This window comes from Python bivittatus, unplaced genomic scaffold, assembly GCF_059951505.1.
Source record: "Python bivittatus isolate LINGU-HERP-01145 unplaced genomic scaffold, Pbiv_v1 ctg000330_np1212, whole genome shotgun sequence".
Lineage (NCBI taxonomy): Eukaryota > Metazoa > Chordata > Lepidosauria > Squamata > Pythonidae > Python > Python bivittatus.
Window position 1 is genome coordinate 21,300,568 of NW_028277058.1, and position 120,363 is coordinate 21,420,930.

The window sequence follows — 120,363 nt, forward strand, 5'->3', positions numbered from 1 at the left end:
ACAATAGGCAAAGACAAATGGTTAAGGTACTAAGAATTATTGGAGAATCATCAAGGGGAATATAAAAGAGAGCAATTAATGGCAGGATATAATTGTCAATTTACAGTTATCAGAAAGATTTAAAATGGATAAAAAGACTTATGGTATGGAGCAAAGAAAGAATTTGAAGTGCAGTTGTGTGCAGATGATCACCATGTAATTGCTAAAATGTATACATTTTGTTGAAATTTGAAATGGAAGCAGAACAGGTTAAAGAATGTATGATAAAGTGGGCTAAGAATTTCGGTTATAATATACAGATGGATTAATGGGAAAATATGTGGTCAGAAGGGCTGAAATTTACATTATGTTATGATCTTAAAGATAATTTTTATAAAATGATGTATCATTGGTACATGACTCCAGAGAAATTATCTAGAATGTATAAAAGCATTCCAAATATATGTTGGAAATGAGAACAACATGAAAGGACATTCTGTCATGCTTGGGGGACATGTAAAAAAGCCAAAAAAATTTGGATTCAAATACACACATTGATACAGAGGATTTTAAAGCTAATATTCAATTGAAGCCAGAAATTTTCCTTTTAGGACTGATCGACACACATTAGAAAGAGTCATGGAAGATTATTTCAATATTTGATTACTGAGGTCAGATTATTTTATGCACAAAGATGGAAAGATTCGGCATTATCCACCATTGAGGAATAGTTGGTGAAATTGACATAGCTTGCTGAGATGACCAAACTGACTTCTTTGGTTAGAGAAAGGTCATTATTGATATTCATCAATGACTGGAAACCCCTGATGGACTTTTTGCATAAAAAAGAAAATAATTTTGTGACTTATAGTTTTGATGATTAGAAAGAATAAGTTATAGAAAGAAGAGAATTATGATTTAATCTTAGAGAGGTTTAATTAAAATTGTATGTATAATGACAAGGAAGATTGGAAACCATTTCTTTATATTTCTTTTCATGTTTTCTGTTCTTTGATTTTCTATTTCTTTTTTCTTTGTCTCTTTTTTTCTTTCTTTTCTTTTTTCTCTTTCACATTTACTATATCTTTTCTTTGAATGTACTTATTATATATGTAAAATCTTTTAATAAAAACTATTTAAAAAAACACTTCAGGAGAAGGAATATCTGTATATATATACACAGGGTACTCAGCAACCTTGACTGTGTGCAGCTTAGACCCAGAATTATAAGCTCAACTTGCTTCCGTTCTCTGTTGCTGAAGGCTTCATTTTTACAGCCCTCCACTACTCCCACTCAGCCATTTTCAGAAGCATGAAATGTAGTGGCTTTCATTCTGGATAAGGTAAGAGAGTAAGGCTGCAAGACTCTGTTTATGATAGTAGGTGGATGCAGTTTATACAACTGCCACTTCTTTATTTACTCCTTTATTCTGTCCATGGGCAACTTCTAGTAGATTCCATAAGATTCACATGTAGTTTTTGGCCCCAAAAGACTGGGCGTACAATCTGCATTGTAGAAGAAGAAGAAAATGTTACCTAGCAGGGTAATGAAACGCTTGCAACAAAAGAACCAAGCTCAGAGAACCCCAAGGACTCCACAATCTGCATTTCCCTAAAGCACCTTCAAATGTTTTTGTGAATGGTAAACTCTAAAGTGACTGAAATGAAAACTTTTTCAAGCATGGGGAGAAAGCATAATTAACATTTACTTAAGGAAATTATTTTAAATTGCATTTAAACTTTTGTCCTGGGCCTCACCATGTTTTACAACTGTGGACCCTGGAAGGTTACATTCAGTTCTTGATCCAAAAAAGCTTGGAATGTTCTGCTTTAAATGAGTATCTGAGCCAGCCAGTAATGATCCTATGACATTTTATCTTCATGAAAGACTATGGTAATAGTATTGCTCAGATACATTCCATATGAGAAAAATCTAAGCATTGGCCAGATCCTCCTGCTTTGTTGCATAGAAAACCATATCACTGGAAAAAACGGATAGCCCTTGATGTGTTTATTTTTTAAATGTATCCCATCTTTCTGCTTAATTAAGCACTCAAAACAGCTTATAATTAAAACTTACAAAAATGCATCCAAGAATACACCATGTGCATGTATGTGCATGATGGAAACAACAATTGGGTATGGGGTTGTACATCTCTGCGTCTCAACAAATCACGTAGCAGTAAACAAAGTCTGACTTTGCATGTAGGGCAGCCTATTTCGCAAATGATTGAACTGACCACCCATAAGGCATGGCTTAGCAAAATTACTCCAGTCTAATCCAGTGGTGTACTAGAGGCTTTTCCACATATGAACAAATTAAGTGCCCAAAGATTGCCTGCCCAACACAAAAGGCAATAAACAGTTCATAACAAGAGTCTGTGTGTCCAAAGAAACAAGCATGTTCAAAATGTTCAAGTAATGGGAGAAATAATTGCCACTGAAAATAAACTTGTATTCAATGACATTCTCTCTTCAATACTTTGTTTAGTCAGTTTCTGATTGTTTAGTTTGTACAGTCTCCATATTTATGACAAGCCACATTTTGCCAAATAAAACTGTTGATTAGGTACAAGCTACAACAAATAAAAATAAATCTGAGTCAGCTGGAAAAAATGTGTGTTTTCCACTTAACTAAACTATTGTGGTAAACGTAGAAAGTTGAGGCATCAATGGAAAACTTGTATCACGATAAGAAATCTTTCATAGTGACATTACTCATTCTTCAACCTACATTCATTTTCAGAGCTTTAAAAAGAAATACAAACCAAATCAAAATGCTGATCAAGGGAACAGAGCAAAAAAAATTGCTTACCAGTGCAGAATATACTTATTTCTCTACACGAACCCCTCCCTTCCCAAAAACCAGTCACCTCAGAGTGCAAGAAAGAAGCATATTTTAAAGAGAAATATTATGGAGAAAGTGAATTCAGCAACAAGGAATCAGTACGATACAGACTGATCACAACCTCCTGTGACTGTGAACACTCTTTCCTGTGATTGTGGGCTTAGCAGCCACAGCTTCTTTTTTTATCACTAATCAGGATAATTACTGGCCTAGAGCTGCCACTTTAATGTAACAGAATTAAGTACTCTATGGCACCCCAGCTTTTGGGGAAATTTGAAATGGCAGCAAACTTTCCAAGCTCAGTCATTCTACAGATGGAGACCATTCTACAGATGGAGATCATGGCAGAACCACACATCCAAATCTTGGATGTGTGGTTCTGCCATGGCAGTTGGATTCCATAGCGCTGAGCCCTACTGCATCAGGATGATGGCCTACTAGGTCCAGAATGCTATACCCAATGGCCAATAGACAGATTTAAGAAACTCACAACCATGGGTAATAACCTTCTGATGCTCCCAAACAACTGGCATTTAAAGTAGGCTGCCTGAGATTCTGGAGGTAGTAAACGGACACCAAGATTAGCAGCCCTTGATAACTTGGAGTCTTCATGTCCAGTCCCCTTTTCAAACCATCTAAATGGTTTCTGAATTGAAGGTTATCTCTACAACTGTTGCCAGCGCATTTTATAGTCTGACTATGCATTAGGTAAAAGCAAACAACAAAAACAAAAAACCCTTCCTTATTAGTCCAGAATCTCCCTGCATTTATTGTCAGGGGATGGTCCTGAGTTCTGTCATTATGAGAGAAGAAAAGGTATTCTCTATTCCTGTTATATGTGCTATGCAAAACTTTGAAGGGTGCATCAATTCAGCAAAGCTTTGGTCAAATTATCTATCAAGGCAGATTGGTGAATCAAAGCAAAGACCCACTTCAGGGCAGCAAATCAAATTAAATGGCTACAAAGCGATTCAAGCCTTGCAAGCACATCATAGAATTAATCTGTTGTTTGTTTTGGCTGCTTCTGGCTTTATTACAGACATATCTACAATATTGTAACTTCATTTCCATGTATGGAGAATTCTGGTAGGTTGAATATGAGATGGACTCTGACGGTGGGGCCAGAGCAATGGGTTTTTCACTTAATTAAAGTCTCTGCCTATCAGGGTTCTACTTTAGGTTCCCTTCACTTTCTCAGCTCATGGCGTGTGGCCAGCCTTAAACTTTACCCTCTGAAGTGGGGCACTGCCCTTCAACCCAACTCTCAGCAATTTGAGTGTGGGCTCGGGATGAACCAATCCAGGGCTTGCTCCTAGATCAAGCCTTACTTTTACATTCTGCATCGTCGAGGCAGATTTAAGTCTCTCATTAATGAACAGGCACCAGGCTAACAGGACATCTGCTGGCCAAAATGTCAGTTGCTTTCAAGGGGTGATGTGGCTGTTTGTCTGTGCCAGACTTTCTTTGTAGCCTGCTTATCTCACTATACCCCACTGCCGATGCCCATGCCAAGTGCAGAACATAGAATATCGCCTTGATAACACTAATTCCTGTCCATAAGAGGGCAAGCTTTGTCACTTTGCCCTGCCCAGCCTGGCATCCCACTGAGGCCAGTGATGAGAGAGTGCTTTCCAGGAAGGATCAAGCTTGCCAATCAGCTGTCCATGCCCTCCTAACCCCCTCCTAACTATTTCCTCTCAAAAACAAATCAGTCTCATGCACCCCAGAAAAGCAAGTTGAAATAGAAGAACTAATTTTCAAAAAAAGTTTTTTTTTTAATTGTTTAAGATGATGGGAGACAATTTCTGCATTTATTCAGGACAGACTTTTTGGTGGACAAAGTGGAGGCTGCTACACTCTCCTTTCTTCATCCCTGCTGTTTGTTCCTTAAAAGAGATGCTGTGAAATTCTTAAAGGGATCCAGCATTAATGTCTGGTAAAGGAGGTACCAACCCTGCTATTTTTGTCCAGGTCGGCCCCAAAATGAAGCTACTATAGGATTTTGGATGTTTCCATACTACAGCCTATGGATCATTTTTCATGCAATCCCATCAAAGCAGTTCACACTGAACCCCTATTCCGTCTGAAATCACAAATATGAATGAAATCATACTGTTTTCATATCTCAAATCTCCAAGTCATCAGAGTTGATTTGCGCAAGTCTAATTATTATGATGTTAGTTTTATTTACCTGTTTGGTAAAATATTATAGTTGATTAAAAACCAAACTCTTACACAAGGCATGATTTTATGATGTGTAATTCCAGCCCATGACATACCCAAGATGAGCCTGGCATCCTGGAAGCCCACTGACCTTTCAGAAGCACCACTCATCTTACAGAAAAAATAATATTGTATGTGAATGTGAAACTGTAGAGAGAAGAAAATAATAACAGACCATGTACTGGAAGCTACTAGTGTATTGTTATTGTAAGAGAACTATTATTTTCCATTCTGGACAACAGGTTATTGCTAGATCTTACTACTAGAGGATCATTTACTGAATGCATGAAACAAAGAATTGGTTAGTGGGTTGTGTTTTGTTTTGAGGTCAAAACTTCTATGCTCAAAATTCCTATTACTAAAATTACAGATAGGTGCATTAATGTTCACTGGCTAAAATCAGAATTGGTCTGTGAGGTTTAGGAGTTTGGCTTTGCCATTTCTACTGGCTGAAGGTGGCTAAGGAGTTATTGTACTGTATAGGAGTCTTTGTGCTGCCACCTACTGGTAGGAAAGTGCCACACACCTGATTTGCAGTTACCTGATAGAGCAGAATGTATTTGTCATATGTTCTGAGTCATCTTCTCTGAATTAACTGTAAATAAGGTTATGCTGTTTGACCTCATTGGCACATCACTAACATGACAAGAGATGGAGAGTTTTGCACCTAAGGATACTAGCAACTCATGCTTAATTAAAACATTTTTTACCCACTGCTCAGGTGTGTACGTGAGGTGTGGGGCAGATTGTTACTCATTTATCTAAATTGGACTCTAGTATTTTCTTGGATGCAGCTTCGCCCATAAACTAGGTGTGAGTGGGTGTTGCCACAGGACTCTGAATTAGCTTGATGTCCTGTAAGCTTGCTGTGTGTAGTTTATTTTCATTCTGAATGTCAAGTGATTGGGTTAATTCATACAATGTATTAAGCTGCAGTCCATAATTTACAAAATACAATGTCTGTGTCCATAAATCATATTAAGATGTAATCTGTTTTCTTGTGTAGGTTGGTTTTAGCATATTTACAAGCCATTGTGGCTTGTAAATAATGGGTTATTATCTAGTGTGATGCGTGAATGCAGGCTTTCTTGCCATTATCCAGGGAACCTAAAACTCATGCCTCTGTGAAACATGGCCACTGTCATTAACTCTTGCTTAACATGATATTCTGATCGGCTCACTTTTCACCTCCAGCTACACCAAACCTATCGTACCTGGCTGCAAAGAAAAAAGAAAAAAAAAAGCCATCATTAGATAGCAGGAAAGAGCTATAGAAAAGCCTAACCTTTTGCTGCCCTCTGTTTTTCTGCAGCCTAGATATGGTAGCTCAAAACATGTAATTTCTACTTCCCATTTTCAGAATCTCCCATCTGAAATGTCTTACCTTGTCTAGTAATCTTCCTCACAGCTGTTAGATAAATAGACCTCCAAATGCAGTCCACTAGCATCTTAAAGAGCAAATGTGTTGATCTCTGTGAAGGAACATGATTAACTGAACTATGTTTCACTTTTTTTTTTTCCCAATTGGTGGAGGTGGAAAAGTAAGAGTGAATTAGCACTTTATTATTTTACTGGGGTAAAGTAATTGAAGCCAAGGACTTACAAAGCTATGGAGCTAGTTGGAGGGCTGAGGAAAGTAAGAATTCATGGAGGATCTCCTAAGATGAAGGGAGAAGTGTTTGGGAAGTCTGGGTCCTTGAAGAGTCCCCAAATGTGGTGCTATACTGGGGAAAGACTATAGAGAAAATCATGACCCAGAAGAGGTACCCCCTGGAACCTTCCCAGCAGGACCGGTGATGGAAAAGCATTTCATTATGCCTTTGCAAAAGTCATCTGGTAAGTACCATGATTTAAATTGGTTAAATATGAGGCCATATCCAGTTTGATAATAGATACTTAAATGAACTGGAGAACAGTGTGAGTTAACTTTAGTAATCAAGTCCTGCAAGCTTATATCCCAGAGTCTTTGCCTGATTAATAAAATGCTGAGGCCAAAATACAGCTCTGGTATACACCCGTATTCACAGGGATAACATTTGTTAGAACACATTCGTTGCCCATCTTATTTGCAGTTGACTATTTTCCTACAGAGCTTTTATAGGAAGGATTAATCACTGGTCAAGTGCCTTTTTGTTGAGTTTTTGCCAGAGTTTAGATCCATGGACAGAGTCAATGCAGCCCTCAGGACCATAAATGCAGCAAACGGTTTTTTCCCCGGGGCAGGCGGGGGCTGCAATATTTTTGTGCACTATGCAGCAGGACCAAATAACTGTTCAGAGTGGAGTGGCTTTTCCTGAAGGCTGCTTGGGCTTCTGTGATTAACAATCTTTTTTTCAGAAAGATGTTAATTTATTATTTAAAAATCTGGCATACAGCTTCCATATATTAGACAATAAATCTATAGGTCTGTAGTTTGCAGGATTCATTCAACCACATATAACCTACTATATTTCTAGCAGCTTTTATATATTTTAAGATTTCTCAGCCAACATTTTCCTCTCTTTATTAAACTTACAACTAATGCATATACATTTACCTTCTCTTAGTTTTGCTATTTATACGTAACTTGTAATCGTCCAATCTATTTTCCCTTTCAATTACAAGTAGTCCTCGCTTAGCAACTGCCTCGGACAGTGACTGTTTGCAGTTATGACGGTGATGAAAAAGTATTTTTGCGATCAATGCCCAGGTTTATGACCTTTGCAGAATCTCTCTCAGCCACATGCTTGCCATTACAGTCAGTCAGTACAGGTTGTGCCGTGTCTGACCCATTTTGTTTCTTCTCTCCCCCTTGATTAGATTAGCCTAGATTAGCATTGCCTAGTCTAATCAGTTTCACACTAAAGATTTTTGTTTGCCTCTTCAGTGGCTGGCTAGGCAAATAGCCAGCGCTAGCACTTCTTTTCAATCTATTCCCCGTTGTGTGCCTGCTTACTCTCTTGTAAACCCTTCCTCTCCAATGAATGAATTGGAGACATTGAAGGCAATTGGAGACATTCAATGAATTCACTTACAAACATTAATCCCCTTCTTAGTAATTATCCCAGCAATGGGGTGAGCATTCCGAAGGGCAGGGGAGTGCATAGCTATCTTTGATACTTCCATAGTCCTCATTGCATCACACAATCTAACATTCACTGCATGTGATTTTCAGATATTAACATGGCATTATTTGCATCCAGACATAACACACATGCCCATATCCCTGTTCAACACAGCTCTAATGTCACCACAAACGTTCCTTGTACACTTATCCATAAAAACGTTAAACGACCAAGGGCAATCACCTATTCTTGTTTTATTCCATGCTCCGTGTTAAACTTTCTATTACATGTTTATTTCCATCATAAACTATTTTTATTACATTCAGCAACCAATCTTCATCTCTACATTCATGCAAAATTTTCCATAATTCAAACATATTAATTATCATTATCAATTCAAACCCATTAATTATCATTGTCTAAATCAACATATTCTTGTTCCATTCATAAAGGAATGCCTATGCTCATACAGAAAAAGGAAAGAATATGTAATTATTTATTTATTTTATTTTTATTTATTTAATAGACTTGTCCCCGCCCATCTCTCCACAACGGGGGACTCTGGGTGGCTAGTTTAAGGTAACCATTTCTTTATAATGTATATTATAATGTATAATGATCACTTCCTTTCTATTCCAAGGTAAAATGTTTGCATTATTTCATTCTTTATTACGTCCAAGATTGTACAAGCATTTTAATTTCCCTTGCCTGCTCTTTTGTATCTTGAATCTTATTTGTTTTTAGATTGTGTCTGTGGCAAGGGAAGTGCATGTTCTCTTTTTGTATACTGCCTTTTTTTTTTTTTTAATCCGCACTCAATTGCTACCGATTCTGTGGTGACTGCCTGGATGAGTCCCTGCAGTTTTCAAGGCAAGGTGTTTCAGAAGTGGTTTGCCAGTGCCTCCTTCCTAGAGCAGAGCCCAGTTGGCAAGTGCAGGAGGCGGGGTTTCCGTTGCTTCGCGCCTTTTTCAGGCGTGCGCAGCTTCCGTATTACCGGCAACTGCTCCCGTCTCCTGTGCAAGCGTCGCCAGCATTTTTCCTCCCACCGGGCTGAGAGTACCCATTTATCTACTCACATAACTTTTCGAGCTGCTGGGTTGACAGGAGTTGGGGAGGAAGCAAGAGCTCACTCTGCTACGCGAAGGCTGGGCTCAAACCGCTGAAGTGTCGACCATTTCTGGACAGCAACTTTCAGTGTCATTAAGCCGCTGTGCCACCACGTCCCCTGTATACTGCCTACCAGATATATAAATGTGGGGGATAGTACATGCATAATATAAGGCAACTTGCAATATTTCCAATTTGCTGGAGTTAGAAGTATATGCAAGATCTGACCTGGATCCTCCCCATCCTTTTTAGCAAGGACTAAATTGGTAAATTGTGTAGTGTGTGTCTGTGTATTTGTCTTCCTTTTTTGTGTGGTCTCTAGAACCACCTTTGATCATAAGTGCTGAAAACTAGGTAGCATAGTTTTTTGCTATTTTGAGATGAAATATGTAGAAATTAAAATGTAAATCTTAAAATGGGCTTAATGTAGTTTTAAAACAAAACCCAGAAGCTCACCCCAGAACCAAGGAAAACATCCAGAAAACTTGACCCAACCCACTTTAACTTATTAATGTATTAGATTAGTAAATTTGCCTAATCTTTAAATGACAAAATCACCCTTCCTACAAAGTTTTTAGCCACCCAAAATATGTTGAGTGTCCTAAAACAACAAAAACTTTCTTCCTTGGTTATAGACAAGCAGTAAGAAGAAATGTACATCTTTTTTTCTTTTTAAAGTAAATGGAGAAAATTATTAAGTCTAAGTTCATTCTTTGTGGGTTTTTGTTTAATGAAATCTGGATTGAAGTGTGTTGTTAGCCCACTGACATCTCATAATTATAGCTTCTCATAATACTGCAGCATATTATAATATTGCATGCTGGAGCTGACCCATATTTATTTCTGAAAAAAGAGGACATTATACAACAGGATCAAATGAGCTTTGATTATACTAAGAATGGCACATGAAAAAAGTATGTCTCTGAAACCTTAGCACTGTTCCACAAGGACATGTGAAGTTCTGATCATGCCAACTCCACTATCATCTTTGGCTTTGCTCCTTATTCAAAATGAAGGTATACTGACTTCCCTGTTAGCTATTTTTATAGCAGTAAAATGCACTAATGCTAAGCCTTGGTTCTCTTAGCATTAAACATGGTATGTTTAACAAGTCTGTATGTTAACCTATTACCTGGGTATACTTCAGGTTCACAAAATGAAGAAAGACATTATGGTGGGCTCACTCTTAGATATGTGTCTTTGTGTAAACTTGCATTTTAAATTCATGTTAGTCATTTATTATCAAATATTAAAGTCACATAGCTATGAAGAATAAACATAAATGACACTTGTAAAAAATGTTAAAAGAGTAAAGAAAATGAAACATTACATATCGGTTTTAAACCTTCATTAATCAAAAGGTATGCACCTTTTAAAAGCCAACAAGAAAATCAGTTCTTGCATTCCAGAGACGTGGGGTTGCTATAGATACAGCTCAACCCGAGCCACCACCAGGCAAACGAAAGGCATGTTGGCCAAAAAAAAAAAAAAATTTAAATCACATCCCTATTAGGGCAATACTAACACCCAAATCACAAAATGTGCAAGCTTTCAAGTTATCCAGAAGAAATTTGACTGTAATTCACTACAAGCTTTATGAATTCAATGTCAGTTCATTTTTTTCCCTCGCCACTCCTCTCTGTATTATTTTTAACTTCTGATTTACTATGTATTTTGAGGGTAAAATTGCTTGCATCTATTCTAAATTAGATAACACAATTATTGCAGATTTTGTTGGATTTATTAGGTCACTGTTTGATGAGAATTTCCATTACTATAACCTGGGGAAATGAACCTGGAAAGGTGATGCCAATGAATTTGCCTTTCCTGGTTGTTAAGATCTGGCATGAAGGGTCTTACTGGATGAGTTCAAAGATGTCATTCAGCTTTCCTTCAAGACGACTTCTTTAGATTCTGAGGTCTGGGATGACTAAATGCCAGTTGCACTTCTTTCGGAGGCAAGGTCCTGAAGAGGGAATGCCCATGGCTACAGGTACGCTTACAAGAAATTGATTATTTGTACCTATTTTAATCTGTCTTCAAACCTGGATATAGCAAAGATACATCTTTGGTCTTCTTGATCATGATGTGTACAAAGAGAGAGGGCAACATGCTGCTGTGTTGATTTTCTTGGACTTCTCACTGGCCTTTGAGAGCACTGATTTTGAGATATTGCTGGAGCACCTCAGTGGATTGGAAATCCAGAGTCAAGGTTATGGCAATTCTATTACTATCTGTAAGACTGCCACCAGTGAGTGGCAATGAGAGATCTCTGTTTGATTCTATGGAGTTGTAGGATCCTATAAATTTCTATTCTTTTGTGCTGTTCAAGATTTACATGAAGCTGAGGGAGATTATCATCACAATATCATCAATGTAATGTTGTCAGAGTGAACTCTGTCTCCTTTGCACCTGATCAGGGCAGGCTGCACAAGTGCTTGATAGCTGAAGGCAGTGATGGGCTGAATTATAGCTATCCAGATAGGACAGAAATACTGTGGTGGTTCTTAGGCCTTAGAAAAAGGAAGATAGTTTGTACTGGATGAGACAGCACTTCCCGCAAAGAAGCAACCTCAGTAACAAGAAGGGTTTATGCTCAGCTTCAGTGTGATATAACTGTGATCCCACTCATTCAAGATAGCTTAGCTTCAATCATCTTGAATGCACTACTGCAGTGTGCTCTACACAGGGCTGCTCCTAGAGATGGTCCAGAAGCTGCAACTGGTTAGAAGGCAGATGCCCAATTATTAAGTGGGCAGGCTAAATGGTTAGTATATATAACATCAGATCTGAAAGTGCTAAACTGATTGCCCTTGACCTACTGGGCCTAATTTAAGGAGTAGGTGTTACTTCATAAAGCCCTGAATACTTTTTTTAAAAAAAAAATCTCAACAATACTTTCCAGTTTATCAGTAAGATCAGTTGGAGAGGCCCTGTTCATGATCCCACTGATGAGTTCTCCTCACAGTGCAGTGGCCAAGAGCAGGGCCTTCTCAGTGGCATCACTTCAATTATGGAATTGTTACCTAAGGGTTGTTCAGCAACCCCTCCCCCCATTGTCTTCTTTCATAAAACAAATGCACCCGTGCATTTGTAGGACAACCAATTTGATGTAGTGGTTAAGGTCATGAGTTCTAGTCCTGCCTTAGACATGAAAACTGGATGGGTGACTTTGGGCCAGTCACACACTCTCAGTCCAACTCACCTCACAGGATTATTGTTGTGGGGAAACTAGGAGGAGGAAGGAGAATTGGTATGTTTGTTGCCTTGAGTTGTATATGAAAAAAAGGCGGGATAAAAATCTAAAACAACAAAAAAAACACATTGCACCTGGGAAAGATTATAATTTAGATTGCCGCCCATTATTTTGCCTGTTTTTTAAATGAACCCTTTAATATTTATATTTCTTGAGAAAACAATATAAAAATAAATAAAATAATAATAATACCAGGTAGAGAAGTCAAATTCAGCAGAACACATTATTTTGAGAAATTCTGACTGAGCTACTAAAGGTATTGCCTTAATATAGATTAATTAAATCGTATTCCTTTTTACATGTCCAATCTACATCTCACTGTTACATGGTGGCACTTTGAACATGCTATTTCATGAACCATTTCCTCAGTTCAGGCAAGTCTATTTTCTCTCGTTCTGTTCTTGTCTGTGCCCCTGGATTGAACCAGCACTGCCAGAAGCTAATTTCAGTGGGTCTTACAAATAGGCCCAGCTCTACCATTAAGTAGAATGTTACCTCAGGCAGCAGATTTTTCAAGGGATTGGTTTGTTTAACCTCTTTTTTGGCATTGTATTGTATTGCTGGGATTGGGGAACTGTGCTTGTCATATCTTCTGTCTCATGTGCCAAAATTATTTGGCTGGTTTGAAGCATTATGCACTGAGTAAATGAGGGGAAGGAGTACCATTTGTTGCTTCATCTCAGGCAGCAAAGTGCTCCTGAACCCTGTTCCATTCCCATGTTTGGATGTATTCACACATTAGTCTTGATTACGCTTTGCTCACCCTAGTTTGTTGATTGGTCTGCAATTGACTGGGTTCACGTTCACATTAAGGTTAAAAGTTTTTGCAAAGCATAGGGCTGGGCTCATACCATGCAAAATCAAAACGAAAAGACCCAGTGTGGCTTAACATTCCAGGAAGGACCACCCATCTGTTTGCAAAGGAAAAACAATGTGGAATCAGTTTGGACATTAGCCGTGCCAAAAGGATTCGTTTGCCTTTAAAATTTTCAGGCAAATGAGGAAATGTTTTTGATATCTCTCTCTGGTCTAATAATGATAAGAATTACCAATAATGTTAATTCATTGTTTCTGACATTTATTACGATATCTAAATAAGTTCTGTTTTAATTACAACTCAGAAAGTTCAAAAAGACATTACATTTACTGGCTAGGTTTTTGAAAGGTACCAGAGGTACATATTCCAGGCAGGTCACACATACCTCCCACTTCTACCTCCATTTTGTTCTTCGCTGAAGAGCTTGTTAACTTTTACAGAGAAAAATCCTTACCAAGATCATCATGACCTTGTCAGACTGGACAGTCCTCTTTCTCTTCTTTCTCATACTTTCTGAGTTTTCACTCCCATGGCCAATATGAAAAAGAGATACCTCCTACTTCTCCCTTCTTGAACTCAGCATAGCACATAAATGTTATTGTAGTCTTTTCTTTGAATGCTTTTCTTCAATTATGCTCACAGTTCTCCTTTTCTCATCGCACAACTCAGCTTCAGAATATGCTGAACTCACAATCACATCTACTTTCACATCTTCGCTTTGAGTTTTTGATTTGATTCAGACAAATGAAGCTTCAGTAATACAGTACAACTAAAGATGAACAATTTCACTTGGCCAAACAAAAAGAGAGGACTTTTTTCTAGCATTTTACAAACACTGTTTCACAAGATAGGAGATCTATAGTTCAATCTCTTAATACCTTTTTCTTCTTATGAAATCAAATACTGGGCATGGTGGGGGGTGGGGGGAGATGATTTGGATTAGAGATACAGCGACAGAAGATAACACCTAACCAAGGAATAATCAATCTAATTGGCTGGAAGTACATATAAAATGTTGACAGCTTGTAGTGGATGCTTAAAATGTCTGCATAGGAGACACCAATTAGCAAAATGGTTGACGCTGCCATGATGGGCAGGCTATCATAAAACAGCCATTTATCAGAATGAAAAACAGTCCCAGCATTGTCCTTTATCATCCCATGGAGGCCTTTGTTAGATCCCAATATATTGTTGCAAATAAATATCAGGATAAAGGATGCTTTTTGAATTGTAGCATGCCAGTTTACAAACTATTTATTTATTTTGACATATTTTTTAAAAAAGATTCCTTTAACGTTTTTAAAAAAAGATAGGTGGGCATCAAGGGAGGCCTTCAGCAGCACAGAAGTGCCTGTAGGCCCCATGCTGCCTATCCCTTTCCTCTCTGTGTACCACTGTACTAGTGCAAAACTTCCAGTCTCTCAACTACTAGAAACATTATTACATAAGTACATCACAAGTACTCATATGTTTTATACTTTGCAACTGAAAGCAGCTGGTAGAGTTTGCACAATTTATGTAAGGCAGTTACATTGATTTGCCATAGGAGGAAAAGCATCATCTCCTCCCTTCCAAAGACTGGTTGTTCTGGTTCATACATTAGGCCTGGTTCTGGTTCATACATTAGGCTTGGTTTTATTTAACTATGGTTTGTTGAATAAATTACAGTTATTCAACAGTTTTATACATATTACTCCAAGGCATGAAAGATCAACCACAATGGCAACTTAAGTCAGATCCAAAGAAATCACCTTATGGCTTGGTGGGATTGATGGACTGGCATAGTTAGCTTGAACTTTGAGCCAGAGAAACCCCATTTTGTCCATCTTTTACTCCTGAAGCCCCTTTACCCTACATTGCAAAATTCTTGGAATAACCGTGTGGTTGCTGTTACCAGGAACCCCATATCATCCTGACCCAAATAAACCTTAAACTCAAGACCAACTCCCTTTTTCCTGACTAGATAAGCTAAAGTGCACTCTCTAGTCCTTATCAACCAAGGACAGAAGGGGAGGGGGCTGCAATGCCTTAGCAAGAAGCCCACCATTGACAAGGGTCTGCCCAACCAGGGATGTTGAATAACTCAGTTTATTGCCTATTGCTTGCTAATGATCATGTGCTTTTGTTTTCACAAGTGTATAAAAACTCTGCTAATTTGTATATTGGGACTCTCGATTTGTGACCTGGTTCCCAAGAGTGCCTCTTTATTGCTGTACAGAATAAACAGGCTGCAATTTCCCCACTTGTGTGTGATTTTGGCTCTTCGCACCAGGTGAAACGATCCCAGCATTTGACTGGGTCAATCCATAGCTTAACCAACAGGATGTGCAGATTCTGGCACTCTACCTCCCTCTTACGCACACACAGACACACATATAAATATGAAAGACTGTCTTATCTCACATGACTTTTAAAATCAAAATGTTGAAATGGCTTGCAACATTTTTCTTAAAATGCATAACCTTTAACTAACAGTCTTCTTCAAAAGCATTGTTGCTTCATGAAATGAGGCTGATAGCACCCATGGAGAAAACCTTTTCAGGGCAGGTCCTCAAATGTATGGAACAGATTTTCCAGATAAATTTGCCTAGCATTTTGGTGAAGTATTCTTCTCAGTGCCCCAAAATACAATTTTGTTCAATCAGACCTTTTAAACAATTCATACAGAATACACTTCTTGGTTTTAAAATTGGCATTTCAAGTAACTAATTGTTACTTTTTGCTATTTTTATGCAATTGTATATTTGTGTTGTTTTGCATTGAAATATTTATTTATGTAGCTCAGGAGACTGTCAATCACCTGAAGTCTCTCAGCAATTTACAATTAAAAAAATTAAAGGATTAAAAGCTGTTAGAATAACAATTACAACCTGTAAACCAAAAACATTACAGTTAAAAAGCTTGTTCAAAAACATGCCTTGTTGACCTTCTAAAAAACTAATCAGTAACTTAGGCCCCAACAGTAATTCCAAAAAGCTGGGAGAGTTACATAGAAGGGACTGGCCTGATTTATCACCAGGTCAGTTCCCAGCAGCTGTACACAATCCTCTTCACATGTTTTCCATAAGGGTGGAGATTCATACAGAAAAAGAGATTCTCTCAAATAGCCTGTATCTAAATCATGTAGGGATTTTAAGGCAACAATCAGAACTTTTTATTTCGCCTGAAAACTAATAGGCAATCAGTTCAGTGCTGTGCTTTAAGCCAGCGTTTTTCCACCTCAGCAGCTTTAAGATATGGACTTCAACTCCCCAGCCAGCATTGAAGTCCACCCATCTTAAAGTTGCTGAGGTGGAGAAACACTGCTTTAAGCATGGCACTATCACTTAATTTATAGACTGTCCAATTCCCAAATATAAAAACCAGCATATAGAAGATACAAGTGACCGGAAGAGCAAAATAGCAAAACCAAACGAAAACAAATCCATACCCTCTTCCTTGGGACAGCCCTTCAAGCATTGGAAGACTGCTATCATATCTCCCCCTAGTCTTCTCTTCTTTAGACTAAACATACCCAGTTCCTTTAACCATTCTTTATAGGATTTAGGCTACAAGCCTCTCACCATCTATGTTGCTCTTCTTTGCACTTTTTCCGGTTCTTCAGTATTCTTTTTGTATTATGGCAATCAAAACAAGATACAGCATTCCAGATGCAGCCTAGAGCAGAAATTCCTGTAATCTTGACAGGAACTTGTTAATGCATTCCAAGATTATACTGGTTCTTTTGGCAGCTGCAGCACACTGCTGACTCATACTTAACTCTGTGGTCTACCAGGACACCTAGATCCTTCACACAGCTGCTGCCTATTTTGTAACTGTGCATCTAGTTTTTCTTACTGAAGTGTAGAACAATGGCACTGAGCAGCATTTTGTTGATTAGAGCCCAATATTCCAGTCCATCAAGATCCTTTTAAACGTTTAGCCTTTCCTCTGAAGTGTCAGCTGTCACCCCAACTTGGTATTATCTGAAAATTTGCTGAGCATCCCTTCTATCCTTATCATTTATAAAACTGTTGAAGAACACTGGACCAAGGACAGAACCCTGAAGTACCCCACTGCACATCTCTCTTCATGTGCATTGAGTTCTAACCCTATTTTCATTTGAATTTCTTGGACCTCTTTTTACTTTTGCAAAAAGACAGATGCAAAATAGGAATAAAGAAATTCAATTTTCTCTCTGTTGTCCATTGCTACCTTGCCATTTTCTCCAACTTGTGGACCGAGGATCTCCTTGACCTTCTTCTTCTTCTGTTAATTCAAGTTCTCCCTGTTTATTCCCTTTGCTTGCACTTTGGTTTACAAGTATCTGAGCCCATTAGTGCTGTTCTTAGGTTTGCTTGTGGCATAACCCAGTACATTCCTGAGTACCCCTTCCTTCTTACCCTTCTATCCTTGTTGTACATATACTGTCTTTTGGCTTATGCATTGAATGTGGTTCTGGGTGTTAGTTTTCCTTCCCCTCCAGGTTTAGTTTAAAGCCTGTCAGATGTCTTCCAAACACATTCTTCCCAGTCTTTGTGAGATGCATCCCTTCTTTCACCAGAAGCCCTTCTTACAGATAGTGTAGACAATGATCCAGGAATCCAAAATTTTCTTGATGATACCATCCTTTGAGCCAGTGATTGACCTCCAGAACACTGTTTTTTCTTCAGTCCATGACATTCAGTTAGAAATATGGATAAAAACCTCACTTTTGCTTCAAACTCTTTTGCCTTTTGCCTAGCTCCTCAAAATTTCTTGATATTCTTTCCAGGCCTGTTCTGGTGGTGTCATTTATTCCAATATGAAACAGAAGAAAGGAAGACTGATCTGTAGGTTTGATTAGTAAAATCAACTGTCACATCCTGGATTTTCACACTAGGGAGACGACACACTTCCCTTGATCTCACATCTGGACTGCAGGTTGTTGATTCCATCCAGCCAATCACTGGATGTGTGGACATGCAACTCTATTGTAACCTGACACTTTCTTACCAAGCTTTCTTACCACATTTTCCTACCAACATTTGTAGAAAATTATGCCTATGTACCACCTTGTATTGAAACACTTTCTGTCTACTATGGTCCACTACTTTGCATATTTATATTACTGCTAAATTTCTGTTTTCCACTTAATTGCAAAACCATAAACCTGTACCCATGTCTTTAGAGATACAGAGCAAAGTGGCCTAAAATATTAACAGAATATGGCACAATTGCTTAGGTAAAATCTTATAAGTTGTTTAGATAGATAGCTACAACAATACATTTAATAGGCCACCAATATATACTATTGGTCCTATGATTCCATGGATTTTTCGCATACAGCTTCTCTTTTTATTTTCAAAGTTTAGGTGATTGGCATTTTAAAATTTAAGGCTCAGATTAGAAAAGACAGTCCTATGCTGATTTGGACCATTAGAGGTTAACATCTTCTTTATGTGATTAACATTCCAAATTGTGGTTCCTCTTTCCTCCTACATGTAAGGACAAAAGATCATTTGAAAAGAACTACTTTCCACTTAGGAGTTTAAGAGAAAATCTGCATTTCATCTGGATGAATCACAAGTAGTGTATTCAATTTCAAAGGACTTTTTTTTCTTTTTCCAGGAGCAGCATCCATGTATCAGATTTTCACTCATCATAAGCTTTAGAGCAGCCATGTTGCATGATAATTAAGTGAAAAATCTTAAGAACAATTTGTAGCTTCCCAATTTCTTATTTCCTATTGCAGTATATCAGGTTCACATTATATTAGTTGAAATTTTGAATGCATTATTTTTCAAACTGCATTTTTAGACTTTGAAGATGGCACTAAATTCTTGTTAAATAGATCCCATTTAGATTTTATAAAATACAAAGTTAATCTCTGATATCATATCTGAAAGAGAATTGTTGATCTTATAATGAGATTGGAATAAAATCATTTGCAACTAATATTCTGAAATTTCACTAGACATGACAGTACTGGATATGAGGTAAAAGTGTGAAAGAAAAGGTGCTATTTCTTTATTGATTTTTTAAATAATTCTTGAATCAAATTATAAGTGTTATGGTGGTGATGGGTGTACCATTGGAAATGCTGAAGGACATTTCCTAAGGATTAGGGACAGATCATCTATTTCTAGCTATGTCTTTATTGAAAAATAATGATTATGTAAAGTAACAGAGTTTCTTTACCATCATAGTTGTCAGAATGTACTCCCCAAAATCAATGTGCTTCCATTACATGTGTGTATGTATTATCTGCATTGGGTTATTCATGAAATAATAAGAGTTTTGTTCCAAACTTAAAAACCAAATATTATATTCTAGAAGTTATATTGCTCTGTCCCAGGCTGGCCATAGTCCAGTTGCCAAAAAATCCAGAAGAGTTCACTTGTTCTGGCTTTGGATGAACTGAAACTCAAAACTGTTTCAGATATTCCAGCATGGGAAACAGCTGAATTCAGGGTAAGCCTCTTTGATTGTAAAAACATTGGACAGCCAATGGCAACTGAAAGATACAGAAAGGTTTAAATATCTGCTGCCATCATGTGGTCACCCAGATTTTTTGCAGCCAAAATGTAGACTTTCTTAAATTTAGAGCAAAATTTAGAGCCTTAGGATATAGGGCAGCTGGAAAGAATGTGATGAGAGAGAAGTTGGCTCTGTGTTTTTGATCTCTTATACAAGATACAACTCATTCAGTCAATTACCTCCTCCCAGGTAGGAGGACATCTTGGTAGAAATATTAAATTAATTCCAGTCAGTTTATTAAGGGGCTGCTTTAAAAAAGGTTTAAAAAGAAACCTCCTCTTCTGAATCTGTGCAGTCTACCTCTAAACCTAACCTTGCAGACAGTTTAGAACATGGATTGTCTCTCTCTTTATCCCAGTATTTAAAGTGTAACCTGCAGATTTACCCTTTTCTGGCTAGCTGTCAAAAACAAAAAGATTTTCAATTTCTACCTGGTAGGCAGGTAGGAAGAAAGGAGATGCATCCTAAGAGAGAGGACCATCAGCAAAACAACTCTTCTTTTTTTACATATGAAGTACAAAAGAAAAAAAAAACTTTAGCAAATGGGTTAAAAACCCACATGCTCAGGATAGTACTATGGTACTAAAATGCACCAATATTGAACCAACTGCAGCCTCCCTAGACCAGCAAATCTTGGCCTGACCTTTTTAGTGCTCCTTGCTCTTCCACTCATGGTACGTTTAATATGTTCTTTATATATGATTGTAAGAATGCACCTACTGCCTGTTAATGCTAAAATGGGGAGAGGGGAATTGATTTAAAGGTAGGTAAACTTTAAAACAGAAAAATGAAGATTTTTATTTATTATGTATATGTGTGTATATCAGTCTCAACGTACTCATCCAAAACTAATTGGAAGAATTAATTATCTCAAATAAGCTAACAGGCCTTATTTACAGAGAGGAATTTTTTTGGAGGGGATTGTTTTTAAGTCAGAAGGAGGCTGTTTTCAAAAGCAAGGGCAGAGGTAGGGGAATAGTTTTCTTTTAGTTTGTTAGATTTTTATCCCACCCCAATCAAATAGACTCTTGGCAGCTTACAAATACAATAAAGCAAAAAGACAAAAGTGAAGAAAAGAACTAAAAATCCTAAAACATATAATACCAAATAAAGGGGCATCACAGCCCAAATGCCTTCTGGTGCAGCTTGGCCTTCAGTATCTTCTGAAAGGTGGCCAAAGTAGGAGCAGATTTAACCTCAGGTGGAACACCATTCAAATGGCTGGCACCAACACCAAAAACCAGCCTTTCAAAGCATCAGCCCCTCTGACTTTCCAGAAGTGGAGAATGATCAGTTGCTTCTCCTGGTACCCTCAAAAAAAGGTTTGGCTGACTTTTGTAGGGAAGGTTGGCTCTGTAGGTAACCTGATGCCAAGCACTTTAAATTGCTTCCAATTCAGGACTCTCAATACAGATGTCACCTATTTTCAGTGATGACTGCCAGCAAGCACCAAGGTTGCTATGTTCTGTACCAATTCTGGATAGTTTTTAAAGGTAGCCCCATGTAATATGCATTGCAGTAGTCTAGATGGGTGGCGATGAGGGCATGAGTCACTGTCAGAAGGTCCTTTCATCCTAAAAAAAAAAGGTTGCAGCTGATGCACCAGCTAAAGCTGGGCAATTAGAGCACCGACCCATACTACTACTGTACTACACTAAATCAAAACTGAAACTAAAAGTAATAAACCAAAATAAAATGAGATTGGGGATGTGGATGCAGGTAGGCAACCAAATATTTACCACCAGTCACTCTTGGAAGTAGTGCCCATTAAGTACTGACCAAGTTCTTCTGTAGCTTGCTTTCTTGTCACCAATCACTCTTTCTCCAATGACAGTTAGATCCAGAATGTCTTCTTCGCTTTGCCTTCTGATTTCTAAATCCCAGCTGTTTTGTTGCAAACTCCACCCAAGTCACCCTACTTCAGAGTCCAAGCCCAGCAGTGGGGATATGGATGTCCCCTCCTGCTGTTTTGTCTCAGATGCGAGAATAAAAAGGTAACTCTTTAATCAAGAGGCAAGACAATGTTCAGTCACAGCGACTAAAACAAAATGGAATATTTGCTTTCCAGATTATGTCCAAAACAAAACATCTGAAATATATACGTTTTGTTTCATGCACACACCATTTGAAGCTAGGTGTTCTGTGCATGAAATAGTTCCTAACACAGAATATTTTGCACATCCCTAACGTATAACTATGTAACTCACACTAATTATAACTGTAGCTCTCCCCTCTATTTTTTTCTGCAGTCCATGAAAATAATCACTAATTGTTTAGTCATGTTGTTTTTACATTTGGAAGTTTGGGATTGAAGACTAAAGCACATATATGTTATACCTCAGTTAATTTGCATTCTATTGCATCTGTAAGAATATAAATAAGCTCAACAGATTCTTTTTCCTCACTTAATATGTGGGTATCCAAGGCCTTCCTAATACAATGTATTATGCAGTCTACAGCAGAGAAAATAGTAACATAAATCACCACAAGACAGTTGGATTATAACTCAGTGATCCCCAACAAGCATGGCCAGTATCTGGGGAATGATGGAAATCAATGTCCAATACATCTTGAAGGGGGTGGGTGGAGAAATCTGTTTTTAGAGCAAGATTATTTAAGTAGATTGCACCATAATGCACTGATGTACACTACTGAACATATGGATTAGATGCATCTCTTTATTCTTTTTTTTTTAAGTTTTATTAAAAAGATATCCAAATCTATTTTTACTTTTGATTCTTCAAATATCTGGAAAACTTGCAAAATATAGTTCTTTCTTGAGAAAGTCCCTTTTTATTTCAGAGAGGCCAATAAAAATACCACAAAGCTATCTGTTTTGCTTTCTTGTCCTTACTGAAAATAGAAAAGGGAAAATGAAATAAAACTTCCAAATCACTCAGGGAGGAACAGGTTTTTATGTTTACCAATGTTTTGATCTTTTTAAAAACATTCTACTCATATTAACATGTTACATTTTATAATTCCATATCTGATTGGGACTGTTGAAACCGCACATAGGTTTCAAGAATTTCAGGTTGATGTGTTATCAAAATCTTTTGCAATAGTTTTAAGTAGGGAAAGGAATAAAGAATGTAGGCTTTCTTAACAGAAGGGAAGATAATCTGAAGCAATTCACATCATTCATATATATATATATATATTGTATTAAAAAAACATCGACAGCAAATATTTTCATTTGTCTTGATTAGTCAGAGGGAAAATTAGACCTATGGGGAAAAATGCGGAAGATTCTATTTCACAGGGCTGGATGGGAAAGTATTGAAATTAAAGCCTATAGTTCCCACACAGGCCTATGACATGGAGCCATTTGCAAAAAAAAAAAAAAGAAGTATAATTATTGTCCTTTCTTTGGGCAGTATTCATTAAACAGTGGGTGTGAATATTATAGGATATGGACTTTATAGCAATCTGCATACAAATCAATAGGCTGTAGGTTGGTACTTGTATTTCAGCCAGTTTCATTTGCCATAGTAAATCATATTCAGCAGGATTCCAGAACTGGGAACCAATTATTCCATTACAAGAATATGATGAGAATTCCAAACAATTAGTTGTACAGACACATGAAAAAATGCTTTATACCATTGGTCCACTTAGCCCAGTAAAAATATTGAATTTCAAAAATAATAGTGCTATGATGAACACATTTTTATTAGAATTTGCTTCCTTTTCAAAGTTTCAGTGAAATAAGAAAATGTATATATTGTTCCCAGAATGTTTTTCCAGTGATTTTATTTTTTAATGAAACATGAATAACATGAGGTTGCTCTTTAGTTATACGAAACCATTAATAAGAAGAATGGGAAGAAAGTTAATTCTTCATTAATGATAATCTTTGATTTTAATATAATACATTAATTTAAATTACATTATTCAGAAGTCTAGTCTCATGTTTAAGAATATTTTTCACCACCTGTATATGCAGAATATGGAACTTCCTTAAACAGTTCTTAAGTCTGAAAAGCATTGATGGAAAAGTAAGCTGCCTAAGAGTTAACATTATCCTTTTAAATCCATGCCTGCTAGGAAGCCAGGAGATTTCTATAAGTTTATTAGAGTATACCCTACATCGAAGAATTTGAGAAAGGGAGTTTAGTACTACCTGTCTACTATGCCACCTGCCCTTATTCAAAAGCATATCAGCAACTTGAAGCAAGATCCTGTGTCTCTGCAAGATTAGTTTCTCCCCAATATCTTCCTTAACTGAAAATTTTTGTACAGACTCTACTGTCCGTGGGTTAGAGGTAAATTTTGGAATGTATGAGTTGCTGTTTGTTTCCTTAATTGATTTGGAGATATGCTTTACTATTAAAGTCTTTAATTTGTCTATTTTTTTGTGAGCATCCAGAAGCTGATCAAATATAGCAATGACTGTTTGAGCTGTTAAGAGGCAATTTTTAGCAGCCAGATCCAGGTCTCCATCACCATCCTCCCCTCTATCTCCGAGTGGAGCCTCATTTTCAGATTAAGGGCAATCATCCACTTCCCAGTCCAAAGAGGAGTAAGAATTGTTAACGGAGGTTACAAGGGGAGCAGGAGAAGGAACCTTACACGCTGTGCCCTTAAGCTGGAGCAGGTCCTTCATCCTTGGTTGCCTAAAAGTCATTGCAGCCTTGTCTTGTTTGGGGTTTCCTCTAGGCTGGATCTCCGGTTTGTGCCTCCTTTTAATCTTTCTTTTCAAATTCTTTTTTGTTCCTGCTTTATAATTTTGCATCCTTGATTACTGTTTGAAGTTAAGATAGCAAACTAATTACTAAAACTACTTGGATAAAGCTAAATAAAAGCACTAAAATGAATAAAAGCTCAAGAGCTCTTTACAGAACTGTCACTCTATTGCCATCTTGGATCCACCACTTGTATATGTAGATTTTACATTACTTTATATAGCTTTTTCACACATGTTCTCCATAAATCATTTTCCATAGTAGAACTTATGTTCACTTTGTAGATGTTGGACCTTAGTCCTTGAACTAATTCTTATGTCTACTGCAATTTGAGAGCCAGTTTGGTGTAGTGGTTAAAGTATCAGGCTAGAAACAGGAGATCATGAGTTCTAGTCCTGCCTTTGACATGAAGCCAGCTGGGTGACCTTGGGCCAATCACTCTCTCTCAGCCCTAGGAAGCAGGCAATGGCAAACCACTTCTGAAATCTTGCCAAGAAAACTGCAGGGACTAGTCCAGGCAATCGCCAGGAGTCAAAAAAGCACAAAAAAAAAAAAAAAAAGGAAAGGAAGAGAAGAGAAGAGAAGAGAAAAGAGAAAATTGAAGAAAAGAGAAAAGAGAAGAAAAGAAAAAGAAAAGAGAAAAGAAATGAGAAGAAAAGAAAAAGAAAAGAAAAGAAAAAGAAAGGTAATATTAACTGAGAATGAATTGCAGCTACACTTACTCATCTAAAATAAATCCCTATAAATTCAATGAGACATATTACTAAATAGATATGTATAGGAACAGACATGTTTGGGTATGAAAAAAGAAGGATAAACACAAAATACCAGACTATGTATAAATTGAGGCTTCATATAATCATGGACACATCTGTTTAAACCTTTGCTTACTGTATATATTGTAAAGACTGGATTAAGAAATGCATATTCAAAAATTAACATTCTACAATATTTTGGAAAATGTGTTATTCTTTCTTTAATGTGCATCACATTTTTATTTATTCAAATAAAAGTGTTGCATTTCCTGACTTCAGATAATCAATGTTATATACCCAGTTGTTGTTGTGGGCATTTTTCCTAACCAGCGTATTATTTACAGAACATCAGATTTACAGTATGGAATGTATAACCCTAATTTACTAAAAATATGGCTCAGAGGCCAAAGGACAAATATTGTCATAATGTAAAGCATGTACATTTAAGGGCCAGCAATTTGGGGTACCTTTGGGGTACCAGGGGTACCTCTGGACCCCATTTGCCTTTAGAGGTTGTCACTGCTCTGGGAACTTGAAAAAAAAAGCCCTTTGATCGTTGTCATGACCATTTCTTCAGAATATGTGAAGTATCTATTGTGGGATGCACTGCAGGCTTTGAAAGCCAGTCCAGGGTTCTTTTAACCTCTGGCAAAAGGATGTTTGACATCCCCTGCACAGAAAGGGATTGTTGAAATTGCATTACTGCCAGTGAATGTTTTGGAAGAAATCCTGACCCCACTCAGTTGTTTTCCAATGGTTTCGAAGAATCATGAGTTCATTAACTTTGTTTTTGCTTGCTCTGTGGAGTTCTCATGAGACTGCTTGCAAAGGGTTCCACCACTCAGCCTAGTTGGAATGAGGCAAAAGTCCTGAACTCAAGAGGCTAGTATGAGTTATGTGAAATGGTGATTACCAAGAAAATTCTTATGTCTCTGAAATCTCATACTCTTCATTTTTTGCAGGAACTTTTCATCACCCAGACATTTCCCCCCTCAATTTTAGATGTGTGTGAGAGGAGTTTGGCTTTGAAATCTCTCTGCCTGCGAACTGGACAAAGTTAGACCAGTATCCACAACTTATACTTACTGCAGCACTTTACTTTTATCCTGAAACTGCAGTAATCACTAAACACACACACACACACACACACAACATTTTTCATAATGCTTACATAATCTCTATGACCAATACATTATAAGCAAGGATACAAATATTTAGCTTCACACAGATTATTTGGCTGTGTGGAAGTTTTTTTAATAGATAGTGAGTAATAGCCTTTTCTTGTCTGTTCCCTGTCCGTATATTTAGAAAGCAACTAACGATGGGGACATTAGGAGAAACTTTCAAAAATGGATTGCTCCATTCAGCCAATAATATTAGTTAACAAGGGATGGTTTCCTCTTTCTCTCTCAGCCTTATCTACTTTGAAATGTTATAAGAATTAAATATTAACCCATAGCCTAGCCTTTGCATAGGGGCTGTAAGAAAAGATTTTAAAACACTTTATTAATTTTATTACATTTGTATGCAGTACAGCCAAATCCTGTAACTAGCAGTAATTTACAAAAATAAAGGGTCTGGTCAGGAGATTAGCATCAGAAGAGTAGAAGATTATCTAAATCTTGCTGCAAGAATAAGGCATTTCTGCTCCATGGTGCTGCATTTCTGCTGATGAAAATTATTATTATTAATTTACTATTGAAATGAATCTATGGGAGTGCCCATCTTAACCACATAACTTTGGGCGGCTAATAAAGCACATAGACAAAATAACACAGCATAAAAGCTGTAAGTCAGCACATTTTTTATAAAATAATAACACTCCAGTCTCTTCACAAAACTGTCATACAACACAGAACAGAGCATACTGTACATACTGGGTTTCACTAACATCCTGGCCCAAAGTCTGAGGAAAAAGCCAGGCCTGGGAGGCCAATCTCAATCTCAGGTGAGAGCTGCTCCATAGGGCGGGTGCGGTGACAAAAAGGCATACCTCCTGGTCCCACTAGATGACATTGTTCTTCCCCATCCAGATACTGACAGCCTCCAGACACTAGGAAACAATCTTGATAGTTTGGCCTTCACTTGGATGGCCCAGGGCAGAGATACTGATAATTATCAACCCTGTGCTGACAAATGACTTCAACAAGCAGTTTCATGTGGATGATAAATAGGAGTGGAAAGAGCCCTTAGCCACCCAGAAGGGACCTGGAGTGCGCCTGCTCTGCCAGAACTGGATGAAGCCACTGGAGACAGGAGGTCCTGCAGGTAACCTAGCCCTGTGCTGAAGGTGAAAACCAGCCCCTTGAACTGCACTCAGAAGCCTACTGGGAGACACTGCAGTGCTTTCCAAGAGTAGCTCCATGTAGAGCATATTGCAATAGCCCTACCAGGCAGGACTAAGACATAGTGACAAAGCCTTCTGATCCAGAAACAGGTGTAATTGGTGCACAAGATGGAATTTTGCAAAGGCCCTCCTGGCTACAATTGTCTGTTGCTTGTTCAGCAGGAGCCAAGAGGCCAGGAGAGCCCCCAAATTGTGCACCAAGTCTGCTTGGGGGAATGCTTTCCCAGCTACAGTTTCCAGTGGAAGGTCTACAGGTCTGAGCAACCCTTAAATCCACAGCTGCTCAGCCTTGCTTGGGTTGAGTTGATATGTGTTCTTCCCCAACCAGATACTGACAGCCCCCAGGCATTAGGAAACAATCTTGATAGCATCACTTGGATGGCCCAGGGCAGAGATACTGATAATTATCAACCCTGTGCTGACAAATGACCTGAACCAGTTTCATGTGGATGATAAATAGGAGTGGAGAGACCCCTAAGGCACCCAGTAGAACATAGAGCTAAGGCTAGACCTCCCCCCGCCAACACTAACTGGAACCATTCTAGGAGGGAGAACCAACATAAAACTCTGCCCTCTACTTCCAACCTCTAAGTCAGTTTAGAACAATACCATGATCAATGTTACTGAAGGCTCTCAGTATGGTTCAGTATCAATGTTATTGAAGGCCCTCAAAGAGGGCTGGGCTACATGATGGCCCAATTTGGAATGTAGCTGCTTTTAACACCATACAGGTAGTCCTCACTTAACAATGGTAATTGGGGCCAGCAACTCTGTTGCTAAGCAACACGGTCATAAAGCATGATGTCACATGACCATGCTGACTTATGACAGCAGATGCAGCAACCCCAATTGCCACTGTTAGGCAAATCCCACATGGTCACAGCGTCCTGCGGTCACGTGATCACCATTTGCAACCTCCTGCCAGCTTCCCCATTGACTTTGCTTATTGGAAGCCAACAGTGAAGGTTGCAAATGGTAATTACATGACTGCAGGACACTGTGATGTCATAATTGCAAGCCAGTTGCCAAGCACCTGAATTGCAATCACATGATCACAGGGATGCTGTGACAGCTGCAACTACAAGGACCCATCATAAGTCCCCTCATCCAGCACAATTGTAACTTTGAACGGTTGCAGAACAAGTGGTTGCTCAATGAGGACTACCTGTAATTTAGGACTGATCCTTCACATACAGTACAATATCTAATGGTTCTTTGATGTACTGAGTATACTGCTTTCATTCTTACTGGTTTGGGATTTTCTAGAGTTCTGAACTGCTTGATCAAGACCACATGGAGTTATCAAAGTGTCATAGGATTTTCCTGGCTATATCCCAGGAACAATTTTTTCCTTCCTTCCTATATGATCCATTTAATTGAATGGCCATATCAGTGGCAGATGCATTCAAAACAATTTTTTCACTTTTATGACTTTATTTTTATAGAAGTTGTAAAGTTGTACATTTAAAAGACTTTGATTAAAATGTTTCATCATGACAATTGATAACATTTAATTCTGTAAAGTTGGAACAATTTTTTGGATATTATGGACAGACATACTATTTTTTTAAAGAAAAAATAACAATATAAGTATCTGTCCATAATACAAAAAATGTACAAGCTATAGCCAGATTCTGATTTGAAATGAATGCTTGCAAGCTAAAACAGAACAGTTCACATGGATTTGACTCACTATAGCTTTATACAGCAGTGTGTAAGTTGAAAGGTATATGAGTTCTGATACTTCCTCCTCCCCATTATAACCCAGATGTGCCAGGTTCAAGCTAGTTGCTCCTCTAAAGTTCATTTTGCTATCCTCTCTTTCCAGAATACTGGCACAAATTTGCAAAGACCTCACACTAGGCAAAAAATGGTTTCAGTCTTTATGGAGCCAATATTCCCATTGATGTCAATGAGATTTAGGCTGGCTATGAACATCTGAGTCTTTCTTGTGCCTTTTAGAAAGAACTTTTACTGACAGTACACAGATGACTTCCATGAGAGGAATCTTCAGAAGTCAGTTATGTTTTCCCCTCTAAATTTGTTTCAGGTGCCATTTGATAATACCAGTCCTATTCTGAGACCTTGGACAAAAATATTCTCTGGAATTTCTGAAAATTTTGTGCAGAAAGAACTATCAGGCTGTTGCTGCTAGAATTATAAAATTCTCAGTATATTTCATTGTAATTATATAATATTTAATATAAATTATACCAAAAATGAGGAAGTTATAACATTAAAATGGGAGGAAGAAACATCAATAACCTGCACTATGTTGATGACACGACTATGATAGCCCAAAATGCAAAAGATCTGCAAGCTCTAGTAATAAAAGTCAAGGAGCACAATGAAAAAAATGGGCCTAAAATTAAATATAAAAAAAGACCAAATTAATGACAACAGGTATAACAATCAGCCTTAGAATTTATAATGAAGGTATTGACGTGGTAGATAGCTTCTGCCTTTTAGGATCAACCATCAACAGTAAAGGAAAAAGCAGTCAAGAAATATGCCACAGACTAGCACTTGGTAGAGCAGCCATGAAGACTGCTCTACCAAGTGAAAAGATATTCAGATGCTGTAATTTATCTATATTTACAGAATGGTGGAACCAAATGTATTTTCTGTGACACTCTATAAAAGTGATAATTGGACTTTGAAGAAGCAAGATAGAGTACTGATGCTTTTAAACTTTGGTGTTGAAGAAGACTCCTGAGAATACCATAGACAGCCAAGACAACAAACAAATGGATCATCAAACAAATCAACCAGAGTTTTCACTCAAGGCACAAATGACCAGGCTAAAATTATCCTACTTAGGACACATTACGTGAAGACCCAGCTCTCTGGAGAAGTCTATAATGCTGAGAATGGTGGAAAGAAATAGAAGAAGATGATAGTTGCAAGGTGGATAGACTCAATTACTGCAGCAATGGGTACATCACTGGAAGACCTGAAACACCAGGTTAGGGACAGATCATCCTGAAGAAAATCTATCTGTGTGGTCGCTAAGAGTCAGCGCTGTTTTGATGACACATAATAAAAAAGAAGCAATTTTACTACTACCATGAAAGACAATTTAGAAATCTGTTTCCTGCCTCTCATCCCCTTTTAAAAACAAGAATAGCATTATTGCTCTTGTATTTAATTCTGCACTGTATGTAGAAAATGTTATTCTGAATTTTGGTAAATTTATTTCATCCATAATTCTCAAAGATAAATTACAGCCTAAAGTAAACTTACATGAAAAGGCCTGGCTGATGTTAACAGGAACCAGAGGCTACATATTTAATACATTGTAGATAAAAGGGAGAGAGTGTGTGTATCTGTGTTTATGATAAAATATCAGTGTACTTTGTTGTTGTTGTTGTTGTTGTTGTTGTGCAAAGGTCACATTTTATGATTCATCCTGAGTCTGTCCACCCAAATAGATTTCTCTTTCAATTGAGTAATGGGAAAAATAGATTATAGACAAAATGATCTGGCTTATTTCCAGGAAGAATATTTCCTTGTGCATATTCTGATCAAAGTGTACAGGAAACATTTGCAGAGTATAATCAAGGCATTAACTGAAGACATCATCTCCTTGATCCCTGTGTCCTCCAGACGTCCATTATTATACGTTGGCTAACTTCCAACACCCAGAGAAGGCTCCACATTTGGAAAGGCTGATAGAATGTGGAGGGAGGCAAGGAGAAGGAATAAAAACAACTTGAGATCAAGGGATGATGGGCTGACTATCAGTAGACAGAGTAAAGCTATCAGCTGAGGCAGGAGATATTGGATAACATGAAAAGGAAAGAAATAATTGATTATTGACTAAATTGTTAAAGTCCTGGGGGAGGAAGACATACCTGTGGATGTTTTACGATCCTGTTGTTATGCTGAATGTGATAAAGTATTTTGGCTGATTTAGAATATTATGCATCTTGATTTGGGATAAGAGTGACAGTGGCTCCTCTGACTCCAGCAGCAAAATACCTTGGGATAATCAAATAATGTTTTTGGTTGCTTGTTTGGTTTTTTTTTCCACCAAAATTTGAATAACCAGAATTGAAAGAAACAAGAGATTATTTCACATAAAAACATGATGCCAGTTCACTGATAAGTAAATCACTGAGAACTCATTCCCTAATTTCAGTGACAGAGCTGAAAACTCATTATAAGCTTCAGGAGTCTCTGAGTTGCTGCATAAGGGCAATTAACATAGATTGAGATTTCCTTCTCTTATAAGCAGTGGATCTGCCTCATAATTAAGCATCTGGAATAAAACTGTGCAGACATATCTGAAACCAATTTGACAGCAGCTAGAAAAAAAACATACCAAAAAAAAAAGTAATGCAATGTAACATGGAACGTTCCTGTATTTCTTTATCCCCTCCATACCTTAGAGAAAGTTAAAAAGGATTGTGTCATGGATGTCTATGACAATTATTTTCTCAAAAGAGAAATGCACTCACAGCTAGGATGTCTAAACCGAATTGCTTTGACAGTAATAAACTGTTCAATACTTTTTTTTAAATTGAGCAACAGTAATAATTTACAGAGTATTTCTGGATAGCAAATAATACTACATAAGCCAATTTTTAAGTCAAGTTAAAGATATTTAATTCCTACAGTACCTGATGCCAATCAGTCTATTGTTTCTCAGTTACATTTTTGCTGTATCTGTTTTTCATTTTAAAAGCAGAGGAAACATTTTCCTGGAAGTGGTTTCTTGGAAGAAAGAGGAACAAGTTTTCTGACTGTTAGTTATATTAACTGTGGGGGGAAAAAGGCTTAGTTAACTTCATGAAGTGTATCTCCACAGAGTTCTGTTCACCTAAAACCACAGCTGTCTGAACTTGCTAGTTTGCAAACATATTATTTCATGGGGCTGATCAAAGAGAATGTTGAAAGGAGACACATAATTATTAAGTGACAAATTAATGCCAAACCTTTAATGAGTAGTAAATTCTTTTTAAAATATTTTCAGTTTAAAGTCTTGTTTACTCCTTTAGTAATTTTTTCTGGACACAAACACCAGATTTACATAATTAACCTCCTCTGACCTTGTTACCTTGAGAAACTATCACTAAATATTTAGTCACTTTTTTTTTTAGTGTGGCAGTACTAATTAACTATACAGTTCTTGCATCCCAAAAGAGGAAGCTATCTAGAATAGATCCTATGCCTCAGAGAGCTGAATCTGGAGATGAAATAGAACAAGACTGCCTCTGTCTGTCATTCCATGATGCAAGGAGAGATTCAGCCTTGCACTATCAATGCCTGGCTTCTCTCAGCACTTCAGAAGTCCAAACATGGGGCTCCTCCACACACACACGTCAATGGGCTTTCCTCCTATCCCTGAGTGATCTTTTTATCACACCTCTGCGGCAAGATCAGTACAACTGCTACCTGCACAAAAGTTCACACATATCATTTTCTGTGCAGTGATTGGTAGTGCTAGTCTGGGGAAAAAAACAGCACTTGCACTGGGAGTGGGGGTTCGGGGCTGCTTTTTTCCATTCTAGAAGAAGCAAGTGCTGGGTGGACAGCAACCCTCCCCTGCCAATTTCCTTCTCCCTTTAGGACTGGAAAAAAGTAGCATGGAATGTCTTTTCCACTGCATGTGTAGTGCGTAGAGCCCAGTTTGTCCCTTTGAGCCTTTTCCTTGCCTTCTCACCATTACCACCTTGGGCTTGTCCATCTGCTGCCTTTTCCTCCCCAGCAGCCAAAAGCCATCATGGGAGGCAGGAAGTCCCACAAGCAAGCTAATGTGCACAGAGAGAGTATATGTGTATTAAAATATGATAAACAAGTTATCAGCAATTTTCTGCCTTTTCAAGAGACCCCCAATCTGTTGCCTGACTGCAGTAGCATCTTGTACGTATGGGAATATCAACCTACTAGAAGACATTTCCAGAAGGTTGATATTCCCATTACTGAACCAAAAACAAGAAGGGAAGGGAAGGGAAGGGAAGGGAAGGGACAGGCTATACCAGCAAAGTTCTACCCTTTCCAGGAACCAGAGCAAAAATAGTCATGGAAGCACAGAATCCCTAAACCAGATGGGAGGGGGGTGATCCTGCAGTGGGCTAATTGGAGCCCTACAGGCCACCAACCTCTCCCAGGGTTCTCCTCCATATGATACAGGAAGTTTGCATAGGAGATATTATTGTGTTTGCCACTGGAAAATAATACTTTTGCTTTCAGACTCCCCTAGAGCCTCAGCAGCAGGCTCACAACACTGTGAAAGATGAATCCAGATCTAGGGCAAATAGGTTGTAGGAATAAAGTTATAATTTCTGAAGCAGTTATTCTTTGCATTTTTTGTAGGCTTTTATGCAAATAAAAAGTTTGATAGTGTAAACTATAGAACTAACTTTAGTTCTGAGTAGGAAACATTTACTGCATATGAGGACCAGCCATAAGAATTTGTTGCAAGAAAATAATATTTCTCAGACACATATACACCCTTAGTACAAAAAAGATAAAATTTGCTTGCAGAGTAAGTTGGAATATGTAATAAAGCAGAATATACTAGTAGGCTGTAATACTAAGTTCAGACAAAAAGAAAACCTAACCAAATATAATATTTAACAATATAGTTGTGATTCACCCTTGCTATTGAATGGTGGTGATAAATAGCCACAACATAATCAGTAGTATAAATGCACCTAAAGGAATTTACTTCCTGTAGTAAGCATGCAATTCTCAAACCTTGTAGAGGCTAATGTGTCTACCACTCTATAACTTTATTTGGGAATATCTGAGAGCCTGTCAGATATTAAAAATGGTAGTTCTCCAAAAGCAATGAAGAGAGAATTTCGGTAGCATTATTCAACAAAATTCCAATTTTAAATTATCAAAATAGAATTCATTAGCAAATGTGACAGTAGAATAGCATTTCTAAAAATCCTGTTAACTATTAAATTCAATACAGAAAACAATTGTCCCTGTTAGATTCATTTACTCTCTGCATGCCTGTTCCTAAAGCACTGAAAGGACAAGACAAGTCTATATACTTTGTCACTGAATTTTGTATTTGATTGCATAGTATTAAACACATTTTTTTTTTTAAGAGAGTGGTGTATGCAATCGAAGCCAGTCGCTGATTTTATAACATGTTCATCATTAAGAAGCCATACCTGATTCTGTCAAGATAATTTGTATCTGTAATATCCAGATTATACTTTTAAGAACTGAATGAACATAGATATTATATTTAAATTGTTATTTTTTTAAAAAAATCAATCATGCAGTCCTTCTGAAAGAGTATCACAACATCATGCAGCTACTCCATTAAGGACTCTGCATGCTTTATTTATATTATTTTCTGGAAGCTATGTAGTTCATTGCCAAAAATCTGTAAGAAAATCCCTGGGCAATTCACAAAAAGATTTGTTTTCTAGAAAACTTAGCTGTTTTTAATATTTTTATGAACTATGCCTTTTTATATTTTCACTAAACAACACCTGTGGGAAATTCAGGTAGTTAAATTGTTTCAGCTCATTTAGCAATTTTAAATGTCCGTCAATCTTCTAGAGATGTAAAGTGACAAAAGACTCAGAGCTGTAGCAATACACCATTTTATATACTAGCACTCACATAGCTAGTATGTTTGTGTCAAAGTAAATCATGTTTCTCTTGAGAAAAACGGCTGCTGCTATTTGTTCTTTTGGCTTTCACTTATAATTGCATTTCCTTGTAGTATCACAAGGCACTTGATACAAAATGCATTTCCCAGGAAGGCTCATATGCAGAAAACTCTGTGCAATTCCTATGTATGTTTGTTTATTTTGGTACGAATATGGCTTGTGTAATTTTAAGTATCCATTTCCAGTATATATAATGATATTCATATATAGGACATCACTGTTTATGATAAACTGCTCACTGTTTTAAAATTCTGTATGCAAGTGCTTTCTAAACAGGTAATCTATATATTGTATAGATTATATACTGTTATATATTCTACAACAGTTTTCAAAAGTTCCTAGTACTGATATCATGCAAAGTTTTCAATGTAACATTGCTAAATTCTTCATCATACATGTTCTCAATACATTATTCTACAGTCATTATTATTTGCAGTTGGTTTTCATTATTAGTTATAATTTTGAGATAGTTTGAAAAATATTACTTAGCCTTACCTGGTATTATGGGGATGAGGAGAAAAGAAATGGCAGCTTCACAGAGAGCTGCTTTTCCTGAGTCATGCCATAAGTCTTTCCAGCTCAGTGCAAGTCCACCCTGATTGGCAACATCGTTCCAGAATTTCAAACAAGAGTTTTCCCCAATGGAGGCTTCTATATAGCAAAAAATATCATCTGTGATAGTAGGAAAATGCCTGCTCATTGCACTTCACTATTAGAAGCTATTTGAGAATAAATATATTGCTGGTAAAAAGAAAACATTTAAAAAAATTTAAGCCCACAAAATTTTGAATAATGTAAGTAGAAATATCAAAATGGGAGTGTTCGTTTTAGAAAATGTTCTCCAGAATATCAATTCCCAAAGCAAGAAACTTTGGGAAGGGGTGTTCCATTCAGTTCATAGATTTCTGTAGCATTCTTGTACCTTTCCCCCCCTCCACATTTTGTGGGGGGGGGGGTCAGTTCATATTTCTCCAACTTTTTTATTGTAGTACAAGGAAAGATTTACTCATTAACTAGTTCATTTCTGCATAATTTTATTATCATCCTTGATACACAATTATGTGAGGTATCTTAAGAATTAAAAGAGCTCCTTAAGCATGAAAATAAATTTGCCTTTGTTTTATTTCGTTAACGTTATAATTACCTGTATGTTCTAGAATGCAGATCCATTGACTACCATTGGGCCTAATGGAAACATGTTCTATATGTTTACAAATTACTTCTTAGAATCACTATCAGGTGAGGTTGCGTGTTCATGATATTAGTTTGCTTGGAAAAGGTATAACACTATAACAGGTCACAAATGTATTCATTTGTAAATTATATTCATATCTGCTGTCAGAATGTGAGAAACAAACCTCAGGTTCCAAAGAATTAAGACAAAGATCCAGTGAAGCAGCAAGGCATGGCCATTTATTAAAAGAGTACATTGTCGCAACAGCGGGTGTCCAGCAAGTAGGCACACCCTGTGATAAGATACATGCACTTTTTATTCCCTATGCCCGAGTGAAAAGACCCTCCTCCATTTCCCCATTGGTTAGGTACTCAGGGGTTTACAACCTATCCGAAGCGCCTAAACTACCCACGTGAATCTCCGGCCCTGTTTACATCTCCCATTACCCTTATTTCAGAAGCCCGTTGCCCATATTTATTTATTCCCTTCTATGGCAGTTTTCGACATTAGCAGTGAGTGTGCTCAGCGATGTGGTTTACCACAAAACCAACTCAGGTCGGTTCATTAGCTCTCTATTCAGAAACTCCTTTTACCACTTGCACGACCTTCCTTCTAAATTACCACATCTTCTGCATTTCAGCTCTTCTGCTCATTTTAAGCAATCCAGTACTACTTTATGCTAAGACCCCCCTGTGCAATTGCGGACTAGTAACTTAATTGTATCACTATATATGTTTTGCTTAGAAAAGCAGGGGTCTGGGAGATCCCCTTTCACTACTAGTTGTTCATTAGAGTTTATTTTAAAGCATATACTGTCAAATTAGTTTACTTGCAAAAACAACACTTTTATTATTTCTCACAAGAATGTCCTTGGGGGGACATCAAATCCATTCCCTGCTATTGGGTTACTGATGGAGAATAGTGCAAATATGTGATATACAAGTTTGTACTGACATCACCAATCACATCACCGGTATAGGTAGGGTCTTTTTATCCTTATATTAGTCCCTAGTTCTGAATAAAACTCCACATTCTCCACTTTTCCCAGATAAGCCTGTATTTCCCCTTAGAACATGATGAGGAGAACTTGGGCTATTAGCAACCCTCCTTTTGGGCAAGGATAAGGAACTGCAACTTCCAGCATCCCTCATTACAGTATTGGCTGGGAGTGCTGAGAATTGAGCAATAGTTGGAGAGTTTCATCAAGACTCTTTTCTGGGCTTCAGATTTTGGGATATTTTTTCTTCTCCTGTCAGACTCGGTGTCCTTCTTCTCAGCCACTCCCTGGCTTATACTTGCTCCACTCTGCTCCTGGGAATCTTGAAATGACTCTAAATTTAGAGAAATGCCATTCATACACTCACAGGGGCTTCTGTGGGTTCCCAGGACTGGATAGAAGACACACTATGAAACTTGTGATCTTCTTCCTCTTTTCTTAAGTAAATAAAGTAAAATAAGCAGCATTTATTGTTGAAGATGCAGAGTAACGGGCTTGCAAATAAAACTTTCCTCTTTTATAAACTTATGTAACTGTAATACTGAAGGTATTATATTTATTGGACAGTGCTTTGGAAGATTCTAAATATAGAGTTTATTTTTAAAGGCAGCTGAAGAATATTAGTAAGATATATTGGGAATTTGCAAGAATTTTGGAATAAGGAATTGGAATATTTTTAAAGAAATCTTTGTTTTAACAAGTTTCATGTTTTAAGGAATGTTATCTATTTTTCTTAAAATGTTAAGAGATTGTTTTATCAAAATATTATTCTTATGTTTATTGGGCACTAGTAGATAGGTAGGGTTGAGTGTCAATCTCATTATGCTAGAAATGTAATAGATTTGAGGGGATGTTGATGCATATGATAGGACTTGTTTTACAGTTGTCCTATTTTGGTTTAATGCTCATATTATTTTTAAAGAGATTTTCTTTTTTAAAATTTCTCATTATTTTTTGTTTTCTCTATTTTACTTTTTGTACATGTTGTTTATATAGAATATCAATAAAATAAGACAGAATATTAACTCATTTATTTTGGTCTATTCTCATATTATGAGCTAACATCAGTAGGATTGTTAATATGATTTTGGATCAATCGCTATCTGTTAAAGATGTACATATTGTTCTTGGCTATATCTGCAGTATTTGGAATATATCAAGATATCAAGAACTATTGATTTTTTTTCTATGGGTGTTGCATAAAAGATCATGTAATATTCAAAGAGAAAACCACTCCTGATTTTCAACAATGAATTGTCAATTTGTGTTGTCTGTCATAAATTACAACAGATGAATTAGGAGGATGGATGGATGGGCAAGACAAAAGCAATATAGACACAGGGTTTTTAAAATTTTTCTGTTCATAGCATGATTTACCAAGTCCTTTTTTATTTTTATTTTTATTGAAATTACATCATTTCCTTAATTTGGTTGTATGCGTCTACAATATACTTTTCTTCTGTTAATTAGGTTCAAACAATAATATTTATTTGGCCTTCAAACAGGTACTGGAAAAGATGTGTCCCTAAAGTTAATGAAATGAAATGGTTAAGATCAACATTATTTAATAATTTCTCCCATTATGTTAATGATTACAGTTGGCAGCAGTTTTGGGGGGGCACTTCCCCCAAGTGCTGTGGGGGCACTTTCAAGGATTTAGGGAATTGCATGCTGTTCCAAACACATGGATTTTATACCCTACATTAAAGAGCAACAAATTTCATACATTTAAAAGTATAGTTACATGGAGAAGTACTGCAGAGGATCATTTTAATACCCTTCAGTCCTGAAGAAGCTTTCCACTCTGGCAAAGCTATTATGAAAGGAAGCTGTGAAGATAAATATAATTCTGCACAGGAGCCTAATGGATTCTTTAGGTATTCAGAAGTCACATGGTAAGTTTGGCAGTTCAGTCAAGATCCTTGTTGCCTGAGCTGAATTGGACTTTAGCTGGTTAGTGCCAATGGAGGTGACTGCGATTTTGTCTTGAGAAAGCATTTGAGATTGGTATGAATCCCGAGAAAGCAGACTAGAGTTCTCTGTAGCGCTAGCTCCACCATTTCTCAGCTGGATCTCTGCCCCTCCTGCAAGGTGACAGGAGGGGACACGTCACGGCCTCTTTCAAAGGACATGTTAATACTCTCTTATCCAAGTGTTGGCTACTGCTCAGTTCCAACCCCCAATTCCAGAGTAGCACCATCTTTGGCTCTGAAGGAGGATATATTGCTCTGCTCAGAGGTGGTCTGCATCTTGGGGCTCCTCCTGGACTCATAGCTCCTGCTCAAGGAGCAGGTTGCAGTTCTGGCCAGGACAGTTTTTCCAGTTACATCTTGTATACCAACTGCAGCCATTCCTGGATCTGGAAACCCTGCTCACAATGTATTACTATAATGTGCTGTACATGAGAGTGCTCTCAGAAAGCATTCAGAAGTTACAGCTGGTACAAAATGTGGTGCATCAGACAGTGACATATATTATCTCTTATATTCAGGTGGCCTCACTTCTTCAGGAGCTGTACTGGTTACCAGTTGGCTTCTGAATAAATTTCAAAGTGCTGATTATCACTTTTAAGACCCTACATAGTTCTGGATTATCTGAAGGACTGACTTCTCCTGGGTCCTTCTGGCTGTCCAATCAGATTGAACAGGGTCTGTTCCCTCCAGGTCCCATCTCTCTGAGATTGCCATCTGACAGGACTTGAGAAATGGGTATTTTCCATGCTTTAGAATTCCTTTACTATGAAGATCTCTTCCCTGTTGGTTTCAGGAGAGCAATTAAGACATGCTTTTTCACCTAGCCCAGGATGACATGCTTTGAATGTTGGCACACACATTACTTTGTATTTTTTTAATCCCTTATGTTGACATTAAGATTTAATTATTTTTTTCAGTGTGTTTATTTAAGTTTTTCTATGATGTTTCAGACTGTTAGCCACCTAGAGTCTTTGAGAATAAGGAGCATCCAAATATTATAAATAAATAAATAATTCTGATATTAGATTAATTTTCATGACATTATAAATATATGTTTCCTTTTCCCAGATCAATCATTAGGTTGTGCTATCAGAATCATCCCCTTCTTTTCCACTTTCTAGCATTGTGTCAGATCAGACCATGCTATAAACCTCTGCTCTCCAGAAACTCAGTCAGTCCCACATTCAGGAGCTCGATAACAGCAGAAGCTTCACAGATTCAACACTGTTAGATAAGTTGCTTTATAGCAAACAAGACAGAATCCATATGTACATTGAAGATCTACTTACTTCAAAAGACAGTAATCAAACTTTATATAAGTTAGCCCTAGGGTATAAATCTGATGGTCTTCTTCCCACTTTTTTGAACCAAAGAACTTGGCCATTCTTTTCCCTATGATTGGAAGAACTTTGGATATTCTTTGCCCTATGATTGGAAGGCATGTACTCTGTGTTTACACAATGATTCTTCCTGGCCTGAACAATGCTGTTTCCCCCTCACCAGCTTCAGCCCTTATGCATTGTGACCCTAGACGTAAAACAATATCTGTATGAAGTGGAGCGGATCTTAATGGGTCATCTAGACCATGCTTCTTCTCTATGTGCTGACAGATGACCATCTTGTCTTTGTCTGAAGATCTTAAGTGAAAGGAAACACACCACTGTTCTGAGCAATGTCTCATTGCTTATCAACACTTAACTATCAGAAAATTCCTGATCCCAATTTTTACAGAGAACAGGTTTGCTCCTTCTTGCATGTAATTGTTTTTTTTTAAAATACTTGTAGACTACCGTCCTATCTCTTTTTAGTTTTCTTTCTGCTTGGTTTCCAGATTCCTTATCATCCTGGTAGCTCTGATCTTGCTCCAGCTTCTTCATGTTCCTTTTAATGAACTGGCCACAATATTCCAAGCATGATCTAGCCAGTCAGAGTACAATGGGACTTTATGATCATCCTGTGATCTGGACATTGTGCTTCTTTTAATGAAGCCAAAGATTGCATTGACCTTTTTAGCTATTACATTATATTGCTCACTCAAGTTTAATATCATCAGTACTCTGAGATCCTTCTCCCACATGCTGTCAATAGGCTTAGGCAAATTTCAAATTTGCAAAAGTATTCCAAAAACAATTGGAGAGAAAAAAAATGAAAGGTTGGCATACCTACTGGGCATGTAATGCTGTCTTACTGTTGAATGAAAAGATAGAGGGTATTTTGTTTTGCAGAACAGTATGCCAGTTTCCCAACAACTACTTTTTTAAGAAGTAAGGTAGGGCTGGATACCTGGGCAGAAGTCTACAGGCACCTTGACTGGTTGCAGACCATGGTAAAGATTGACTGTCAGGCAGACGGATGTCCCCAGGCACCACTGTAGTGACCACCAGAATGAGGCATCCTGCAGGAGAGCTGACTTATTAGAGCACTCTATTCTCTCCTCTGTATATTTTGCTACAGTTCACTCTTGTACTTCTATAGGAATAAACACCAGGTGATGTGTTGTATACAGGGAGGCCTTTGAAAACAGGAGTTCCTTTTCAGAATGTCAAGGAAGATAAAAGAAAAGCCAAACAACCTTCTGTAGCCACCTTCCAGAATATTCCATATGTCATACCTAAGGAGAAAGGCCTTCTAAGTTATTAAAATTCCAATCATTAAACCCTTATCATATAAGCAAAAACAATTAATCTCCCAAACATAGCATAAAGCTGAAGATTATTCTCTATAATCACATTCCTCTTGAGAATGAATGAGGAATTCAGTCAATTTTGCTTGTATTTCCAGTGACAATAATGTCCCATTTGAGAAGATTAAATATGAATTGGTGATGGAATATATTTAAGATGTCTTATTTACCAGCCACAAGGCACAAATAAAGCTAAAAGAGAGCCCCAAATACATGTGGTAGATGTACATTTTTGTACTAGATCAATTGCACCTTGGAAAGTGATCAGTAATGCTTTTAGACTTCTATATCCATTTGATATTTTTATCAGATCTGGCAAAGCATCTTTGCTTTGTTTGAATCATCAGTGAATTTGGGAAATGTTTTCCAAAGGCATTAATGCAGCATATGTGCTGGACTGTGAATGTTATCAAATGCATTTCTCAATACCAATATTTCCACTGTGTCTAGAAGTGAAATTTCAGAATAGATTAGGTACTGTAATGTAATTTGCTGAAGAGAAACACTCTTTGGAATAGCTAAAATAATTATATTCTTACTCTGTGCTTGTATCTTTATACTTCTGACCCGCTGCTTTCTTTTCATAGATGAAATTGTAAAAAACTTTCTGAATGATGGTAGAAACTACACTTCTAATTCATAATTTCTCCATTGCTTTATCACTTTATTGTTTTGCACACCTATTGTGAGAAAAGATAAGGGAGTGAATGTAATTTCCTAGTGACAAAGAATAGTCCTATATAATTACATTGCACCTCCTGCATCATCTTTTTTTCACATTATGGTATATGTGATTATGTGTGTGTTTTTTAATTTTATCGTGTTTTTTTTTTTCATATCTTGAACACTGCTGAGAGTCATGAGATTGTGTCAGGATATATAATAAATAAATGTTTTTCATACTTCAGGCTGTTCCATTCCAGTGCGATAAATCTGCACACTGGTATAATAGTGCATAGGATCAACTTTATAGTACACTGTACTATGCTTTAGATTCAAAAGCAGAAAGGTGCTTTAAGCATGAATGAGTGAGAACATAACACCTGTCTGAAGCTTCTTAAACTGAAAGTGTTTTTTCCTCAGATTGTGCTACAGTACAGGGGGCAGCTGTGTGATCCTGGGGAAAGGCATGGCTGTTATAGTTGTGAGCTCTGAAGCATGTTTTTGCCTTTAAATTCAAAGCACAGCACAGCTCTATTTCATAGGTCCTAGCATCAGCTTGAGTAAGTTGATGTGTAATAACATTATTTGTTACTTCTACTTAATGTCATAAAGTGGCAAACAACAAAGTAATACAATTGTAATAAATTAAAATCAACAATTTTTAAACTAAAAAAAAGCAATAGTAAAAAAATAGAATAAATATTATTCTAGCAGTTTAAAACACAGACCACTGACAAAATAAAACTATTTTGATGATGATGATGATAATGATGATGATGATGATGATGATGATGATAATGTGCCACCAAATCAGTGTTGATTCTTAGTGATCTCATTAATAAATTTTATCCAGGATGATCTGTCTCAAACCTGGTAAGAACATGTTAAAACCAGCTGATGATATAAACCCCCTAGAGATGGACTTCCATAACTGATATGCCACAGCTAAAATGTCATGTAACCTGATACTGAGCAATTTTGCCCCAGAAGGTAATGGTCCTTGAAGAAGGGCTTAATCTTTGTGACCTTAAATCTATGGAAGAAAGATATTCATTCATTTTTTCATTCATGCTTCTATCACTGCAGGATTCAAAATGATGTACTATTTTTAAAATACATACAATCACAATAAAATTAAAATAAATTTAAAAAGCAAACAGACAAAAAAAATTAAATGAGTCCAGATAATAATAAAGATAATCAGTGCATTAATCCACTCAAACCCTAATGATAGTGTTTTAACTGGAGTGTTGTCCCTTTTTTGCCTGCCACTAGTGTTAAAATCTCATGTCCAAAAAGTGTTGGCCCACCACAGATATAATTGATTGGTGTGACATCCTTCTTGTGATTGTGGATACATAAATTGACAGAGGTAACTATCAACCATCAATCAACAACCCTAGCCCATCTGGTGAGGACAAAAGTGCAAGACAGCCAAAATAAGCAGATATAATCAATTGGTGCACCAAACTCAAAAAGGCAAACACTTTTTGGCAGGCAAAAAAGGAACAAGAGCCTTTAACTGTAAGCTCAAACCTCAATAGATTTTCAAAGTCAGGGTGTTGCTACAGAAAATGCCTCCTGTACCTATAAATGTAGCTCCTCCTGTAGATGGAATGTCTGATGCACATCACAGAAACTAAGTAGGCCCACATTGGAAGGGTCGTTATTCAGGTTTAGTGGAAGACAATCTCTCATAAGGGTATATGGATTTAAAAGCCAACTTCAGTGCCTTAAATTTAACTTGGAAAATGATAACTACTGATTTTTCTTTTCAAGCAAACACCCAATGATTATCTTCAAGCACAGCCTTGCATAGAGTGTGTGTTACAATAGCTGTGGAGTGAGCCTATCATAGCATGCAAAGAGTATAAACTAGTAAGTAAACTCTTTCTGCTTCCTTAACTCTTCTGTACTGTATGTATCGTATGCTTCTGTGTTCTGGGATAGACTTGGAATGTTCACTGACAATCGTTTAATGCAGTGTGGGTGTACTGAAAGTGAATTATCTGAAAAAAACTTATTTCAGGATTCTGTTTCAATTTCCATTTTCATCCAGTTCCTTATACTGTAAGTGCTGAACTTTCTGTTTGTGTATGAATACACATTTTCAATACACACTTTTAATTTAATTTAATTCCTGAATTATAACTAATAGTAATGTGGTTCTCTGAGCTTTCAGCAATGGAGTCCATCATTTTTCCTAATAAAAAGCAATATCCGTCTTGCTAAGTATAACAGAATCTTATTCAAGAAGCTTATCATAATTTAACAATGTTTGTAAAACATAAGATGCACTATTTACTTTTTAAAACTTTAATTGAATTTTACTCATCAGTTTTCTCTTTGAAAAGAAAAATGTTTTAAAACAGAAAAAATGTTATAGGCAACATTCCTAAAACATTCACATTCTCTTAGCATTTTTCTTAGCTGCACCTGTTTGGGAGTATTTTAAAGCTAGTTAGAGATAATCAGAGCAAAGTCTTTGAAACAGAGAAATACATCTGTTTGCCAATAGTTATAGTATACTGAATATATGTCAGTACGGATTGACAGGTACGTCCCAGCTGATGAGATAGTTTACAGGTCTTTGCTTGCATAGCATACAGTGAGCATTCTTGGGTAAAATTGGGCTTTGATTGCACCAATGGAATATGGCCAAACTGATATTGTCTCCTTACCATTAGCAGGAAAAGACATTGGTACAACTAAGGCTGTGTGAACAGGAACATCTTAGGACAACTATATTTTCTTTAGAACCCTTGAAAAGGATACTTGGGATTATATGCATACATACATACATACACATGCACACACACACACACACACAGAGAGAGAGAGAGAGAGAGGTTTCTAGAGTTAGTTTCACAGTGGTATGAAGACATAATTTTTTGAATGATAAAATGCATCAATGAGGGTTGTTTTTTAATACATAATAGTACCATTTTAATAACGCCAACACTAAAAATACTAAAATAAATCTGATATCACAATGACATATATATAAGTGCTGGCCAGACTCAGTCAATCACCACTTACTCCAGATAAAATTATTAAATTCAAAGTGCAAATCACATAAATCCAGAAATGTTATTGACCAGCAGAGGGAGCGCGTGCTTTCAACATTTTTTCTGTATTGCTCTCTTATTCAGTACTTGACTGAATATAGCTTTACAGCTCTACAGTTGTAAAAGAGTAAGTACTACTCTTCACTCTATATTGATAAAGAAGGAGGCCCAGTTTCTCCTGTTTACTAATTACTTTAAAAGTTCTGAACAGAAAATTCTTATTGGTCATTTTATGTATACTGACCTGGCACAGACTCCAAACTGACATGGAAGTGGCTGATTTATGGTGTTTAGTTTTGTTTTGAATTCATTGGAGTGAATTCATCTTACATGCCTTCCCTCTGATTTAAAATCCTCTAGGGAGCTCTGCTTCTGATGCATAGTTCAGGACTTCAGAGTATTGGAAAGTGCTGGAAAGAGCAAAGCATTGCACCTTGTTCCAATAAGGGACATTTGTTTGTTTGTTTTTTAAGTATTTTGTCAGTTGATAAATATAACACCTTTGTGGGAAGAGGGAGTGCTGAATCAGAGACTGACAGCTCCATCATAATGAGAATGACTCTTGGAACCAGTTGCCCAAATCGCAATCTTTTGCACCTGTGGAGATGGAGGTGGTGAAAGAAAGCTTGCTGTTTATTTGCTGTCACTGTAATCACAATTTATTGTCACCCATTAACTCTTTTTATATGGTATGTTGTTTGTGGTATAACTCAAGCGATTTTTTTTTTTCATCATCCTCATTCCCGTTCTATTTTGATCCTCCAGTTAGTTTATTTTTTCTTTCTATTTCTTGCCTTCCATGGATAGCGTAGTCATATATATAGTTCTTCAATATAGTAAAAGTATACAAAACAAAACCAACCAACCAACCAAAAAAGATAGAAAGTAAAAAGAAGAAAAGAAATGAAAAAAGAAGAAAACATCCTCCTTGGCCTTTTTTAATCCCAAAATCCAGAAATCATCAATTCAATCTTTTCTTCTTTCAACAAAAAGCCCATATAAGGTTTCCACAAGGATAGCATATTCCAGGCAATACCAGTGTGTTACAGTTGCACTAGTGCTTGTTTTTGTTTTTTGTTATTTTTTTAACGTAGGACTTCCACACCACAACTGCTCCTACTCCAACAGCTCCCGAAAGCCACCTGAAGATGCCATGCAACGGTCCTTGCTTCTATTAACCCAGAAACATTTGGAAGAACCTAAAATCACTGCCCAGCTCTGCACTGCAGCAAATACTCCCCTATCTACTTTGAAAGGAAGTACAATCAATTATTTTCTCCCCTCACATCTATGTATTTACTTCATGTGGAATTTCTTTTGTCTGACTATCTCCCTTTAACTCCCAACAGTTTCTCTAAGGGAGAACTTAAAAGCCATCAGGTTGCTTTTCTCTCTGGAAGACCAGCTAGTATAGATGCTGCTCTTATAGTGGGATGAAGCAAGAATTTCCACAAATGGGGAAACAGACTGTCCATTAACTCTATAGAGCTGCAACACTCAAAGGAAAACCTGGAGAAGGAAATACATTAGTCAAGGGATGATGGCGTGAGAACCTAGGGTTGCAAAGCCATTCCTGGAGGAGCAAAAATGCCAGATGCAGACCCCCTCGTTTACATACTGCTCCTGTAAACCATTTATGGTTAGTATTTGTTTTTATTAACAATATAAATAATATAACATGGTGTGTGGTCTGTCTTCTTATTGTCTATTGTTCTTATAAGCAGTGCATTGTTTTAGCCCCACTGATAAATGCATGTGTGTTTCTTTTAAATATATGAGCTCAGTACTGGAGAAATTGAGAACAAGAGGGAGGGCTCTCTTAGACAAATCACAGTGACAAAGTATTACTTGAAATTATACAAAAGGGGATGCTTTACACAAAAACAAACAAAAATAAGAACCATGCAATATTGAAAATCCTGGCATTGATTTCTATAGAATATGAAACCATTCATCAGATCATGTTTTAGTTTCCTTGTACATTTCATCCCAATCCATTGAAAAACAAAAATGTTACAAGCACTTTAATAATTAGATTGCAAAGAAGTGCAACTCAGAAATCCCTGATTTAGATATACATTTGTTAGATTTATTTCCTTATAATCTTTTTTTTTTCTGGGGGTTTATCTTCATCCTGACCCCTCCCACAAAGCTATGGCTGCTTACTATGTAAGCATTTATGTTTTTCTCATGCTAGATATACCTAGGCTAAAGCCATGGTTTTCCCAAATAAAATTTCAGAATCAAGACGAACTACCCTCTGAATGAGGGATACCCAAATTTTTCAACATCATGCCCTATTTTGGATATTATGGAAAGTCTCAGACCTTCCAGCCAAAGTACACATTGAGCCTGCATCACTCATTCACTTTTATTGATTAGTCAATTGACCTTATCAAAATGCAGGTCAACACCTATATATAAAAATGTAAAATAAGTGCAAATATACAAAGATATAAAATGAACAGGGAATATTCACATTTGTTGAGATCTCTTCAACCGCCAGCTGTCCAAGAGGACACTGTGGGCAATGGTATCAAAAGCTGTTGAGATATCCAGAAGCACCAATAAGGGCACTTGTCCTCCTTCCTCAATAGCTTGCCTATCAGGACAACCAAAGTTACCACCATGGTGTGACCAGCCAAAACTTAATTGAAATTGATCCAGAAAATCAGTTTTATCCAGGTGCACTTCAAACTATTTGGCCACCACCCTCTCAAACTCCTTGGCCAAGAATCAAAATTCTGTTTGTTGTAATTGTTGGCCTTCAAGTCATTCTTGACTCCTCCTCCTGGACAAGTCCCTGCAGTTTTCTTGGAAACATTTTTGGAAGTGGCTTGCCATTTCCTTCTTCCTAGGGCTAAGAAAGAACAACCGGCCCAAAGTTACCCAGCTGGCTTTGTGCCTAAGGCAGGACTAGAATTCACATTCTTCTTGTTTCTAGCCTTTTTAAACATTAACCAAACTAGTTCTCAGAAATTCTGATACTGACCTAAAATGATTAAAAAGGAATAAATATAAAGACAATGCCTTCAGGATGGGATGTACCACAGCTCCCTCAACTGATTCCTTCCAGTCAGGACAGCCAAGAGGAAACTGGACATGGTGGTACAAGACACATGGTGGTACAAACCTGTCCAAATAATCTATCCTTATCCTGAAAAAACAGAAGTTGGAAACTGATTCCACATCACAGGACAACCAGGTGTGCCAGATTCCTGTCTATCATTGCTAATGGTTATCTATCAAAAAGTAAAGAAGTTCATAAAGGTTGCTACCAATAGCACTAGGAGACTTCAGTCCTACAGACTGTTTCAGTCCCCGCGCCACTTAAAATGGTTCCCTAGGGCAATTTCCAGTAGGCATATGCTCTGATCAGCTCTAAGTTGTGCTTGGCAATGTTTGCTTTTTGATTTATGCCACCAGTGCTCTATGCGTCTGCCTGCACACTTCATCATCTATAGTTCCTCAGTAAACCAAGAACCCATGGTGGGGGAAGGGTGTCAGCAAAATGAGCAAAGATCCCAAAACTTAATTCATCCTGGCATTTAGAGAGTCTGTCCCTTGTCTAATCAACCAGCAACAGCTCTTCTACAAAATATTCCAAAAATTCCAATTTCTTCAATTCAGAAGCTGACTTGAACAAAACAACAACAAAGCATTGATGCTGTTGCCTAAATACCCCCCCCCCTTTTTTATAGGATGATAATTATTACATTTTAACTTACCTGCCTATCATTCTATAGCTATAATTTCAGTGTAAAGAACATTTTCTTATTTTTAGCTTATTTGATGAAATAATCAAGACAGATTGAGACAGAAATCTACAAAGATAACTTATTTCTATATTTGTTATACTAGCAAAATTGCACACTGAGCATATCATGCAATTCTTCTTATCAACTTTAGGATATATAGAAGACATTTGAAATTAAGCATGATGGTTCTTAATCTCTTTTATTTCTAGTACTTAATAGGATATGCTGTTTTCAGTTTTTTACATTTCAAAGAAGGGTATTGCCATTATGACTGTACTTCTTAAACCAAAGCCCAGCTTCTTACAATATCACTGGCCTTATTATTTGGCATTCCCCAAAATAGTCATACCAGCTTGAAATGGCAATCTTGCTTGAGCAGGAAATAGAATGATTCATTGAATAACTCGATGAATCACTCACTTTGTTTAAGAGCCTGATTCTGATATCAGAGTTGGTACTATGTTATATAAAATAAAGTATGCACTCAATGTATCAGTTTTCTGGATAATAATTTCAGATTCTCAAGGTGTGGAATTCACTGATAGTGAGGCTTTTTAACATGCTGGAATTTCATTTTCTACAGTCAGATAGGCTATCTGTTGGGTACTCATTGAAACATTTTTGAAGGGTGAGTCATAAAATGTGTAGGACAATGATGTGAAGTAGATAGTTCCATGTCACATAAATGGGTGGAGGCAGGAGTTTATGTATTAGAGGGTTTGGGGATGGGGTATCTCTAATTTCTGGGCCAGTAATTCTTTCCTAACCCTAGGAAGAAGGAAATGGCAAGCCACTTCCAAAAATGTTTCCAAGAAAACTGCAGGGACTTGTCCAGGAGGAGGAGTCAAGAATGACTTGAAGGCCAACAATTACAACAAACAGAATTTTGATTCTTGGCCAAGGAGTTTGAGAGGGTGGTGGCCAAATAGTTTGAAGTGCACCTGGATAAAACTGATTTTCTGGATCAATTTCAATTAAGTTTTGGCTGGTCACACCATGGTGGTAACTTTGGTTGTCCTGATAGGCAAGCTATTGAGGAAGGAGGACAAGTGCCCTTATTGGTGCTTCTGGATATCTCAACAGCTTTTGATACCATTGCCCACAGTGTCCTCTTGGACAGCTGGCGGTTGAAGAGATCTCAACAAATGTGAATATTCCCTGTTCATTTTATATCTTTGTATATTTGCACTTATTTTACATTTTTATATATAGGTGTTGACCTGCATTTTGATAAGGTCAATTGACTAATCAATAAAAGTGAATGAGTGATGCAGGCTCAATGTGTACTTTGGCTGGAAGGTCTGAGACTTTCCAAAATATCCAAAATAGGGCATGATGTTGAAAAATTTGGGTATCCCTCATTCAGAGGGTAGTTCGTCTTGATTCTGAAATTTTATTTGGGAAAACCATGGCTTTAGCCTAGGTATATCTAGCATGAGAAAAACATAAATGCTTACATAGTAAGCAGCCATAGCTTTGTGGGAGGGGTCAGGATGAAGATAAACCCCCAGAAAAAAAAAAGATTATAAGGAAATAAATCTAACAAATGTATATCTAAATCAGGGATTTCTGAGTTGCACTTCTTTGCAATCTAATTATTAAAGTGCTTGTAACATTTTTGTTTTTCAATGGATTGGGATGAAATGTACAAGGAAACTAAAACATGATCTGATGAATGGTTTCATATTCTATAGAAATCAATGCCAGGATTTTCAATATTGCATGGTTCTTATTTTTGTTTGTTTTTGTGTAAAGCATCCCCTTTTGTATAATTTCAAGTAATACTTTGTCACTGTGATTTGTCTAAGAGAGCCCTCCCTCTTGTTCTCAATTTCTCCAGTATTGAGCTCATATATTTAAAAGAAACACACATGCATTTATCAGTGGGGCTAAAACAATGCACAGCCAAGAAAACTTGGATAAACTAAAGAGAAGACAGAGAAGCAATCTTTACCAAGATAAAATGGAATGTGGTGCTAGGGAATAGCACAGATTTGGATGAGAATCATGGGAAATTTAGTTATTGGGAAAACAGGGAGCATGGAGTTCAGATTAATAGGCTATTTCCACACTGTCACTATTCCCATTCTTTACTTCCTCAATAATAGTTGGAAGATGATCCATGATTGTCTTCACTCTTGACAGTGCAGGAACACAGAACAAGTAGCAAACCCTCTTTTCTATCCTGGGCTGTTGCAGGTCCTCCAGAAACAAGAATCTCCTCACTTCCAATCCATGCAAAAAGGAATCAAGTAATTACTTGCACACATACTCTACATGCTTATTCATATTGTGTGCATTTGTGTGATCATATACAAAAGAATTCCAGCAGTTCCAAGGAAGGAGAGTTGGAAATCCTCAAGCTATATTGAAAGACCTGAAGACCTAGGGACCAGGAGGCGTACTGAACCATGAGTTCCTCAGAATGGAGGAATGGGCCTCTTATTTCTAGTTTTACTTCAAGTTCAAGTATTCCACAGTTGAGCAAGAAATAAATTCGATCAGCTTTTAAACACAGCCAATATCATGGATCACAGAAGTCTGGATCTGCTTTTGAACTGGCACACAATTCTTGAATGGATATACCCTTAGAGAAGAATAATAGAACATTAATTTCTGAGTTACTTGTTGATATCTAACAAGTGTTGTTCTTTAGACTTAGAGCCAACAGTTATGTGAGATAAATTGACTCAAGTCTGTGTGGGCCTGATCCAGAACACTGTTAAATAGTTATATAAACAATCAAGTTATCTCCAAGTTTTTGTCACCAGTCAGGATGTCTCTTTTAGAAAACCTGTAACTGTCTTAAATTGAGACACTGGTCTCTTTTCTTGGCTTTTCTTCTTGTTTTGCAGCCTATTTGCACATTGATTTCACACACACACACACACACACACACACACAAGCAATCCAAGGTTCTTTTGTTTCTGTGAGATCCCATTCAACATATTATCTCTACAGTAATTACTCTGGTTTTTAATCCCTAATTTCAGAGCCTGAATACAATTCTTTCCTTGACCTGTTTAGCAGTCTCCTTGGCCAGAGAGATTATTATTTTTCCCTTAAAAAGGACAGCTTACTAAAGACAAAAGAAATACTTGTGTATTGCAACAGTAGTCAAATGATACCATGAAATCCTTTGCCAGTTTGGATGCTATTCACGCTTCACAGTTGGATTCTTTTCCCCAGCAGGCTGTAGATCAGACAGTATGAAGGTTCATAAGTTTATTGGCAAAGTGTGACTCTTAATTAGAGATGTAACACAAATGTCTACTGTTCCTGTTCCCATCGATTTAATGAGCAGAGGAAGGTACACATATCTTCTTAACTCAATTATGTACAGAGGTAGAGAGACAATAGTAACCAAAATAATTCCCACAGCTTTTTCCAGCAAGTCCACCTTGTCCAGAACAAAAGTACAAACATAATGGAAAGTCTGAGTCAATGTTTTCTGGGTAATATTAAGCAAGCATAAGATATCAAAATATACAAGAATGGTCAAATTAAACTCCTTTGTTAACTTCTCACCCCACAAATCAGTGTCCCTACACATTGATGCAGCACATTCCAGGAGCTGCCATGGAGAGGAAAGGATGGAGAAGTCTATTTTCTACAGCTCTGTGCACATGCCTAAATTTGGATCTAGCCCATTGTCCTATTTTGGAGTAGTAATTGTAATTTCATATATGGAATGCATGGAGAAATCTTACATAAATGAAATTCTCAAGTAATTTGAAGGGTTTGGTTTAAAGTACAAATATTTGGCATGCAACACAAAATAAATAATTCCAATCCAATCATATCCTGCTTCTAATAAGTTAAAACACAAACACGCTACTTAAATTCTAGGGCTAATATTTGTATTAGTGGCAATTAAATAAAAGTATGTTAATATTTCATACTGGTCTCCTAGTTAATCAAACATATGCATGCAAAATAAATAATGTTCAAGAAAAATATCTTTTCCAACCCTCTCAATCATTAATCAAGCAACATTTATCAAAAGGAAGTAAAGATATACACCTGAACTCATTTCCTCAGTAGTAAAAAAAGAAAGTAAACAATGGATGTGTTACTTACTTAGAACAACTTGGCTACTTCGTTATTATTGTTATTGTTGTTTACCCACACTCTGCCAAATAGTTTTGACTAGATTTGGTACTTTTGACTATCAGATTCTTCCCAAGGATCTAGGATAGCTAAATATTCTATCTTAATATATGCACTGTTAGAAGTAGTGCAACTTTTTGTCATCATCATCATCATCTTCTTCTTCTTCTTCTTCTTCTTCTTCTTCTTCTTCTTCTTCTTCTTCTTCTTCTTCTTCTTCTTCTTCTTCATCATCATCATCATCATCCTGAATGCATCCACTGCAGGTTGAAGCCTCCTCATCAAAATTAATGGACCAAACCTACAATGGCATTCTTTGGCCAACTAGACACCAGGAACGAGGGTGCCATTTTGCCAGAGATGCAGATACAATATTATATATTATTTATGGAAGCTGAAGAAACTGAAATAAGACATTTCAATCTAATCTCCAGTGATGAACCAGGGATATTTGGATTCAAACTGTCATTTATCAATGAATTTCACCTTTGACCAGTTATTCTACCTGAGCTGAATCTATCCCAAAATATTGTTGTGTACATAGAGAAGAGAGAACCATCCTGAGTTCCTGAAAAAAAAGCATATACATAGTAAATAAACAATCTAATACAAAACGTAAGATTAAGATTAAAACCCTGTGCACATATAACTTGAAGGAGATTTATACTGGATTGTACTATGTCTTTGTTACATTTCTTCCTACAAAAGTGCCTATCAAAGCATTTCAGCCTATACAGTATTACTTAAACGGAAGCAAGGTTTTCAGGCTCTAAATTGTGGTTCCTAATTGACTAAAATTGGTTAACAATTCACCTCACAACTATTGTTTAAAAACTTGTATTCATCTGAACAACACCACCACTTAATAGTACTTTGTGAAGAAATCTTCTGTACTCAGTACAATCTAAATCTGATTTTACCTATTTATCTGGTTGTAGTCAGGATCACTGAATGTTGAAACTTCTGATAAGACAGTAAACTTGTACAACTAACTTACTGGACTACTTTGGGTATACAAGTTGGCTGTGGAAGTGCATATGCCCAAGATGTGCTTGCTCTGTGGGATGAGAACAGAGACTGACTAAACACACACACACAGACACAGAATCATTGCCTGTATCTTCCATTCCCAACCTAGTGTCCTCCAAATAAACTGAACTCCATCCCCAGCCAGCACAAGCAGAGGACGGTAGCAAGTGAAGGAACCCTGACCGATAATTTTCAACATGGAATTACAGTATCTTTGCCCATTTGCACCTAACCACATAAGACATACAGTACTGTGCAGAAATCTTTTTTTCTGCATTCCCCATTATGTTGCCTCCATTTCAGCCCCAGCCTTCAAATGAGACAAAAGTTAAGTCTCCCTTTGCCATATAGGAGGTAAAGTAGTATTTTGCCAATTATTCAAACACCATCCAAGGCAGCCTCAAGTGGTTTGAAATCTGTCTGGCTTTGTCACCTGTTACTCTGGGCACAAGTCAGGTAACTGCAGTGAATGGAAACAAAGGCAATAGATGCAGTCTAGGGATTGGCAATGGCCATAACAAATTTTCATGTCAATTCACTGAGTGGAAAACACTTCAACTCAGCAGGGAAAGGCTCATAAAAGTAGTGAGTGTAAAAAGAGCAGTTTAGGCCATAGAACTCAACCTTATGTTCTGTGCAGGAATCCAAATGAAAGCAGATGGCTGCGTCCAGCCTGTGCTTGAACACAGCCAGCAAGGGGAGCCCACCACTTCTCTGGCTAATTGATTTTTCAGTCGGAGGGCCCTTATTGTTAGGAATTCTCTCCTAACATTCAGCCAGAGTCGGCTTCCTGTAACCTGAATCTCCTGGGATGACCGAGAGCAGGGTTCTCCTGTACTCACGGGGGCTGCACCTGCTGACTTCGTGCCACCGTCCAACTTTTATAGACGCAACGCCTCTATCGAGGGAGCGCGGAAAACTGGCAACCCGAGTAAGACTAAGCTATTCCAGGTGGCTGCAGAGATGGGTGGGGAAGCGAGAGGAAAACAACCTTTTATCTCAACCGCCTTAGTTGTGCAAATGGCCATCGCCTCGGAGCCTTGAGCTGCTGCCAGCCACGCCGACCTTTTCCCGTTTGGCACAAAAAGCCGCCAGCAAGGGAGGGAGAGAGGGAGGGAACCTGCTCGCTCTGCCTCTCAGCGCCCCCAACTTGTGCTCGCGGGCTCCGGCGACACGAACCGCGACAGCGCCAGCAGCCCTCCCCTTCCCCCCCAGGCTCCCGCCCTGCTCGCGAGCTTTCGCTGGCTGAAGCAAACACGACCTCCGGCGCCGACGGGAGCTGCGAGCGAGCAGCAGGCAGCGTTGGGGCTACGTCAGTAGGGGCGCGCGGTTTAGACTCCGGCTCTTTAAAACGGTGTGTAAACTGAGATGCTCCCTTAGAGAGCCGCACGCCAGCAGCCGTTTGGAGTGCAGCAGCGGGCGGCCTTCCAACGCAGTCACCCACAGCTCTCCTGGCACGCGCGCGCCCGCCGCCCCTCGCCGTCAAGTTAGGCTTGCCCCGAAAAGCTCCTCGCCGCCACGCGCTCCGGCTGGTTAGGTAGTTAAGGGGGGATGTCAGAAGCCCCTTCCACTTCTGGAAAAGCAACTCTGCAGCCGTCGCCGTTTGCCCCCGCACTGCCTTGGCACCATGGACACCGCCGCGGTTGCCGTCGTCCCTGCCCGCGCGTTGCTTCTCCTCAGCGTGCTCGGGTTGCCGTCCGGACTGGGGACGCGCCAAAGGAGCTGCCCGGCCTTCTGTCACTGTGAGACAGACGGGATGCTCCAGCGGGTGGACTGCGCCGACCTGGGCCTCACAGGTGTGCCCGCCAACCTCAGCGTCTTCACCTCTTACCTGTAAGTACCATGGGCTCGGACAGGGTCGAGGGGAGGGTATTTTTTTTTGAAGCCAAGGAAAGGGGCAGATGCTTTCCCTCACATGGTGCCCTCTGATGTCTTGGATTACACCTCTCCATCATCACTCTAAATTGGAATGGACATGCTGGCTGTGAAGGATGGAGAGGCAACAGGTTGGGGGAATGTGGGACAGAAAATTGATAGTCTGCTAAATTCACCACCCACAAAACTAATCAGTGCAGCATAAGTTGTAGCTAGCTCACTAACCATCATCCTGCCACTGTCTCAACAGGCACTTTTTTGGTCATGGCATCCCTTACCTGTTGCACTGACTGTCAGCAAAAGCAAACAGGGGGTGGGGGGGGGGGACATTGCATAAAGTATGTTTATTTCTTTGTATCCAGCATAAACTGTCTCTAAATTGATAGTTTCTCATGGACCTGCTTCACTAAGAATATCAAAGACAATGTGGAATTTGGGGCTGTTTTAGAAAAGCAAAGAAATTCCAGGTGAAGAGTTGGCAGTTCTATAGGTATCTTATTTTATCTGTCCATTCTGCAGATGCAAAGTTAGGATACACTGTAAGAAATTAGAAAGTTTAGAAGACTGTGGATAAATAGTTTCACAAATGGTTAAGACACTGTGCAGCAAAAACATGTATCAAAGATCCAGATGTTATCCAGGGGATTTTCTGTTACAGACTGTGTAGTAAAAATGTATGAAAAGTATTAAGAATCTGAATAACCATGGTTCCATCAAAGCTTGTTATTATAATCCCTGAACTCTCTTCTATTATATTCAGTGAGACAAACTCAGGCTAAATACTTTGAGAAATAATTTATTTAATTTGTGTTAAGAAATTTGCTCTTTTATATTCAGAACTGACATTGCTGAAGAATCATGGAGGCAGTGGTGTTCTGAAGCCTGGTTAAAATATATATTCTAAATCTATATTAAAATTTTTCTAATTTGCTTGGCAGTGGCAAAATCTGTGTCAGTGGCAGGAAAGTTCAGGAAGCAGTGGGTTAAATGAGGAGTTATTATAGATCACTAATGTCTTTTTAGTTTGTGTTTTCCCTGTATTTCATTGTTTTATATAGCAGCTGTAACTGAACCTGTAACACTTTAGCTTTGGACTATCGACTCTAATATCAAACTGACCATATTATGAGGTTGCTGTTTTGTCAAAGTTTGTTTCTTACGTTTTTAAATGCACAGTCATGTTAAAAATGTCTACATGAAAAGCATTTTCATACAAAAATTAACTTGCAGCATAAAATTATGGTACATGCTTTAGTTGGTTTTGTACTTATAGCGGGAAACTGATATCAGTAGTACTATCCCAATATGCGTAGCTGGATAATCCTCCTATATTCAAGGATTAAAACTGTATTGTGCAAACAAGGATGTCAGTTGAGAGCCAAATGCATGGACATTTAGGTTGCAGCACGTAATACTTTAAAAAAGAATTGAAACGGGCTTAATAGAAAGATAATTAATTTCTTGCCTCAAGCTCTGTGTAGTGCATCACTTTCCAAAAATCTTGCTTTAATCATCTGTTTATAGAAAATGTGATACAAGCCATTTGCAGACTTTATTGAGATGTAATCCATTATATTACATATAAGTTATTTTTATAAATAGGCAGCATAATGTTTTATTTATAGCAACCTTCCCCAACTTGATGTCCTTAGTTCGGTGTAGAATTAATTCCAACTTTTGTGGCGGGTGTCAGTTTGAGGAAGCCTAATTTATAGAGTACGTAAAAAATAACCAGAATTATAAACTTGATTATACCTGCTGGATATTATCTTTACTAAAGTTTCTAAGGCAAGTCTTTGAATGACATTATTTAATCTTTAACTAATCTTGAAAGATAGAACAGGTGTCTATAAAAGAGGGTAAATGCTCTACTAGTATGACTGGATGGGAAAAAGTATCAGGGACAAAACCTTTTTGGATCTACTGAACAAAATCTATTAAGGACAGAATAAGCTCATGATCAAACTCAGTAAAAAAAAAAAGGTTGAAGTAATAAGATATGCATTTTACTGATTCATGAACTATACCGCATAGTATGAATTAAGTGGGTTTCACATTTTGGCATCAGTTATGAATCCTACCAGCAAAAGTATTCTACTTCACTGCAGTTGTGACTGCAGTTTTACAGTATGCAATGTTATCTGGGACAAAGTACCCTTAAACTTAGTGAAGCTTACCCTGTAGTAAAGATACATGAGATTATAGTTATCTTCCCTCTTTGATCACTTCAGAGCCTTGTAAAATACATTCACTTAATAGGATTATTCATTATGAATAACATTTATATTTTGAGGGCTTTGAAATCTTTCTCAGGCATATACTGAGAACACATATATGATTTTGAATACATTTTTTTTTAATTTGGAGGTAAAAGAAATGATAAAGACATGTCCAAATTGAGGTCTCTTTTTGGTGACTGTATAGGCACAGTCATGCAATTTGCTTGGCAACAGTATGGAAGTGGTTGCTATGGCCTTCTTTCAGGATGCTTTTCAACTTCCTAGTCTACCCATAGCCCTGGTATTCCTTGGGTCCAAGTACTAAAGAGGCTTAATCTGGTTTAGCTCCTAAGATTAGATAAAAATACCTGCTAGTACTCTATTTGTTTGTTATTGCCTTTTCCTGATTTTTTTTCTTTTTACTTCCTAGTCTTATTTGGGGTAAAGATTATTAATAATAAGGAACATCACATGGATTGCATTTGCTAATGCTCTGAAATTCAGCAGTAGTTCATCTCTAAAATGGTGGCCTCAAGATTCACTTTGTCTAACCCTGAATAATGAACTCCAATCTTCTCAGATAGAGATACGGGATATATTCTGTTAGAAAGACCTAAGAGAGTTTTGACCATTTTATGACCATTATATAATACCTAGATTCTTGAGACTCCCTAAAAAGCACCCAGATACATGAAAACTGATCTTCCAACCAGAAGGGGATGCTGCAACTCTATCTTGAGAATTTTAAGCCATTGACATTTAAGCTAGTCAATGTAATTACATTAGAAAAAATATAACCCATGATTAAAATCTGTTGCCATATTTTAAAATCATATGAATAATTAAGAAATCAGCCTTTTCTTCCAACTGAATTGACATTTTATTTTATTTCCATCATAGTAGGACTGTTACTATGTTATATAGTATATAGATTATACATACTTCTATATTACTATAGTATATTATATATTGTACTATATTATACATTATGGCTTCTGTCTTTTTTCTATCCCAGTTTTGACAATCTTTTGAAACATTGCTAGGCATATTAGTTTCTTGTGTAGTGAAGTTCCTTCATTCAAAATGAGTTTTTTAAAAATATTTTTTTGTTTATTATCTTTTTGGATGCATTTATACTTTCTGGAGTTGATCATATTTAAAGTGTGATAATAAATGTTTATAAATCTACCATAAACAAAACATTAAAATAGTAGAAATAGATGGGGCTATGCCACTTTAGTTAGTAATCTATTAATGCCTTATATGCAAGTATGTAAGAACTCTTCCTTTGGTTTTCAGTTGAGTAAAATATTCTTCAGTTGTACTAATATTATGTACATGACACAACTTACCTATTAATGTACACCATGATTTGTCCTAACTACAGACTTTTCCAAATGTTAATTAACATACATATATGGCCCTTCAGTTCATATGTAGGGCTACTGAATCATTCTGTTTATAGAAGTTTCTGCATTGTGGAAATGAGTATATCTGTGTAAGTGCTGAGACAGTAGAAAACAAAATTATTTCTAAATGATAGTTCAACTATTATAAGTCTGAAGCCTCAAAAAATAATTTTGGTTCTAAATTGTGACTAGAGCAAGTAACGATTTATCATGCTGTCTAAAGTGACTTACTATATCATCTATGGTTTAGTGCCATGTTCCTGCATTATGAGTATGGGATCACATTAATAATGATTGTTTAATTATCTGCCTTCTCTGCCACCATTCCCAGCATGGCAAATGGAAACTATTGTGGCTCTCTCATTCATGTTACTAAATTGGGATAATATTAGGATAATGTGCAGCATTTAAGTATGTTAATAGTTATTGTCATATTATTGTTTGATTTCCTGAGGTTTGTAGGCTACAATCATAACACACTGACTTGATTTAATATTAATAGGAATGCAGAGTTTCTGAAGTTTTGTGACATATGATATAGTATGTAAAACTCTAGTCAAATTTTAAGCAGTTTTATATGTTCTTAACCTTGGCTGAATCATGAACTGGGTTTTGTTTTGTTTGTTATTGTAAGATATCTATCTATCTATCTATCTATCTATCTATCTATCTATCTATCTATCTATCTATCCATCCATCCATCCATCCATCCATCCATCCATCCATCCATCCATCAAGAGGAAGTAAAGTACATAAACATGAGTTAGACAGTTTGTTTTTGTTATATTTTGGAATACCAGTTAATATACAGAAACTTTTTTCTCTTTGTGGATAGATATCCAGAAACATGATTGTTTCCCATTCTCTTTACACCTAAGAGCATATGTGGGACATTATGTTCATGTTGATACAATGGGATTCAACATGGTGTCTGTGATGAAACTGGGCATCTTTGTTTATAGTTACTGATATTGTAACACTAAGCTGTAATATTTTTGTTTGTTTTTGAGTTAGCGGCAGTCCATACCTACAGGAGAAAAGGGGGTTGTTGTTTTTTACAACAAATGAGAATTTGAAACCAATAGGAAATAGCCAAACAAGTCATGGTTATCTCTAAAATTGACCCTGGATTGTTTTTTACTGATTCAGCAAGCCTGAATAATAATAATAATAATAATAATAATAATAATAATAATAATAGCCTGAAGAAGAAAAATCCTGACTTAGCATTATGTATGAGCCTAGCCAATATTTTGTCAGCCCTGATCTGGTTCATATATAACACATGAATTCTTACCCACAGATTCTTCATTATGTTCTAAAACAACCCACTGCCATAGTGTAATCTCTGATCAAGTGAAAGTATAAAACAGATGTGATGAGTGGAAGGGGTCTTGATTTTGGAACTAATTGTGCAGCCAAAGTCAGATTGAAGACTCCATAATTGTTTAGTCGTACATTCTTGTATTTAATAATGGATAACCAGAAAACACAACTATTACAATTCTCTCTATGACACTAATAACTTAAAGGTCATGTAAGGGGATATTTTAATTATTCTCAAAGATTTGATATTGGTCCATTTCAATTAAAAAGAAAAATGTATTCTTATACCTTAAAACCTTTTCTTTTTAATGAGCTGGATTAAAAAGTTGGTTGCTATACAGTCCAACATGCATTGCCAAATTGCAAATGTAAAAACAAAGCTAAAGATACATTAAAAATTTAGGCAAAGAAATGGAAAGAAATGAATGGAATTCTCATTTTATGATAATAAAAGTGAAAGTGCATTGTTTCCCTAATAAGCAGCAGCAACTTCTTGTTTACACTAAATTAATGTAGTTAACATTTTTCTTACAAACATTTAACATCAGGATCATGGTGGACAGTCAAATTATACCATTATAAAAATGAATCTTAAACTCTTCCTTTGTTTTAAATGCAGAAAGTAAAATACATGGCATATTTCTTATATCTAAATATCTTTTGTTTATTTTCTTTTTCTACATATTAAAACACAACCTAAAGCTATTGCTTCCTTCTTTGACAAGGGGATTAAAGATGCACTTACACAAATATAATTCTCCTAGTGATAACCACCAAATGGACATATAATGAAACTACTAAAATATAAGGAACTGACAGATTAAGATACCTTCAGTTTGACTTAGTATCTTGAGTGCAAAGGATAACTGGCCTGAGAGATGGAGCTAGACTCCAGCTGGGAATGTGTGGTTAGTTGTAACCTTCCTAGTTAAAGTGCAATTGAGAGTAGTTTTCCTCTTTTCTTGTTAACTCTGCCTTTTCTCTACTGCAGTCCGTCTTTGAAATACTTACAATTGTAGGCCAGATATGGAGCAATGCTAAATCATTTCTTTTTATACTTTCTGTTCCATTCTTTTTTAATGTTACAGTTTTGCTTATTTCCAATAAAATCAATAGAATTTGCACTCAAGTAAATCGGCAGTGTAAAGCTGTTAATTCTTTGGAGGCATTAAATATTTATGCTACTTGCATGTTAAATTAATGCATACCTTACCTTACCTAACTGCATTCTCTGAGGCCAATTTCACTACTGCAAACTAAAGAAGGATTCCTCAGCTTTTTTTATTATTGCAAACAGAGAGCTGAATTTACAGTACTGATTGTAAAACACAGAAAGCACATTGCTTAATCTTTTCAGTAATGGTGCAAAGTCCATTACAGCCCTCAGACTCATTAAACTTCAACTATATTTGGGGGCAAGGGAGACTGTGCAGGATACTGTAGCCGTGCCACAAATCCCATCACTGCTGTGCTTGATTAGAGTAATAGCATTGTCAGAGAATAGTTCTCTGTTGGAAGATACGGTGTCTTCTGCTTGAAAAGATGTCCATTCTAGCGTGGTGTAAAAATCATGTCTAAGAAGATAGAGAAAGAACTGTGAAATTTCTAATCTACAGTAAGTAACAAACTCAGTAAACAAGCTTCTCCATCATGGTGGGAAGTGTGTTATTTTTATTTGAATCATAATAATTATTTCTAAATATCTGTTCATATAAGTAAACACATGCACATCTGTGATGTCTTTTTTTTTTTTTTGCTGCCATAGCAATAATATCTTGCAGCTGCTTGGAACATTTGCTCCAGATGTTGTGCTGCATCTCCCATGATCTTTCACCATAGGCTGTGTTTGTTAGGGCTGATAAGAATTACAGTTCAGTAAAATCTTCAGAGCAGTGCGTTGCTCATTCTTGACATAGAGCAACATTGACTCTTCATTCATTGCATAGTCTGTAATGGTAAAAAAAAAATAAAATGAAAAGTTAATATTACAAATATGAGAATTAACCAAATAAAATGTGTACATGAGTTTAGTTACTGCTTTAATAATGCATACATATATAATTTCTTTAGCTGCCATTGGATAAATAGTAGCTTAAACTTCTATCTACTAAAATTCTCATTGAATTGAAATTTCCACAATGTTCAGACCACTTTCTTTTGCAAAATTGTGGCCATTGCAGTGTCCCCATAGTCACGTGATCATGATTTCCGATGCTTCCTGTCAGCTTCCCACAAGCAAAGTCAATGGGGAAGCCAGCAGGAAGTCAGAAGTCGCTCCCACTCCCACTGCTTTTTTGCCCGCCCGTGGTCATTCTGTTTATCTGTTTCGGTAAGTAAATAACTAACTTATTACTGAAGTTTGTTTGCCACTACAGTTATTTTTCTATTTATGATATATATTCTTCGTAGATGATCACAGGACCATCCAGCATTTGGGGGGGGGAATATGGTCAGCCTAAAATTTAATGTTCATTCTAGTCACATCAGACTGCACTACTTTTCTCTCAAAAGATGACCCAATAGGTCACAGGTTGTCTAGTAGCAACTAAAACTATGTCTTCCCGTTTTCAGAGTATTTGCATGAACCACAGACATTTTCCTAATATTTTATATATAACATGCCAATTATTGTTCTAACAACAGTGTAAGGAAGACCACTATTATCACTTTATGATTGGGATCAGATTCACAAGATTGTCAAAGCAGACTGACCCCACAGAACACATGGCAGAATTGAATATCCACACAAAAGAACATGTTTGTGAAGATATATACTTAAAAGGAAGATAAGTTTTAATAAAGAATCTCTCTTCTACCCTGATTCTTCTTCACCCACAAATCCATAGTGCTATTTTCTAACTATCTCCAAGACTGAACTTCTTTCTACCTCTACCAATCCTGCATGCTCTCAAAAACTCTACAAACTTAGCAAAAATTAAAAAGAAAAACACATAAGGACCATAATAAGGTTGTGCTATCATAAAATAAACCATGTTTCTACTAGTCTGTGTATCCCTTTTCTGATTAAACTACATTATTATCAGCCATATGTAAATGGAATAAAGGTCAGACCACACTGAATCCAATAAAAGTATTAGATTTATTTCATAATCTGAAAACTACTGTGCTTACCAAATAGCCAAGGAGGCAAGAAAAATTATTTATAGATAGAAAGTAACAGATTGCACCTTATACTATATATTATGAAATATAGGGAATGTTAAGTGAAGCAATGATCCGAATTTAATTGCAGTGGAGAGGGGAAAGATGCTTCCAATTAAGCAAAAATACTACATCTGATTAAGCTACACAGTTTGTAATATTTGCTTAATTGGATTTCTTTGCCAGAAGTATTCCCAGGCTATTTGGTCTTCTGCTCTTGACAAATTCAACTAAATATGCCACCTCTTAAGATGGTGAAGTTTATAAATCTAAAATGAAATTTAGAAATCTAAAATGTTTGCTCTGATGCCATTAAAGATGATAGAGGGATGTATGGATGAATAGAAGACAGACAGACGGATGGATGTATTGGATTTGATGGAAACGGAGCTTTTATAAAACAACAAAATATGTTTAAATTTCACTCTTCCCTTCTAAAGGAGAGGCAGAAACTATAAGAAAAGTAAAAGTTAAATGAGAAATGGGCATCTTGTGACTCAGAACAGCATTCAGTCTTGAACACACAGATGCTCTTTTTTTAAAAAAAAAAAAAGGTGGCACATTGAGCTTCTTCTCACAACTCTGAACTGGGAAATATACAAAAAGCTTAAGCCTAAAATAGGTTTCACAAAGTGTATAACCATAGGAAAAATAATTCCAAAGATCCACAGTCCCAGTCCTATCCACATGTCTAACATGTCCATAGTCATGTGATGTAAGTACCCTCTCGCTGTAGCCTTTGCTAGATTTCCCAATCATTACATGGGGACAGATGAGGACGATTGACTATCCATGAGTTTTAAATCTCGAGAGTTCTGATTTTTATGGTATGTGAAGGACTAAAATTCACAGCATTCTTTTAAAACTTAGTCTCTTATACTATTTTTCCTTGGCTTGTGATCTCATCTTACTCAGAGCCAATTTAGTGACTATAAAACATTTTTCCAAAAGTGAAAAACAAATGCAACCCTTTTTCACAACCAGACAGCCACATGTTAAAACATATTTTTCTGTTTACGCTATTCCACTAAAACAAATTCCCTAGCTTAAGACCACCCAGGAATACTTTAAAAGATTCTATGAAGTTATTGTTGGAAAGGTAGCTTTATTCCAAAAAGCATGAGCTACTAATGAACAAGAATAATTATCTATTTTTACGCTACCAAGAGTTTTTAAGTCAAATGGATATTATTGTACTATAAAAAGCAGAATTAGTTGTACATCCTTACTGCGGATTACATTTTAGTACCTTAGTTTTTCTTTTGATTATATCTGATTTATACATATATTGCTACAACAACAACATTAAGTTGCAAATGTAACTATAATAAATTTATCAATATTATTATCATCTTCATCATCACTATTGTGATATTGCATTGTGTACATATCACAAATAAAAAATGCTAATACTGAATTAATCCTCATTCATTAATAATCTGTAAAAGAGATTGCAATCTCAGTGTATAATAGAAATAAAAACTGAACAATCATGACTCACCCAGAATAGCTTATGAACTTGAGGATAAGCAAATCTGCAAATTGCTATAAAGAGCTGTACTTCCCCCCTTGAACATTACAGAATTAGGTGCAGTATCAGTTTTAGCGTGCTGCACCATTCACGTAACATTTCTATGGTCTAAATTTGGCTTTTACCTCACCACTGCAAATGCTCCTGATGAATAGTGGAAGTAGCATTTGGAAAACACAGACACACACACACAAATGCAACAATTACATAATCACTGAGCTATGGTTAGCACAAATAAAGTTAGCCAGGTTCCACTGATGTTAAGATCTGCCAAAGAGCTTCATATCAGCCTAATTATTTGTTTAATTTTTCATTCTGCCCAAGTGTTGTCTATATTTTCTATACTTATATTGCTAACTATCAGTATTTCTTTAATACCTCTGCTTACTAGATATATACACAGGCTTTGTGCTTAATCTTTTATAACAAAGGAGTATAAATACGCACCAAATTATGCATTAAGTTTTGTTTTCTGAAACTTCACTGTGAATTCAGTACAAATGTTTCTGATATAAATAAAATTAAACTGTATTGTTTGTTTATGGTCCAGACAACTTAGCAGCCTGTCTTGGAAATTCATTTAACTCATTAGATTTAAATCAACAACCAGGGTTTCTCTTGCTAGCAGAATTAACGTATTGCCATGATTGGGACAGCCAAGAATAAACACATTTTCTTGCAATGCTGAAAGTCTTCCTCTTCCTCCTCCTCCTCCTCTTCCTCCTTCTCCTCTTCCTCTTCTTCCCCCCCCCCTTCCTCCTTTGATGGTAGATTAAAAAAAATAACTTCATGCTGATATCTTTGAATATGGAATATATAAATAGCTATACTAAATTTGAAATGTAAATCTACTTAAACACAAGCATCACTCTACATGAGACCTTTTCATATTTTATTGGAAACAAAACTATAATTACATATCCATTGTTCTGAATGCCATTATTTTAAATGCTGTATATTCTAAGAATTTAAACATCCAATATGAATAAACACAGTGTTAGAGAAACATGCAACAGAATTTTGAACAGCATGTTTTAACAAGGCAAATAAGTTTGTGTTATTATAAAAAGCATTAATTTTCACCAGCACAGTAAACCATTATTACATATTAACCCATTCAGATAGCTTCAGGAGAACCCAAATAAATTATTTTAAAAGATGGAAAAATATTTTCAGCCTGTCTGACAAGACTGCATTAAAGCTTGTGATCAGAGGGTCTTAAGGGCATGTTAGTGATGTATCCTTTTATTAGATTTATTTTTCTTATGAAATATGCAGTGACCACTTACACTCTTTGATTCCTAATTAACACCTTCAGTCTCAATGGAGAGCTAACAGCAACACTGTAAAATGTTGCAGTTGCATTGTTATTCAACTCTGTTGTCTTAAGTCGGCAGGCGCTAGCGGCTGAAATAAAGGGAACCCTCAATTGCTGTTTGGAATTTTGTCTGCTGAAGTGAAAGAAGGCAACCATTTTATTTTTAAATTAGCAGCTGCATTCTGAGGTTGAAATGGATCTAAATATAATATCTACTATTAAGGTATAGCAATTGACAGTAGATGAATGAACGGCATGGCAAATGTGCCTCTGCTGTATCTCTAGTACAAGGTTTCCAAAAAGTGTTCATGAAGAAATATATTGCTGAACTTTATGAATAGGAAAGAGTGAGATACATTCGCAGAATAAATCATGCGAGGTTGAATAAAACTGAGCTTTTTGAAGAAGTTAACAAAACCACATTTTACAATATTACATCAATTCTTGGAAGGTAAAGCACAATTATTTTATATGTTGGAATAAGGTCATACTGAAGTGAACTCATATCTTCACTCAAACAAATGCACTAACACTTTTTTAATTCCTGATCTGGAATCCTTATTTTACCATTGTGGTGGAATAAAACAGTTAAATTCTTGCCAAATAAATTACATCCACATTCAGAAAATGCAGTTAGGGAAAGAGATATCTAGATATTTAATCAAATTTTTGATTACAGATTCCTTATTTTTTTCCTGCATAATGGATTAATTACAGAACTTCAGTAGCTGTGTAGCCACAACATTTGTTAGAAATAGAGCCTATAGCCTGACCATGGAAAATACCTACATATTTGACATAGCCTATGTTTTGTAGAGAAAAACAAGGTATGAATATTTTACTACTACATTCTATTCCTTTATGATCTGCCCAATACTCAAGAAGATGGAGTTAATTTTGCTATAGTCCAATAACAGTAAGTGGCGAGCCAATAATTCTATATTTTTAAGAAGAACATGGAATGGAAAAGATAAATTTTAAATGTGGGTTCTAATGGAGTAGTGTTCAAATTACGTTGCTAACATAGGAAACCTAGCTAAAGATGGAGTTCAAACTGGGATTTCTATCATGCAATTAAAACAACTTTTCAATAGAGCATTATCTTGTTTCTATGAGTTTAAATTATGTTCTATAGCAGAATGAAGCAACTGTATTCCTGTACTAAAAGGATTCTTTTCCAAGTCTAAGATTTTCTTTGCCTAAATGTAGTTTAAACTCATCTTACTAGATTTTACCAAGTATCACTGACTGAAATGTGGATTTACTGAACAAACACGTTTATAGTATCATATAGTTTATTTGTAGTAGTTATAATTCAAAGCTCTGCAAACTAAAGACATGTAAAATATACTCAATTTTTTTTACTGCCATAGACAATTTGATGCCATTTCCATTTTTATGATTCAGTTTTGCCTGCTGGTGACTTTCATTCTTCAGCAATGATCTCTGTTATCCTGGGCTGTGGGTACTATGTTAGCATGTAACAGTATGTTTTATTATTGTCTTATAGAGCCATAGGAAGAACTCACAGATATTTCAGCTCTTTCTTTCCAACAATTCTTGTTCAAAAGGGTGAAATCTAGGTGTATGCAAAACTTAAAATGATATTTCACTACAACAAAGATATATACAAAACATCCCTTCAAAGCTGCTTCATGAAGCAATGTGCCCCCCTTGCTTTCAAAAGTGAAGTGACCTACTTATTTTATTTTTCCTCCCTTTTGAGACTCCCTTCAACAGCCTCAGTAGATGAAAAATGCTTCATACATGTCCTGCACTCACACAAAAGCATGTTCTGGCTAAGGGAACTACCAGTTGAAACTTTAAGGCACAAAGAATCTCCTTGAGGTATATTACCACTGCCTAGCAACTCCCTGTGGACACTGAATTTCCTGAGTACCTACTAATACACTTTGTGAGAAAGGAGCTAAAGACTGGATAGATTCTTTAGCTTGTAAAGAAGATAAAGATTACAGAAGAAGATAAAGAAGAATGGTAAATTAAGAACTAATTGTTTTTGGATCACGGAAACTACTCCAAGGTGGAAATTCAAACAACTACTCTATAATGGGTAAATCAATACAGATGTTTAGGGGTATCAATGCAATTCTTCCTCTCTTCTGTAATGTGCCAGTAAAGCCAATCAAATGCCATTTATATCATAAATGGCACATATTTTCTAGTCAGCAAGCTATACATGGCTTTAGGCAGGGTGTAACAGAGTGAAACAAGAAAACTTTCATAACAGAACTAGAGTTATGGTATGATCCACACAAGGTTGGGGAACCAAGAAACCAACCCTTTCTCTACCTAAAACTACATGTTTTAAGGAAATAGCACTCTTGGTTAAGTACAACACCTAACATGAATTATTAGTTGCTTCAGAAATCTGCTTGTTTGGCCAGGATTCTAATAGAAAAGATAGGAAAGTGCAAATAAATAGATTTGAAAGAAAGGGTCAAATGGAAGCCTCAGATTATATATGCAATCAATTAGGAAATTATTAGGACACTATTTTTGGTGCTGAAATTCCAAGGATTAGTTTCCAAATGAAATGATAAAGAGGAACTCTGTTTGGGTTCAAGGCGTGGCATGTTTGAGTTTTATCAGTTGGATTGGTCATTATGTTGTGGAATTTCATATAGTTCTACTGTGTCCTCTATATGTTTTATCATCTATAGGAAGGCATTACCAAGACTAGTTGGATGCAACATTGGGTGCAACATTGTCATATGCTGACAACAGGAGTTTTATTTCTCATTTTCATCAGAGTTAAATAAGATCCGTGGCTGCTGGATCAGTGCATGGAGGAAATGGATTGTTGAATAAGGGCAATAAACATAAAATCAATCTAGACAAAATGGAGGTCTTTGGGATGTGTAGTTTTGAAGATTAGAAACTGAACAGGCAACCTATTCTGAAAGAGGCTGCGGGTTTCCTAAAATATGAGATTCATCACTCAAAGCCAAGGTGTGTTCAGAAGCACAAACTGCCTTTGCTCAGGTATTTAATACATTGGCAATGTATTAACTAACCAAGCTAATACATTGACTATGGCACTTGGATTGGTATGCTTAACATGACCAGGAACAAAAAGAAATCAAAGGACTTAATGTAGTGAGCAATAAATTATCAAGAAAACTTAACAAAAGAAAATTCAGGTGTCAGATTTTCATTGTATTTGGTCAATGGCCTGCAGGAAATAAATCATGAGCAGTTACACATTTAGTTTTGAGAAAAATATGCAAACTAATTATTACTTTCAGTGTTTCTAATTTTTCAATTAAATAATACATGATTGCTTAAGTTACAGGCCTACAGGTTGGTCTTTTTAATATGAGTAATCTATAAAAAGTATAACACTGTAGGGTCTGGAAAGGTATGGTCATGAGTGTATGTGCTGGCATTGGTTCTGGAGGCAATTCAAGGACCCTTTATGTCACTACTCAGTCTTCCAGGAAACTAGTTTTATCCCTCTCTCCCTTTTCTACAAAGGTTACTAATTATAGCATAATCCAGGGGTTTTTCAGCTACAAGCTGATGGATTCAAACTTTAGTCTGTAGTCAGGCCAGAAAAGGGCAGGCCGTACTGCTGAGCCACTGCTGCTATACAACTGGAAAGTAGGAAAAACATTTTAGCAAACCAGAAACATGAAGCGAGAGGAACAGTTCTATGTCACTGAATGTGTAAGAAGACTATGGCTAAGAGATTGGTTGAGATGAAGGGAGATGTAAAAAATGTGCAGATTCTGAACCACTGCACTGATTCCTCATGCAAGCAAAGTTCTGCTTAAGAATTTACAAATAAGATCATATATAAAGAGAGAAATAAACAGTCAGTTTTCAGAAAAGGCAGAGGAAGATACAGTGAGTTAAACCTAAGATGGATAATGGAGAGAAGAAGACAGTATAACGAAGAGGTTACTTTTACTTTATTGACTAGATCCAGTTCTAATAGGAAAGGGAATGAAACAAGCATGTATATTGTTGCCACATCTTTATGTAGCAAATACTGTATATTGTATGAATAGCAGGATTGTAAGAAATGACAGGTAGAATCAAAACTGAATGTCAAACACTAACAAGATATTTATTAATCAGATTTATATCCCACTTCAATCATAGAAAATGCTTGGAAACTCACAGTAAGAAGCAGAGCACAGAATCAAACAAAAAAATAATCTTTTTCTGGAAGACAGATAATGTTGGAGACAGGTAGATCCCCAACAGGAGATCAGATGGATTCCCAATAGGAGACAGGTGGATCCCCATCATGGAAAAGCAATGTTTCCAGGCTTTGCCCCCCCCCTCCCCCAAATGAGGGACAACCATCTGTTTTTCCCAGTGTGATCAAAGTGATTGGGCCAAGTTTATTGAGGAGATGTGGTCCTGTAGGTAACCCAGCACTAAGCTACAAAGGGCTATATAGGTTAAAACTAGCAGTTTAAATTGCACCCAAAAGCTAATAGGAAGCCAGGTATAACATGTGCCCATTAGTAAGCACCCATGAGTATCCATGAATACCGAGGCAAATTCATTCTGCACCAACTGAAACTTCCAGGTGGTCTTTAAAGGCAGCCTCATCTACAGATCATTGCCTAATTGGGTGGTGATGATGGAGTGAACCCCTGGAGTCAGATCTTCCCATCCCAAATAGGGCCACAGCTGACACTCCAGCCAAAGCTGGGCAAAGGACCCTCTGGCCATGACCTCTGCTTGCTGATCCACCAGGAGCTGCAAGTTCAAAAGGACCACCAAATTGTGTTCCTGCTCCTTCAGGGGTAGTGCAATCCCATCCAGAAACAAAAACAGAGAACCCTGGCTAGGGTTCAATTTAACCTGTTCCATCACATCCTGTAGAGGGCAGAGAGAATGGCCTTGAAGGACAGGAAGAAGAGCCACTATCAAGGCAATGGTCAGATAAAAGCGGCTTGAGTAAATGTCTGAGACAGGCCCCTCCCTAGTACACATGAAGATAAAGGGAGGGAGGGGAAAGCACATTCAAACTTGAAAGATTCTGTTACTATAGTTGTTACAATAAAAGTAGTACTGGCTTACATAGTGTTGGTTTCTTTATCTACTCTACCTTTAAGGACTGATAGAGTCTCACAGCCTACAGACACTGAACAAGACTTCAACAGGATCTCCAGTGAAGCCTGAAGTCATGATGTATACTTGGGTGTCATCACCATAATTATGATACTGGACTCCAAATGGTCAGATTCTCTTTGCCAGGGGCTTCATATAGAATTTCTGCCAGTTCATCTCCCAGAAGTCCTCAGCAAACCAATAAACAAGATTGGCTGGCAGAGAAAAGCCACTTGTGGACAATTTCATCAAAGGTCTGAGATGCCACCTCCTGCCAGCAGTGGACAAGTCCTTCAACCAATTTGCCCACAAGATCATCAGGGAAATCCCCATTGGCCTCTGTCACAGAATTGCAGCTGGCCTTAGCTTTGTATACTGAGATCTGTGTTAGTGGACTGGCTAGAATGTCTTCCAAACCTCCCCTGATTGAGGAGGCTGAATGAGCCTTGACATCCTCTGGGTTTTGAGTAGTCTGGTGGAGGGGAGTGAAGCTGAAGTGTTGAACTTGGCTCACTCACCTGGGCCAATCATTCTTTCCCCGGTGGGGTTAGTTATATCGCTGTTGCTTTATGCACTAAGCTGGAATAGTCAGGTAGGCACTTCTGGAGCTACATCTTTTTTGAGCCTAGTGTTCTGGAGCTCAAGGGGGTAGGTCTTTCCCTAGGGTGGACTCCTGCAACATGGTGTGCAATGGTAGGGCTCTTTTATCTTTTTTTCCTGTTCTTCTTGGTAGCCTTTGTGGGAGAGGGTTAATTGATCTAGTCTACATAGGCTAGAGCAGCCCCCTGTGTGAGATATTGGGGGAATGAGGCCAATGGCAGCCTACAGTGGTGGCCTCCAGAAGCAGGGCTGGGAGCAACACTAAAGCAGTGGCCAGCAGCCTTCACTACCACCAATGGCAGCAACTCCAGGGTCAGGAACAGCAGCAGCTTCTAGCTACTACCTCCAGCATCCAACAGGAGCAACAACAGCATCCAACAGTACCCAAATGGCTTCTGTCCAGAGGTCTCTGCCAATATCCAAATGGATACTGCTAGGCAGGGAGATACACATTCAAAAAAACACCTACAAAGATGATGCTGGAGATTTGGTAATGTGCCAGTTTCTCATTGAAAAAAATAAAAGCAGCTATTCAGAGAAGGGATAGTCAGAGGGAGGAGAAAGTCTACTGGATACCCAAAAGCACACATGCACATGTTGTGAATCCCTGAGATAAGAAATAATCCAGAATCATGCAAGTTATAGTTCAGCAGAAGCTTAACTTTGATCTTCCCAGTCTCAGTCTGTAACTTTGATTATTATGCCACATTGGCAGCTACTTTAAAATCCTATTCGTTGTTAAGCGATTGAAAAATATCTCCTCAGATTTTATACAGATTAAAGATTGTGCCTAGTGCTTCACATCCATCAAATTATTGACATATTTTATTTTGGCATTTCCAGCTCCTACATTGAAAAAAAAAACAAAACTATCAGCAAAAAGACTATTGAAAAGTTGACCAGGTTACAATTTTTTCCCTAGCAACTATTCTACTCAATTCTTATGGTTACACAATAGTGGATTGGCATAGTCAGTGATACACAAATGTCTTTTAAAAAGGACATACCCTCCATTTTTCAAGGCCATCCATTTTAGTATTTCAAATATCGAAGGAAGTTAGCGAAGGATATGGATACAATTGTGGAACAATCACTGAGATATTTCAGAGCTGCCCCTTTCTATACTGGGGAAAAGTTTCTTTTTAAATAGTTTTCAATAGGTTATTGATGGCTTTGAAACCTAAATGACATTGGTCAACCAGCAGTAAATCTTGGAAACTTCCAATCACCCAACTCTGAATCTCAGCATTTCTCATTAATCTGTATACAGTATAAGACCACTAAAGGTCCCCCCCCCCCAATTTAGATAATACCTAGATTAAAAGGTTCATTAAGAAGGAAAAGATTTAGCAGTCACCTTATGTACATAGCCATTTTTCCAGTGGTATTCATTGGCTGTTATTTCAACTCAGCATTTGTCTTGCAAATAAGACACTTGCCACAAAAGCTTGGTAGAGACATTCTTTAATGAGTTGTTGAAATCTGTCTATTTGTCATGGTCTGTTATATTTATTATTGAATTCAAGAGTCTTGAACTGACAATTGCTCAATTATGTTGTTATGTTTCTTCTTCAGTAGTGATGCTGATAAATAGACAACTAGATGTTTTGACATGAATGTCTTGAATTGTTCCCAAATTAACTTTACACCTTCAATATTATGTTATAGTTGATAACTTTGCAAAATTGTTTTAGGGCTAGTCTCTTTTTAACTCCTTAAGAACAGTACTGAAATGGGAATTTTCATTACCAGTGTTTAACCATTGGAAAGGAACTCATACCATAAACTCAACATCACAAAACACCCCCTTTTATGTTAGGATACAGATATGTGGAAATTCTCTATGATTCATTAAAAGAAGAGAAAGAGGAGCAAGATTTTATTTTATATTAAAATACTGCAAACATAATGAAATATCCTTTTTCCAAGCAATAAATGAAGAGAAAAGATTTGCTTGGATCTCCCTTGAAAAAGTAAACGGATTTTGAATTACAACTTTCAAGAGCTTAGGCAGCATGGACAATTGTGAAAGGCGCTGTTGTCCCAGTCCATTAGTTGGTGTTCATGGAGACTCTGGTTCCAATCACATTTAGTTATAAAGCTCAGTGATCTTAGGATGAAAAATCATGACTGGCCCATTCACAACAAGGCCATCATCACTGCCATATAACAGAGTAAAATATCCTTCAGCAGCTGGCGTGGGAGCAGTAAATGTAAAATAAATGAAAACTAGTATTGCCACTCAGTACTGAAAGAATTTTCAAAGACCTTGCCCTATTGAGGGCCTGTTCCAGACAGCATAGTGTCAGTACAGTCTCACAGTGTCAAGAACAGGACTACCCCAGCTACTGTTATTTCTTTGGAGAAAGTACAAAATTAATGAATAAATACTGTAGCTGTACTACATAGTTCAGCATAGTAACTAGTACTGTACAACAAAGTGGCTCAGAGTGTAAGCTTCTACCTGAGATCTTCTTAAGTCCTAGGGTGAGTCTAGGGAAAACACTTTAGAAAATATCTTTATCATATGAGTAAGCACATAGAAAACTCATATATTGCTCACTCAAATACACTCTATGTAATGTGACTTCTTTTCACTTTTAGAACTATGATTTAATAGTGGATTTGCAGTGTTAATATCAGCTATAACTTACAAAACAATTTTGGCAGGTGTGATTAAAAGTTAATCCAAATTAGTTATAACCATTATTAATGACAAGGCAAATATAACAGTACATGAAAAAACATGATTTGTATTTAGCATGTGTTCTCTGATAAAGTGTTTAATGCTGTTTTCCCATTACCGGTTTACTGATTTTCTTTTCTTTGTTTTTAAAATTAGTTTGTTAATTAATTGTAAGTAGCCTAGAGCTACTTCTATACTAATCTGATATGGTTTATGTGTGTTATGATTATCATTATATGCCATATATTTTTTCTTTTTAAAGAATGTTTTGAAATAAGAGCTGTTGTTTCCATGAGATTACACTTCTAATTTAGAGTAAGAGAAAAAGGACTCAACTATCTTGGAACATATGATTACATGAAATAAAGAAGTTTAAAAAAACCTTCCAGGCTTAGAAATGAACATTACAGTTCTACCTGCAGGTGCATAATCATCAAAGAATTATTCCCAAGAGTTCCTAAATAATTGTATGTTGTTAAAGTTGCAACTGTGATTTAGTAAAAAAATATAATTACACATTTAAAACTGTTGCCTTGATGCAATTTTAGATTCTTGTAAGAATTGAAGATGTATGCAGTAGCTCAACTGCTTATAATAACCTCCTACAAGATAAAGATTTATGTATTGATGAGGCATTTCCCTGTTATATATCCCATATTGAATAAGTACCATTTTTGACTAATGAGTAACATGGCCAACTGAAGAAGAATACATAGGTTTTAAAGGCTGAATTTATCTAATATAATCAGTAACTTAAATGTAAATATTTCCATTTAGCTCACATAGTTAAGTTCATTTTATTATTTTTTTCTAGGAAACTATCATTTTCCTAGAAACAAAGTTGCTATTATAACAATTACCTTATTTTATATATTACTACCAGTTAGCCAATCATAACCTTTTCAAAGATACTCCATCATATTCAACTTTCTCCTAGTTGTCTGTTTTGTTTTTCTTCAACAGTTGGCAAGACATAGTCATTGCACATGACAGTCCTCACTAAGCAATACATTTTGGATTACTTCCCTCCCAGCCCAAAGATACAACAGTATTATAAACCTTGGAGGTTTTTTTTAATGCTTCTATTTTCTTATATTTTAAACATCTGATATAATTATTCTAAGCTAGCATACAGAATTAGAAAAACAACCATTCAATAAACAATATGGCAATAATACCTGTTCATATTAAAATCATTTTTAAAGAGTTAAATTAAAATGGTATCTTTTGATACCGTCTGCAAGTTCTTTCCCACATGCCAGGCTAGCAGATTTTGGCATGCAGGACTATAAACCAAAAGGTCTTCCCTGCATATATTACCATCAGCAGAGGTTGTCCCCCCCAGACAGACAAGACAAGGGCTCTAAAAATTACTAGAATCTTGAAATAAGCTCAGAAAATAATCAGTAACCATATAGTTCTTTCAGTATCATATGATCATGACACCCTGAACCAGTCTATAACTCAGCTGTTGAATTTTGTATCAGTGGAAAATCCAGATGCTTTTATTGACAGCAGTAGTAGTAACCTAGACATGATTTAATTAAGGCATGGAAAATTGTTTCTTGATTGGAAGGTCTCACTAAACAGCATAATTGACACACTCCTAGATATTACCAGCACTGGATGGACCATAACTGCTGCCATATAGTGACTGTAATCATTGTAATTTATTATTGTTTATTGTTATTGTTTTTAGTATGTTTTTAGTATGTTTAGTATTTCTGTAAACCATCTAGAGCCCCTCTGAGTTTGGGCAGGGATAAGTCACATAATAAACAGACAATTGTTATGTAAATTCTACCAGGATTTCCTTGCTTTATTTCACTGAAATAATGAGATTATTTCAGTGAAACCAGTAGCATAAAAACAAAAACAAAAAAACCCTGTCAAGCCCTAGTTTGCATCAACTCACAATGTAACTGTTGTTCCCATAAAGCATTGTTCCAGAGATGCTCTGATGATTAAGATGATGTAGTGGTGGTGATGGAGAAATTAAAATAGGGGGTGCAGAAACAACCCTTCCTGAAGATATTATTTATTTTTACTGGTACAGTTAACATTTATCAAGGAGAGAGAAGGGGAAATAAAATGGTGGATTGATTGGGCCTTTTGGTGGGCTTGGGCCCTGGGTGAATGCCTGTGGGTTTCAATACTTAATTTTGATTGTATGTCTGTGCAAGTATGTAGATATATATGTATATGCATGTGTACATGTATATACACATATACATACACACACACCATACACATGCAAATACACTAATAGTATTTTATTTTGCATTCCATTACTTAATTGGACTGATCAGGCAAAAAACATTAGAAGAGGTCTTGAATGAAAGGCATGAGACCTTTTATTATGCAGCATAGCGTGCCCATGGATTTTGTCCTAAATGGTCAGAGGTGATTTAATCATCAAGTTATATCATTTTCTAAAATAGAGTAGGAAAAACACTAAATTCTTAAGAAACCAATTAAACAGAATATTATATACAACTAAAGCTGAGTGACCTAGAAAAAGCTGTTGGTTTTCTGTGACATGAACTGTGCAGAATCCATCTAGGAAATGTGGTGTATCTGAAATAAGTTTTTACATATTGGAATAGTGAGATAATGCAAAATATGTAGAGTTATATTTAACAGCACAGCTGGCTTAGGTGAAATTCACTTTATCTTTAAAAATGTAGATATAATAAATATTTTAATATGATGCAAAATTTGTCTTCCATTTTAATCAATCTAGGATATCTTACCCTCCAAAAATTAACTATGATAGCATTTTAATTTCCTTTCTTTTTGTCTTCTTTTTCCCCTGCTATATTAGGCCAATAATAGCAAAATATTAATATTATTATAATTATTTATAATATTTGAAACAATTTGAAAAAGAATGCTCTAGCATGTCATATTTTACATATAAAATCAGCCCTGGGACAAGAAATATTTATATTTGTTGTTAACATATTCCTTAAGATGTATAATTTATCAGCTTAATATTGCAGTTATATTGCAGTCTTTTTTTTCTTCCTTTACAGTGACCTCAGTATGAATAATATCTCTAAACTGCCCTTGAACTCTCTGCATAAACTCCGCTTCCTGGAAGAGCTGTATGTATCAATGTATTCTTGACTGGCATAGCTGAAAACTAGATATATTTCTGGGAGTTTCTCTCCTACTTACTTTGACCATCAGTTAACATAAAAAGCTGTGAGTTTTGGCGCATACAGGAACATTTAGTTGAAATGCACTTACTAGCCCTACGCACCCTCAAAATGTTACCATGAGGCTGCAACCTTTTTAAGCAAAGACAGAGCTCTGCAAATTAATTTTGTTAACAGTTGTTTAAAAAACTGGATTGCTATTTGGATATAGTTAAGCAGCAGGATATTAGAAGTTTGAATACTGGCTCATGTTTATTAAAATAGCAAGTAAAGTTATAATCAAAACCAAAACCCACTGACTGTGTCAAGGACGCACGCATTCATATTTCAGACTACTAAGTCGTCTTGTAATCACTTTTAATTACTGTTTCCTTACTCTTTAGCTTTTAGCATCCCTCAAGGCTAACTGTGCATCAGAGGACCCTGTGTAGCTTAGGTTTCTCATTCAGTGATTTGCTTTAAAAGAAAAAAAAAATGCTGCAAAACCTAGTTAATCAAACACAGGATCCCAAGTGGAATGTTGGAAAGCACTCAACAGACATAAAACTTGGTTACAGTAACCAAATATAAAATTAGGAATGTGCAAATGCTTTCAAATCCTCACCCTTCACAACTGTAACTCAAGTGAAACATCACAGGTATTCTGGATAAATTTAATAACCACGTTCAGGTAGACAGATCCAAACTTTCCCATCTCTCTTACAGACAAATTGCTCTCTACCCTTGGATACTCTCCAATTACTTCTATAAGATTCTGTATGCCCCACATAGAAGGGTCTTTTCCCTAGCCCATATAGATGCTCTCCCTACTAGGGTGACAGCTGGTCAATATGCCAAACTTCCATATGAAGATCAAATATGTATTTGCTCAAACATACAGTAGAAGTTGAAAAGCACACATCATTTTAAAATGCCCACTGTACTCTCATTGGTGATCAGAACTAATACACCTGCTCTTGAATCTGATAAACACCACTCATGATGAGGAGATTGAGGTATTCTTACTAAACAATCAATACCCAGGTGTTTTGAAGGCAGTAGCAAAAATTTTATTTATAGCCTTAGCTAATAGAAACTATTTGGTGCCTTCAATTAATTGTTTATTTTATAAGGTTTCTTCCTTTATGCTGTATATGTACCTATTGTTACACATGCATGTATTAAGGGTGTACTGCATTTTAAATTTTGTGATTTGGTCTTGGACTGTAAATAAACATAAAAATATAAATATAAATAACCAAAGTGTTTGGACTTGAGTTCATATCTCTTCACAATACTATAGTCTATGATCCCTAATTACTGATGAGTCACAAAAAACCATCTATAATTTTAAAAATATGATTTTGTTTACAGGAAAGAAATGGATCATCTTCTTGTTTCCCCTTTAAAATGCCAGAATTAAATTTATTTTCTTAGGAGTACTGTGCAATTACTTTCCCTCTTTTTGAGGTGTTTTGTTTTGAATTTTCCTCCAGTTGGAGACTTGAATAGTTGGTATTAGACTGGCACCCAATCCCATTATAATATACTTTTTATCTTTAAAAGAAGTCAAAACCTTCACTGTCTTCTATGAACATTTAGGAACATTCTTGTGTGAATCCTGGCCATTTACTGCAACATTTATGATCTGAACCCAGTATATTCTACTATTCGGCAGAGCCTCACCAGTCATTCTCCTACAACTGCATATGAATACCACGTGCTGTAGAACTTGCAGGCACTTGATTGTTTCTACAATTCTGAAGGAGAAAGCCAGCAATGTTGTTGGAGCTAGTTATGGCACTGTTGAGAGAAACGTATCTGATTTCTTTTCTAAGGCTGAAAAATCACCATCTCAAACAAAAGCAGAATGGGCAAAGCTCCAAGCAGTTTTTCCGTGTACTGCTATTACTCAATAACTTTACAACAGGTGCCATTAGTAGAACAATACAGAGAAAAATTCACTTGAGGAGAGATTTGTTCTTTCTTCCCTCCCCTTTCCCAAAAGAATTATTTGGGACTTGGTTTCAGATAACAACCATTGTGCAGAATAAATGACAAAGCTTCCTTAAATTTAGTTGATGTAACTAAGTTTCATGCCATTTAAAAAAAGAGTCTGATGTAGAACTTGTCTGCTTTATATTTTCTGTGACCATCAGTGAGAAACAACTATAAGGTTAAACAACATTCAGCAGTGAAGTACTAGATTCAGTAAAAGAAGCAATTACAATCTCCAAATTTAAAAAAAACACTGATTTATAAAAACTGAAAATCAAAGAAAAAAATATTACTTCCTTTGACTTAATTGTGGTTTCATAAACTGCCACTGTTTTAAAATGGAAGAAATGTATCACTGTGGAAAGAAGGGAGGTTGGTTCCCGCTGGCTTGCCACCATCACTATATTGCATTTAAAAGTATTTGAATCTGTAATGCTACCATACTGATAATGTTGTAATTGCAAGTGCTTTCCCATATCTATAACCATGATTTTCTACTGCTTGGCTGGACTGTGGAAGAGGGGAGAAGGTCCTAAACCATGCGGACAGACTCCAGGGATTCAATATGAAAATACATCTGGGATTGATCCAGGCTGTTCTAACGTTTTGCAGATCTTTGCAAGTTCTCTTTAGTGCACAGTAGCCCAGGCTAAAAGAGTTGTGTCTGCTTCTCCCTTTTTTCTGACAAAGATTAGTGGGTATGAAAAGCTCCAGGCTACTTGAAGTTTTCTGAGTGACTGCTTTAAAATGAATGGCTTGCTTGATCCCAGTAGCCTGGACAGGTAAGAATTCCCATCAATAGAAGAATGGATTGCCACAAACTCCAGCAATGCAAGAGAAAAAGAAAGGCAAGCTTTGTTCTGATGCAGTGCAGAACCAGGAGAGAAAAAAGAAGCTCAACTTTTAAAATTAGTTAATGTCATTTGAGCAAAAAGGTGCTAGGTCAGTTTTGAGCTTGGGAGGAGGGACCATGAATTAAAAGCAATTATTCTCAATTCTACATGATTAAATTAATATGCAGCAAATTTAGAAAAAGATAATGTGAATATTCATTTATATCATGCACAATAAATGGAATTCTTTGCCAGGTTGAAAGATGATAAACCATAAAACTAAATTTTAAAAAGAACGATAACAATATCCAGTGATATTCTCTTTATTGAACATCTAGAATGGACTTTGATATTAAACTTGTAGAGCTGGTCACAATGAAAACTGATTTCTGGATATCAGTGATATGAGTCTATTCTTATATATAAACATGGTTTTAATGCAGATGGCAGCTTTTGATGTTGCATTCTCAATATATGTTTCTTCCTGTAGTAGTGAATTATTTTCTCATCCTGTTTTGCAAAGGATGCATATAGTACAGAATACTGAGTTATATTTTAAAATGCAGTCATGTTTATTTATCAGACATGTCTGTCCCAAGCAGGCAAACAGCCAACAGCACATTGTAAATATAAGTCAGACTTGACAATGCAAGCAAGAGCACTATGACATTGTTTAAAACGTGAAACGTTAATGAAATTTTGTTCAAGAGATTGCAACAGTCATCCTGAACACTTACTATGTAATGAATAACAAGGAATTCAATGAGTAAATAGGACTATATTTTAAATAATCCATTCAAGGATGCACATAGAATGAAGAAATGAAGCACAGAAGTTCAACATAATATATAGCCTTATTTAGAAACTGGTTGAACTTCAGTCCTTTATTCATTTCACTCATTGTTATATTTGGAATCTTATAAATTTAAAACAGAATAGAATAAAATAAGAAAGCTATCAAGGTGATTAATACTGGGTGATTTGGGGCAGGTATTCTCTTTCAGCCCATCCTGTCTCACAGAGTTGTTGGGATCAAATGAAGGAAGATCTCCATGTAAGCTGTCTTGAGCTCTTGGAGCAAAAAAACTAGATATAAATCTAATGAAGAAAAGTTATATGTGTATAATACATTTGCTGAATAATCAATAGAGCAATTTAAAGATTTAGTTCAGGATTTGGCTTTGCATGATTCCATTTTTTAAAGAATTGTTTATGGCTTTTCATGTTGTGAGAGCACAGCCAATTGTAACTTAATCAACAAAACATGTTTTAAACTAATTATAGCATAACGGAACTTGTGAGACCAATCAAAATGCTTTTTAACTTGAACAAAGGTCATTCCATTAAGTTTCTGATAATAGATATTTGAAAGTTATGTGAACAATACATATTTAAGAGCTGTCAGTATATTAAATTAACTAATAAATGCTAGAATCCCACCCCGCCTGACAAGGTGGCCTTTAAGCCAATACATCTCAAAATTCTTCAGGCTAGGGATTCTTGTCATTATTCCTAGAGCACCTAGAGCAGCCTACTGATTGTGAAATCATACTCAGCCTATCATGTGCTAGGAGTTCAAGTTTATTCCAAGAAATTCGGGAACTTTCTGGCTTAAATTCTAATACATCCAAAATGTTGCTGCTGATGTTTAAGATTTTTATGGGTGCACAAAGCTCTAAAGAGTAAAGATGAAGAGTAAGATGGCTTTCCTTTTGACACAGATAAGCCCATGAGTTAACCCAATTAATGTTACTTCAACCATAGGAGTAGGCATTTGAAGACAACAGGGCAGGCCAAAAGGGCAGGTTGCAAACCAGACACGGTTGTATTTTCCACCAAAGGAAACAGCTAGGGAATTAAGAAGGAACAGCTGTAAGCTGAATGGCAATCCAAATCCAAAGCAGTTTTGTTTACATGAAAAAGACAACCCAAGAGCTGATTGTGAGGTTTTAAAATCAGATTATTTTTAATGTTGTCCCTTTCTGCCTGTTAGATAGGAGGTGTTTATATATGGATTGGGGCTCATTTGCTTAAGTAAATTCAAAGCTGATGAAGTTTCTACTTCAGAAAAAATGTTTCCTCTGACTATGTTTGTGTCTTGTGGGACAACTATAAAGTTATCATAATGATATACAACTAGTAAACCATCCACAGCCTACAATGTTGCATTATTTGCTACTGAAGCAGAACAGATTGAACAATTACACATGTAACATAAACTAGATTTATTGAGGCAAACTACAGTTGCCCAGCTGCTTGTAAATGGACTGTATAGTTACAGGATGTTTTGCACAGAACATTAATTATGACAAAACAGAGTTCTTAAACAACTACTTCTGGCTCTGGTGGTTCCAACACTGCTGTCTTGTACATTTTAACATCCAAATTAATTCCACATGAGATGAAATCTGTTTATCTTTTATCTTTTAACCCTGCAGACGTCTGGCAGGAAATGGCTTGACACATATCCCCAGAGGAGCATTTGCTGGACTCCTTAGACTTAAAATATTGTAAGTAAATTATAGTATTGTTTTATACATTTTAGGCTATGTATTAAAATCTTCCAGGAATTTATGCTAATTAAAGCAACACTGTATTTAAAGCTAAATTATTTATTTTGATACAGTTCTGTATTGTAAAAGATGTCTTCACTGTTTTAAAGAATTTCCCAAAACCAATTTATGCATGAAGTTAGCACCTCTGTACAATGTCAGAAGAAATGTGTTTATGTGTTTGTTTCTTTAACTTCTAACAAAAGACAGGACAATTCCATTGATGAAAATATTAGATAATTTTTATTTCTAGTTTTATTTTTGCTGGGGAAAATAGAAAATGAACACATTAATTACTATAAACATAGAATATTGTTGATTTACAGATTATATCTTTTTTTCCCTTATACATACAATCAATCTAGAATGAATGAATGAATGAATATATTGCTTAAAATTATAGAATATTCTCTCACTTTCCTAGAATTTTTATGATTTACTTTATATGTGAACTTAGCCATACATAGGAGACAAAAAAGCATGCAAAACTTACAATTACAAACATCTTGTTTTTTTAAGCTTCATAAACTGAAGGTGATCCCATAAATTATATCAGGTAATGAATTTGATGTCTTGATAAATGCTGTATCAAATGCAGCATTCAAGTGTATCTCACACAAATCTATCACAGCAGATCTTTGAAGGGACCAATATTGAACTTTCTGGTTAGATAACAATAAGGATGCAACTGAGGCTGCAAAGCTTAGTGACATTCACTGCCAGACAGTGTATTTAGTGACATTCACTGCCAGACAGTAGGCACATTAACTTGTCTGGATGGCCTCATTTCTAGATTTCTATTATTTGTGCTATAAGTGTCCAAGCCTGTTTTATAGCCTGGAACTTACAAACAAACAAATAGGCAGAAGTCTATGCACCACAGTGCCAGATAGGGCACATGTGTTATTTATATTAATGCACCATTCTTTTCCCCCATTCCTTAAGTTAAAATGAGTCCTGACAGGACCATTAACTTATGGTCATCTCCATAGAACATTCAAGAACCCATCAGTTTTCATAAATCTCTGGGACCAAACTGACCAGCAGGATGAGATAGTTACCATCAGACCCAAGTTCACTAGATAGTGTTCTGACTATAACTGTGAAGTAACTGTAACTCCCATATCTTAGACATCTTCCCCGAATCCCAAGGCAAAAATCTAAATTGAGAGCGTACCCGTCCCATGCAAGGGCAGTTTGAGACAAATTCCTAGCTGTCATAGAAATCTTGGGCTGGCCTATTAGCCCAATGTCAGCATGAATATTTGTAAGTTCCTCAGAGCCAAGCTCATGGAATATCTAAACCACAGTTAAGGCCAGCCCATAGGTACTAATCAGCTTAGCTTTTCAAGATCAGCCAAGTTAAACTAGGTACTATTGCCTAGCTGGGCAAAATGCCATTGTAGCTTGCCTCAATAGTTTTCTAGTCAGCAAGATATTTGTATTGATCACTTCCTGTGACAATCAACCCTCTAGCCTAGGTCAATGCTACACTGAGAAACCAGATGAGCAAAACTGGGTCAAATATGCAGCTAATCAACCCAGGTCTCAGTAATATATATCAAGTTAGGTTCCTCAGCAAATACAGTCTTCTTGTATACCCAGAGGAGCTAGTGGAAGGGTACCTAATTTAATCCTTTTACAGCCTTGCAGGGTAGATTAAGTTGAGGGATAAAGCAGATGCAATGTTTTCAAGCAATTTCATGACAGTGGAAATTTAAATCCAGGTTTCCAATGTTCTAACTCGTGAACAAAGTTTACAAAACATTGGCTCTCATGTGATATCAATGAAACAGGGTTATTATACCAGTGGAAAGACTCGACATTACCCACAATGAAAGAATGGAGGGCGAATAGTTAGCCAAGATGGCAAAATTGACAACTTTGCTTAGAGAAAAAGATAGTGACTAACTTTAATGCCAGTTGTAAGCCACTTTTGGACTTTTTGCAGGAGACAGAAAAAATGAAATTATGATATATGGATTTTATGATTAATGTAATAGGTTATACAAAATATGTATGTTAAGATGTAGTTTTAGAGTAAGAGGTCACTATATGATTTATCTATATCTGCTGTATAAGAAGTCAGAAGTCATTCTTTTTGTATTTTTTTCCTTTTTTCCCTTTTTACTTTCTATCGCTTTATATTCTTTCTTTCTAACTCTCTTGTTCTCTACTTTTCTCCTTGATTATTAGTTCTTGTTTGCTTTTATCTTTATGCTTTTTATAACTTAATAAAGTTTTTATTAAAAAAAATAATCAGGGTTATTATAGGTTTTGGATAGCAGTAATTAGCAAGTGATTCATTCTGTGGGAAGATTAATGTAATCTGTGTCTGCCTTCTAGGTAGGTAGTTCTGATTAGCATAAGACAGCAAAATTAACTTTTTGTTGTTGTTGTTGTTCACCTATTTTATATACTAATATAGAATGCTTCAGAACAATCTGCTAAGACAAGTTCCTTCTGAAGCACTTCAGAACCTACGGTCTCTCCAGTCCCTGTAAGTATATACATATTTCTTATAGCAGCTTGTATTTTTTAGAGTTCATCCAGAAGTATGGCGTTATTCAAGCTATCTTCAAAGCTGGACCCTCCATTTGTGCCTACTATAATTTCTAGAAATCTCAGTAATAGCAATATTACTTATTACAATATTACAGAACCATGCAGATGTTGACAATAACTATAATTTCTAGAATTCTCAGTAATAGCAATACTGGATAAGGAATTCTAAGAGTTGTACCATGCATTTGAAGAGTGCATAGAAATGTTTGTGATGCCCCACCTTCTTCCTGGCATTTTGTTTAATTTTGTTTTTGTTTCTTCTCATTACAACAAAAAGGAAGGTCCGTTTAATCCTGCAATAGAGTTATCACTATCAGGACTATGCTGCTTCATTTCACAGAACCACGCAGATGTTGACAAATAGTGCTATTAATATTAGAGGGGATGCATTGAACTGATATGGATTGTTGTAATTTTATACCAATTTTGCTAAAAAGTTTGCTAAAAGCTATGGTTGCAAATAAATGTATATAGACAGAATCCCCTTGTCTCCAATCACTTTGTTCAGCTGCTGCACTTCATAAACGTGACTTCTGTGTTCCAATGCAATACCTAGAAAGGAAAGACTATTTTACTGGGCCTTATCAAAGGGGTGCTTCATCAAAGTAACACTTTGGGACTTTGCCCAGGCTAAATAAATATCAGCTGAGTCTTGGAAAGATTAGGGGGTGGGACAGTGTTTAGGCTAATTGTTTAGACACCAGTCACAGAATCCAGTTATACGTACCTCTTCTTTGATTTCCCTAATTTCTGCCACAAGGAAGGCTGGGTGGGATAGAAAGTTGGAGACATTATTGGATTTCATCTCTGAGAACTAAGTCTAAAGATTGCAACTTTAGACTCAAGAAGTTGTAAAAATATAACTTTGGAGTTGGACAGCTAATAATTCAAATAAATAAATAAAATTTCATCTGAAGTTGTAAAAATATAAATTTCATCTGAATTATGAGGGGGATATTTTCCCCCCAGAACTATAATGCTTATTACTTAAATAATGTTATAAATAAATAAACAAACAAACAAGAAATTATTTTCCTGAGCATTTTGATCTGTTTCAGATAGAACTTTTCTGGATATGGTAAATTCTTTCATTTAAATGTAGTGACCATTACTAACTGTGAAGATAAAAAATAATTAAGCATACATCATGACATCACTGTGCAAGCAAGCCCCACCTTTTTGTACATGCATCATGACATCAGATGCAAGTACTGTATGTAAGTCATGGGATTTGCACTGTAATATCGCCACATGTTTTGTCACTTGGCCCCTTGTGCCCTCTGAAGATACATATACATTTACATATACATTTACTATTTTAAGCCATAAAACTGAGAATAATAGTGTTATTTATGTTTTAGTATTTTATTTCTGGATTTAGCAACATATTACTTTTACATGTAAAATAACCTGTAGATGGCTAAAAATCACAGTTATGCTATGCATGTTTATGTATGGTATCAAGCATTTATTCTCCAAGGAATAATTTTTAAAGTAAAATAATACCTGAACCTGGAAAGACTGGGCAAGAAAATACTAAAATAAAAATGGAAATTAATTACATTAATTATGATTTGAAAATTCTGATGATTTATGATAGTAAACTTCAAAGTCTAACATTTGCTTTTAGAGAAAATGGACCTGTAGTAATGATAGCCCATATAAAAAATGGGTCCTTTATTGAGGCAGAGATACTTAAAGCTACAGTTCCATTTGTAAATAAACTATTTCACTGTCTTTTATTCTTTGTTCTAGATATCTTTCCACAAGGTAGGGAAGGGAAGTAAGTCAAAAAGAAAACAGAGGAACTGGGGACCTACTAAAGCACTGGGTGTTTGGTAACAGAATTAAAATAAAAAGAGAATAAGAGTGGACAGCAGGAACTTTGAACAGCTGTGGAACAGGCAGCTGATAGAGTGATACGGTCATGTGCAGAATAGCTACTATCCATTTGAAAGAAGATAGTGGGCAAATGTGACCTCTTCAACAGAAAGAATTAGAACAATTTATTTTGTTTCAGATGAGTCTGAAAAAGGTCAGTTGAGATTCAATTTCTTGTTTTGTATAGCCTAGCAATTTTCCTTCCATAGGCTGGTTCTAGTCTTGGTTTTCTGTTTACAGTGCAATTCAAACTTTTTTTTCCCTTTTTTCTTTTCAACTTTGAAACTATGGGAAAAAAAGCAACTGTATATAGAAGTAATTAGATGCAGTTTACAAAATAAAGCATTTCTTCAAGGAATAACAAGCTTCATAATTAGTATGAATTTGGTCTGAATATTGTTGACCGCTTTATCTAATTTAGCTCGTGCTGTATTTACTGATGTCTAGCTAATCTTACTGCTATTCTACAGATTGCATGCTATTTTTCTTTTTAGTGTAAATAAAACTATTTTTTCTTGAAACCATTTACTTCCAAATTCATTTGCTGTACAGCATGAAACAAGTTGTTTTTACACCCTGCATTTTCCATTGTGGAAAATCATCACATAACACATCCTAACAGGACTGTTGGCAGTAGCTGCATAGATCCTACATCTAGTAAAAGTAAGAGCAGTCTGCATGTAAAAGCCACACTGCTTGATGCTCTCTCAGAGAATTTTGCTTAATTTGGTATGCAATGGCTGTCACTGTAATTGTTTATTTTCATTCAGTCTGCAAGCCAGTCTACAAAGGATTGTAATCAGTTATCATATGTTTACTAGTCTGTTTATTGTCTTTTAATTAAAATAGAACATGGGTTAAAAAAGCATTCTAAAGCAACAAGCATACTTTCTTTGCTTTTGAGGTAATTTGTATATTTTAAGGGACATAATTTCTGTAATTTCTTCCAACAATAATAAATGTGTGTTCTTGCAAACAGGAAAGTCTTGGGAGAGAGGGGAAGCATGTCAAAAAATCAAGATAGCAATTGTAGCAGCACCTTTTGTGTTGGTGTATGACATTTATGCATGTACAAAAGGAATAGTATTTCTGTCACATTGCCACAACTGCCATTTTGACATTTTTTTACCTTCCTTGAGGATACTGCAGCTTACTTAATTTCATTTCACTTCTTGAGTTATATAAACATGTGATTTATATGTGCATAACTGGATTCAACGAGGAATTCTGATTCTCCTACTTTACCATAAAATATACTAGTATTAATTATTTTCCAGTGTTATTTTTTTGTGCCTTGACTGTACTGCAACAGTAAAATTCTGCATGCATAGCTCTGCTCTATCTTCATCTAAAAACCTTCTTCAAACTGAATTAATACTCTATTTTGGAAATATACCCAAAAAGAACAATAGTTGTTATGGTACTTTTGTATTATGATCACCGCCATAGCATTTAAGGCACACCACCAGATTCCATAGGGATAGCTGTAACTTCAATAGGTTATGGATACATCTTGTCTCTGCATGCACCAAATGTGGGAAACAGTCAAGTTGTTCCTTTTTTCTGTTGCTGCAGCCAAAGCAGAAGAAACTCAGATACATTTAAAAGATAAAGTTCCACCTATAAAATGTAAGAGAGGATACATTTTGCTCATTCATACTTAGTTAAACATATAAAACCTTTGCTCATAAGTGGAAGAAGTATTATTTATCAGACACAGATAACAAAATTGAATGACTGATAGATGCCATTATATATCAATTTAGTAAAAAAAAGTGTTGTTGCTCTTTTATTTCTACAATCTTATCTGATCCCCTAATTTATTTAATGAACAGTCTAAATATATGCTACCTGATGAATTAAGCTTTTGTTAATGACAGCTGATAGAATGAAAAAAATTAGGCATTTGTGCTTATAAAGTAGTCTGATACTCTCTGTTAAATAACATTAACTTGACAATAGCTACAAGATGTGCATTGTTTACAGAGGCCTGTCTGTTTTTTTGTCAGTAGAAATCTCATACTCCTGCTTCTGTTCTGAGTTCGTTCTTGCCATATAAGGCATTGACTTCTTCTACTAACTGATTAAGGTCATATTTCACTACAGTATCTGAAGCTTTGCAACAAACACAGCTATTCTTCTGGACTATTTTCCACATTATTTATGGTGGAACTTTTTAAATAAGTAATAAGGTGCATTCATGTGCATGCTGTATTATTTGTCATAGTACAGTTGCACAAGTACTATGGCTATTATAATGCATGAAGGAAAGGAGGGGAGAGAGAGAGAGAGAGGAAGAGAAAGTACTATGAATGTTGTCTATACATTACTTTGGGCAATAAAAGATGGTGGTTAGACCTTAGATATTAGCTAAGAATAACTATGCTTTTGAGGACGTATAACTATCATTATTTTTTCTTATTCACGTTTTTATAGTTTCTCACATCCTATATTTGTATTTCATGGCTGTGGCCCATACAAACATTGCAATACTGTACTATAATAAATTTAGGTAGGTAAATAGGTAATTTAATCCTAAATATAACATTCAGTTTTTGTATTCTCATAACTTTTCAAGTATGTATTTTACTTAAGCTATAGAACATATAGTCAAAGCATGCACACTATATTATTAAAAATTATGCTGGATTATATTCCTTAAATTTCATGACTTTTGCATGAATGATCTGGGTGTTTTAAGTGAATAATTTTATGTAATATTCCCTTTTTATGCTATCTATAGTACAAAATAAAATATTTTTGTATTCTTAAATTGCTTGTCTTTGGAGCCTAACAACAGCTTTTAAACTTTCCACATGTTAGCCATGTATTATAAATTGCATATAATGTATTGTTTATGAGCTAATGGATTTAGTTTTGAAAGTGCCAAAACTTTGATCAACTCAGCTAAAACAACTGAATGAAAACTTAAGGTTCCGTTGCATGCATTAGAGATTGGTATGCATTATTTACATTATGACAGGAAGCACATTCACTAATTAAATGTTTTACTATCTGCAAAGAGAACAATGGCTCTTAAGAATAAAAGAAAAGATTAGATAGTGGAGAAACATTTGTGGCAGTAGATTTTAAGAGTACTTTATAAACTTTTTAACTGAGTTATATATTCTGTAATATATCCTATTGTAACAGCTTGGTATTTTGAAAATTAACTTTACTGGATTTGAATAAAAATATTAACTTTATTGTATTTATATTGATATTTATTGTATGTTTGTCATAAACCTGGATATCTAAATTTAAAACATAAAAATTTGTAAAAATGAATTTAAAACATTTGTACACAGTTCTAAACATTTGTCCCAACAATTTTTTAGATTTGTATACAAACATTTAAAATCTATAAATATGTTCATGTCATATGTGAGGAATTGTGAACTAAGGTCCTAATTCAGATAATATTGGCTAATCTAGGAGAGTGAGCACATTTGCATACAGTGGGACTTTTACTTTTGAGTAAATGTTCTTATAACAAGAGGCAGTTTGATGTAGCAGTTAAGGCATCAGTCTAGAAACTGGGAGACAGTGAGTTCTTGTCCTGCTTTAGGCACAAAGCCAGCTGGGTGACCTTGGGCCAGTCATACTCTCTCAGCTCTAGGAAGGAGTCAATGGCAAACCACTTCCAAAATCTTGCCAAGAAAGCTGCAGGGACTTGAAGCCCCCCCCCCCCCCATCCTTAAGCTTGCTCTACAAATACTACTGAAAGCATGGGCTTGGTCATGGTTGTTATTGAGGGATTCTAGTTGCATCCCCATTACTGTAGAGTATCTTGATGAGAGCTTGTTTTCCTGAATCTTCCATGAATTAATTGTCCAAAGTTAATCAGAAGTAGCATTAAAGCCTTCCTGTTATTGGGTAGTATAAAAATACAATAAATAAACCATAAATAAACAAATTCTGGTACAGCTAGAAGGCACTCATCTCAAAAACAGTTACTTTCAGTGTTTGGCTTTAAGCCTCAAGGCACATTGCATCACCTCCAATGCCAGAAGCAAAACACCAAGCCAAAATACCTCTGCTTTGCACAGGCTAGTTGCTTGCCCAGACCATTCTCTAGATCAGAGGTAGAGTGCTCCTGCAATTAAACTAGGAATTAGTGCTTGAAAGGCAGAAATATGTGGGTCCCTATGTAACATGTTCTCTATCATTCTACTTTGTAGAGGAAAGCCATCTGCTTGAAGGGCTATGTATCATACTGAGGAGATAGTGTCAGCTGTCAACCCACAATGTAATTCTGGACAGCATCTCAGAGTGATGCTTACAGGTTAGTTAACTGGATGGCCAGTAAGAAAGTGTAGAAAGTAAGGAAGATGACAGAAATATTCAAGAATCATTACCTAGGTAAAGGGCGCTGAAACACTTTATAAACACCAAGAAACAAGATAATATTTGGAATCAACTCAGGCAGATGCCTCCCTGATTCATTGGAGTATAATAAGAGGGAGGGGAAGATACAGCATAATCAGTCTTGCAAGATTCTGTCATTATAGCTAATATCAATAAAAGTAGTCCTGGTCTTCCTGTGGGGTTGATTTCCTGGTGTGGTCTACCTATTGGGGTTGACAGAAAGTCAGTGACAGTACTACAACCACCAAAGAAAAGGTATCAGTGAAAGAGGGCAATTGTATAGGAAGCAACAGATCCTCTTCCCATCTTAGGTAGCCATAGCTTTAGCTGATAGAACTTGGGCTGTTTTTGGAGTCAGAACACTATGGCTTGTTCAACAAACCATTTTAAAACAATTAAATAATTAAATAGTAGAAATTATAAAATACCTTGAAGATGCTAACCACAAATTGCTTTGCTGCTTACCACAGCCATTGCTCACCAAAGGAGCTCACCCAGGGGCACCATGTCTGGAAAAGCCCTTAATCTAGAGATGCACTGGGACAAATTCCCTCAAGATGCAGGCATTCCCTAATTTATTATCTAATTTAAGAACATAAAATTTACTTTTCATAATTCAATCCACCTTGTTATAGATTATGCCATTACTTTTTCCCCAAATATATTGTGTGGACTGATGTCCACACACTGTATAAACAGCAACCTTGAAGTTATAGAAGTAAGAGTGGCAAGATCTAGGTCATATGCAAGGCAGTTGTTAATCTTGCTGGAGGAAGAAAAACATGTGAACTGATTAAAGAGGAAAACAAAACAAAACCAAAAAAAGCTTTAATCAGTGTAACTGTCAAGCTAGTGCAACTCTAAAGTCCTTGGTTTAGACAGAAACATCACACAGACAAGAAATTTATTTCTGGCTAAACACAAAGAACCCTACATTTTCTTTTTAAGTATATTTGAAAGCACAGCACAAAATATGTTCCTTTATTGAAAAGAAAGGCTCAGGGTGGATATTTTTAAACATTTCCAGCTTTGCCAATTTGTTGACAAAATGTGAACTATTATGGAGTTGTGTCCCTGTGGCTTGTCATGTCAGTTATTATATTGAAAAATTACTTATAAAAGGGCTTTGACACTGAACTTTATAAATTTGTTCCAACTGACCTTGCCTCAGTTGTTTGCCATTCTAGCACACTGTTATTTGCCTTGTGCCACAGTAGAAAATACTGCGGCAAAAAACCTGACATATTATGTGCTCACAAATAAAGAATCAGCTTTAAATGAAGAAATCAACATGCTTGTCTCAAAGCCCATATTCTTTCAAGCATATAAGGTTTGCTTTCTGCAGGATTATTTATACTGTAGTCTGTTTGCATGTATTTGTTTTCTCTTAATTCAGTGAAAATGAACATTTAGACATATTAGTAAATTATCCTTCTTTTCTTTGCATTGTTTAAGCTTACAAATTAATCTGCAGTTTCCAGAATTATTATATCTAAACTAATATTGTGGCTATATTGTCAATCGATTACTGTCCCCAAAACATAGCCACCCTCCTTCTACTGCTGCTTTTCTTTCCTTTTCTTTTTTTAAAATTTTAATTTGAGGGAAAGTTATGTGATGTTCAGTTTTGGATTTTTAATTGGTCCAATTTTAGCTTGCCCCCCTCCACCATTTCTAAACTAGAGTGATTATCACTAACAATAATAGCATAACAAATATTGTTCATAATGCATGTATTCATAAAATGGGTTTTTGGTCGAGCATCACTTTTGCTTTTCATGGATTTGTCTGATTCATTATATTCACTTGATCTGGTTGAATGGGCTATAATACCAACACAGGGCTGGAATGCTGATCATGTCTTTATTCTGTACAATAGTGCATGAGTATTTCCTAGCAGAAGATTGCTAAAATTTGGATGCCAAAGCAGTGGGACTTGAGCATATCTGCCAAATCCTAGGTTTTCATACTACTAAAGAATCTGTGCCATCTGCTTCTTACAGTATTGAGAAGTTACAGCTTCTCTGATGGCTGTCTTGTGCAAAAGACTGCATACACTCAATCCTTTTGTGGTTTGTGCTATACATTTGCTTTGTGAAAATATACCTGCACCAAGGTATTGAGGAGAGATAAAAGTACATCATGTAGAATTCTGAAGCAACTTGATATTGTTTAACTCCTACTGACTTAGCATAATTCATATCCTCAGTGATGGTATCATGTTGGATGATGTATTAGTATGCAAACATTGATTATGGTAACATACAATATAAAAAAGCCATGCTATCCATAGTCAGCTGGGTTCATGCACCATATTAAACCAAAATGTGTTTGGGGTCTATCATGTCATATGAAGCCAGCCTTTGTGGTTTGGTTTATGGATTAGAATATTATGTGAACCCAGCAAGTTATGGTTTATCTAATAAATCATGGTTAAACAAACCCTGACTTAATACCATGTATATACCAGATCTATAAATACAGTGAGAATGACCACAGAATTGGAAATAAGTTACAGGAACGGAAATGGTAATTAGGATATGTAACTAAGAATCACATACATTAGAAGATAATAGCAGTAGAACTGAATTTAATTAGGTTTTTTTTTAAATTGCAGAAAATACTACTTTTGTTTCTAAGTCCATTTATTAATGAACACTTTTTAATGAAATTTTATGTTTATGTTTTATCTTAGACGTCTGGATGCTAACCATATTAGCTTCATACCTCCCAACTGTTTCAGTGGCTTGGTGTCATTGAGATACCTGTGGCTAGATGACAACTCTCTGACTGAAATTCCAGTACAAGCTTTCAGGAGTTTGCCAGCGCTGCAGGCAATGACACTCGCATTGAACAAAATCTACTACATTCCAGATTATGCTTTTGGAAATCTCTCCAATTTAGTAGTGCTGTAAGTTTGTATTTGGTTTCAAACATAACATTTAATTAATTTTCAAGAACTTCAGCTGTTGGCTTCATGAAATGATTTGTTTAATATACAAATATACACCTAGTTCTTTTAGTAGAGAAGCAAATATTTAAGTCCAAAACCTGGTTAATGAAGCCCACTAAATGCTAGTATGAGGCAGAAGAGCCTGAGGCTATAAATATTGATGTTTATTTTTGTATATTTGTATATACATTGTATATTTTAATTTAGCCATATATAACTGTTTATAAATAAGCTTTGTTTGCAGTTTAATCCTGAGATTAGCTGCATTAGAAAGTAAATATTTTGGGGTATAGTAGTTTTGTCATTTTGCTGTCTCATTTCAAAAATCATTGTATCAAAAAATGCTATAAATGTGCAGAATGAAAGGATTCCAACCATAAGTCTATTGGGATTGATGTGATCAGGATCAAACTTTCCCAGTCTCTCTCCCCCTATCCCCATTGCACTTAGATTGGGTTGCTGCACTGGTTTGGAGCAGGAATATTAACATTTTTCAGTGGAATGCCCTGTCTGCATGTTAAAAAAAAATTGGGAACAGGATAAAATTTAAAATGAATTAATTAAAATGAAAGTGCATTAAGTATAGTAACCATGATTTCTTCCCAAGTATTTAATGGTTTTTCCCTTCTGTTACATAAACATTTACAGTTTTATGGCAGTTTTGCTTTATTGGCAGAAAGGGGAGATATACATAAATTGTAAAACCAAGTAGAAGCCTAAAATATTGGAGAAACATTCAGTGCTGCATTAACCCTTAAGAATCATGTGTGGTCTTGACTTAAAGGCTTGCATGTTTAAGTTACTTATGGAATCCCTGCACTCCAGTGTTATGCAGTATTTCATTATGCTACATGTGTTGGATTTGGGATACATAGGCAATCAAAATGGCCTATTATAACAGGGACAGGGAGTAGTATGCATGATAGAAGGATATGATTCTGATCTCACAACTCACATTTGCTCAAAAATCTGAAAATAGATTCTTGTAAGTAATAGGATCCCTTGTGTAATGCTTTGCTGTGCACTTTCTCATTTGACATGTGCAGGATATAAGAAATATTTTAAAAGAAGTAAATGAATAAAGAAATACTTGTTATTTAATAACAATATATCCAGATGGTTCAATTTCAAACACTTAGTGATCTCCATAGCCCAGATATTTAGTTATTTGTTCTTCACTCAATTAACAAGAACAACTTGCAAAAAAGTCAATGGCAATGTCTCGGCTCTTTCGCTGTCAACTTTTTATATGATAGGCCAAGATTTTGAAAGCTTCTAACTGGAGGGAAATGTCCTGGTGGTATTTGTTTCACTGGCCTTTTGAATGTTTCAAGGGACCACAACACATTGTACTTTAAAATAATTAATTTGGAGATGGTAGGGAGAACAAATTTCTGTGGAACAACCATCTTGACTTAGGGGGAGGGCTCAGTAGCTCTAATGACCCTGAGAATGGCACTGGTAGAAGCTTCAGCTTCTGGTACATTCATCCTTGCTAGTAAAGTCAAAAAGGTATTAGGAGTGATCTACAGTGGAGATGAGTGCTAATGATGCTTTGCTTGCTTGAGGGAAGCAAACACACATTGGAGAAGATTCTAAAACCAAACCCAAGGAAGGCAACGGCAAGCCCCTTTTGTGTGGTTGCTACTGTACGGATCTGGTTGTAATATTTAGGCAATTATGGGTGCTAAATTATAAGATTCCAAGGTTGAAAAGCACTACTAAGGATGACGATGAAATTTCCATGAGTACATTTGAAGATGATAGCTTTGCCACCTTTACATTACAGATGTAGAGTTGGGTACTAAGAGTACCATGGACTGCAAGAGGAACTAATAAAGATTGTTCTCTTGAAGTGGTGATCAGCAAACAAAAACTCACAGATTTTGGGCATGTGAGATGATGGACTAGAAAATATCATTTTACCTTGGCAAACTTTAAATAAATATAAAAAGAGAAAGACATTAGATAAGGTGCTTAGATAGGATGATAGAGATTACTGGAATGACTTTGAAAGAGCTGCAAGTTTTACTGGAGATAAGTAATGTGAGCATTTGTACGCAGAATGGAAATTGAGCCTGACTCAAGGGTACCTAATTAACTTTGTAAGAAGACTAAAGAGCAAGAAAGCACTTACTCATATGCTGAGGGGTAGATAAGAAAGGAATATGAGCAATTTGAGCTGGGGAAGCCACAAAAATAGAAATTGTTCATTTAAGCACTTTAAAGAGCCAAGTGAAATTGCAAATCAAGAACAATGGGTACAATATATTCTGTACTATTCAAATATTTGTGAAAAAATGACTTCATAAGTCATGGGAGGACAGAAGTAATTTATTTAGGTATAGCCATTAAAATGTTTTTCCTTAGTCTACTGTCTATAAATATTTTTTCCTTTATATTCTGAATGGTCTGCTTCAGGCATCTCCATAACAATAGAATCAACTCCTTGGGAAAGAAATGCTTCCATGGCCTCCATAGCCTAGAGACTTTGTGAGTTGACTTTTTATACTCTTTTTTCAGTGTTTCCATTGACATTCTGCAAATATTTTAAAAAAAGAAAGCCTAAATACACGTTTTAAATGTCTTAAGGCTGCACTCCTATGCACACTTAAATAGAAGCTAGCCCTCCTTATTTTAATAGAAATTTATAGGATTGCACTGTATGTTAACTTTTTATTTTGTAGACGATGGGTACCTGAAAAGGCTAATGGATATCCATGAAGAGAATAATCAATATCTCTCTGTGGGTAATCCTTTCAAATTCTTAAAGTATTAATCTTTGAAAGATTTGGCCCAGATTAGACTACAGTTTTGTTCATATTTGCAAATACAGATTTCACATATGTGGTTTTAAATTGCAAAGTGTAGCAGTGTCTACCATCATGGTGTGAGCTTGCAAAAAACATGTTTCTTTTTTTCTTTTAAAATTAATTTAGTAAACTGACATGAACTGTAAGAATGATAGACCATAACTTATTTTGAAGAACTCTGTCAAGAATATGAATCTAAAGTTGAGGAGGACAGATTAACCAAGTACAATATAACAATAAATAAAACGATTAAGTAATAGCAAATATCTATTATATTTATAAACCTTTGTTGAGTTCTATAAATATAAAAATCTAAAAGTGCAGTGCAAAATAGATAAGCTCTTTCCTTTTAAGTATGAAGATTAGATAGTATGTAATTTATCTAATGTGGGGTGTTGTTGTTTTTTTAATTCAGAGATTTAAATTACAACAATCTGAATGAATTTCCCACTTCTGTCAATGTCCTCAGAAACTTGAAAGAACTGTGAGTACTGAAATTTAGGGCTTCAGCTCCTCAGTTTCCAGTGTTCATTTTGATTCATATAAGTACAGACAGATTTATCATCACAGCTCTACAGCAAAAATCACTGCCTATTTTTCTGCTTCAGAATATTCATTTCATTTCATTTCAGCTTTGGTAGACGTCGTTTTTTTCCAACCTTGTAGTTCTAGTTGTCTGGAAAGCAAATGGAGGGAAAAATTATAAACAAACAGCATATTCTGGCATGTTGTTGAGGTTGTCTGTATTGTGGAGTATTTGCTCAGTGGGCTAGTACAACTCTCAGAATTTTTAATGCAATATCCTTGAAAATATTAAATTAGATTAATATTAAATATTAGGGATATTCAATAAATTATCCTTGAAATACATTACTTAAAATTAATTAAAATAAATTAAACATTTATTTAACAAAGAACATTTCTAGAGAAATTTGCAATATTAACCATGTTTGCTTTATCTCAGTCCATACTGATATCTATCATTTTGTCTCTGGATAATACTAACTAGCTATTATAATTTGTAGTTAGAAATATAAATTATAGTTTACAAACTGAATCTGGTTTCTGATATCTAAAACTGGGATCGCCAAAATGGGTCCACCTACCTCTTCTTCCCAATATTATTCCAATATACCCCAAAGTGTCCTGCTAAAAGCAGGGCTCCTTTGTTCTATGGAGAGGAGAGTTAGAGTAAACACACTATTTCCATTAGACTAGTTGTGTGTGGCTGGCAATGCTTACAAAGCAAAAACACTTGCTTTGCAAGTGCCTGAGGTAGAGGTTGTCCAAATAACATTGTCCAACTTTTTTCTTTCACACAGAATCTGTTAAGGGAAAATGATTAAATGGTTACAACTCCCACATACACACATACATACAGAGAGAGTATTTAATGCAGAGAGAAATGCATGTTTGTGTAGATAGAAAGAGAAAGAGAAAGAAAGATGGTAAATTTGTCTAAGTGAAAACAACAGATCCTGGGTAAATGTTGATTAATTATTGTTTTTTTAATATTGTCAAGGTTAGCCAACCTATTATACTAAATATTATTATTCCAGTAAACTACAGTCTTAACCATGAAAAACCATGGAAAAAATATGAATATTTGTTCTAAATATGATCCTTTGGATCACAGTGTATCAAGATCATGGAAGATTATGGCAGTAAATGAAACTACGTTTAAAAAAATCTTCAACAATCCACATATTCAAATGTTATTTGAGTACATGTCACCATCAATAGAGATCCAATAAATAGGGATCCAAGAGATACAAAGCTATGAAAAACAACTTTTATGAGCAATTGAAAATATTTCTAGAAATTGGTAAATAGATGAGGTCAGAAAAGTTATTAATAGAGGTCTAGTTTGGTGTAGTGGTTAAGATGTTGGTATAGAACCCAGGAGACAGTGGTCCACCATCAGCCATGTAAAGAGCGGGTGACTTTAGGCCAGTCACACACTTTCAGCTCAACCTGTAGAGAGCACGTGCACTTTGACTCTTTTCCTGGTAGAATGTACATGTTAGCCTTTGTCTATTTGTATAATGTATTTCATGTACTTTTCTATTGTGGTTATAAAACCTATTTCACTGATCATTGCTCAGATCAGATTCCCACTCACAGTCACAGACACACAGTCTGTTACAACTTCCAACCATTTCTATTCTGGCATTCTCACCTTATCTCTATATAGAGCCCATCTGGGTTTTTTTCAGGGGGAGGGAGTATACCAGAAGGAACAAGCATTCCATTAGCATCTTCACTTGCTTGCATGCAAGTAATATAAATGTAATCTAAACTCTGCTATCCAGTTGGGCTTCTGTGTAGTGAAGTTATTCAGTACTGAATAACTGAATGTATAATACAAATTGGGAAGGATGATGCCAGTAAAACTTTTAAATTTCTCTTCTCCTTCCTCTCACAGTATCTCCCCAATCGTCCTGCTGAACTGATTTATTTATTTACATTGGTAATTTTTTTATATCACTTATCTCTTTGAATAGATTTCAATGCTCTACATGAACCTTAAGCTAAATTTGCTCCTAAAACCTGATATCTTTTCACTTGACCATGACCAGCTTCTTGATCATGACATGCCTTTTAGGTTTATATTCTTGTTTAATGTTCCTTTATACATTATACACTAGCGAAAGGTTTGCTAGGGCTTTTTAGCAGTATATCTCTGAATGTTCATATGCAAAAATTGATCTCTTGTGTTTACATAAATTCTACAGATTAAAGTTAAAACAATAAGCAAGAGCACGTGCAGGAAGAAAATAAATGTAACAGATATGCATGACACAACCATTTCTCTTATTCTTGCATTCCCTCTTTTCTCCTGCCCTGTATATACAAGCCAAACCACCTGCCCATCGTATTCTTTCCCCAGTCTGTGTGACCTTACGCTCCTTCCCTCGCCTTCTTAAACATGTAGCCATCTATAAGGAAGCTGTGATTATCAATCTGTACAGGACTGAATTGCATATGTGGGACCTAATACTTTCCCATATGGGCAACAACCAACCTCTGCACATTTGAAGTTTGTCATTATTAGACATTGAAGCCAACTTATTTCTGCATTGTTGGTGAGTAAGTAATATCCATGCTCATTTCCTGAGCTGAAGCAAATTTTTCTGCTGTATGACTTACTTTCCCGCTGCAGAATAGGAAGCTGATGATAAATTATTATGGGCATTTTTTAAATATACAGGTGTCTGCAAATATAGACAATATTACACTCTGTTTCATTGTTCATTTTCACTTTGTTTTCGTCCAGAGATATTGTTTTCTTGTGCAATCAATTTCCATAGACAGCCATTATATAGTCACTAATAGCAGCAGCCCAAACAATGAAGAGAGTTTAGTGAACCATCCAATATTTCAGGTTAAATCTGGGTGACTTTGTTCATACCTCAGTGAAAAAACAAATATTTTCCATGCAATCATTGCTATTGATGTTAAAACTTTAGTGTTGCTTTTGTTCTAGTACTAGATTATTGTGCACGTAGATAATACATTTCAGTTAATTTGGAAACAATTTGCTTAGCTCTTAAATGAAAGTAATTACATTGTCATTTTAAAAACTTACATATAGGAATACTATGAAAAGCCAGTATGTACAAGATGCCCTGAGACTGTACATGTGTTATTCATATTCATTAGCATTCTTAATTAAAGCAAATTTACTTGGAAATATTATTGTTTAGTTTGATTGTGGTTATTGTTGTTTGGGGTCCATTAAGAGGCTTGGGAAAATGGTCTAAGGAAATGTATATTAAGACAGTTCATTGAATACAGTGGGAGACATTTTAAAATGAACAAATATGGAATCTGACTGAACATTTTTAAAGAATTCATATTAGTAGGGGGAGAAATAATGGTGTCATAGGTAAATTAATTTGCACATATTTTTAAAGATGTGAAAGACTTGAGAAAATGGATGTTATTGCTATGAAATTACTTTTATTGATCTGTGCATCCATTTACTGATCTTGGCAGGTGGCAGCACCTGACTGGGCTGGGAAGCTAAACACTTGGGTGAGATACCTCTTGGAATACCAGAATTTTCAAGTCTACCAGAGTAGACTGAAAGTAAAATGAAAGCAACAACCACCAAGAAGAAGTATTGGCAAACCAATTCCATTTTATTGCCAAAAATGCTACATGAATGTATCCATGAACTTCCCAGGAACCAAGTTTGATTCAAAGGAATTGTTTCCCCCCTGCTTTCATTATTTTTATAAATAACTCAAGCGGAAAACATATTTAATCTTCCTTCTCCTATTTTCCTAGAACAACAACCCTGTGCGCTGAGAGAAAGTGACTGGCCCAGATTCACCCAGCCAGTTTTCATACCTAAGGCGGGACTAGAACTCACAGTCTCCTGATTTCTAGCCTGCTGCCTTAACCCCTAGACCAACCTGGCTCTAGACCAAACTAATAAATTTTACTTATCCCTATAGTGCCTTCCATAAACATACTGAGAAGAAAAGATCTCCTATATTGTAGTGGTTGCTACCTTTCTATAGAACCTAACTTATCTAGAATAACTTTGTCTTTGGGTAACCCTAAACAAAGTTTTGTTTCTATATATTGTGGGCATGTACTATATTTCTGTTATTTCCTTTCTAGGGGATTTCATAATAATAAGATTAGGTCAATACCTGAACAGGCATTTATGGGCAACCCATCACTTATAGCAATGTAAGTTATAAAAGTTTATTTTTTCTAGAAAATGTAATGTTAATTACTTTATTTCATTATAGATTAGATTTTTGAATATTTTATATGAATATGACAATGTTTTTCAAATTCTAGCTTCCTTTGGTAGATATTACATCTTTAATCTCAATCTACTCATTGGTGCCATCTGTCACTTTGTAGCTTTCTTATTCCTTGATCTGATAAGCCGCCCTGTACGTTTCTCAGCTCAGGTAACAATTAAAATGGTTACCTCTTGAAGTTCCAGTGAGGCATAATGAGCATATGCTTTCTGTGCCAGCCCACTGGTATGTATCTATGTAATACCCCTTTTACACTGGATTTGATTTTGAGAGCAAACACTTACAAAGATTCCTGATTTGGATGCAACATATTTTATTTTACCAAGCTAGAATGTGCATAAGCTTTTTGGTCCCCAGGTGGCATCTTTCTATTGGCTCTTCTCTTGCATTATTATCTGATTATTTGGATAATAACTGTTTATTTGGATTCATTCCAAACTAGTGTTCAGCATAGTCACCTTCATAGATAACTCATGCCACTTATGCTTTTAACATCTTAAAGCCATTCACGTTCTGGGCTAAAGTGTCATCTGTTTCATAGACAGTTTTACTTCTTGCCTCTCTTTTCTATTCCCATGGAGGCAAGAGAAATCCTTAAAGGATGCCTGGCAATAGTTTGGAAAAAAATAAAATTTAATCCAGACAAGATTGTGGACCTGAGGATAAGGAAGTCTTCAAGAGATGTTTGCCCAGCTTTACTTTAAAAAAAAAATTAGCACATATAATTTGGGAAGCAAATTCATAAACATAGATGCCATTGCTTTATGGTCATTAAAAGTAGTTCTGGAGATAAGCATTCAATAAAAAAAGTTGCAGGCAAGGTCATCAGTCCTTTTATGAGAATATCCAGTGAGTTGCATAAGAATTTGAAGAGTGTAAATCTTAGAGTGTTAAATCCATTTTCTTCACAGCCATTTTTATGATAATCCTATCCAGATTGTGGGAAAGTCTGCTTTTCAACATTTACCTGAACTCAGAACCTTGTATGTATTTAAACTTTTAAAAGCACTTTAGCTCCAAACAATTCCTTCACTCCTTAAACAACAACAACATTAATACATTGTGTTTGTAACTTTAGAACATTAAATGGTGCCACAGAGGTAACAGAATTTCTTGATTTGACTGGGACAACAAGCCTGGAAAGCTTGTAAGTATTGGATCTATAGTTTGTTTTCTTTGAAAACAGATGGCATTAACTATTTTAGAAGTCCAGTTGCTTTAAAGGTACTGTCCTTCAATCAGTAATTCATTTGTTACCTAGCGTGCCAAATCATTGATCCTAAATTTGTGATAGATTTGAGTCAGCTTGATCTTGTTGATACTATGACCTGATTTATATGCTTACTGGGTCAGTAGGCTTCTTTGTTATTGATTGGTTGACTGACTGAAAATCTACTGAGATAGGTTCCTGATTAATATGAGTTTATTTTATCCCTCAGTCTTACCCTGCACTTGTCCACTTAATACAGGTTACAGATAGGTTCAAATATGCTGTTCTTCAACACAGAGAGAATTGAGATTTCTTAATTATTATGAATTAGACCAACAGCACTGAATAGGAATTTCACTCAGGACTTCAGATTAGTCTGCTGTGGACTGAGTTATGTATTACTGTAATTATTAACTATTTGAAATTTCTTATCTTAATAGGACTCTTACAGGAGCCCAGATCACAACTCTTCCAGATTCAATTTGTGAGCAACTCCCTAATCTCCAAGTGCTGTAAGTATAATGGAGAGATTATATTAAATCATACCCCTGACTCAGAGAACACATACAGTGTTAGTTAGAGGGAGGTTTACAATTATCTAAATGAGAAATCATCAACAGGTAAGTATAATGAATTCAAGTTTTCAAAAAAGGAAAAGCTGGATTGAAATTAATTTACTATACTTTTATTACATTAATTGGATAAAGAGTCTAGAAACAATCTTCCCAAACTTTGTGCTCTCCAGATGTGACACACCACAACTCTTACAAATTCCCAGGGAATATTACCCATTTGGAGGGTGCAGGTTTAGGATGCTTTTTAAAAGGTGCTTTTAAAAATCAAGTTAATATTATAGGGTGGAAAGAAAATACATGATTGGATAATTCTAGTAGATCAAGATAAGCAAGCACTACACAAAAAGTTCAGATCAGAACTAACAAGCTGATTTATAAGTGTTTTTAAGGGGAAAATATTAAAAATGTGCACAATGATGATTTTACTGATTATTTAAATTTCTTCCTATTTTTCAAATCATTTTTAAAAGTCAACTGTTTTGGAAAGCACCATGGATGGCAGGAATATGACAGGAATGTCCAATTTTCTTCACCTTATGTCAAACCCAGTCTCCAAAATCTTTCTATAGGGACAGAATGCTATACTGAAATATTTTCTTTACTTGTTATTACATCTTTACATCAAAATAAAGGACACACTCTGTTCTTTCTTAAATATGATATTAATGAGTCCATATTTGCAACAAGATGTTCTTTACCTTTTTTTATAAGTTATATTTATTCAGTTTGAACGTTGAATAGTATTTCCAAGAGAGCTCTTTTCTTATAATGATTAACCAGTATATTGTTGTAACTTTCAAGAACTCTATAGAGGTAGTTTAATCACTACCAAAAATAATCATTCTGTCTGATTCTTTGTGAATCGGCCAACTCTATTTCCCGTTTACCATTACATCATGATAAATGTATCTGGTATTAGTCTGCCCAGCCAACATTCTAGCAACATTAATTATAACATACACCCATAGTATGTTACAAAGTAGCCAGAATTTCTGAGAAAAGAAAGTACTTAATTTACTGGAGCTACATTATTTATTGTTAGCCAGATGTCTCTGCATTACTGAAACACCTCTTTGTGAATACCAAATGGCTTAAAACTAAGATGATTTAATATATATATATATATATATATATATATATATATATATATATATATCAGCCATTTGTACATATTACACATTTATCTGTCTGGTATATTGATTGGAGTTAGCACTTACTAGTCACCTGTCCCTTAGTCAAAGCCACATCCAAGTGTGAATTATTACATGTGGATTGCCTTTTTCTGTGAATTAAAATGTACCATCTAGGATTGGTCCAGGCTCTGAACCACATCCTTCCTCAAGTCTTTCCTGCCAAGATATATAGATAATAGGAGTTCCTTTCTTTAATGCTCTTTTCAGTTTTACTTCAGTTGTAATTCACCCTGGTTGTATCCCCCAAGTGTTTCATTGTAGCTTTATGCTTCTGAAACGTATACCTCTATGGAAGTTTATTCTATGAGCATGGATTTTTTGGTTTAGTTTTGGTTTGGTTTTTTATTCTTACTTTCAGCTCACTTAAGTAAGTCTCTGTTTCAACAGTCTCTCTGTTTCAAGAAAGTCTCTCTTTCTTGGACCTTGTTGGAGAGGAAGGGAAATCTAAGATGATTCCATTTGTATAAGAAGTAACTGTTTTTTAACAAGATTTATCAAGGGAATTTGAATTATGAACAACTATATTTATCTTTTAAAAATTAGTATAGAAATAAAATCTTACCATTTATGGCTTTAAAAAGAAACAACAGGCCTATCCCTATGTCCATTCCCATTTTTTGCTTTACAGAGACAAAAGTCTTATTAAAGCTGATGGGAGTTTACTCTGCACAAAGGAGTACAGGATACAAATCTATTTCCCCTTTTTCTTTCTTCTTTTTACAATTTCTGAAAATTACCATGGCTTGTTTTTGATTAGTTATATTATACTATAAATGAGTCCAGATGTTTCAGTTATTCTGTAATCTGTTAGATTTTGGCTGAAATCATTTGAAGGGCTTTTTTCCCCTTGTAATGATTGATTTTCAAAGTGACTTCTAGTTCACCAAACTACTTTTCTCAACTAAAGATATAGCAGTTCTAAAGGTCAGATGCAAGATTGCTTAATTTAAAGTGTAGTCTGGGAAGCTTATTAAATTTCACTTTGATTGCTGCTAAAAATATGGGATTGTCCTAAAACAAAAGAAGTAGATTATATAAAACAATTAAAAGAAGTATGTTTTGTAGGAAAACTGGATGTAGTGATTTTTCAAATACCAACCTTTCTGTAAAAGAAGTTATAAAATGTGTTTTTACTCTTTAGCAGAGCCATATGCCATTTTGTATTTCTACATTTGTTTTTCAGAGAACTTTCATATAATCATCTGGAAGAATTGCCCTGTTTCACAGCTTGTGAAAAACTTCAGAAAATGTAAGATTTCTAAAATGCTTTGGATCCGTGCCCACAAGGAGCAAGCTTCCCTATCTTTTCCATACAAAGAGCTTATCTATGGATGTAGTAACCCAAACCTTTGTTTGCTTGCATTCAAATTTTGGTGTTTTTTAAATTAAAATAGCCTACCATACTGTTCAGTGTTTTGCATGTATAGTAGAGTATAAGCTCTCTGGGAAGAAACAATAATGTTTTAAGGAGCTTTTTATGGCAGAAGAGTGTTTGAAAAAGTTCCAGACTTTAATACTGGAGGTTCTGTTACTTTTCTTACCTTACCTGAGGAGAATTTTCAAAAGCAAGATTGTGCCGTGCTATAGTATAGAAGTCTAAAATTCTTCAGTAATCCTAAAAGTTACTCTTGGATTTTGGGCAGCAAAACAGTAAAAAGTTTTTTATCTATAAATTCATTTTTTGCCATTTCAGTTCTTTACATCACAATGAAATATATGAAATCCAAGCAGGTACATTTCAGCAGCTGGCTGCCCTCCGTTCCCTGTGAGTATTGCCATAAAATAGTTATTTACAGTGCTTGATATTGAGTGGCATGGAAGCTCACATTCCTTTCTCCTGCCTGATCTTACATATTTTGGTTTTTATTTTTTTCCCTTTGACTGTTCAAATTGCTGCATTAGATTTGCCAAAATAAAACAAATGTTCTGACGTTGAGAATTTCCAGCAGCGAATTCACCCAGACATGCACCAAAGAAGAAAAGCACCTTTGAAGTAGCTTTCACTTGTAGACATTACTGAAGAATAATAAATTTGAATTATTCATGTAAAACCTTTTGTTACTACTCTGATGAATAGAAAAGCTAAGTGACTTTTCTTCAGATTACAATATTGCAGAAGGGGCAGACTTTGCAATGCCCAAAAGTAAACAGTCTTGTAGAATTTAACAAAAACAGAATGAACTGGGAAGCTTTGAACAGTATGCTTGCAAATCCTTTTGTTGCATTATGCCTATGATAATGAAACCTTGCCTCAAATAAGCATACAGTATGTATACTAGAGGTAGGGCACAGAAAAAATGTGGGAGAAAACATTCCAAAAAGGAGAAAATTGGACAAAACTGACAGGAAAGGACAGAGAAACAGATGTACCAAAGTGAAAAAGAGAAGCAGTGGAAAGTCCCATTTAAACCCTCCAGTGGGCTTCACTAATTGAAATACGTACACATACAGGCACGCTCTTCTGCCTATCGTTGATTCTCTTGCATAGCTTAGTAAAGATCTCAACTAGACAACCATGGTTTAAATGCTACCTATGAACCATAATTGCAGATCCTATTTTGATTCTGACTACCAAGCCAGATTAATAAACAGTAGTTAAAAGGCATTTTCCATTCAGACAGCAAGAAGATTTAGTACGTGAGAAGTGTTCTTTGAGCATGGATGTGTGAGAGACAAAGGGAAAATTATTGGAAGGAGTGAGAACTAAAGCTTGCCACTTCTTTACATGATTTGTAGGAACAGCATCACATTTCAATTAGGATAGAGATTGCCCATCAATTCCTGACTTGGTAGGGAGGGAGTCAATTCGGGAAGGAATATGTGCATGTGAATTACCAGCTTAAACTTTGATTGAAAATATTAAATTTGACACTAATGAATTTTTACTTGGGAAAAAAAGCTTTGTGACACTTAACAATTAAGGGAACTTCAATGCCATGACTGTTTCTGCTTTCAATGCCTCAAAAGTAGTTTGGAGATGATCTGAGACTGTCTTTACTGCCACTAATGTGGCAAAGCTGAGAACAAGGCACAAAGATCATTGCCTTGGCCCAGGCCGCTGCAAGTCCTGGAGTAACAAACGTACCCTCACCTTCACTCCAAACAAAATGAAAACAAACTGCTTGCAAGCATGAATGTTGATCATCCATGTCTTTGTTCCATCTTGTTTTTGCGTGATCTATGCAATCAAGCTACATTTCTATTGGAATGTCCTGCTTGAGTGGTTGAAACCCAGGAGCAAAAAATGGGATAAAGCAAATGGGGAAACATAATCCACAAGCTTTGTAGCATTGTAGCATCACAAAGAAAACATCAACAGCTTCAATTTCAAATAACCTACAATGGATCCAAGGGGGAGGCGGGGGGGAACTACCTGTCAAAACTAGTAGAAATTGTATGATTGCACAGATCCAAAGCTGGTTCTGAAATGGTGGTGTTCTTGTATGTTGGTACCTTAAGAATTTATTCTCATGCAAGCTTTTCCCAATCCATTTCATCATTAATTTAGGCACATTTTTCTCTGAAAGGCTTAAGATTATTATTGGAAGCAATTTCTTGCTGTTAATTATTTTAATGGAAAGATTGAACACTATGCATTACTAAGCATATATCATTTTATTTCTTCTTGTAGGGATTTAGCTTGGAACAAAATCTCCATCATTCATGCCAATGCATTTTCCTCTTTACTGTCCCTTATTAAAATGTAAGTATCTGGTTATTCTTCTTATTTTAATGTTTGATCCTATGATCATTGAAATATAGGGGGGAGGGGGAAAATACCTATAGTCACTGTAAAATAGATTTTTGAAGAACAATATAAAAAGTGAAGCAGTTCTTTCCCTTTAACTGAACAATAGTTTTACTTTTTTTATAATAACTTTATTAAATTTTAAAAGAACAATAAAAACTGACCAAAACTAATATTAATAAAGAATGAAAAAAAGAAGGAACTGGCAACATACATCAAACTCTTACTCTAAATTTACAGCATGCTGTAACTTCCATTATTTCTATTAACCCATAACTGAACAATAATTTTACAGTTCTGTACTGCTGATCATTTCAGTTAGTGCTGGAGAAGAATCCTACATCAGAAATTATCAGCATCAACTTGCTATTTCTAAGTTTAAACTGGTCTTCTGTGAGATGTAGTAATTAAACTGACACTGTCCTTATGAAAATTAAATGGAAGGAATCTTAGGATATGATAGGGCAAACTGAAATGCTTCAGACTAAATGAAACTTCTTATAGCCATACAAGAAGTTGTTTCCAAAGGTGCCCTTCCTCTCTCTATGGGAGTCTCCCTGCTAATAGTAGAGATATTTTATATCTTATAATGGACTGTTTATAGTAGAAGTGGAATGCAGAAATGTTTCCTCCGTGTATGAGAACTGCCATTAAACCTGTTAGATGTTATATGAATGCCCAGATGTGTAGTGGTTAAAGTATTGAACCAGAACCAGGGAGAATAAATTTTTAGCCCACCCTCACCCATGTAAGCTCACTGGGTGATGTGGGGGCCAGTCTTTCACTCTCTCAACCCAATCAAACTCATGGGGTTCTTGTTGGGAAAAATCTGGAGGAAGGAATGTTATTTACCTCTCTTCTGGAAGAAAAGTGTGATATAAAACCAATAAATAAATTGGAAGATTCAGAACTGTTCTCGAGTCTGGAGGAAAGCACACAGCTTCAAGAACCATTGCTCCTACATTGTTCTCTTTGCTGTGCAAAAACCAGTCAAATTGTTGCCCTGACATGAAGGTAGGGCTGTGGGCTGTGAGCGAAACACAGACTTAAGGGCGGATTTAGGGAGAGGAGAGGAGGAAGGAAGGTGAAGGATTCCTGTCCCCCTAGGTTTCTGCCTATCTTGCATGTGTGGAGCTTTCTAGAATGGAGAAAAATCTTGCTGTTTTCTCTTCTGTCCAGCAGATGAGGAGGCTTGCTGGAGAGGAATGAAACCAAGCAGCAGAGGTTACTGGTAGGAATAGCAGCTGTGTACAGTATCTTTCGCTAGCTTGCTACTCCTATCTGAGCCTTAAAAAATCAAAAGGAAACTGGTTGCTGGGAAGGTTTTCTCAGCAGCTGCAGTGGGCCAGTTGGAGTCCTGCAGATCACCAAGCTCCTTCAGGTTCCATCTCCATGCAAATCAGAATTTTGCATGGGAAATTGTATTGTATTCCAGTGGAAAACACTACTTTCTTATCAAATCACAGTGGCAGGCTGGCATCAAGATAGAGGCAAAGACAGGGTGAAAAGAATGGGTTTTGCTTAAGAAATTTTTAGGCACTTGGGAAAATTAGGAAAGTTGGGTTGCATCTTTGAACGCTTTGATCCTGGATGCCACATGGCTTGGCCTTTTCCTTTCTGCTGTTTAACATGTACAGGAAGATCTTGGGAGAAGCCATCCATCAGCACAGTATCATCAGTATGAGGATGATTCCAAGTTATAATTTTCCCCCTCCACCCAGGCTGGCCTAGAAATGCAGTGGAGGTCCTGACCTGGTGTCTGGAGGTTTTTAGGTCTGGGTAAGGAAAAATAGATTCAAGCTGAATCCTAGCAAGACAGAGGAGCAAGATGACTGGTTCCAAAGATATAGTCATCTTTAGTTCTGGATGGAGTTGTGCTCCCCATAAGGGAACTGGCTCACAGCTCATGCATTCTCCTGGACTTGTGGCTCCTCCTTGAACAGCAGCTGGAGGCCATGGCTAGGAATATCTTTGCACTACTGCATCTTGTGCACCAACTGCAATGACCTCTACTGGAAGATCATTTGGAAGTTTCAGTTGGGTTAGTACTGCAGTGACCCAAGGAATCATGGGCCAGATTTGCATAAGTAACACCATTACTAAGGAAGCATTGGCTTCCAGTAAGCTTCTGCATGCAATTAAATGTACTGTACAGTATGTCACCTTTAAAGGCCTATATGTCTCAGGGCCTGGGTGCCTCTGAGACTGAATCTGCATGTCCAGTGAGACCTGGGAGAGAAGGCTTATTGAGTGCTCAGAGCCTTCAGGGATTGAATGGCACAGAAACTGGAGACAGAGAGAAACAGACAGTTTGAGTGACGCCTAAGAAAATATAACTTTAAAGTGTCCAAAGCTTCACAAAGAACTGTTACATGTAAAAACTAAAGGGAGAGTCTGCTAAACTGTGTTCTTGGATTCTGTTATTTGCAGTGGACCTTGTACAACAGGACTGTACATTGTTGTGAAATAACTTTAGTCTATGAACCCAAGAATAGGGAGAGAGAAAGAGGGAGACAGAAATTTATTTAACTGAATGCAGATCAATGTTTCTGAAGGTAGAGTATATATTTTTCTGAAGTAATATTTATGTTAGTTTAATAATCTAAAAAATATTCACAAATGGGAGAAAATCCTGTTCTAGAACTGTAAGCTGATTTTTTGCTGTTTTTATTTTGTTATTTTGTAGGGATCTGTCATCCAATCTTTTGTCTTCTTTTCCTGTTACTGGTCTGTATGGTTTAACTCATCTAAAATTAACAGGAAATTATGCACTACAAAGTTTGGTATCATCTGAAAACTTTCCAGAACTCAAGTGAGTACCTCATTAAAATTAATAGGGCACAGTTGTGCTCATGTGCAATGGAAGGAGTGTCACCGTATGTGTGCTACTTCCTATTCAAAGTCTTTGAAATGCAACATTCAAACTAAGCCATACATGGTAAGAATGATAGCCTTACTATATCCTTTTTTATCTTGAGAAAATATAATTGATTTTGAACACCTTAGCTCATTCGTAAATGCACCTGCTTTTCAGCAGTATACTTCCAAATATATTTATACATGGCAACTTTTCTTAAAAGTACTTTATATAAATTATACAGTATACTGGAATGCTTCCTTCTACTTAAATATTGTTTCATAAACTACCACGATTTTAAAATGGAAGTAATATATCAATGTGGGAGGGAAGGGGAGAAGAAGAGAAAACACACTTATATAGTTAGTTCACTGATAGAAGTAAAATACTTTGTCATATTCATTTAATAATAAAGAAACCTGTCCTAACTAAATCAAAAGTGAGAGAGATTGTTAATGCCCTGTTCTTTTGGCAGACTGTTGGTATCTAAGAACATATAACATATAACTATATTTTAGAACTGCCAAAACAGACACAGGATCATAATGCATTGCACTGTATCTGTATCCTGAACTAATATGGGATATTTAGCTAGCATGGAAGGGTGCTTAGTATATCTGCCATAATGCCAATCATCATCAAAGGAAATATGTTTGTAAATATCAGGTAATGAGTGCCAAACATCACAATATAGTGTGACTATCAGAGAATATGCTGTTCTTAATAGTCAGTCAGCAGTAAATGGTAATGGAGCACAGTCATTTCTTATTGTGTCCACTTTGCTTTTAAGATTTTTCCTTTAAATGATCTCGGTATAGTTATAAACCTTGTGATTCTCTCAAGCCTGAGATATCTTCATCCTGTGTGAAAGAGGTAAAAGAACACTCACAACATTAGCACTGGAAATAAAGGGAATGATGACAACATATACACAATGTTCTGAAGCACACAGGGTTTTGAAGAATGGTCCACTAAATTTCAGATATCTGTCAGAGTCCTGAGTTTCTATTGATTCAGTGTAATATTAAATACCAGTTTGACAAAAAGGTCAACTAAATGTACTGAGACATGCTAATGTATGTAAACAGTCTGGTTTACATCTGTATAGTAAAATGAATGTGTGTAACCAGATATGTCTGTTATTCTTTAGGGTGATAGAAATGCCTTATGCTTATCAGTGTTGTGCCTTTAGAGCACATGACAACTACTATAAAATCCAAAAGCAATTGAACAAAGATAAGAATGGTAGTGCTGATGAATTTCAAAGTACAGATGTTGGCAGTTTCCATACAAACGGTAAGCACAGTAAACATTACAAATTAAAGCACATTAAAAAGAAGGGATTTGCTTCGAATTAAGCTATCATAATTGGTGATCAAATAAATGTATGTATTTCTTATTTTACCATTTAATAGCAGAATATCAATGCAATAAAACTACCTGAGATGCCACTAATCCCTGTAAGTCTGCATTTTAAAATTTTCTTCTAATCAGGCTGCAAATAGCTTGAGGTGGTAAAGAGTTTACATTTCCTACAGTGTGTGTATGGCTTGGTAAAAGAGAGTTATCCTAAGTAACCTAAATGACCTTTCCAATTCTATGGTTCTAAGGATATGTGAAGCAGACAAATGTGAAGTTTGATTAAGGTTAAAAAGCTCATAATTCTCTCTATAACTACACATTAAATATTATTATCAGTATCAGTAACTGAATACTGTGATTTTCCTTCCTATAGATGAACATGATTTTGAGGATTTGTCTCTTGACTTCAATGAAGATTTGAAAACTCATCATTCAGTTCAGTGCTCTCCTTCTCCAGGTAATAACAGAACTGTATGAGCAGAATTGTGAGTGTGTGTTTATGAAAGAGTTTTTTCTGTGAAATTATTTTATGCTTTCTAGGGGAAAAAGAATCCTCTTAGAAGGCTACATGGAATGCATGGGTATGCATCAGTGGTAAAGGGCATATTTTCATTTCTTATTCATTTATTTTTTAAAAAATGACTAGCTCCTCTGTAAGTATCAGTTGTCTGGGCTGGGTACAATACTATCACAACACACACACACACATACACACACATGAAACAAACCAAAACATAATGAAGCAAAGCATAAATTAAAATGATTTTAAAAGCCACAATCAAAAAGAAAAAAAAACACTTAAAAATACAATATAACAACAGAAATTCCAGAGAATTGAATTGTTGAGAATGATAATTTAAACAGTCTTTATGTACCACTGAAAAAATAGTCCAGTATTGCAATTTTTATGATCTAGAAATTCCATTGCCAGAGGTTTTCACTTAGAAAGGTCCAAAGTACAATTCCTGGTATTTCTGGAGAACTGAATTCCTGGGGAACTAGTACCTAACATTTACCCAGTGTCTACTTGAAAGCAAAATAAAGATAAGGTTAGTTTGCCATTAGTATATTGTAAAGAATAAGATAGAAGCATCACCTATCCTATTCCCGTTCAACAAACATTCCCAAAAGGGAGGAAATAGTATTGTAACTAGATGAGAAAGAGGTAACAAGGTTTACTTCTAAGAACATAACTTCAATTTAGAGTCTAAAAAGACTGAAGGGAAAAGTAGATATATTGCTTTTGCTGTAAACTAGTTGTGCTGAATTTAGAATAGCATTAAATGTATAAATAATGATTTTCCGGCCAGTTTATTTTGCTTTTAATTGTAATTTATTCTGTATTAGTTTTATATTGTATGGTTTTAATATGTAATTCAGCCAAAAAATTTCTTATTATGGGAAGCATAAAAATGCTATGATTGCATAAATAAGGCTTGAAACAGAAAGTGTTTTAATAGCAGGCTGGAACAAATATGAGATATTCTGAAACTCAATGATTTTCCACTTTTTAGAACAAAATATCAGCAAATGTGGTGTCTAGCAAGTAATAAAATACTCTGTGACATTCCATGGGTTCCTGAATTGCAGTTCCCAGTGTTTTGAGAAAACATGGTCAATGGTGAAGGATGCTAGGAGTTGTAGCTCAGTTGTAAACTGATTACCCTTGCTGCAGTCTATTTCTCAGTGTAGCTGCCACAAAAAGTAATGAAAACTGGACATAGCTAAGCTTACCATGACTTTACTTTTTCTGTCTTTTTTTTTGTAGGACCTTTCAAGCCCTGTGATTGCCTCTTTGGTAGCTGGCTGATCAGAGTTGGAGTTTGGACTATAGTACTTTTAGCCTTCATTTGTAATATATTGGTGATTGCAACAATCTTCCAAATTCCACTGTACATCTCCTCCATAAAGTTTCTGATTGGATTAATAGCTATTGTAAATACTCTCATGGTTGTGTCTAGCGGTGTGCTTGCTAGTGTGGATGCATTAACCTATGGAGTCTTTGCTCAGTATGGCACTTGGTGGGAAGATGGAATTGTTTGCCACATCATTGGCATTCTCTCCATCTTTGCTTCAGAAACTTCTGTTTTCTTGCTCACCTTAGCAACTGTTGAGCATGTGTTCTCTGTGAAATACAGAACAAAGTTTGAAACCAAACCCACCTTAGCTAACATAAAAATAGCCATCATCTTTTGTTTTGTACTGGCTTTAATCATTGCTGTGATTCCAGTGCTCAGTGGCAGTGAATATGGAGTTTCTCCCCTATGCATACCCCTACCTTTTGGGAGACCATCAGGTGTGGGTTATATGGTAGCAATGGTCTTAATGAACTCTTTTTGTTTTCTTGTAATGACAATAGCATATACAAAACTCTACTGTAGTCTGGATAAGGGAGAAATGGACAATATTTTGGACTGTTCCATGGTCAAACACGTAGCCTTATTACTTTTTATTAACTGCATTCTCTATTGTCCTGTGGCCATCTTATCATTTTCATCATTATTAAACCTTCATTTTATTAGCCCAGAAGTCATCAAACCAATACTTTTAGTGATTGTTCCCCTTCCTGCATGTTTAAACCCACTTCTCTACATACTTTTTAATCCTCATTTCCGGAAAGACCTGAGAAGCTTTCAAAAGCAGTCATTTGATTGGAAAATATCAAAACATGCTAGTCTGGTCTCTATGAATTCAGAGGATGCAGAGAAACAGTCATGTAATTCAACCCAAGCTCTAGTAACCTTTGCAAGTACCAGAATATCATATGATATTGTTCCCAGCAATCCAGTAGTGCCATCATCCTGCCAATTGAATGAAAGTTGCAACCTTTCATCAGTCACATTTGTCCCATACCGTTAACTTCATCTCAGAGGTATCTGTGAGGTGTACAAAATAAATAGGTGAATTGAATGTGTATGTATTGCTTATAAAGAAAGAGAGCAATAACCAACCATTCTTATTTTATGGAAAAGAAAACTGGAATTATGATATTTCAGTAAACACACATCATTAGCTGCTTTTTCAAAAATACGCATGTCAGTTATCATTTAGTATCCTGAAAAATTCCAAAGCCCACTAGCATTTATGCTATTGACTTGGAACTTTGGAAAACTCGAAGGAAAAAAAAAGTAGATTCCAAGTAAAGTAAGTAAAGATCCCTCTTGGGATCTTTTTGTTGTTTTAATGAAACTTCCACTCAACTATTTTGCCAAGTAAAGAGGTAATAATATACCAAAAAAGCCTACATACAAATAGTCCTTGCTTACTGACTGCCTCATTTAGTGATTGTTCAAAGTTATGATGGTATTAAAAAAAACAGCTTTGGACCAGTCCTTGCATTTACAACTGTTGCAGTATCCCATGGTCACGTGTTCACCACTCACATACTTCACAACTGACTTCCGACAAACAGAGTTAATTGAGAATGCAAAAGTAAAATTGCAAGTCATGGTCATGTGATGTCTCGCTTAACCACCAAATAGGAAGTGATGTTGTAAGCTTGTTGCAGTCCCATGATTTTCTACTTAGTGTCCGTGGCACTTAGCGACAGAGTTGCCAGTCCCAATTGTAGTCACTTAAGCAAGGACTTCCTAGTATTCTTAATGCACAATATATACCTGAGCTGCCCTGAATATTCTTTTTGTAATATGTGTGAAAGTCAAGAGCATTACATGGATAAGGGTATCCTGAAAAGTGAAAATACTAAATAGAAATGGCTTCTGGTCTTTGCATAACTTGTTGGCATCTGGCATCTGAGATTCAGCTTTATCAATAGAGGCAAATATGTGTAGCTCAGGGTTGAACTGTGGAGTCCTTGGGGTTCTCTAAGCTTGGTTTTTTTCTTGTAAACGTTTCATTACCTGGCTAGGTAACATCTTCAGGGCAAGATGTTACCTAGCCAGGTAATGAAACGTTTGCAAGAAAAGAACGAAGCTCAGACAACCCTAAGGACTCCACAATTCAGCTTTATCTTTGGATATCTATTAACAGTAGTGGACTTATTTAGAAGAGTCATAGGAAAGATATAAGTAGGGTAACTTATATGACTTGCAGTTCTGTATCAATTTACCCAGTTGACTTGTGCATTCGTGGGAAATAACATGAATGAATTATGCACAAAATATATATTTTTAAAAGCTTATATTTTCAAACAGTGCACCATGGAGCTGTAAATCTATTCTTCAAGCCATTTCAAATTAAGAGATCATCTGACAGTTGTTGAAAACATCTTACTACATTTATTTAATCTTTTACAGTGGTTTGATAATATGTAAATTTTCCTCTTATGAGTGTATTTGTATACAAGTTTAAGAAGTAAAAGAAAAAAAACTAAGGGATGAGTTTCTTTAATGTTAAAAATAAACAGCAGATAACATTATAAATCAGGATACAATGCATAATATTGTATAAGCAAGCTAAATTGCTTAAAAATAATTCAAGTACAAGTAGTCCTCAGCTTCAACCATTCATTTAATGACCATTCGAAGTTACGACAGTATTGAAATAAGTGCCTTACAACTGGTCCTCACACTTATGACCATTGCAGCGTCCATGGTCTCATGATCAAAGTTCAGGCACTTGGCAACAGGCATGTATTTACAATAGTTGCAACATCACGGGATCATGTGATAGCCATTTGTAACCTTCCCAGGGGACTTCTGACAAGCAAAGTCAATGGGGGAAGCTGGATTCAGGTAATGACTGTGTGATTCACCAAACGACCATGGTGATTCACTTAACAACCATGGCAAAAAAAGTTGTAAAATTGGGCATGACTCACTTAACAACCGTATCACTTAGTGATGGAAGTTCCAGTCCCAATTGTGGTCGTAAATTGAGGACTACCTGTATTTAATTTGGAAATATTAAAATTCTTTTCAGAGAAGATTTTAAAATACAATGTGTAAATATAGAAATGTATTTATCATTACAGCAAAATCATATCAAAATATAAGAATAAGGCATGTACAGTTTCATATTGCTTAATTTACTAGATTTCTATTTCTAGCTCATATTTGATTAAATTTGTGATCTGTAAATATGTAAATTTGTAGTGATTGTAAATACTGTGGGGGGTTTTCTACTGATGTTTCAAACATGTAATTTGTAATAAAATTTGCAATTACCCTTGAAGGATGCTTTAGTGCTTTAATTCTCAGAGATATTTGGCAGTAATTCCAGAATATTCTCCAAAATTCTTGTAATTTAAATTACAAAATGATGTTTGTGGGGGGTTTTTTCATCAGAAAAAAATAACCCAAACTTTCTCTTAGTATATACTAGTGTAGGCTTTCATGGCCAGTATCTCATTGAGCTTTAGTGTTTAGTGACTGTGATCTACACAGCAGATTTCCTGATGTTTTGCTTGCAACTGTGGTTGGCATCTTTAGAGACAAGGTGGTCTGTTAAACAGCTGAGTAGGGACTGACTGATCTCCTGTCTTTATAGGCAGATGACCTGACTTCTGATTGGTCTTTAACTGAGCTAGTTTCAGATTAGTGCAAGTTGTCCCTCTTCACTAATGTGCTTATCAAGTAAACATTACTACCTGTCAAAGAAATCTTCCTTGAAGATATCACCAACCTGTATACTACACCAGTATATTGTTTGCCTGTGCAGGAAGGATGTTTCTAACAACTACAAGACTGGAAGCTCTCAGAAGC

At 36.1% G+C, this 120,363-nt stretch overlaps 1 protein-coding gene across 2 annotated transcripts; it reads left to right on the forward strand.

Moving 5' to 3' along the window:
- Positions 1-55,848: 55,848 nt before the first annotated feature.
- LGR5 (leucine rich repeat containing G protein-coupled receptor 5) lies at positions 55,849-120,056 on the forward strand. Of its 2 annotated transcripts, XM_007422939.4 has the most exons (18): positions 55,849-56,487; positions 78,904-78,975; positions 84,278-84,349; positions 86,820-86,891; positions 95,901-96,116; positions 98,580-98,651; positions 99,387-99,455; positions 103,604-103,675; positions 104,667-104,738; positions 104,834-104,902; positions 105,406-105,477; positions 107,917-107,982; positions 108,427-108,498; positions 110,365-110,436; positions 113,168-113,293; positions 114,489-114,634; positions 115,074-115,157; positions 116,469-120,056. In XM_007422939.4, the coding sequence occupies exons 1-18, from the start codon at positions 56,282-56,284 to the stop codon at positions 117,557-117,559; spliced, it is 2,721 nt and encodes a 906-aa protein (XP_007423001.1). In that variant the 5' UTR covers positions 55,849-56,281; the 3' UTR covers positions 117,560-120,056. The 2 variants fall into 2 exon arrangements, with proteins under 2 accessions (XP_007423001.1, XP_087997944.1); XM_088141818.1 differs by lacking the exon at positions 104,667-104,738.
- Positions 120,057-120,363: the final 307 nt, after the last annotated feature.

Coding starts and splice junctions, on each gene's coding strand:
- LGR5 (XM_007422939.4), top strand. CDS start 56,282: ATGGACACCGCCGCGGTTGCCGTCGTCCCTGCCCGCGCGTTGCTTCTC. Junction 56,488..78,903: donor AGCGTCTTCACCTCTTACCT/GTAAGTACCATG, acceptor CTTCCTTTACAG/TGACCTCAGTATGAATAATA. Junction 113,294..114,488: donor GAAAACTTTCCAGAACTCAA/GTGAGTACCTCA, acceptor GTTATTCTTTAG/GGTGATAGAAATGCCTTATG.